General features: G+C 35.4%; 7 protein-coding genes and 1 pseudogene across 14 annotated transcripts in view; 7 read left to right on the top strand and 1 right to left on the bottom strand.

Annotated features, from left to right (window-relative positions):
- Positions 1-1,876: 1,876 nt before the first annotated feature.
- On the bottom strand, positions 1,877-19,215 carry LOC125679741 (uncharacterized). The gene is made up of 13 exons (XM_048919205.2): positions 19,091-19,215; positions 14,409-14,503; positions 12,669-12,781; positions 12,361-12,544; positions 10,542-10,646; positions 9,515-9,591; positions 9,318-9,431; positions 8,925-9,021; positions 6,512-6,680; positions 4,732-4,823; positions 2,623-2,790; positions 2,392-2,514; positions 1,877-2,186 (listed from the first exon to the last, which is right to left on the bottom strand). The coding sequence occupies exons 1-13, from the start codon at positions 19,167-19,169 to the stop codon at positions 2,163-2,165; spliced, it is 1,440 nt and encodes a 479-aa protein (XP_048775162.2). The 5' UTR covers positions 19,170-19,215; the 3' UTR covers positions 1,877-2,162.
- A 116-nt stretch (positions 19,216-19,331) lies between these two features.
- Positions 19,332-24,940, top strand: LOC125679788 (meiotic nuclear division protein 1 homolog). Its single transcript, XM_048919254.2, has 6 exons — positions 19,332-19,467; positions 19,539-19,604; positions 21,649-21,822; positions 22,004-22,111; positions 23,334-23,493; positions 24,761-24,940. Exons 1-6 carry the CDS (start codon positions 19,465-19,467, stop codon positions 24,865-24,867), a joined length of 618 nt encoding a protein of 205 aa, XP_048775211.2. The 5' UTR covers positions 19,332-19,464; the 3' UTR covers positions 24,868-24,940.
- Positions 24,941-27,110: 2,170 nt separating this feature from the next.
- LOC125679828 (N-acetylglucosamine-1-phosphodiester alpha-N-acetylglucosaminidase-like) lies at positions 27,111-31,455 on the top strand. Of its 2 annotated transcripts, none has more exons than XM_056161921.1 (5): positions 27,111-27,359; positions 28,885-28,934; positions 29,090-29,215; positions 29,303-29,501; positions 29,599-31,455. In XM_056161921.1, the coding sequence occupies exons 1-5, from the start codon at positions 27,265-27,267 to the stop codon at positions 29,750-29,752; spliced, it is 624 nt and encodes a 207-aa protein (XP_056017896.1). In that variant the 5' UTR covers positions 27,111-27,264; the 3' UTR covers positions 29,753-31,455. The 2 variants fall into 2 exon arrangements, with proteins under 2 accessions (XP_056017896.1, XP_048775248.2); XM_048919291.2 differs by having other exon boundaries at positions 28,882-28,934.
- A 4,893-nt stretch (positions 31,456-36,348) lies between these two features.
- On the top strand, positions 36,349-41,658 carry LOC125679812 (uncharacterized). Of its 4 annotated transcripts, none has more exons than XM_056161896.1 (6): positions 36,349-36,547; positions 36,802-36,847; positions 38,081-38,133; positions 38,299-38,424; positions 38,510-38,704; positions 38,802-41,658. In XM_056161896.1, the coding sequence occupies exon 6, from the start codon at positions 40,210-40,212 to the stop codon at positions 41,209-41,211; it is 1,002 nt and encodes a 333-aa protein (XP_056017871.1). In that variant the 5' UTR covers positions 36,349-36,547; positions 36,802-36,847; positions 38,081-38,133; positions 38,299-38,424; positions 38,510-38,704; positions 38,802-40,209; the 3' UTR covers positions 41,212-41,658. The 4 variants fall into 4 exon arrangements, with proteins under 4 accessions (XP_056017871.1, XP_048775239.1, XP_056017861.1 ...); XM_048919282.2 differs by having other exon boundaries at positions 36,385-36,547; positions 38,802-39,119; XM_056161886.1 differs by lacking the exon at positions 36,349-36,547 and having other exon boundaries at positions 36,617-36,847.
- Positions 41,659-49,285: 7,627 nt separating this feature from the next.
- LOC125679798 (N-acetylglucosamine-1-phosphodiester alpha-N-acetylglucosaminidase-like) lies at positions 49,286-61,456 on the top strand. Of its 2 annotated transcripts, none has more exons than XM_048919266.2 (5): positions 49,286-49,469; positions 55,071-55,123; positions 55,342-55,467; positions 55,613-55,712; positions 56,843-61,456. In XM_048919266.2, exons 1-5 carry the CDS (start codon positions 49,372-49,374, stop codon positions 57,036-57,038), a joined length of 573 nt encoding a protein of 190 aa, XP_048775223.1. In that variant the 5' UTR covers positions 49,286-49,371; the 3' UTR covers positions 57,039-61,456. The 2 variants fall into 2 exon arrangements, with proteins under 2 accessions (XP_048775223.1, XP_048775218.1); XM_048919261.2 differs by having other exon boundaries at positions 49,291-49,469; positions 55,571-55,712.
- A 59-nt stretch (positions 61,457-61,515) lies between these two features.
- On the top strand, positions 61,516-63,727 carry LOC125672048 (uncharacterized; annotated as a pseudogene).
- Positions 63,728-90,145: 26,418 nt separating this feature from the next.
- LOC125672257 (uncharacterized) lies at positions 90,146-93,747 on the top strand. The gene is made up of 3 exons (XM_056144544.1): positions 90,146-90,317; positions 92,091-92,529; positions 93,132-93,747. Exons 1-3 carry the CDS (start codon positions 90,146-90,148, stop codon positions 93,745-93,747), a joined length of 1,227 nt encoding a protein of 408 aa, XP_056000519.1.
- Positions 93,748-94,552: 805 nt separating this feature from the next.
- The window catches only part of LOC125679901 (uncharacterized), a 29,746-nt gene continuing 6,223 nt past the window's right edge, over positions 94,553-118,075 (top strand). For 2 of the 3 annotated variants that reach the window (XM_048919373.2, XM_048919354.2), the window contains exon 1: positions 115,147-118,075. This exon is cut by the window's right edge and continues 622 nt beyond it. Coding sequence is in view for 1 of the 3 variants with exons in the window: in XM_048919366.2 (XP_048775323.1) it covers positions 95,420-95,547; positions 95,649-95,701; positions 96,161-96,286 (307 nt within the window). In the remaining 2 variants the exon portion in view is untranslated. Of the gene's footprint in view, positions 95,548-95,648; positions 95,702-96,160; positions 96,287-115,146 lie in introns of those variants that run through there. The other variant, XM_048919366.2, reaches the window with a different exon arrangement.

Raw genomic sequence — 118,075 nt, 5'->3', positions numbered from 1 at the left:
TTCATCCTTTGCAGCCAAAATATTACCCATTGTCCTTTTCCCATAAAACAGTAAAATAATTGGCAATTTCTTGTTGTGTACATTTCAAGTGGTTTTAGTGGTATGTAATAATTTTCTTAAAAACGAAACCATAGCTACACTGAAATATTTTTCTATGGTATAAAACAACTACATGTAGTCTACAGTTCATTTTCTGGTTTATATACCGCGATTACTGGGATTCTCCCGCCCAGGGGTACGCCAGAGATCGATAATGACCAAGCTTCCGCTTCACCGACCACTAGAACCCGTGGCGGTTTATCGAGATCAAAGGTGAAGATAACAATGATCAATCTCATAAATCCCATAAGCAATACAAAATATATATATATATATCACTTTGAAATAGAAAAACACCATGGCAAATAACGATAGCGAATTAGGCATTTTAACAATGAACTCTATTGATTTTGGGTTCACATTGTCAAACTGGACATAGAAATATATTTTCTCCAACAAGTCTTGTCCACTCAATATCCTTTGCTTCACACACATCAAACTTTGTACATCTTAAGGAGTAGATGACCCCTATTGATTTTGAGGTCACATGGTCAATCCACTGTGGACATTGGAAAATATTGTCTGCTCAACATTCTAGAATCCTTTCTTTGACAGACATCAAATTTTATACACTGGTACATTGCAAGAAGATGAACCTTTATGATTTTGGGTTCACATGGTCAAAGGTCAAACTGGACATAGTAATATATCATCTCCTTTATATTTTGAGAATCATTTGCTTGGTTGGGACCAAACTTGGTACACTGGTACAGCCTAAGGCATAAATAACCCCTATTGATTTTGAGATCACATGGTCAATCCGCTCTGGACATAGGAATATAATACTGTCTGCTCAATATCTTGAATTGTTTTGGCGCTACTTTCAATGACATGATACATGTGTATAACCCTTTTCAATTCCACACTGGGGGGGGGGGGGGGGGGGGGGGGCATACATGTTTCTGAAACATTTCTAGCTAGAAGGAGCAAAAAACCTTTTATTAAAATTGTAAATTTCATGATCCGAGGGGTAGGGGTATTGGTTCCAAGTTGGGACCAAAATTTTAGTAATTATTGTCTTTATCATTTGAAAGACCTCTATCTTAAGGAGCCATGATTTGGACAAACAAGGGTCCCCATTTTGTTAGGAAGCTTCCACACAGGTTTCATCTTTTCTGGCCCGGTGGTTCTTGAGAAGATTTCTAAAAGACTTCACTCCAATTTTTGCCCTTTGATTATCTCCCTTTAGAAGGACAGATGACTCTTCATTTGACCTTCACCAAACCAAAGGATACTACTCTGTGTCAAGTTTGGCCTGATGGTTCTGAGGAAAAAATGAAATTGTGAAAACTTTACACTGCTATCTAAGCTAGTAATCACCTTCAACTCTACCAGTATGTGGCTAATAACCCAGTGTAGTGTGAAAACTTATTCTGTACAAAAAAATCTCAAATTATTGTTTAGTGTGGCATTGTGACAGGCATATAATACACACAAGATTTTTCATATCAAAATTTTGTTAGAATGTGAAATATATAAAGTGTACATGTCATTTTGGTTTAACTTCACTTCATTCCAAAGATATATCTTATAAATTGGCCAAAAGTTAACTTCAATCCTTAAATATTGAATTTATCTATCACTTTTCAACAAGTGTAGCCTTACTCAAAAGTACTACACCTACAATGACACCCACTTAAGATTAGATTCCTCAATTGGTCACAGATAAGTGAGGAAGGAACAAATAAACAATTCACTTTAAAGTAACTATTTCCTCAAATGCTTTTAAATCTTTTAAATATTGGTCACATCAATGTTCATACACCAGCACAAAACATTTCAGCTTTAGTCTTTTATTATGCTAGCAACCTCTACATTTACATCTTGTAAAAATTGTGTAAATTATAAAATTTGACCTTCCACTATCTATATGGCAGTAGGCCTGTACCTCCCGACTGGTACAGTTATACTTAACAGACTTCCTTGGGCACGTTTGTCCGACACATCTTCCTCTTTCTGCTCTCCAATAGCTAAGTGTTTGAGTGTTTGACGCTGTACAGATCACGTAAAATTTCTATTTACAGCTCTTATTTCAGTATTTATAAAAACCCTTATTGAATCTCTTAAGTCATGTCCACTTCCTCCACCTACAAAGAACAGTCACAACTTATCACTATCAACTCAATATTTTACAATATGAGTAATCAATGCCACAGAACAATTAAAACCAGTTAAAATACATAATTGTATCATCAAAAAGATTGCATTTAATTATTGGTCTCTTTAACAGTTTTATAATCAACAGTTGCCAGCAGTCCACACATCTTCGAAATTTCTAAACACTTCTCCTACCTGTTCCCCATAATACATCTCTAGGATGTGGTTAGCACCGGTCCTAATAGATTCATTGTTGTGGTACTCTAAAGCCTCCAGTTTAACCATCCCTTCACATTCCTTCTCAAAAATTTCTCTTCCCTGTAAATTTCACAATTTTTTTGGACAAATATAGGGAGTCATGACTCTAACTAATCTGAGATATAGAAGTAATTTCAAAATTCAATTCTCTCTCCATCTCCCTCTCACCTTTGGGATCATTTTCAGTGTCATTTCACACAGCACCAGTGCCAGATTTAAGATTTCCACATCATGAGACTTCAGTGCTGGGGCCACACACTGTAATAGTCCAGAGTCCACTAAATGGTTGCAGATGTCCTCACCATGACAACCTAAGTTACACAACAGATACAGAGCCTGCAAAAATAATGAAATAATTTTAAACCCCCCAAAAATTGATAATATATTTCTAAGAATGCAAAATTAATGAGGTGTGAGAATTTTGAAGTTTGTGATTGCAAGATCTATAAGTGATGTGCATGTATACACAATCAAATATTGCTCTTCATATCTAAGTTTTAACAAGAGCAGCGCTATCACCTCTTGAAGGGTACATTCAAACTTGTCCATATTTTAAATACTCTAATAATATATCTGATTGATTGATTGAATATCCTTTAATGTCCCTCTCGAGAATCTTTCACTTATATGAAGACTTCAACATTGCCGGTGAAGGGCTGCAAAATTTAGGCCTATGCTCGGCGCTTATGGCCTTTGAGCAGGGAGGGATCTTTATTGTGCCCACCTGCTGTGACACGGGACCTCCGTTTTTGCAGTATCCCCCGAAGGACAGCCCCATTTAGTTGCCTCTTACTGCAAGCAAGGGGTACTGAGGATCTATTCAAGGATCCCCATGGAACTAATATATCTGAACTTCTCATTCTTTAACCCTTGACTTTCTAAACATGCTATGGGACTTTTGCCTTCTGTCTGCAAATTTACTAAATATAATCAAACTAAACACCATTCCACATGAACTTGATCTTAGTATTCTTGATGACACAGCTGGTCATTGCAATCTTTCTGTTAGACAACATGTACAAACTTCTGCTATTCCTGTACTACAAAGTTGAGACTAGGACAAAATCTGTGACATTGACTTTCTCCAGAATTCCAAATGACGTTCACTGTCAGAGGAAGTAGCACACAATTCAGATAGAAGCAAGCTTTGTGTCAAATATGAGCAACTAATATTTCTACTTGTATCTTACAAAAATGATTTAACATAATTTCCCCAGTGACCTTAACAATGAAATTATGACAACTTTACCTGAGGTACATATAAGAGTATTTCATGTTTCTCTGTTGACAAAGCTATGGGTAATACTAGTAAATTTTGTTTATTTCATGTTTCTCTGTTGACAAAGGTATGGGTAATACTAGGGAATTTTGTGTATTTCATGTTTCTCTGTTGACAGAGCTATGGGTAATACTAATAAATTTTGTGTATTTCATGTTTCTCTCTTTGACAGAGCTATGGGTAATACTAGTAAATTTTGTGTATTTCATGTTTCCCTGTTGACAAAGCTATGGGTAATACTAGGGAATTTTGTTTATTTCATGTTTCTCTGTAAACTGGTACCCTGTTGACCTCACTTCTCTCATGTACAACAGGTAAGCGCCAATTGTTGACAACCAGGCTTTGGGCTGTATCATTATCTCACGCGTATAATGAGAGTTCCTTTCAAAACAACAACGACGCTAACTTTGACGTCACAGTCTACTACACTACGTTACGAATGTACAGTGAAGTATGAAGCAGGAAACTTCATAACGTAGTGCGGTAGACTTTGACGTCATAACTAGGCTACAACGACTCTACCATTCGGGATTTCTCCAGTGCGACATGAAAATCAATTGGCCAATGAAATCGGCTCATTTGGGCTAATCAAAGTACCACTTACCCGTTGTTTGTGTGTTGCACCGATTAGCGGGGAACCAATTTAGTTTCTCTGTTGACAAAGCTATGGGTAATACTAGGGAATTTTGTGTATTTCATGTTTCTCTGTTGACAAAGCTATCGGTAATACTAGTATATTTTGTGTATTTCATGTTTCTCTGTTGACAAAGCTAGCTGTGGGTAATACTAGTAAATTTTGTGTATTTCATGTTTCTCTGTTGACAAAGCTATGGGTAATACTAGAGAATTTTGTGTATCCCAAATGAAATGGATGTAACAGCATCACATATGGAAATGTTCCAAAAACAGTCACTTATCAAAATTTTGTTGAATTTTTGGGACCATTCTGCATTACTTCCATTTAATAGTAAAAGACAATGGCATCTATTTATGCATACCTCTGTTTTAATGTCAAATGCTGCAGGCACCTGTTCCAGAATGTGTGGAAGTATTGGCCCAAAAGTAACTTCCTTACAGACAGCAAGATCACCTAGTTAGCATAATAATACAATATAATAATATAATTATATAATCAGATAAGGTAATCAATGAGTATACCATGTAATCATTCATCAGAAGAAAAAAAATATATGGTTTTGCTCTAGACTCCTTATTACATTCAAAGAATTCAATTTTTGTGAGAACTTGTACAACTTGCAGTTATATCAGGCCCACAGGAATCCTTTTCAAGATTGGGGAAGGGAGGGTACAAAAACATATTTCCACTGATTTTCTACATGAATTTCAAAACTCTCTAAAAGTGTTTACCTGTCACCTACATACACAGTAGTGTTTACCTGTCACCTACATACACAGTAGTGTTTACCTGTCACCTACATACACAGTAGTGTTTACCTGTCACATACTCAGTAGTGTTTACCTGTCACATACACAGTAGTGTTTACCTGTCACATACATACACAGTAGTGTTTACCTGACACATACATACATACACAGTAGTGTTTACCTGTCACATACATACACAGTAGTGTTTACCTGTCACATACATACACAGTAGTGTTTACCTGTCACATACATACACAGTAGTGTTTACCTGTCACACACACAGTAGTGTTTACCTGTCACATACATACACAGTAGTGTTTACCTGTCACATACATACACAGTAGTGTTTACCTGTCACATACATACACAGTAGTGTTTACCTGTCACATACATACACAGTAGTGTTTACCTGTCACATACATACACAGTAGTGTTTACCTGTCACATACATACACAGTAGTGTTTACCTGTCACATACATACACAGTAGTGTTTACCTGTCACATACAAACACAGTAGTGTTTACCTGTCACATACATACACAGTAGTGTTTACCTGTCACATACACAGTAGTGTTTACCTGTCACATACACAGTAGTGTTTACCTGTCACATACACAGTAGTGTTTACCTGTCACATACACAGTAGTGTTTACCTGTCACATACATACACAGTAGTGTTTACCTGACACATACATACACAGTAGTGTTTACCTGTCACATACATACACAGTAGTGTTTACCTGTCACATACATACACAGTAGTGTTTACCTGTCACATACTCAGTAGTGTTTACCTGTCACATACACAGTAGTGTTTACCTGTCACATACATACACAGTAGTGTTTACCTGACACATACATACATACACAGTAGTGTTTACCTGTCACATACATACACAGTAGTGTTTACCTGTCACATACATACACAGTAGTGTTTACCTGTCACATACATACACAGTAGTGTTTACCTGTCACATACATACACAGTAGTGTTTACCTGTCACATACATACACAGTAGTGTTTACCTGTCACATACATACACAGTAGTGTTTACCTGTCACATACATACACAGTAGTGTTTACCTGTCACATACATACACAGTAGTGTTTACCTGTCACATACATACACAGTAGTGTTTACCTGTCACATACATACACAGTAGTGTTTACCTGTCACATACATACACAGTAGTGTTTACCTGACACATACATACATACACAGTAGTGTTTACCTGTCACATACACAGTAGTGTTTACCTGTCACACACACAGTAGTGTTTACTTGTCACATACATACACAGTAGTGTTTACCTGTCACATACACAGTAGTGTTTACCTGTCACATACATACACAGTAGTGTTTACCTGTCACATACACAGTAGTGTTTACCTGTCATGTTGGAAAGAACCCAGAGAGTTTCTTTGCGAACATGCCGAAGGTCAGAGGTCAAGTATTTACAGAGACATGGTAGCAACTCTGCATTCTGCATTGCCATTCCTGTGTACTGGTCTGGTCCACTGCATATGTTTCCAAGACAACGCAGTAAAGGTGTCACTGCCTGATGACAAAATCATAACATGTTTTTGACAAAAATTTACATGATCTTAAGAATATCAAAAGTAAAGAAATCAAACAATATGTGATATGAAAGATGCAAGTTCCCACTCATTGTCAGAAACCCACAGTCGGTCGCTCTCCATTAACCTACCGTGGGATACAACGTCGATATTTTCGCATAACTCATTAAAATGCATGACCTTAAGTGACCTATCAATGACCAATGGGAATCGCTATAAGTATTCACGGAACTCAAAGTGTCAGCTGTAATAGTGGCGCCCATGAAAGTGTGTGTGTTTTGTTGTGCCACTATCAAAGATATATAGATGAAAACTCCAGATTTGGCACCCAAAATGGCTGGTTATTTTGGCTAATACTTCACTTTCACATGTGCCCCCTCCCTTTCGGAAATCCTGGATCCACCTCTGGTATGTTTATTATCATCACTGCTTCATGGCACGTGAATAAAGTCAGTCATGCATGATACAATTTAAAAATTAAATGCAAAGAATTTAGATATGGTCTTACAATCCCGTTCACGTCATTTTGTAATTAGCTTAGGGCTATTCCAGAAATAAATACATGGGGGGGTCGGGAGGCACCTTTTGTATATACCAAGCAACCATAAAAAAAAATAAAAAATTACCCCATGACCCATCAAATTAATAAACTCATTTTACAATGACCCATCTAATAAAAAAAAAAACTAACCAGACCCACCACAAAAATATTTTTAAAAATGAAAACGGTACAAATCTCGCGAGGTTTTCGGGACAAATATTCTAGTCAATGACGCAGTAATGCCTGTGCGACATTGTATCACAGTAGTTCTGAAGAAACGATGTCACATCAACAATCAAAGGCATCTATGGCGGGAATGTTGGAAAGATTGGGAGTCCAAACGATGCTATTATCATGAAATGGGTATGGATATGTTTTCCACGAATCATTCGTCTTCTAATGGAGCCCGCGCCCGGAGGCCTCTATATCACCATCACACCGACTGATAAATATAACGTATCGGTACCCTCGTATAAATCAACTAAGGTTTGCCTATTTTTATTAGAAAACGGAATACCTATTGCTTTCAAAATATTCCCAAAATCGATGCACTGTAAACTGTAATAATCTACAGAACAGAGTTCGCCGCCATCACGTCCAAAGGGACCCTACTAAACGCGCCTCTAATTTGAAGAGTGCCGTAATGGAAAGTTATGCGTTGCAAAGAGCGACAACTCTAATAGTTCTATGTTACTTCCGATTTCCGATTTCGAAAGCACGTTTTCAATTTTCCCTCCGACGTTTTGTAACCAACACGACAAGAGCGACAATAAAAATATTCTGAAAACTCAACACCCACGTGGCACAAAATAAAACAATAGAAACTACCCACTACCCATAATAAATATTTTTTTAACAGTCCAACCACGGACCAATTAAAATATGAGAAAATACGACCACCCACACAAAAAAATATCGTTTGCCGCCCGACCCCCCCATTTGATCATTTCTGGAACAGCCCTTAGGTGAAACATCAATTGTGTTTACACGAGAGAGGTATGTAAAGAAGGTCACAATTACTGGCTCAAATTGTGCCGACAACACAACTGGAACAAATTACGGCAGTACTTAATATACCTACATGTATATAAACTGAAATACCAAGTCCATTAAAAATACACATTGCTCCCGTATGATTATAAAAGTGGCGAGACTACAAGTGCTGAACATGTAGACCTGTTCATAGACTCGTACGCAGTAGTAAACGTTTGGTAACACAAGCTTTTCCCTCCCCAGTCTTTATAGACACAAATACCCCCTCCGCTTCAATAATGCAGATAAAACATCTCGCTGAAAGTTTTGTAACTTGTCCAACTTAAATGTAGTCAAAATCTTCGCTTCAAAAGCATGTTTTTCAATGCACCCCAACACTTAAAAAAGGGGCTTTTTCATTGGTTCAATATCGCAATAAGGAATGGTAAAGCGACCAATCGCATATAGAAGCCAAGACACACCTTCCAGCAAAAAATATCGTTTTGTCCAACAGGAGGTAAACGGAGAGCGACCGACCGTGGGTTTCTGACGATGGTTCCCACTTATAACATTCCTATTCTACCAGGCTTTTTAATACATAAAAGTGTTACAGTGTATAGGTAATATTGTAACAACAATTCAAGATGTGTACCCCCCCCCCCCCCCCCCCATCACCATTGATAATTTGAAAAAGCAGGTCTGTGAATCATACCTGAGCTTTGTGGGGCAGTATGTCTGACAATGTCACAAGCAAACTAACAACCTTGGTAATCACTCCATTACTTGATAGCTGCTCCAGAAAGAGCCCACTGAAGATAAACAAACCTACATTACACAGGCATCAAGTAACAAGTAATGTCTGTCCAAGTACTGAGAGAAATCTACGTAACACAGGCATCAAGTAACAAGTAATATCTAACACAGGCATCAAGTAACAAGTAATATCTGTACAAATACTGAGAGAATCTCCCCATTATTGTAAAGGTTTCTGATATGTTGTCCATGACATTGTAGGTTGTCAACATCAAAGGTCTTAAATACCAAAATAATTTAACAAAAGCATTGGTTGACAAAACAGGTTCCCAGTATTACAATAACAGCTTACCTAGTTGCAAGGTAAGTGAACACCCACGATACTTCGGCTAAAACATCCAGATTTTCTTGTGAATATGACAAATGAGAAAGAAGGTTAGGAATCACAGAGGCCTGGATCATCTCTCTGAAAGCAAAGTGTTGCAGAAAATTATCAGTTTTGTTTTAGTTTGATATTCATGTTTTAATCACAATGCTTTGAAAACCTACTTGCAGGTGTCTGTGGATTCTTTTGCCAGATTTGATAGAGCAAACGCTGCTGACTGAACCACTGAGGGATGTGGACTCTGTTTCAACCAAAATATGTCATTTATGTAACGGTTTTAACAACTGATGAAGGAAATTTGAACACTTTTTTATTCTAAACATTGCAAAATTAATGAATATCAAACTCCATTTTCTCTTTGAAATTGCCATATAAGTTCAAGTGCCAGTAACCATTTTACTATTTTGTTTCTGATTTTATTGTGGCAGGGTGATCTTTATATCTAATTGAATTTTCTACATTTTTCAATACTAAGCTGTGCTATATTAATTGAATGAAATCTATTCACAACATTCTATTGGCCAGGTTGGTTGTAGGAATTCACTCACTAGCTAAAACCAGTTTAATAACTTTTTCTTCTATAAATAAGTTTCGTGGGCTATTTTCATCAGTGCGGGAAATTTGTTTTAGAGGGAGTAGACCTATACATGTAGCTGCCCGTTGTGCCACACCTTAAGGTATATATTTGAAATGTTTATTATTAACTGATTGATAATTATGTACGTTGAACTATTTTTTTATCAGTATATTTCTCTACTATGAAATGACCGTTTTTTGATCAAGGACTATAAATTTTGTTACTTTTTGAAGTAAAGTAATAAAGTCGATCATATACATTTCATTGGAATATTTTGACTTCTTTAAAGGGAAATACGAATATGAATTTATGTAATTGTATATTTTGTTGCATATGTAATGTGGTGTGTGATTTGTTAATTTCAGATCTGCCATTGCCTTTAGTTGTTAATAAATTTAATAAAACCTACGTCGCTTGGTTATATTATGAACTGTTAATTTTTGCACAAAGAAATTTGTTTGTTCACAAAATTCCTTTGGTTATTTTTGACCCAAGGATGTTTGTGAATTATAATTTTAACAATTTTTTTTCCTTCAAAATATTCATGACATCATCGTATTAATCATCTATTAAAAGCTTTGATAGTCTGACAGTTTTTTTCTCTCTTGACTTGCCTGCAGAAGTTGTACAAGAGGGGGGATAACTCCTTGTGCTTGTAAAATCTGTCTGCACTCAGTACTGTCCCCTGCTAAATTTCCCAGTGTCCAGGCACTTTGGTCCTACACCAATACAATTAATTAAATACTTATCTCTAATTGCTAGATGTTGAACTTTGAACACTTGAATCAATACATGTAGGTACATTCCAGCAATGCAATAAATTGCACTATTCATCAACATTTCTTTAGTCCGTGAATTGTTGTACTTTTCATATTCTATAAATATCACATATATCAAACTGCTCTCTTCATCAACTATTCTTGTTGTGGAAATACAAATAAGAGGCCCATGGTCTGTGATGCTCACCTAAATCAACTTGGTCATTCTGTTCCTTAAAAGATATTAACTGTCTTTAACTCCAATGACAAATTCTGACCCCATATTATGACCCTAACCTAGCCACGAAGTTAAGACTTCACCAAACTTTAATTCACACAACATGGAACTTCTTCAATATCAATACGACTAAGATGGCCTTGCTGATAGGGATAGGAATTTTTGGAAGATTTTTCCAAGATTCATGACCAGGGCTATTGCTAGTTTTGGGACAGGGTCCCAATCCCTTTAGATTGGGAATTTTACATTGTAATGGAATTTTTTGTTTACATTTCTTCAGTTGCCATTTCTGGTCTTATAGTGGTTCTTGAGAAGATTTTTTTTATAAGATGCCACCATATTTTCACTATTTCTTACTTACCTTGTCTTTGAAAGGGGTGTAAACCTTCAATTAAAACAATTTCATATCTCCTTTACCCAAGGATGCTTTATCACAAGTTTGGTTAAAATTGGCCATGTGGTTCTGGAGATGAAGTAAAAAATGTTACACGTCTAGAGATGGACAGATGGATGCTGGACAAAAAGTGATCTTTCAGAAAAGCTCACTTGAATTTTCAGCTCAGGAGAGATAAAACAGGGTGGGTGTTACACAGTCTAATGCCTGAGGTGATTAGGACAGCCTCAGATAAATTAAAAAAATACACAGAACAGGTGCAAATTTTGTAAGTTTTCTTCACACACTGAATAACTAAACCAAAATTTTAAAATGGACACATAAAACACTTTGATCAATATAATATTTCATGTGACCTGGAGGTCATAGACACGAGCTCTGCTCATAGTTTGGCCGTGTCAAGCTCAAGATGTAAAGAATAGGTTGTGATTTGCTCCTTAACCAAATGCTTGGTAAAGACATAAGTCTTTTGGACGAGACCTTACAAACGGTGTTACTGTATCAGGGTAACAGGCCCTAACTGATACAACCTAAAGTGCCATGCACATGTCTAAATTTGTGGCACTTCTCCCACAGCTGGTGACATCTCAGTGGCAATGAAAAATTCTCATACGCCATCAAAAACAAACAATAAATTATCAAACATATGAATACATGTACATTGTAGAAACACATGTACAGTGTATGTGTACCTGAACGTCTTCTCAAAGTCGTAATTTTGAATAACCCAACACATCAACTAACAAAAGATCTGCAAGGCGGGGTGTATCCCCTTGGAATGAGTGTCTACAAACTTTTTCTATAAAGTCCAATAGTGACCTTGACCTTTTGATCCTAAAATCAATAGGGTTCTTGCTACTTTGATAACAAAGCTACATAATATGAAGTATTGAATCAATCAAGCAAAATATGTGGCCTTCTTCTATGAAGTCCCATAGAAGTCAATCAAGCTAAAAACAATAGTGCCCAATATGAATGTTGTTATCAGTCGAGCACACCTTTAGGTCACTCGCTGCACTGCCTGTAAGGACTACAAAATTTACCTGTAACTGATGAACTCCACTGCTCAGGTAGGTAACCAGGTAAGGGGCCACTTGTTTACAAATGATCATTGACTGATCGCTCGTTCCCGCGGAAATGTTAGTAATGCACCATGCTGCCTCCAGTTGTAGGCCAGCATCACTTCCAGTGTAAATGCCAATAAGTGTGTTCAAGGCATTTTCAACCCTTTCCAAAAAGTAAATGTAATAACATATTTCCTTTTGATATGCATGATATAAAATACATATCTGTCTTTTGCTTTTAAAAATGGAAAAATTATACATGCATTATGGTATATTGATTTGTATACTTGAAAAATGTGTCAATGAAGGCTGTTCCTTGGGAAAACGCTTGTTGAAGTGCCTTTAGATTCTCATGTCTGTGGGCTCCTGGTTTTTCTAAACCCTTTGCCGCATTAACAACCTAAACAAAGAAATTAATGCATCATAAGAATACAAATTTTTCTCATATTTGGTCCATTTTTATACTTTTCTTACGATTTTAACTCACTTGACCCCAAGGTCAAGGTAATGAGATCAAAAGCTTTGATACCACACGAAAAGTCATAAGGAGGAATACACATGTGAAATATGAAAGCCCCATCACCAACCACTCAAAAGTTATGGCCTAGTTTAAAGCTTTTTTAAAAGTATGTAAAACCCCATGATCAAGGTCATGAGGTCAAAACTTTATTACCAAAAGGAAGGACTTGTCACTAGGAATACACATGTCCGTGTTTGCCAAGCTCTCTATTTTGTATTGCTTATAAGAGTTATGAGATTGATCACTGTTCGTTATCTTCACCTTTATAGGAGTTATGAGATTGATCACTGTTCGTTATCTTCACCTTTATAGGAGTTATGAGATTGATCATTGTTCGTTATCTTCACCTTTATAGGAGTTATGAGATTGATCACTGTTCGTTATCTTCACCTTTATAGGAGTTATGAGATTGATCACTGTTCGTTATCTTCACCTTTCATGTAAAACATAAAAGTCCTATCACCATATTCCACATTCCTCCGTCCTAATTTGACAAAGACACAAACGACTGATAGGATCTTTAAATATCCCCTGGTAAGTCTCCAACAAAGGGATTTGCTTCCATTAAAAAATGTTGTAAACACAAATTAATATTTTAGCAAGAAGTTCAATGTTTTTTTAAAGGGAGCAAACCCTTGTGCCTCCAGACTGACCAATGTACAAAAATAGGGCACCGCTAAACCGGTATATGATATACCCGCATACATTATTAACCAAGGAATTTGCACAAGTAAGAAAGGATTATCCACAAAAGGATTTCATCGAAGTTGTAATAACAATGCATTTTGCATTAAACAAATCTAAGTCCAAGGACTGTAACTCCTTCAAAAATAGTGGGACAGCATTCCCCTTGTAATATGCACATCTACACATTGTGATCCTCCTTTGTACTACGTTTCATTGAAATCCACTAAAGGGTTTAAGAGGATTTGTGAAGACAAGATACTTGCATAAAATAAATCTAAGCCCAAGGGCCCTAACTCTTTCAAACATAGCGGTGCTGCATTCCCCTTGTAATATGCACATCTCCACATTGTGATCTTTCTTTGTACCAAGTTTCATCAAAATCCCCTGAAGGGTTTAGGAGGAGTTGCGAAGACAAAGTATATTGAATAGAAAAAAATTAAGTCCAAGGGCCACAACTCCTTTAAAAAACACTGAACAGCATTCCCCTTGCAATATGCACAGCTCCAAATTGTGATCTTTCTTTGTAACAAGTTTCATCAAAATTCCCTGAAGGGTTTAGGAGGAGTTGCAAAGACATGATAGTATTTTGAATAGAAAAAATTAAGTCCCAAGGGCCACAATTTCTTTAAAAAAACATTGGACAACATTCCCCTTGCAATATGCACAGCTCCACATTGTGATCTTCCTTTGTATCAGTTTCATCAAAATCCACGAAAGGGTTTAGGAGGAGTTGTGAAGACAAAGTTAAAGGGACAGACGGACGACAGCGGTATAGCATAATACGCCCGCATTTTTATGCAGGCATATAAAAACAACTTACTTCATCATGCAATATTTCATCTGCGAGATCTTCGCCACCAACAAAGCGAAATCGCTTAGAACTCAAGAGCTTTTCTTTCCTGTCTTTACGAAGGGCTGTAATTGAAACAATCAGGATGAGATACGTGTACAATCATTTCAGGACTCGAAATTAGCATATGCCTGTCACTCTGTGACAGCATTGTTTTAGTCAGTCCGAATGGACTGGTCAATTTTCTAAAACGTCATTTTTGAAAACATACATATGTACTTATGAAATTTTGATTACACATTTGGCATTCCTCTGTAGATATCGACAAACCAGATTAGTAAAATATATAAATCTCACATAAGTGTTACAATATTGTCTAAAGCATATCAAGTAAAATTCCATTATTTTATTTTAATAACATTAACGAAATATGTATAATTATTTCTGAAAAACTCTGGTAGACTGGACAGTAAATATTTTTGTGGACTGGTTGAAATTATATCCTATCAGTCTGGCTGGATTGGTGACATAAAATGTTAGTTTCAAGTCCTGCATTTAGGGTAATCCTAATCACTATTAAATTTTGAATGCAAACACTACAACCAACAAGTTTTTTATGGAAAGTCGGTTTTATGAGTTGACAGATCTATGATACAAATCGAGTCTATCTTTTATTAAACGACCTTGACGAATACCATATCAAGAAGACTGCCTTTTTAGTGTATTGAATTAAGTAGCATGATTTACCCACAATCTCTAAAAGTAGATTTATTTTTACTTGGTACGTATTCTTGTTGATTTTGAAGTTAATAACATCCCCTCTGCACACACACGCTGCAGAAACACAGAGGAGGAACAATCAGGATAAGATCATTCATAGCATTTACCACAATAATGGTAACAAGAGGCCCACAGGCCTTATTGGTCACCTGAATACTAGTGAAAAAGTATCGCTACTTCCATGAAATCTAGAAAAAATTTCCTGTTCTGAATATCTAAGCTAAATTCTAATGTTTAGCAACAGTATAAAACAAGATGTGTTCTTAAAACTTCACTGCCCTCAAAAGTGCATACACTGATAAAAGGCTTTAAATAATAGGTGTATTAACATTAAAACATCAAAATATATGACTAAGGGCGAATTTGTTGCTCATAAACTGGCTAAGGTTTTGGTTTATGAGTTTGAAACTAGTTTTCAAACCAGTTTTGGTTTCAATTTGGTTTACAGCAAAGAAACAAATGAACAGTTTAAATCTAAATTATTACACATATGACAAATAGTAAAATATCTTGCAGCAATGATTCTGAAAGTCCCCGATAATCTCTGACTCGAAACTGCATACCGCACATTTCAAAACCACAGGTGATGCCGTCGCCACACAGGCACTTGTTTCTGTAAATAACTTACGACCTCTGTATACTAATACAGTGTTTTCCCTAAGAACCGGCCGCCGGCCAAATTGACCATTTCAAACGATTTTCTGGCCGGTTCAAATATAAAAAAATCAAAAAATAATATGTTGTCAATTTCAGTGTGTTGATTTACACGATCGATCTTTGCAAAGAAAGTATGCGGTAGCAATTGGTTGGTTATAAATATCTTTCATATTTCTTCCTTGTTTATGTTTTTATCGAGAGCTTTTTGAAACGGCGATTTTGATTGGACGATATTTTAAACTCTCACCTTGCGCGTGAGAAGCACATGGCAGTGAAAAATAATGAAGCGTCGAACGAATACATTACATGATTTCTTCCAGTCAAAACATCGGAAAGGTGTGTATTTAACACCACTGTGACTAACTTGTCCGAGGTAAAAATGTTCAACCCTTTGGTACATGTATATATTTAAAAATGTAGGTTAAAAAGTGGCATATGAACAAGGGTCATTTTGCCCCCTGAAATGCCTCAGAATGCAGGATTTTGCGTCTAATTTTCCAAGTTTTCATGGGGGGAATCCCCATATCCCCCCCCCCCCACCGGCCTGTTACAATTCTAAATGGGCCTGTTCAAATGAAATGAATGGAAAACACTGTAATAATAAGTGTTATTATTAGTATACAGAGGTCGTAAGTTATTTACAGAAACAAGTGCCTGTGCGTCGCCATGCTGGATTGATTTCCCGCCTCTCTCGTAAACCGAATAAACTGTTCCCAGAGGCGGTTTAGTTGGTTTAACGAACTGGTTTAGGTTTTGGTAAAAACAAATAAAAAACCAGTTCTGGTTTTAAACTAGTTCAAAAAACAAATGAATAGTTTACTAAACTGATTCGAAACTAAAACTAGTTTAAGCGCAACAAATTCGCCCTAATTTAGACTCATCCTAAAGTCATAACCCTGGGTTATGAAATTCACCATTTTTTGTACATCCTTTTCTGCTATTCCTAAGTATGCATTTAGATTGTATATAGTATCAGCAAACTTACACATAAATACTAAATATACTAAGTTCGGCCTCACCCTGGGGTCAAAACCCTTACTCTGGGGAAAATCAAATTTACAATTTTGGTAAAGACTACCTGCTCTATCTATTTAGATTCAATCTAGTTTCAAAAGCACTAAAGAAAATGTTATTTAAGTGTTTTACACAAAAACACTATATAACAAGTTTAGCCCCGCCCTGGGGTCAGAACCCCTACCCCGGGGATCATGAAATTTACAATTTTGGTAGAGGCCTTCCTGCTCTACATCACTATGCATTTAGTTTTTCTTACATGTGTGTGGTTCTTGAGAAGAAGATTTTTGAAAATCGGTCATTTTTGGACAGTTTTTGCCCTGCCCCATAGGCCCCTGACGTGAAGGAATCCTGAAATCTACAATTTATGTTCTCCTTGTTCCAAATATATTTCATACCAAATTTGAAAAGAATTGGAATGATAGTTATCAAGAAGTTAAAAATGTCTATTGTTCACACATTTAATAACTGACCATTTGCCCTACCCTGATACCAAAACCCCTATTCCTGGAATAATCAAATTTACAATTTTGGTAAAGGAATACCAGTTCTTTCTAAATATCTATTTACTTTCAATTTAGTATTAACAGCACTAAAGAAGATGTAATTTAAGTGTGTTGCACATAAACACTACATATAACAAGTTTGGCCCCACCCTGGGGTCAGAACCCCTACCCCAGGGATCATGAAATTCATAATTTTGGTAGAGGCCTTCCTGCTCTACATCACTAAGCATTTAGTTTTTCTTACATGTGTGTGGTTCTTGAGAAGAAGATTTTTGAAAATTTGTCATTTTGGGGCAGTTTTTGCCCTGCCCCTAGGGCACCAGGGATGCTGGAGTCTTGAAATTTACAATTTATGTCCCCCTTGTCCCAATGATGCTTCATACCAAATTTGAAAAGCATTGGACAGATAGTTATTAAGAAGAAGTTAAAAATGTTTAATTGTTAACGCACGACTGACGACAACCAATTGCAATAGGTCACCAGAGTTTAAAAATATGTGATTCGTAATACCTCAAACTGTAGGGTGTTGCAAATGTAGTGTAACATGAAGGGAGAATCTGCAACGGACCAGATCAGGATATAAACCTGGACCCCCTGAATCTCTAGTCAGGTGTTCTACCAACTGAGCTATCTGGCCACTGGCGATTGAACCCAGCTGACCACTACATTCCTCCCTCCTTAAATGTCTTCACACTTGAAGATATCAACCAAGGATCTTAATCCCATGGCAGGCATTTTCACCTGCCAGTTCCAGGGGCTGGTCTACGGCACCAAATGTAACAGGCAGGGAGAAATTCAACAGACCAGACTGGGATTCGAACCCAGGCCCCCTTGAATCTCTAGTCATGTGCTCTACTAACTGAGCTATCTGACCATTGGCAATCGAACCCAGCTGACCGCTACTGTGACAGTAGTCATACCTTTTTATACTTCAATTGATTGTATCTTGTTTAACGTCTCTCTCGAGAATTTTTCACTCATATGGAGATGTCACCAAGACCGGTGAAGGGTTTCAAATTTAGACCTTTACTCAGCGCTTACGGCCATTGATCAGTGAGGGTTATTTAGCATGCCACACCTACTGTGACACAGGACATCCGTTTTTAAGGTCATCTCTGAGGACCTGTGACATTCACACCTGATGCCGAGCGATTGGCGATGGAACTGTCACTACCTGTTTTAACGACTATTGGACTTAGGTCTGTCACGGCCAAGATTCAAACCCCGACCTTTTGCATGCGGGGCAAACGCTCTAACCTCTAGGTCATCACGATGGTTTTTTTTTTTTTTTTTTATATATAAATAAGTCTTGACAAAAACTTAATGCTCTTGGAAGCTTTAGGCCTATATGACACTAACGTCCTATCTAATACGTCATGCTTCATCCATCAACAACATTATGACATCGCTGAGAAATGTCACGCAGCATTTCCTGCATGCACATTTCTATGCTATTAGGATATCAAGTTCATGACTTAAATTGTTGATTAGTATACGTTTGGATATATTATAATTTATTACGTACTTTGCTGTGCTGATTGTTTGGTTGTCACACACGTGTGAATGTGTCGTACATAGTACAGTGTGAGAGTGAAACCCTGAGAATCGCGGGGTGGCTGTATGAGGTTTTTAAAAGTTGCTGCGCATTAAATCATACAACATGCACACAAAATAGAACCGCGTGGTTATCACGGAAATAGGTGTCATCGCTGGATCTTACACTTTGTAGGCCGTTCTTCACGATTACAATCTTACCCAATTCTTCTGCTTTATGTCTCTGTCTTAGTTTGGACACATTCTGTGCTCTATGTTTATACTGCGTCTTTCTATCCATACTAGCTCGTTATGATACGATAAGTAAGATCCCGATCCCGAGACATATACACTAATATGAATCCATTTTCTACTAGGCCTAGAATTTTTTTTTATTCAATTATATTTTATTTGTAAATATTGAATTTTGTAGATTTATTTGCCCATATAATTTTCTTTCGACTACGAATGAATGATGCCTCGTGCATATTGATATTTTTATTTGAAACGGGATCGATGTTTTCAGAAACGAAAGTAGATAAAATTATAGCGCCAAATATAAACTAAAAGTAGAAGTTCAGCTGACACCGACGAAGATGGTATGTAGATAACAATAAGTCATCTTCTCTCAGTGAAAAAAAGACGTTAAACGTTGCTTTATCTATTTCAGTCAAAAAAGCGTGGTTTAAGCGTGGAAGAGAAGAGAAGCAGAATGATGGAGTTCTTCTATGAAAAGGTATGTGACAATATCAAACAGGTTGGGAACACATCCCCTACAGCGAGACATTCTGTTTCAAAACCGGGGGTTTGATGGGCCACAATAAGGGATCAAAGTTTTACATACAAATATATAGGGGGAAAATCTTTAAAATTCTTCTTCTCAAGAACCTCTGAGCCAGAGAAGCTGATATTTACATGAAAGCTTTTTGACATAGTGCAGATTTAAGTTTGTTCAAATCATGGCCCCCGGGGGTCGGATGAGGGCACAATAGGGGATCAAAGTTTTACATACAAATTTATAGGGAAAATCTTTAAAAATCTTCTTCTCAAGAACCACTGAGCCAGAAAAGCTGATATTTACATGAAAGCTTTCTGACATAGTGCAGATTCAAGTTTGTTCAAAATCATGGCCCCCGGGGGCAGGATGGGTCCACAATAGGGGATCAAAGTTTTACATACAAATATAGGGAAAATCTTTTAAAATCTTCTCAAGAACCATTGGGCCAAAGAAGTTGACATTTACATGAAAGCTTTCTGACATAGTGTAGGTTCAAGTTTGCAAAAATCATGACCTCCAGGGGTAGGTTGGGGTCAGAATAGGGACTAAGGTTTTACATGCAAATGTATATGGAAAGTCTTTAGTTATGGGCCAAGGTGACTCAGGTGAACAATGTGGCCCATGGGTATCTTGTTTTAGCTTACCTGAGCCAAAGGCTCAAGTGAGCTTTTGTAATAAAAATTTGTCTAGCATCTGTTGTCGTCATTGTTGCCACAGTTAGCAGTGTTAATGTTTCACATTTCATCTTTCTCCAGAACCACAGGGGCTAATTTTGATCAAACTTGGCACAGGTGAAGGGGATTCAAGTTTGTTCAAATGAAAGGTCATATCCTCATCGAAGGGGAGATACATGTAATCAAAAATAAGGTGGGGTCATTTTAAAATCTTCTCAATAACCACCTGGACAGAAAAGTTAAAATATACCTAAAAGCTTCCTAACAGAGAGTAGATTCAAGTTTGTCCTCCCAATGGGATCCATTGCCAAAATGTTAATAAAGGCACCACTTCTTGGGTGTCAGGGCACAGAATATTGTAGATTCCTAAACATGCGCAGGAGAAACTTTTCTCACATTATCACCAGTATGAGATCGACTTTACCCATGTGAGACAGCCATGCAAGATTTTTCTGTCTCGCACTTCTGCGACGTCATTTGATTGTGACGGCATATATTTTCTATTATTTACGTTACACAGTGAAGCAAAATATTTTGCATTGTTTTCTTTAAAATTTAATGTATACTTTCTGATGCACAACCTTGGGTTTTTTAATTGACATTTGCAATGTAAACCATTTTTGGGTATGCTCTTTCTGTCTATCTAATTAGTTTTTGCATTGAAGTTCAAATGAGGATTTTGATAATTTAGAATTTTCTCAAGGCTCCTAAATTTATGCACTAAACTGTTGGTAAAATGGGAGAAAAATAATCCTTCATTATTTACTCGTGTGGGATAGGAAAATTCCACCTCTGGAACAAGATTCGCTGTCTATGACTCGGCAAAGCCTCGTCCTAGACTGCGAATCTTGTCCCATCGGTGGAATTTCCCCATCCCACACTCGTACTAATGAAGGATTCTTTTTATCACATTTTCTAGGGAGAAGCAAAAATTACTAGCATTTATTTTTACAGTGCTGAAATATGCAAGTCTTGATCAACAGTCCATTTGTGAATCCATGTTCTTGCCATTTGAGTCATTTTGTGTTATCAATTACTTGCGTGAAATAAGGACTTTGCTGTAGACTCAATTATGCCATGTATATCTTGATTTGAGGGAGAAAATAGTGAAATACAATAAAATGGCATTGATGATGTTGCATAACTATGGGACAAAAAGAAAATAAAAAAGTTACAAAGGAGCGAGATTAAATGTAAAGAGAGATCTTTGCCATCATTTGAAATGTTGACAGTTGCAGATAAGGTGTCAATGAGAGTCATACTCTTTGTTTATCAACCTTTGAGAATATCACTGAAAAGTAAATATTTGATGTTATTTTCTGATGCAGAAGGACTTTTTTCAACTGAAAGAATTAGAGAGACTTTGTCAAAAAGAAAAAGGAATCACTTCAATGTCTGTTAAAGAAATCCTTACGAGCCTGGTTGATGACGGGATGGTTGATACAGATAAAATTGGCACATCAGTTTATTTTTGGGCATTCCCCAGTAAAGCAAGTCAGAATGTAAGCATATTTGATATGGAGTTGTATGTGTTTTCATTGTTTTGAAATTAGTTAAGGTAAGAGTCCTTATTATTCTCTAATCTTGTTCTTTGAGTTTCGTTAAGTGTACTGCAGCAGTTCGAGCGATAGCCAAAATGTTTGTCATTTCTCAAATTAATGTGTCTTTCTTTTCTCTCTCCAGAGAAAACGAAAACTTGATGATTTGATAAACAGAAACAATGAGTTGGATGAAAAGAAAAGAACTCTGGAAAACAATATCAAAAAAGCCAAAATTGGAAAAGAAGACTCTGTGAGTTCATTCACAACGTCATAAAATTATAAAGGTTACTTTTAACAACTTGGAAATTTTTCAATATAAAATTTTATTATTGGTTTATATAATTGGAAACAAATGAATAATTTCATTGATATTTGGATTGTAATATGGTAATGATATTGACTTGAAATTAATATGAGTTTATATGTTGTACAAATGAAAGGAGTTTAAATCTGAAAGATAAACTCTGTGTTATGACTATAAATCTATTATATTTTTTGCCTGTCAATTATCTATATTGATAATTGTTATGTTTTTTTTGGTCTTTTGGTTTTTTTTTGCACAATATAGTGTGATGATTTGATTGTCCCCAATTATAATTGATTTTTAAAAATGGCACCACTAAACGGATGCATGATATACCTACATTTTACCATTCAAACCAAATCCTGATACCCAATCCCAACAGTACGAACACAATCCAAACCCTATAAAAGCATTTAATCTATTATAGTAATAAAGTAACAATTTTTTCGACCCAATCAATTTCCCTCCACCAAGGAGTCCAAACCTGAAGATCAAAACCCATATGCTCAGTCAATTTACACATCCTTTCACACATCACATCACTTGTGTCCCACCTCTTTTCCCCGTGCCAGGGGACAAAACGGGAAGAGCATGGACAAGATTTTTGGACCCACATTTACTCCCATATCCTGTCACATGCCACCAACCAATCCTTATGTCACAATGAAATGATTTGAATCTGGTTTGATTACAGGGGTGAGGGGCAGACAAGATTATGTGGCCAGATTGACAGACAACAGCACCATACCATAATAATATGCCTACAGTTTATGTTTCTGTACCTCAACCAATTAAATTACAATTATGATCGTCAATATTTCATCACAAACTATCATGTGAGCCTGCTTCATGAATACATGTATGACACAACTACATAATAAGATATACACTTTGTATATATATTTACAAAGAACTGAAATGACCAAAGACATGAACAACCAGATTGTCAAATTTTCGGGACAACCTGTCCCCTCTTCAGGACAAATGAAAATAATTACATAATGTGGCCATTATTTACTCCCATCCCATACACCACATACACCCTATCCTTGTTGTGGGCCCGACACTTGTAGGTATCCGGGTGTTGTTGGAACTTGGTGATTTTATATATATATGAACATGCAACTGTACATAAAAATATGTGTGATATATAATTTCTATTCACTAGGAGAAGCGATCTCAAATAATCCAAGACTTAGATGGTAAAAAGCAAGAGAAAGCCTCCTTATTAAAAGAAATAGATAAGTACCGAGAATGTGATCCCGAAGTTATAGAGGCAGTGCAGAAACAAACAGGAGAGGCAAAAGAGGCCGCTAATCGTTGGACAGGTAAGACACAAGTGGTCAGTTGATGACCAATCTGTATATGTTGAACAGGTAAGTCACAGATGGTCATGACCAAATTGTGAAGTTGACAGATAGTCATAAACAGTCAGTTCATGACCTAATTGTAATGTTGAACAGCTATGACATGAATGGTTATTTAATAAACTCCCGTAATGTCAAACAGGTTAAGTCATGAATGGTCAATTAATGACCTAATTGTAATGTTGAACAGGTAAGTCATCAATGGTCAGTTAATGATCTAGCTGTGATATTTAATTCAGACAGGTAAGTCACAAATGGTCAGTTAATGACTCACCTATAATGTTGAACAGGTAAGTTACAAATGATCAATTAATGACTGGACATGTAAATAACAAATGATCAGTTACTTAACTGTAAACGTTTTAGTTTTGATGGGGCGCCAGGATTGGGAATTGAACCTGGACATCACGGTTGTGAAGCGAGCGCCCCAATATAACTGTAACTTACAACAGGGAAATTACAATTAATTGGTCTTTTAATGATCTAAGTATAACATATTTATACCAGGAAATTTGCAATCGGTCACACAATGATGGAATTGTAACTTTGGAAAGACGAGTCATGATTTGTCATTTAATGTCCTTACAGATAAGACGTAAATGGTTATTTAAGGTGGCTCATCACACCAAAATTTTATTTAGTGGCTCGTTAAAACATCTCTTATGATTTCACCATCAGAAGAGTGAAACAAACTCTCCATTATTTTATATGAATTTTAAAAAATAAAAAATAAAATCTGGAGTAATAAAAGAGGTGTTCTGTTTGCAAAGAGATTGTAGAGTCCAAATGTCAGTTAGTGATCTAACTTGCCTTTAGCAGTTCATTCTGAAATGCTCAGTGAATGCGTTAACCATAATTTTGGTCATATAAACCACAATTGGTAAGTTAATAATTTATCTGAAAATTTTAGTAATTCAAAGTCACACATATAGTTACAAAACTATTTGTAAAGGTAGCTCATGTTGCTACTTATTATTTGTATTACAGTCAGATCACGTGGTATTACAGTCAGATCACGTGATACACGATATCACTAGGAAGTTAAATCGTATTATTGACCACCGACATGTGACAATATATTTTTGTGCCAAAAAGTTTTCATCTCTGTATTGCACTCAGTTTTACTTTATCACTGAGCTCAGCTTATAAGAGAGATTAAAGAAGAATCCTAAGCTTGTCTCACTGTTTTAATGGCTACAAATGATGTGCTACTCACTTTCTCTTTCAGATAATGTTTTCTCCATTAAATCATGGATTAAAAACAAATTTCAGTTTGAAGAAAGTGTGATTGATAAACAATTTGGAATTCCTGACGATTTCGACTACGTTGAATAAAAGTTTCTTGAAAATCATATGAATTTGTTTGTATTGTTAAATCTGTTATGCAATAAATATTTTCCTGGTGCAATTCATTCTTACGTGTTTTTTTTTTTCTTCTTTCAAATACCACAAAACTCAGAGAAGCCAAATGAAATGAAAGTGTTTTTAAACGAGCGATTAACAGCTGCAATGAGTTTGAGGATGGGCGATTTTTAGTACCAAACACGCATTATATCATTCCTTGAAGGGAATTTATATGTGCCGTATTAATTGGATATTATGACAGGAATACATGTAAATGTATGTGTTTTTTCATGCTCTATAAGTTGTACACTTTATCTTTATTGCATTCATTTCCGAGTGTTGAAAGCTAAAATTTTGACCTTTTGAATGCAAGGTTAAGAGCAATATTTTAGCCTTAACTTTGTGTTATGTAAAGAAGGACTCTAGTCTTTTATGTTTACAAACAAACCAGTGAAATGTTACTTTTGGAATTTAAAATATCTTATTTTTGTAGTCACAATTTAACTTTTAAATGACATGTTTTACCTAAAGAATACTTGAAATGCTATTGCTATTGCGGTATATTATTGTCCACGAATTTTTAAAAAGAAATGTTTGTCGCATTTCGCAAATTCTATGGTCGTTATAATGATCTAGTTTGCCAATAAAACCTATCATTGGGTTTTGCTGTCTGACTTGTTTCATACCGATTGTTAGGCCGTTCTTGGCACACTAATTTTGACTACGGAAAACTCGGTTTACCTGATCAAGATATAGGGCTCACGGCGGGTGTGACTGGACGACAGGGGATACTTGCTCGTGAATGTGGGAAGCTGACTTTGTCATAAAGTTGAGTTGGTTAGTTTGCCATTAACAGTTTTGCTGAATAAAATACCCAGAAATGAAGCAGACATGGAAGACTGTTGTCACGTGGGATATATTGATTCAACGTAGGAATGAAATGAGTATCGATAAAACGTCGTCGATGTATCTAAATGTCCAATTGAAAATAACAGCAAGACATATTTTCTTCTCATGTAGAAGGTTTTCAATAATTCTGCGTCATAAAGAAACAAGCAGATAACAAAGGAGCACAATTCGTGCCCATGGGAATTCCAACAGTCTGTTGGAAGACCTGATCACCAAAGACAACGTGCATATTGTGAATAGAATCAAAGTTTTGTAATTTTGGATGACTGGTCACAAAATATGAATATTTCCGCGTTCCACTTTTGAGAGGTGAACTGACGTACAACGCCCATTGTTATTTTGCATAGGACTTCGTTGTGGGCCTCTTTACATCCTCGTTTTGTTTGAAATATTACATATGTTCCAGATGACGTTCGTCAAACAATATAATCCTACATGTATATTCATAGGCTAAAAATTGAAAACGAAGAGGGCTTATTCCAAATTATGAATATTGTATAAACAGATATATTCGTTTTACAAAATGATAGGAAAAGATATATTCACACGAGTTTTCCTATGTATTTGTTAACTAGCAAATATATTTAGTACATAAATAAATATATGAATTCATGAAAAATTCAGTGAAAATAAATGTTGAATTTGAAAAAAATAATAACGGTATTACTTTGATTTTGACTACGGATTACTCCGTTTAACTGATCAAGATATAGGGCTCACGGCGGGTGTGACCGGTCAACAGGGGTTGCTTACTCCTCTTTGGCACCTGATCCTACCTCCTGGTATATCCAGGGTCCGTGTTTGCCCAACTCTCTATTTTGTATTGCTTCAATGTGGGAGTTATGAGATTGATCACTGTTCTTTATTTTCACCTATAATATATACAGTAATTATATTTTTTTTCCTTGAATGTTCGAAGAAGTTCCACTCCCAGTAGAACATTCTGTACTTTTATTTTATATTGAAGAAGCAGCTGTCTGTGATATAAAAATGTCTAGTCTTTTAACTTATTATCACAAGGAATCTTCGTTATTTGAAATAAATCGCAATTTTGATTTTGTCAATTTTGAAGCGCTTTATCAACAGTTTTTGGTGTTCTAAAGAAGACAATCGTGTAGTATGCTAGTTTTCCCCAACGCATGCGAATGTCATTGTCGAATAAAGAAAATTGAGAATAAAAATCTTAATTTTCTTCCTTATTATTTCCAAAATTAGCTCGCTTTGTTTGAACTTTATATATGTATTTATAGTATATTATATCCGCTATACTATAAATTAATCGTTATAATCATGAATTTACTTTCCCATTGTTTACAACACGGAAATGTATCTAAGATTGAGTTTAGATGAGAGGAATCCACGTGCTAATAGTGAAATACCAATGTGTATGTCTGTATCTATTTATATTCCATCAATACAAGATACAATGTTTCAAAACCAAGTCTTAACTGCCAATTGGAAGGACATGCGATATCAAATATGGTAACAACCTCGGTATGGATTATTCTTGTTCAACTTTGTTCTTTAGAAGCACCAACTGTTTCCCTCGGGAATAATGTATGTATGTTGGCAAAGTAAGTACTGTTTTGAAGACCGTGTTATTAGAAATGTTCTTTAAAATATACTTGGGACAAATAATTTTCCCTTCATAAAACTTTTCTAAAAGTTTTTAAATGATGTATATTCAGTAAAAATATAAATTGGATTGACAAGGTTTAATTTCTTTTTCTCAATTACTAATTTTTCCCAAATGCTTAATTCTCCAGCAATGTGAAGGTAACAGGCTGTTAGATTCAGTACCTCCGAATATTGTCAAAATGAAAAATAAGATGGAAAAATTTGAAAGCTAACAATAAGAAAAGGTCAATAAGCGTAACAAATGCTTTAATAGCAACGCAAAGTAGCAAGTCTACCTCCGGATTTAATGAAAACATTTACTGCATGTTGAATATGTTTTGCTGTTGACTTAGGTGTTTTATTCTTGAAAAAAAGGAAGACATGACCAATGCAGTGTCATTTGACCTACCCATCACGAGTATGACATGTAAAACTTATACGGTACCAATTTTGATGCACCAGATGCGCATTTCGACAAATAATGTCTCTTTAGTGATGCTCAACCGAAATGTTTGAAATCCGAAATAACTATGAAGTTTTAGATCTAAATATAGCCAAAAACAGCATGCCAAACAAGTGGAGCCAAATTCGTCCAAGGATAAGAGCTATGCATGAGGGAGATAATCCTTAATTTTGAAATGAATTTCTAAATTTTATAACAGCAATTAAATATACATCCGTATTTTCAAGCTAGTAACGAAGTACTTAGCTACTGGGCTGTAGAGACCCTCGGGGAATAACAGTCCACCAGCAGAGGCCTCGACCCAGGGGTCATAATGTAAAACTTATACGGTACCAATTTTGATGCACCAGATGCACATTTCGACAAATAATGTCTCTTCAGTGATGCTCAACAGAAATGTTTGAAATCCGAAATAACTATGAAGTTTTAGATCTAAATATAGCCAAAAACAGTGTACCAAACAAGTGGAGCCAAATTCGTCCAAGGATAAGAGCTATACATGAGGGAGATAATCCTTAATTTTGAAATATATAGTCATCTCCGATATTCTATTTACCATTCTTGTAACAGAAAGTTTACTATCAATAGATAGACATTGACATCCTACCATAGAAAATTTATATACCTTAGTTGTATTTTTTTTTTATTTTGAATGTTTCCACTGGCCTTTAACCCAGACCTAAGAATCAGTAAATTTTACATCTCGAGAATACTAGTAATTCATGTCAATTTTGATGACCTCAATGCTATACACGTGAAATTTGCCTCCATGACCTATGGTCCCGACCTTTAAAATCAATAAGATTATGCGTCTACGAGAGGAAACAAAGGAGGGATGGGAGAGAGAACAAAGGGAAATGGATCCCCTGTCCACTCTACCTCGCCCATACATGGAAAACATAATTTTCACTCCTTTTACTTTTTTTTAAATTGCATATGAAAATCACGAAGTAAACCAAATACCGGTACTTAAAAGCATGTAAGAAGTGATTGAATTATAATCTTTTATTTACCAGTAGAACCAGAGTCTGTTGTAGTGGGTATTATGAAGAAAATGATGATTGTCATGGTAAGAACTGCATTGCCACTCGTAGTAATCTCAAAACTTGATAACAAAGTTTAATGAACTAAAACATTATCAGTACACGGAGTACCTAGCCGACCAGAACATGCACACCTTCTGACACCCTAAGTATAACCTGAATTTTGTACAATGCTTTTCAGAATGTATCGGATCATCGGGAGTTAATTGTACCACTCCGTGCCCCCCCGACTGGTTTGGACCACAATGTCACATCCGATGTCAATGTTCGTCTATCAAGTGTGATGTCATTTATGGTTGTGCTGAAGGTAAATTTGAAGTAAAGGTTAAGTTTTCAAAATCGACTGTACCTTGTAGTTTCTTTTCAAATGCATGTAACTTATTCATTTATATAGGAACTACAGAATCTGAAAATGGAACTGTCTCACTTGATATCAACATCCCGAAATATCCGGTCTCAGATGTTCCAAGCAGTGGAGGTAACAAATTACTAAACTTCACTCAAAAGCACTGGGTCGTCATCGTTGTGGTTGTTATTCTGGTGTTACTGGTCATCGTATGTAGTGTTGCTGCTGTCAGAAGTAGAAATAAGGGGTAAGGATTATGAGATTTATTGTTTCCCGGTGCCGAATATTTTGAGTAGAATTCGTGTGATATAAGTTTATGACATGCATGTACATTTGATTTAAAGGAAAAAACAACAAACGCATACAAGCTACATAAACCATTCCTTGCCGGAGACAAACGACTACAACTACCAAAACTTAACTCCGTATGCGTCAACAGAGTTTCTTAGCGTGTCCTTCCAGTCAAAGCCCATGGATTACATCAATCTGCACATTTGAAGCAATCTCCTGATCCATGAAGACAAGTTCTTTTTTCCAAAAGATATTGACGACATGTGAATTGCAAACAAATCGACCACATAAAGACAATTATATCATTATCAATCAATTATTATTCGCAAGAAATTATTTCTGTGTGATGATTTTATCGTAACTATTTTTTTTCACGAATCTTTGAAATGTTACTACTGTACGGAGAACTATAAGAATTGCCTGTCATCTTTTGTATTACCAGTCACTCTGCAAACTAATCAATAAAAAGGTGAAGAAAACGAACAGAGATCAATTTCATAACCCCAGTAAAGAATTCAATATTAAGATTAGGGAAAACACGGACCCTTGGACATATAGGAGTGAGATCAGGAGAGTAAGTATCCCTTGTTGACCGGTCACACCCGCCGCGACTCATATATCATGATAAGGTAAACGGAGCAATCCGTAGTCAAAATCAGTGTGTAAAGAACAGCTTAACAATTGGTATGAAATACATCAGACAGCATTTGACCCATTGAAGATCGTTATAAGGATTAGAATTTGCGTCAGGCATCATTTGCCCTAATGACAGGTTGTATTGGTTGATTAAAGTAGATCGTTATAACAACCATAGGATTTGCGAAATGCTGACTTTAAACGAGAGAGTTGAAATCTCTGTAATCAACTTATTTGTCAGCAGCCTGCCTCGATTATAAAACTGATCACACTCAGAACAAGCTATTTCGCATCGAATCAGTTGAGAAACAGTCTCGTTTAAATCAGCATTTCGCAAATTCCATGGTCGTTATGCGATATAGTTTGTCAATACAACCTATCTTTCGGCCAAATACCGTCTGACGTGTTTCATGCCGATTGTTAGGCCGTTCCTGGCACACTGATTTTGACTACGGAGAACTCCGTTTACCTGATAAAGACATGGGGCTCACAACGGGTGTGACTGGTCGGCAGGAGATGCTTACTCCTCCTAGGCACCTGATCCCACCTCTGGTATATCCAAGGGTCCGTGTTTGTCCAACTCTCTATTTTGTATCGCTTATAGGAGTAATGAGATTGATCACTGTTCGTTATCTTCACCTTTCATTAACATCATAAACAGGTGATAATGGGATATTTCTATATAGATATGGGAAATTGACGATGGAGAAGCCAAGTCATCCCCTTTGTCATAAGTTTAAGTTAGTTTCCATTTAATATGTGTGTCATCTATGTTTAATGAAATACCTTAGTATGAAGCAGATGTGAAAGACTGATGTTTTTCTATTTCAAGTTCACTGGAATATATCGACACATGAATGAAAATGATTATTTTTAATAGATGTCGAGTTGAAGGCCACAGCAAGAGATTTTCTCTTCTCATGTAGAGATTTTTCAATACATTTTGCCTCGTTAGAACATATAGAAATCAGCTAATTAAGGAACACAATTCGTGCTCATGGGAGTTCCAACAGACTATTGTAAGGCCTGATTACCGAAAACTACGTTGATATTGTCAATGCGGAACTCTAGCATCTTTTTAATAGGAATTTCAGTGCTTGTGTGTAGAATAGGAGATGTGTTTAACACATTTATTTAGCACATGTCTATGGTGTCAAAAAGTTTAGTCTTTTGTTTATCGTGAGGGAAGCCATGCATTTTGATGTTGATTTGAGAAAGATTTTGATTTCAAATTTCTTAAAAGTTCTTTAGAATTTATAAAAAGTTGTTTAGAATTTTTAGAATCCACATTTATTATCGCCTGAACGGTTCTTTGAATAGACTGATTGATTGTATATTTTTTAACGTCCCTTTCGAGAATCTTTCACTCCTCCATTGCCGGTGAAGGGCTATAAATTTAGGGCTATGCTCGGCGCTTATGGGCATTGAGCAGGGAGGGATCTTTATCGTGTCACACCTGTTATGACACGGAGCCTTGGTTTCTGCAGTCGCATCCCAAGGACCGCCCCATTTAGTCGCCTCTTACGGCAAGTAAGTGGTACTGAGGATCTATTCTAACCCGGAACCCCAAGGGAACATTTTAAATAGAAAAGCCTTGAAGTAAATCATGGTTCACCAATCCATCTAACATGTGAACTGATATCTATCTATGATGAGAAAAGGTTCAGGAAACTATTTGACCTACTTTTAGCTCTAAAGTAGGTCACGGTGCACCAATTACATTTAAGTTGAAATGTGATCTTATGTATTTCTCTGAGAGGGAAGCTCTGACCATATTTCAGGGCAAGACCTGTAACCATAACGAACAAAACGGAAAACTTTATTACCTACTTCTACCCCTGAAGTGGATCATGGTGCACCGATTAAGCTGAACTTGTATTCCTCTAAGAGGAAGCTTGTGACTAAATTTCAAGGTAATTTCTGTATCCGTAATGAAAAAGTCGGAAAACTGTTGACCTACTTTTAACCTGAAAGGAGGCCAAGGACAGACCAATCCAGCTGAAATGGAATCTGAACTTGTATTCCTCGAGAGGAAGTTTGTGACTAAATTTCAGAGCAATATCTGTATCCGTAATGAAAAAAAGTCAAGAAAACTGTTTAACCATTTTTAGGTCGAAAGTAGGTCAAGGATGGAACAATCCAGCTGAAACGCAAAATGAACTTGTATCCCTCCTAAATGAAGCTTGGGACTAAATCTGAGGGCAATATCTGTATTCGTAACAGAAAAAAGTAAGTCCGGAAAAACTGTTTGACCTACTTATAGCCCTAAAGAAGGTGACGGTGGACCAACCCAAACTGAAATGTAAACTCATTCTAACACTTTATGAGGGATAAATTATCACTAAATTTCAAAGCCGTACATGCATCCGATACGGAAAACATGACCTCGAACGGACAGCCAGACAGACACACGGACAGCGCCATAACATAATACGTCCCAACTAACGACGCGCGTATAAAAATCGAACGATAAACTTACGGTTATGCAGTAGACACCCCCACCCTAGATTCACTAGCGTAGGGAGGAAATTGACTGGTGCAAATTAGATTAGGCCTTGGATCGAAAAAAAAAAGAATATGATGCTCTGGGCAATTTAATATCCTATGATTTCATAGTTAGTCATACGCTTCGATGGCTCGTTTGACACTTGAATTGGTTTTGTCGTGAGAGTCGGTAGTTTTACCATTGAAGTTGGACTTTTTAACAAAACGTCTAAATCTTATTCTACATAAATTTTTAAATGAAATGTACTTTACATCTTCCTTTGCTTGTTTTATGCATTGTTTATTTCATTGTTTTGATATGGTCGATCTATTCCACAATCTAAAATTTTCTGTGCAAACATGCACTCTTCTGCACAATCATTTTATTCATATCAAATTTCTTGAAAAATAAGTGACATTTCCTGTCACTCTTTATGAGACATGATAACAAAGGGTGGTATTAAGTACATTTTCTCTGTAATTTTATAAAGAAAGGTGAAGATAATGAACAGTGATCAATCTCATAACTCATAATAGGATTGAGACTGGGATTTTTGTTCAAACGTTCAATTTCATTCATTGGTAAACCCTTATTCGTTCTACAAACTCGCACGTCAAAACAAATTCAAGCTTCAAACGAGCCATCATGGATATCAAATTGCCCAAAGCATCACATTCTTATTTTTGCGATCTATGACCCCAATTTAATTTAATTTCGAAGCAATTGAATGCAAAAGGGTTCTATTGCACAACTGGATATCTACCATGCAATTTTTTCGGTTGTGAAGTAGCTCGGTTGGTGCCCGTGAGGTCACATTCATTCTGGTGAAGTCATTGAGTTTGCTCATGATATTAGACCGGAATGATTTCAGTATATGCATCCAGAATTTCTCCTTGTTTTTCCTGTCCACATCGGGCCAGTGTTATGGTCAATAACCACTACTGTTATGTCTTCCCACTTGTGTCCTGCGAGATTGAAATCCTCGGCAACGGGTTCTTTCTTATTAGCCATAACATTCATTAGACCGATGGGTGCAGGAATCCTAAAATTTACAATATATGCCCCCTTGTCCCAATGATCCACCATACGAAATTTGAAAAGGATTGAAAGGGTAGTTTTCAAGACGATGTTAAAAACGGTTAAATGTTAAAGCAAGAACAATAGGTCACCTACGTAACTCGGGGGACCTGTAAAATAGTGTCGGCTTAGTTTTTCATGGCGATAGGTTATATCAAATTCTGTGTAACCGATAACACTAAATATTAAATCTAAAAACGTATGTTTATCCACAGTCAAATATCATAAACTACAAATACTAATTGATTTTTACCACAAATATCTCTCCTAATCGCAAAAGAAGAGAAAAATACACAATATTATATACATTCAGTTGTACTAAGGTACAAAGCAGAAAAATGTACCCATCCATTAAAAAGTGAAGATCAATGGCAGAAATCCTGGAAAGGATACAAAATTAAGAGTAGGGTAAATACGGATTCCTGAACAAAACAGAGGTGGGATCAGGTGTTTAGGAGAAGTAAGCATCCCCTGTTGACCGGTCACATCCACCCTGAGCCTTATATCTTTATCAGGTAACAGTAGTAATCCGTAGGGAAAATCAGTATATAAAGAATAGCCTAACATTTGATATGAAACACATCAGACAGCGAAGGTGAAGTTGCTCTGTTTGTTCGTGTCATCGGTCATATTGCATGCACTACGTGGATCCGACACTTTTAAGTATCGAGTGTTGTTGGTTTTTAGTGCTGTTTTGTATCATTCTTTATCCAGATCCACCTATATATCTATTTTCCTATTTCTTTCATAGTTTTTCTCAACTACCTTCCCCTTTTTAATTCATTTGTTTGCCATTAACATTTTCGTGCGTGTTGTTTGACTCGTATTTCTTTGTTGACTCGCTTTAATTTAATAATGAAAGATGAAGATAACGGACAGTTGTCAATCTCATAACTTCTACAAGGAATACAAAATAAAGAGTTGGACACACACGGACCCCTGGACGTACTATAAGTGAGATTATTTGCCTAGGAGTAAGCATCCCTTGTAGACTGGTTACACCAACCGTGAGCCCTATATCTTGATCAGGTAAACGGAGTTATCCGTAGTGAAAATTTGTGTGCCAAGGACGGCCTAACAATCGGTATGAAAAACGTCAGACAGCATTTGACCCAATGATAGGTTGCATTGGCAAACTCCATCATTATAACTACCATGCAATTTGCGAAATACTGACTTTAAACGAGATTGTTGAAACCCCTGTAACATAAACTTGTTTATCAGCAGCCTGTATCGATTTCCAATAAAATATCTAAGTACGAAGCAGATGTTGAGGACTATGTGGTGTCTTTTATCTCGAGTTCGCAGGGATATATCGAATCAACATATCAATGGAAATGACTTTTATAAATAAATAAAACGTCCATGAATTATTGAAATGTCGAATTGAAGGCCATAGCAAGGGCTTTTATCTTCTCAAGTAAAACCTTTTGAATAAACTCTGCTTCATCAGAATATAAAATCGGGTCAGCTAACAAACGAGCACAAATATTTTAATGCCTGATATTGAATGATGGAACGTACAACTTATCTTCTTTCGTTTCGGCCTTTGGTGTCGACCTTGAGTTTCAAAATGGTTCCATAATTGTATACTTTCTAGATTCTTCCAGGTAAATTTGTTTTCCAAAAACAGTGTTTTAACGTATAACCGACTTTACTTTTTTTTCTGCCTTCAGTATCGACCTTGTGTTTCTACATCGTGCCATTATTGATGTTGAATGTCTTGTTCCGGATCTTCTCACGTATTTCCGTCTTTTAAAACAGTAATTCAAGCACAATTCATCTAACGTCGTTTGGGCTTGAGTTTTCAAATCATATAATTTTTGTATTGTTCCGGATTCTTGCACGTAATGTTTGTCTTCCAAAACATTCAAATCTAATTTGTTAAGTGGTAAATGTTATTCAACGTACAACTTACTCACGGTGGGTGTGACAAGTCAGCAGGGGATACTTACTCCTCCTAGGCACCTGATCCCACCTCTAATGCATCCAGGGGTCCGTGTTCGTCCTTCATTTATACTTTTATTTGTAAAATATTTTCGTTTGTACTGTAGAATCCCTAGGATTTATCAAATTGTTCGTGTTGTTGGTCATATCGGTGTTCTCTCTCTCTCTCTCTCTCTCTCTCTCTCTCTCTCTCTCTCTCTCTCTCTATATATATATATATATATATATATATATTACATTATTTACATATATAAGTTTTACATTATGACCCCTGGGTCGAGGCCTCTGCTGGTGGAGTGTTAGTCCCCGAGGGTCTCTACAGCCCAGTAGCTAAGTACCTCGTTACTAGCTTGAAAATACGGATGTATATTTAATTGCTATGATAACATTTAGAAATTCACATGATGAAAAATGCAGTTTCCGCAAGGCTGAAACACTGCGGAAACTTAGGCATACATAAGGTTTCTGCCAAGTTTCCGCTTGGAAACTTCAAGTTTCAGTAAGATTCCGCACTCCTGAAACTTAGGGTGTTCACGAATCCATATGGTTTCCGCAACGGAAACTTGCTGAAACCTCAAGTTTCCGCGAGTTTACGCAGCCATAAACCATTGACATACATATGGTTTATCATAAGTTTCCGCAGGCGTAAACCATCAACATTCATTTCAAAATTAAGGATTATCTCCCTCATGCATAGCTCTTATCCTTAGATGAATTTGACTCCACGTTTTGGGGACTCTGTTTTTCCCTATAATAGCTCTAGCAAGTTTATTGTTATTTCGGATTTCGAACATCTCGGTTGAGTATCACTGAAGAGACATTATTTGTTGAAATGCGCATCTGGTGCATCAAAATTGGTAACGTATAAGTTTATATATCCGCTACACTTAAGTTAATCGTTAAATTCATGAATTTATTTTCACATTGTTTTATACAAGGAAATAAATTTTCAACATCTGAAATTTAAGAGTGCAGTTTAGAGAAGAGGAGGCGTGCTTATACATGTAGTTAGATATTAAATCAAGTCATAAGTGCTAATTCGTAGGACATTTAATATCAAACATGGTAACAACCTCGGTATTGATTATTCTTGTTCAACTTTGTTCTTTAGAAGCACCAACTGTTTCCCCCAGGAATAACGTGTGTATGTTGGCAGAGTAAGTACTGTTTTGTAGACCGTGTTATGAGAAATGATCTTTAAATATGCTTCGGACAAATAATTTCCCTTTCAGGAAATTTTCTTAAAGTTTTCAAAATAATGTTTATTCAGTAAAATATTTTACGAATAAAGAAATTCTTTCTTGTCAATCCCGTTTATGTTGGATTTTACTGGATTGAGAAGAACGATTTTTTTTTTATCTCGATTGCTATTTTTTCACCGCTTTAACAGTACAAGGCTTAGTTCTCCAACAATATGAAGGTGACAGTGAATTACATCGATTGTTCCATGTGTCATCCAGTACCTCCGAATGTGCAATTCTGCAAAATCTTTAAAATGAAAATTAAGCTGGGAAAACTTAACTTAAGTAAAAATTTTTTTATTGAAAGTAAACCATTGGAGAAGATCAATAAGCATAATAAATACAATAAAAGCAAAGTAGCAAGTCTGCCTTTCTGATTAATTTAATGAAAATATACATTTTACAACATATTGAATATTGTTTAATGTTTTTGATCATTCATGGCTTGCATGAAATATCTTATTATTGCAATAAAAAGACACGCCCAATAGAGTATCGTTTGACCCAGCCATCTTGAAGTAGACATCTGTAGCCATCTTTAATTCTATTTACCATTCTTCTAACATAAGTTTTACTATCAATAGATAGACATTCACATCTAACGTAGAAAATTGATATACCTTTGTGGTACAGTTTGCTTGGAATCTCGAACACATTTCCATCCGATGAACTTCGAACTTGAAATTTAATACCAACCTTTCACCATGGAGAGTTTTTATGTCACGTTTAATGACTTTTCGCTATGCTGGATGTATTATGCCCCTAAGAATATTAGACATCTTTTTCATTTTGAATGCTTCCACTGACCTTTAAACCAGACCTAAAAATCAGGAAACTAGAGAATACTAGCAATCCATTTAAATTTTGATAACCTCAATGCTAAACACGTGAAATTTGCCCAGTATTTACCTTTATGACCTTTGTTTGCGACCTTAAAAATAGATAAGATTATGCCTCGACGAGAGGAAACGAATGAGGGATGGGAGAGAGAACAAAGGGAAATGTACCCCCTTTCCACTCTATCTCGCCCATACATGGAAACATTAATTTTCAATCCATTTACTTTTATATTGCATAGGAAAATCACGATGTAAAACAAAACATAAAAGCATATAACACATGGTTAAGTTCATTTTTTTTATTTACCAGTGGAACCAGCGCTTGTTGCACTGGGTATTATGAAGAAAATGATGTTTGTCATGGTAAGAACTGCATTGCCATAATAATCTGAAAACTTGATAACATAAAATTTAATTAACTACAACGTCATCAGTACATGGAGTAGACGACTGAAAACATATAAACCTATATATGTCCATTAGTAAAACCTGGATTTTGTTTAATATCAAGAACTGCATACCTTTCAGAATGTATCGGATCATTTGGTTATAATTGTTCAAACCCATGCCCCCAAGACTGGTATGGACCAAAATGCAGCATCCAATGTCAATGTTCGTCTATCAAGTGTGATGCCATTTATGGGTGTGCAGAAGGTAAATTTTAGGTACATGTTAAGTTTTCAGATCAACTGTACCTCGTAGTGTCTTTTAAAATTCATGTAACTTATTCATTGAATAGCAACTACAGAATCTGAAAAAAGAACTGTCCCACTAGATAACATCCCGAAATATCCGGTCTCAGATGTTCCAAGCAGTGGAGGTAACAAATTACTAAACTTTACTCAAATCACTGGGTCGTCATCGTTGTGGTTGTTATTCTGGTGTTTCTGGTCATCGTATGTAGTGTTGCTGCTGTCAGAAGTAGAAATAAGGGGTAAGGATTGTGAGATTTATTGTTTCCCGGTGCTGAATATTTTTCGTAGTATTCGTGCAATATAAGTTATTGACATGCATGTACATTTAATTTAAAGGAAAAACAACAAACGCATAGAAGCTACAAAAGCCATTCTTTGCCGAAGACAAACGACTACAACTACGAAGACTAAACTCCGCATGCGTCAACAGAGTTTATAGCATTTCCTTCCAGTCAAAGCCAACGAATTACATCAATCTGCATATCTGAAACAATCTCCTGATCCCTGGGGACAAGTTCTTCTTTTCTGTAAACGATATTAACAATATGTGAATTGCAAACAAATCGAACACATAAAAGACACAATAACTGTCAATTAATGATTATTCGCGAGAAATTATTTCTTCGTCATAGTATTATATTTTTTGCAAATCTTTGAAGTGTTACTATAATAATTGCCTATCATCTTTTGTATTACTAGTAACTCTGCAAACTAATCAATAAAATGTTGAAGATACCAAACAATGATCAATTTCATATCTACAATAAATAATACGAAATTCAGACTAGGGAAACACAGACCTCTCAACATACCAGGGGTAGGATTAGGTATTTAGGAGGAGTAGGTATCCCATGTCGACCGGTCACACCAACCATGAGCCCTATATCTTAATCAGGTAAATGGAGTAATCCATAGTCACAATCAGTGTGTAATGAACGGCCTAAGAATTGGTATGAAACACGTCAGGCAGCATTTGCCCCAATGACAGGTTGTATTGGTTAATCAAATTAGATCGTTATAACGACCATAGGATATGCCAAATCTCTCAACTGATTCGATACACAAGAGGTTGTTCTGCGTATGGTTAGTTTTTAAATCGAGGCAGGCAACTGAGAAACAAGTTGATGGCGCAAGGGTTTCAACAGTCTCTTTTAAAGTCAGTATTTCGCAAATTGTATGGTCGTTACAATGATCGAGATTGCCACTACAAACTATCATTGGATCAAATGCTGTCTGTCGTGTTTCATACCGATTGTTAGACCGTTCTTGGCATATTGATTTTGATTACGGATAACTCCCTTTACCTGATCAAGATATAGGGTCCACGGAGGGTACTACTGGTCAACAGGGGATGCTTACTCCTCCCAGACACCTGATCTTACCTCTGGTGTGTCCAGGGGTCCGTGTTTGCGCAGTCCTCTGTTTTGTATTGCTTGTAGGAGTTTTGAGATTGGTCGTTGTTCGTTATCTTCAACTTTCATCGTGCGGGAGGGGGTGAAGGTTCGTCCTTCACTACATTGCTACAAATTCATAAGTTCAAGCTGACATTCATACCATTAAATACTACTATGGAAATAGAAGGGTGTCAGCCACCGAATTTCTCTTACTATGCAAGTTAAAATAACTAACTTTGTAAAAACAATAACGGAAAAGAAACATTGCCAAAAAATAGCCTCTCATTATTCTACGTGACTGTACCACGGTAACTATTGAAGGTCTCATTATTCTCGTGCCTGTTTTGTTTATGTCGTCTGACAGTTCGGGGGTTTGTTGTCTATATCCTTTGTGTGTTATTGGAGACCTCCAGGTTTGTTGTCTACACCCTTTGTGTGTTATTGAAGATCTCCAGGTTTGTTGTCTTCACCCTTTGTGTGTTATTGGAGATCTCCAGGTTTGTTGTCTTCACCCTTTGTGTGTTATTGAAGACCTCCAGGTTTGTTGTCTACATTGTGTGTTATTGAAGACCTCCAGGTTTGTTGTTTACGCCCTTTGTTTGTTATTGAAGACCTCCAGGTTTGATGTTTACACCCTTTGTGTGTTATTGAAGACCTCCAGGTTTGTTGTCTACATTGTTTGTGTGTTATTGAAGACCTCCAGGTTTGTTGTTTACGCCCTTTGTTTGTTATTGAAGACCTCCAGGTTTGTTATTTACACCCTTTGTGTGTTATTGAAGACCTCCAGGCTTGTTGTCTACATTGTTTGTGTGTTATTGAAGACCTCCAGGTTTGTTGTCTACATTGTTTGTGTGTTATTGGAGACCTCCAGGCTTGTTGTCTACATTGTGTGTTATTGGAGACCTCCAGGTTTGTTGTCTACGTTGTGTGTTATTAGAGACGTCAAAGCCGAAGCTTTTATATTTCCACATAACATACCGAGACCGAGGATGTTACCCTGCATCATCCACGAAAGCAAGAACTTTATTTCTATTCTACTTCGGCTCAGAAATATACAGCCGATCGTTTACTTATACTATGAATTAGGTCACTGTGACGTCAGTTACATGTTGACGGATTATACCTGTATCAACTGCTTCAATACACGGTTCAAGAAAATTACACATTCGCAGAAGAGGGTTAATTGTCTGTTCATTGCAACATGTTTGTTATACGCCCGTCGTAAATTTGGTCACAACTTCTCCCTCAAAATCATGGATACAAATATTGCCTTGAAATCTAGTCACAATCTTTCCCTCGAAGGAAGGCAAGTTCAGATTCCATTTCAGCTTCATTGGTCCGTCCGTGGGTGACCTACTTTAGGGCTAAAAGTAGGTCAAACAATATCCCGGACTTTTTGTCATCACGGATACAGATATGCCCTGTAATTTAGTTACAAGCTTCCTATGGAAGGAATACAAGTTCAGTTTGCACTTCAGCTGGATTGGTCTGTCCATGTGTCTAGCACAATGTCATGTTTTCCGGACTTTTCCCGTAACGGATACATGTACAGCGTTGCAATTTTGTCACAATTTCTTCCTCCAAAAGCATAAGTTTTTATTTCAGTTAGATTGGCCTGTCCGTCCATGAGGAACTTTTGGTTGGTTGATTAAATTAATATTTTTAGAGGTAAATATAATTTAACATCACTTGTCGGGCTCGCGGCGGGTGCGCTCCCTCCTCCTGGACACCTGATCCACCTCTGGTACATCCAGGAATCCGTGTTCGTCCGGTCCTTCGTTTATATTATAACGTCACGTTCCTAGTATTTACCTAGTTGGTCATATTATATATATATATATATATATATATATATATATATATATAATATATATATAATATATATATATATATATATATATATATATATATATATTGAGTTTCTCTCTCTCTGAAAATATTGATGGAAAATGATGGCGTCATAGCGTCAATAATATAATAATATAGCTACGTTACTGGATACTTTTGAAAAATACACTTCGTACTGAAATGATTCTCAGGTATCTGGTAAGACTTAGTCTTACAGGTGCTACTGTAGTAGAGGAAAATCAAGAAATTTTATAATCCGAAGCTTTGAAATCAACCAATCAAGAAATTGTACATTCCGAAGCCTAGAAGTCGGGTGTTTGACATTGTACACGTCAATCAAAAGAGGAGGCAATATTTTCAATTTCATAGCCATTGAATGTTCATTCTGGTACCCATAGTTGAGTCATTAATAGCGTGCATTATGACTCGAGAATGATTTACCAAGACATTGATGAGACCGAAGACTAATGGTTCAATTGCAATCAAGAAAACCTTCCTGATTGTCATGCATCACGATAATATTTCCCTGATATGGTTGTAAATTTTCTTCTGATATTAATTCTGATGAACGATAATTGAAATTTGTACTTATGATAATGCAGAAATGTGTTGCAATAATCTAAGATACTTACACATTGACAAATGCAATCATTGAATATCCTCTCATGTCTGTAGTTATAAATACCAGCTACAATGTAGAATAGGGATCGTAGTTCATTTAACTGTCTCTCCGACACGTGCACAAGAGAAATATGGCACCGTCCCTGATACTGATCATGTCATGTCTATTGTGTTTCTGTTTGCAATTCACGATCGTCCCTACTTACGATGGTAACTGGTGTCCTCAAAAAGAGTAAGTTTCTCGATTGACGTTTATCTTTAAAATTTCTATTTTTCAGATTTAAAAATAAGCATATAAATATACATTGTAAGTTACCCATACATATGATTGATTTGATATGAATATACGATCGCCTCTACTAACTGTTGTAGGCAAAAAAGAGTAAGTTTCTTGATTTACGTTTATGTTTAAAATATTCTTTTTTAAAAATAATATTTGAAAATAAACATATAAATATAAGTTACCCCTACATATGATTGATTCAATATCAATCTACATGGAACAAGAAAATCTTAGATAGAATAATGTATACATTAATGTTTGCCCAGGAACCAAATCTTGTATAAAAGTTAAATTCCTTGTCTTTACATTACTGTACAAAATATTTACAAATAAGTGGAGGTGGTTTTATTTGAAAATATGTTTACATACATGTAGGTATATTAGCAATTACTATTTTTACCAATAAATTTATACCAGTATATAGTTTCTATTATGTCGTGCTATATTTGTGGAGAAAAGTTTTACTTGATTTTTATGAAGTTGATTTGTCTTCTCTTTGATGAATACCATGTACAAAATTAAAGGTATCGTCATTCATTTATAGATTTTAAAAAACCAACCACCTATTTAATTTTCATGATTTTCGGCGAAGAACATTTGAGCGAGTTGATATATAGCTCAAAAGCGCAAACCTTTGAGCAAATATGCATTAACCGGTTTGAACGAAATTTAACAAAACTTGTGGTCATTTCAGAGAAAAAGAATATAAATTAAAATGAAAAAAAAATGTAGATTCAACATGTATGTCAAAATAATAATTCCATTTTCGGCATCGTAAATTTTAAGAAATTTTTCAACAAGGTTTTCATGAGTTTCTTTTTGAGATTTCTGTAAAGATACATTGTAGGTAGGGTTTTCGTTCTATTCAGTAAACTCCTTTTGTGACACTTTTCAAATCTTTTGCTTCCAAGAATTCCTCATAAACAGACTGAAGCTCGCCCTTGTTTAATAGTAATGGTCTTGACGTCAGATCGTCGATAACTTTCCTCTTGGTATGGTGTTCTGATCAGACGACTGCATTTTCGTTCCTTTACACTTAGATCGAAGACGTAACGGAGCTTAAATGCGAGGGCGATGGAACAAAAGTGCGAGGGCAATGGAACAAATGTTCGAGGGTGATGGAATGAAAGTGTGAATGCAACGACACAAATTTGCGAGAGCTAAGATGCAAAGACGACAGTGCGAAACTAATATTTCTTACTCATCACAACTTCGCTCCTTCATTCTTCGCCTTTACAACTTTGCTCTCTCGTCCCGTCGTCCTCGCATGACGAAGCTTCGATACAAGCATCTAAGATTATTGATCAAATCTTTTTCATCTACATCGTACACTAGCACTGAAATAAGATTATCATTATCCATTAAGTATAAATTTGTTTCCAGGATGAAAAATGTTTTATATTCACATACAGGTAACTCTCGAATTATCGCCACTCAATTCACCGCCATTTTCGTTATAACGCCGTATTTTTCTAGGAACATTTTTCCTGTTACTTAAAACTCTCGTTAAACCTCCAAATTCGCTATCGCCATTTGCCACAGTGTTTTCATTACAAAAGTCTATTTCAATGTGTTAATTATCTCGATAAACCGCCATGGGTGCACGTGGTCAGTGAAGCAGTAAATTGGTCATTATCGATCTCTGGATCACCTGGACAGAAGGATCCCAATAATTGCTGTATTGAATAAACAAGAAAATTACTCGAGATGAACTGTAGTCAAGTTGTTTATACATCATAGAAACACATTTCAATTTAGCTATGGCTTCGCCACGAAAGAGGGTCCTGTTAAATTTTGATGAGAAAAAGCAAATCATTATGTACCAATGACATCATCCAAAATGTACCCATCAGGATATTGCAAATCATTTTTCTGTGGGCGACATCTTAGCAGCAAAGGATGGAATTCTTGCCCGCCTGCCAGGAAACGGCACCGCAGTGGACTTAATACTGACTTAGAAAAGGCGTTGTTTATGTGGTTTACGCAAGTCAGGACAAAAAACATTCCTGTTACCGGGGATATGATAATTGAAAAGGGAAAACAGTATTGTGCAGAGCTAGGAATGTCCAATTTCAATTATTCTGAAGGGTGGCTAACTCGTTTCAAACAACGTCATGTAATTTCTTCCAGAATTATAAGCGGTGAAAATGCCGGAATTTATGTGAGTTTGATCATTGATGGCTGGAAAGAGGCAATAGAAGTAATGAAAAATTATGATTTGAAAGATTTATAACATAGACGAGACAGTATTGTTTTACCGAATGTTACCCGATCGCTCACTTACGTAAGTATTGTAAAAAGAGGAAAGATAACTCTTACATATAAAAGAACAGTAACTCTATTTCTTCAAGATGGCAGTAATTCAATTCATCGCCAAATTCGTTATAATGCCATAATTTCATAAGAACAAAAGGTGGCGGTTTATCGAGAGTTGACTGTACTTTAAAGGGAAAGGCAACCCTAACCACGTTGTTGCTTTTATGAATAAAGTATTACTAACTGATATCGTAGATGACAGTCTTTAACAACAAAAATTCTTCCTTAACGATTAATTCAACATTAATATATCACATTCTAAATTACCTGCCATTAAGAGAGCGGTCAAAGTTTAATTTAGGACGTCGCACCATCGGTTCCGGTTTATTTCATCAGCAACACTGTAAACATGACAAGTTCCGAACAGTTAAGTTTGGAGCCTGGATTTGAGCCCGTTCTTTCGCAAGAGAGAATTGAGAAAAGAAGGCGTTCATTCGAATCGCAGACCAGGCAGACGGTACACGTTTCTTCATATAAAATGTCCCAAACCTCAACTTGTCATTACGCAAATGATGGATCCACACTTTACATAGTATTTTCTTTACAGATGACTTGGTTGGGTAAGAAATTTGGGGAAAAAATCACATCTACCCTTCCCATTAGTGCAATTAACAGCTTGGCAGCTGGAAGGCATCAACCTATTTATTCGTAAAATTTACCATATCCCATGCACATCTTAGAATCTCGTCAAAACCGGAAAAGACGGTATGACGTGAAAATTATTGGGCAAAACCTTGAATAAATGTTTTTAATTTACAGATTATTATCGTAGAATAAGGATGTGAGTAAGAAAATGAAGTGTTGGCGTATTATTTTAGAAGCTATAAGCTCTACAACAAAAAGTACACCCCTCCACCATAACATCTGAGAAAAATACTCTGGTATCACATTTCCCTAAAAGATATGAAGTTTGGGTATATTTAAGACCTTGGATATAATTCAAAATATAATAAACAATTAATATCAAAATATACAATTAGATTTTAAATTTATCCAAACTTTTTTTTCGTCTAGAGAAGGCTATTCACAATGTAAATGTAAAACGAAAGTAACACTGAATTTTGATGATCTTGCTTATGTGATTTATAACGATCTAGTTTGCCAATACAACCTATCATTGTGTCAAATGCTGTCTGACGTGTTTCATACCGATTGTTAGACCGTTCTTTGCACACTGATTTTGACTACTGATAACTCCGTTTACCTGATCAGCATATGGGGCGAACGGTCGGTGCAACTGGTCGACACGGGATCTTATCCTCCGAGGTACGTGATCCCACCTCTGGTGTGTCTAGGGTCCGTGTTTGCCCAGCTCTCTATTTTGTATTGCTTATAGGAGTTATGAGATTGATGACTGTTCGTTATCTTCATCTTTCATATATGTGTGTAATGTGCTATATATATGCATTCAAAATGTTATATCCTTAGACAAAGTTTTATATGAATATCTACTGGTCATGAAATCATATACATGTACACACTAATGAATTGGATACATATATACCACTTACGCCGAGATAAGTCGGTGTAATCTCAATAAGGAACTATTCTCTTACAATGTATGAAGGGCGTCAAATGCCGCCCCAATCATTTTGAAAAAAAGGAGAGAAGGTGTGGGGAAAATGGCAAGTTTACAGCGATCTGTGTTTATGGGAGCAGCGAATACGACTACGATATCCATGGTCGCTCGAGCAGCGAAGTGTGAACTCTTTTTATGTGTTAGAGTTCAAAGATTTGGATGACTTCCAAAACTTTTTGGTATAGATCTTACAATAAATGATTAGGAAATATACGAATCAATGTATTCAGATATATTAGAGATTACCCTATCCTTATAAAAAAAAAAATACACAAGTCAATATATACAGATATCTTCACGATTTTCTATCTTTATCATAAATAGTGACTATAGATCTTGATGTGACAGATCCTACTAGTATACTATAGACACAGTATATTGGATATGAAAATAACTTTCTAAGTATAACACAGGAACATGGAAGCATTTCATGCTTACGCATTGCTGATAAACTGAAACGTTTAAAAATAAAACGGAGGCGAACTGCATACAACATTGCATCATCATTATTATTAGCGCTGTATTCAATTAAGGCAATTGCCCTAAAGCGTTTTACATATAAAACAATAAAAACAAACTGAAACAAAGAACAACGAATACATAGAAAAACGTATACAATATAAAACGGAGGGATTTTTTTTTGTTCGATTGCAAATAGAATTTTAAAATATGTAAATAAAATAATTGAAGCAGACCAAACTGGTTTCTACAGGTAGAAATATAGTCGAAAAATTTTGACTTCTTTGTGACATTGTGCAATATACTGAAGAAGAAAAATTTTCTGATTTTCTATACTCCTTGTGGATTTTGAAAAAAAATGATTATATGTCTTGGTCATTTAGATAGAAATCACTTAGATTTCCTGTTTTTAATTTTGATTAATACTCCATAAGGAAATGGATTAGTTTAAATTGTTTTAGAAACATGGTGTCAGGAACTTCGAAACAAGACAAGAGGCCCATGGGCCTAAAATCACTCTTCTGATACATTGTAGAACAGGCAAAAATTCTCACTAACCAAGATTCATCAATTAACAAAGTTTGATGATGTTAAGTCAAATAGTACCTGAAAATTTAAATGTAACTGTCCAAAAGTAGGTCACGGTGACATAATTTTGGTCGACACACTGAAGACTCAAGAGGCATCAACTGACAAGTCAAATACTATTCAAATATAGCCGTCAAATTCCAAAAGAAGGCCACAGTGACCTAATTTTTGGTCGACACACTCCAAAGACTTAAGATGCATCAACCGACAAAGTTTGATAATTGAAGTCAAATAGTATCTGAAATATTCAGATATAAACGTCAAATTCCAAAAGTAAGTCACAGTGACCTAATTTTTGGTCTACACATTCTGAAGACTCAAGACCCATCAACTGACAAAGTTTGATGATTGTAAGTCAAATAGTATCTGAAATATTCAAATATAGCCGTCAAAATCCAAAATAGGTCACGGTGACCTACTTTTTAGTCATCACACTCTGAAGACTCAAGATGCATCAACCGACAAAGTTTGATAATTGAAGTCAAATAATATCTGAAATATTCAGATATAGCCGTCAAATTCCAAAAGTAGGTCACGGTGACCTACTTTTTGGTCAACAAACTATGAAGACTCAAGATGCATCAACTGACAAAGTTTGATGATCCTAGCTTTCATCGTGTCCAAAATATGAATCTAAAATTGAAAATGTGAAATTTGAATGTCTGCAAAATTCAAAAAGTAGATCACTGTGACCTACTTTTTTTTATAAATATGTTTTGAGGCCTCTAGACGTATCAATTCACAAGGTTTGATGATTCTAAACCTCTTGGTATCTGAAATAACAACCTAAAATGTATTCATAAATGATTAGCCATAAAATTCAGAAAGTAGGTCATGGTGACATACTTTTTACATGGCGCAGTTCAAAGTCCCATGATCCATCAACTGACAACTTTTGATGATCATAGGCTCAAAAGTGTCCAAGATATGCATCAAAATCCATTATATAATAATTACCTGCGAAATTCAAAAAGTACGTCACCATGACGTACTTTTGAAACAACATAATATTAGGTCCTAAGATAAATCAACTGACAAAATTTGATGATCCTAGTCCTTATACTAAGCAAAATATCAAAGTTTTAACAAAACAAAACTTAAGGTCAACTTTGAAGTTACCTTGAGACCACACTCTTTGCCCCAGGATGATGCCTTGAACAATTCTTTATCTACACTATCCTCATCCTTATACATAAGTTTGGTGATAATTTGCCCAGTGGTTCTTAAGAAGAAGATTTTTTAGCAACCACTACTTTGTTTGCATTTTTCCTAATTATATCCCCTTGTTAAAGGGTCACAACCCTAGTTTTAGTACAAATGAAAGTCCTTGGACTAAGGATACCCTGTGACAAATTTGACAAAAATTGGTCAACCAACCAAGAAATTTTATATCCCGAAATTTTATATTCCGAAGCCTAGAAGTCCGGTGTTTGAAATTGTACACTTCAATCAAAAGAGGGGGAAATATTTTCAATTTGATAGCCATTGAATTTTCATTCTGGTACTCATAGTTGAGTCATAAATGGCGTGCATTACGACTCAAGAATGATTACCAAGACATTGATGAGATCGAAGACTAATGGTTTAATTGCAACCAAGAAAACCTTTCTCAATGTCGTAATATTAATATTGAAATTATACTCACGATAATGCGGAAATGTGTTGAAATAATCTAAGATACTTACACATTGACAAATGCAATCATTGAATATCCTCTCATGTCTGTATTATAAATACCAGCTACAATGTAGAATAGGGATCATAGTTCATTTAACTGTCTCTCCGACACGTGCACAACTTGACACACTAAAGAGAAATATGGCGACGTCCCTGATGCTGATTATGCCATGTTTATTGTGTTTCTGTTTGCAATTCACGATCGCCTCTACTGACGATGGTAACTGGTGTGGGCAAGAGTAAGTTTCTTGATTGACGTTTATCTTTGAAATTTCTATTTTTAAGATAATATTTAAAAATAAGCATATAAATATACATTGTAAGTTACCCTGGAACGAGAAAAAGTCCTAGATAGAATAATGCATGCATTAATGTTTGTCCAGAAACCAAATCTTGTATAAAAATGCATAAAAATTAAATTCCTTGTAGTCAAATGTCTATTTTAATAATATATTTTATAATAGTTCTAAAACTTCATTGTTATTTCGGATTTCAAACATTTCGGTTGAGCATCACCGAAGAGACATTATTTGTCGAAATGCGCATCTGGTGCATCAAAATTGGTACCGTATAAGTTTTACAATATGACCCCTGGGTCGAGGCTTCTGCTGGTGGACTGTTAGTCCCCGAGGGTCTCTACAGACCAGTAGCTAAGTACTTCGTTACTGGCTTAAAAATACGGATGTATATTTAATTGGTGTTATAAAATTTAGAAATTCATTTCAAAATCAAGGATTATCTCCCTCACGTATAGCTCTTATCCTTAGACGAATTGGACTCCACTTTTTTGGCACACTGTTTTCCCCTATAATAGTTCTAAAACTTCATTGTTATTTCGGATTTCAAACATTTTGGTTGAGCATCTCTGAAGAGACATTATTTGTCGAAATGCGCATCTGATACATCAAAATTGGTACCGTATAAGTTTTACATTATTGTAAAAAAATATCTGCAATACAGTATTACTTACTGATATTTTTAATGAAACTCACTTTGTCGTAAAGGTGTGCATTCGAGCGAAGATCACTTTTTGACCAATCAACGTAATTTTTCGACATATCGTTTTTATTTATTAAACTGCGTCAAAATACATACACTTGTATTTTGACTTCATGAACACTTTAACAACAAAACTTCTTGCTTAACGATTAAATCAATATTAATATATCATATATTTTAAATTACCTGCCACTAAGAGAGCGACCATTGAAGTTTAATTGAGGACGTCACACCGTCGGTTCCGGTTTATTTCATCAACAACACTGTAAACATGACAAGTCACGAACAGTTAAGTTTGGAGCCGTATAGATTTGAACTTGTTGTGTTGCAAGAGAGAATTGAGAAAAGAAGACGATCAGTCGAGTCGCAGACCGGGCAGACGGTACACATTTCTTCATACAAATGTCCCAAACCTCAAATTATCATTACGCAAGTGATGGATCCACACTTTACATAGTCTTTTCTTTTCAAATGATTTGGTTAGGTAAGGAATTTCGAAAAAACTTCTTTTTTTTTTTTTTTTTTTTTTTTTTTTTTACATCTACCCTTTGCAATTTTGCAATCAACAGTTTGGCAGGAAGGCATCAACTTATTTATTCGTAGAATTTACCATAGCACATGCACATCTACATCGTCGGAAACCCACGGCTGATTACGTTTCGTTCCTCTCTCCATCACCCGTGGGTCCATTCATTTCTGCTCGCTCGTTCTCATGAATAATTATTGAGGCAATTTAAATGGGCGCTCATCGTACATGTATACCCTGAGCGAATTTGTTCAATTAAGAAGACGCTTTCAGCCCAATTTCGGTATACAATTCTTGTGATAGCAAAGTTAAATTGATGCTACCTTTAAAAACAAAAGAATTCCGTTACTATAATGATTACTTTGATTGGATGATATTTTTAAATATTTATTCATGAGAACGAGCGAGGCACTGTATTTCGGATATGAAAATAACTTTCTAAGTATAACACAGGATCATGGAAGCATTCCATGCTTACCCATTGGTGATAAGCTAAACGTAGGCCAATTCCTCTTTAAATACTGTATACAACATTGTATTTATTATTATTATTATACATTTTATTCAATCAAGGATATTACCATAAAGCGCTTTACATATAATACAATAAAAACAAACTAAATCAAAGAACAATAAATACATAGGGAAACGCGTAAAATATAAGATAGGTTGGGTTTTTATGTGTTTAAGGTTTGTTTTTTTTTTGTTGGTTAGATTGCAAATAGAATTATAAAATATGTAAAGAAAATAAATGAAGCTGAAGCAGACCACACTGGACTGGTTTCTACAGGTAGAAACATAGTCAAAAATATTTTAACTTCTTTGTGACATTGTGCAATATATTGAAAAAGAAAAACTTTCTGGTCTTCTACTCCTTTTACATGAACAGTTAAGTTTGGAGCCGCATAGATTTGAGTCCGTTCTTTCGCAAGAGAATTGAGAAAAGAAGATGTTCATTCGAGTTGCAGACCAGGCAGACGGTACATATTTCTTCATACAAATGTCACGAACCTCAACTTGTCATTACGCAAATGATGGATACACACTTTACATAGTCTTTTTTTTTCAAATGACTTGGTTAGGTAAGGAATTTCGAATTTTTCTTTTTACATCTACCCTTTACAATATTGCAATTAACAACTTGGCAGGAAGGCATCAACTTATTTATTCGTAAAATTTACCATATCCCATGCACATCTTAGAATCTCGTCAAAACCGGAACAGACGATGTGACGTTAAAATTATTGGACTAAACCTTGAATAAGTGGTTTTTAATTTACAGATTATTATCGTAGAATAAAAATTTCCGTAAGAAAATCAAGTGTTGATGTATAATTTTAGAAGCTATAAGCTCTACAACAAAAAGTACACCCCTCCACCATAACATTTGGGGAAAAATACCCTGATATCACATTTCCCTAACATATGTGAAATTTGAGTATATTTACAACCTTTGATATAATTCAAACTATAATAAACAATAAATATCAAAATATACAATTAGATTTTAAATTTTATCCAAACTTTTTTTCTTCAAGAGAAGGCTATTCCCAATACAGATAAGATAAGATAAGTTTATTCCAATTTTGGGCCCATAGGGCATAACAGTAAGACAGTTTATAAAGAAGGAAATTCAAAAAAGAAAGAAAGTTTACAACATTAACTACAGGTTACATAGACTGCAAACTGCATGTGGATGCAGCATGTTGGGGAAACAAGTACATACATATATACCACTCACGCCGAGTTAAGTAGGTGCAATCTCAATAAGAAACTATTTTCGTAATGTTTGAAGGCCGTCAAATGCCGCCCCAATCATTTTGAAAAAAAGGAGAGTGAGTGTGGGGAAAATGGCAAGTTTACAGCGATCTGTGTTTATGGGAGCAGCGAACACGACTACGATATCCATGGTCGCTCGAGTAGCGAAGTGTGAACTATTTTAATGTGTTAAAGTTCAAAGATTTGGACGACTTCCTATACTTATTGGTATAGATCTTACACAAATGTACGAATCAATATATACAGATATATTAAAGATTACATATCCTTATTTTAAAAAAAAATGCACGAGTCAATATATACATATATGTGCCAGATTTTCTATCTTTATCATAAATCGTTACTATAAATCTTGATATAACAGATCCTACTAGTTTACTAGACACCGTATTTCGGATAGGAAAATAACTTTCTAAGTATAACACAGGAGCATGGAAGCATTTCATGCGTACCCATTGGTGATAAGCTAGACGTGGGCCAATTTCTCTTTAAATAATGTATACAACATTGTATTTATCATTATTATTATCATATATTTATATAGCGCTTTATTCAATCAAGGATATTACCCTAAAGCGCTTTACATATAAAAAAAATAAATAAATAAAAACAAACTGAAACAAAGAACAATAAATACATAGGAAAACGTATTAAATACAAAACTGAGAGGTTTTTTATTATTTTTATTTTTTATTTATTTTTGTTTTTGTTCGATTGCAAATAGAATTTTAAAATATGTAAATAAAATAACTGAAGCAGACCAAACTGGACTGGTTTCTACAGGTAGAAACAGTCGAGAATATTTTGACTTCTTTTTGACATCATGCAATATACTGAAGAAGAAAAATGTCCTGGTCTTCTATACTCCATGTTGATTTTGAAAAAAGAATTTGATTATGTGTCTTGGTCATTTAGACAGAAATCACTTAGATTTCTTTTTTTAAAATTTTGATTACTACTCCATAGGGAAATGGATTAGTTTAAATTGTTTTAGAAACATGGTGTCAGGAACTTCGAAACAAGAAAATGTGATCCTATCTGACAATAAGGCGTTATTCATAAGCAATCAGAGGGAAACAGAGTATGATGAAATTGTTACGATACGATATCCATTTCAGAGCTTACCATGTTTCAGGAAAATCTAATGTACTTTCTGATAGGCTCTCTTGTTTAAATTTATAGGAAGCTTTCATGATCGGAGCCCCATACTTAGTCAAACAGCCAACATGCATTCCACGTCAACTTCACATTTGACACCAATGTCATACGACTTTTAAATTGTTACAAACTCTCCTACAAGAAGCATACCTATGTTCAAGGGATCAGTTGTTAAATATTGGTCAGTCAAATTAGGATTACAAATTTCTACAGTTTGGAGTTTTGGGGGGCTTAAGCATTCGTAATGCACGTTAGTATGACTTGTTTCGGCTATTTCATTTCCTCATGAATTATTGAACTTGCCAGACCCATCCCAAATTTAGAAGTAAAAATTATCATAATGCTGTCAAACATCATGTTATGTAGCAGACTCAAGACCCCCAATAACTGCGGAAATTCTTGGGAAACATATCAATGCCATGAATTCTACATGCTCCGATTTTCTTTACCTTTTACTTACAGAAAGCATTGTTTCTAATTGCATAGTTTAGATTTTGCAGATTAGGGGAATTAGCTATCAAGTCTAAACAGACTGAGTCAAGTAATAAAAAGGTGGGACATCCATATTTAATTGAAAAGTGGGAAATCTCAAAGTGTAGACTTAAATTTTCGTCATTCAAAAACTGTGCAATCTGGTCAGACTATTTGCTTTGAGGCTCAGTCTGATTTTTGTCCAATTTGTTTTTCACTATTTGCGTCAATTCAAACATTCAAGTGGTCCCCCTTTTTAATAGTGTATATCTATGGCACCCCAGTTTCAAAACAATTGGGTTGCATTCAATGGTTTGAATTCAAAATTCTACAAAGAACACCGTTTTTGAATCGGAGCAGCAGCACATGCAGCTAGGTTAGTTTTTTCTGAAACTGCAAAAAATACCGCACATGGGTCGATAGAAGTCTGGTGGTGTTCCAGAGATACTGGACGGGTTCCTTCACTCTTGAATTACTCGTACATAGAATGTCCCTATATAGCATCTGGTAGTCACATTATGTCTGCCATCTTCCCCGGTAGGTTGTCAAAGATCATTCAATATTAGATGGGTCAGATTATATATGTCATCGTTCTATGCCTTTTAATATCCTCCATCAAAATTATGTATGACACAAATGTATTGCTAACCAAGTAAAATTTGACGAAGCCTCCGGACACTGGAACACAGTTAATGTAGAGTCTCTCTCTCTCTCTCTCTCTCTCTCTCTCTCTCTCTCTCTCTCTCTCTCTCAGAAAATGAAAAATAGTTTTCGTTCAAATGTCTTTGATCGATGTAGATCAATGTCTTATGTTCGTGATTTTAACTAGAAACATAAAAAGAGCTTTCCATCATAAACAAGAAATTGAGCAAGTTGATGATTTTGAAATGTATACATCTGTTTCCAGTGGAACAAAAGTCTGTTGTGCTGGTTTTTATGAAGAGAATAATACGTGTCTAGGTAAGAATACGTGCATTAAATGAACAGCTGATTGAACGCCTCAGCATATCTGCCAACCATCAAAGTAGAAAACAACTTGGACCAAAAATATTTAAAAATTTTGATATAAGATTTTGAAAATAATATGAATAATAAAAGAAAAATTCAAGTATTCAATCAGTGTTACCTGGTGAGCCATCTCTATAAAGTGATATTATATATACATGTATATGTTACAGAATGTGTTGGAGCACACAGTATCAATTGCTCCGAACCGTGTCCAGCATCCTACTATGGAGGGTCTTGTAAGTTGAAGTGTCATTGTGTAATCACCGAGTGCGACAGAATACGTGGTTGTCCCGAAGGTAGATTGTATAGTTTCATATCACAGCATGTACTCTCATGTTAACAAACTTTAAAAAAAGCACATACAAAAGGTACATTTTCATTTACGTTGTCCGATTTCAGAAACTCCAATCAATGGAAAACAAGACTTTGTAAACTTTTTAGAAACTCTCAAGGCAAATCGTTGGGTTGTTGTCACTGTGGTGGTTCTGGTATTGTTCCTTGTCGTATCCTGTATTATGATTGTTAAAAACAAACAAAACAGGTAAGAAACTCTCAGTATTCCTCATATAAATTCGTCATATAAGACTTATAGAGTAGGATTCCCTTTCATAGAGATCCCGCGGGAAAACCATTCTTTAGTATGAATTCTCCAAAACTGACACTAGCGTAGAATTTCCCCACAAAAAATCACAACAGGGTAGTATTCCCCCATGAAAAATTCATTTCAGAGAAAAATTCCTCCCTTAAAAAACTTACTCTTGATTGGGATTTCCCTTGATGAAATTTGATTTTAGAGTAGAATTCCCCTACGGAAAACTCATCCAAGAGTAAGATTTTCCCCATGGAAAACTCACTTTAGAGTAGGCTTTTCCGTACAGAAAACTGAATCTAGATTCCCCTAAAAGAAGACCCAGTTAAAATTTCTCCCATGGAAAACTGGCTCTAAAGTAGTCTCCCCCTCTCTAGAGCAGGGTTTTACTCCCGCAGAATTCACATCTTTGTACCCACAGAAAACCAACTCTACAGAAGGATTTTCCTTCCCAGAAAACTCACTCTAGAGTAAGACTACTTCCCCAGAAACCTCATTCTAGAGTGAGATTCCCTATACAGAAAACTCAGTCTAGAGTGAGACAGGAGGAGAGAATTTGTATTTACACCTGATAGGTTAGATTAAAGTGGTTCATGAATCACAGAGAGAGAGGAAATTAATTTGATAAGATTAATACCCAAGAACGCCTTACTCCAACAATTTGCTAAGAATGTACTTTTGGAAAAAAATAGAATAACGCTTATTTTTATTTTATTTAAAAAGATTCTCATATGAAATAAGTTGTTTATTACTTGAAAAATCCTTTTCTGGCACACAAATACATGTACTTCAAATTCCCCAGAGGGAACCCCATTGAACTACATGTATACAGTAGGATTTCTAGGGTGTGTGGCAATGGGGGGGGGGGGGGGGGGGGGGGCGGAGTCCAGCTCTATAACACCGGTATATTGTTACTACGGGGAGGGGGGGGGGCAATGGGGGAAGCCTGCTCTATAACACCGGTATACTGTAAACATCAAATTTTTTTTGTCTTGCATAGTATAAGGTTCTTGCGCTGTAAATTCCATTTTAAAATTGTACATTGCTCGCCTTATCTGATAGAATTATGTAATCTTTTAAAGGAATAACGGAAGGACACAAGGAAATTACATCAACCATTCCCTTCCAGAAGAAGACGGCGATTATCTCAATGTATTTGTTATTCCACAGGCGTCAACCGAATACTTGAACTCATTCGAGTTAAAGCGTCCTACCGACAATTACGACTATCTACACAGATACTGTAAAAGTGGTAGTTTTAGCGAGACACAAATTTAGCGATTTGTCCATGAATTATGGGTATATATATATATATATTCAGCGGGAGCTAATTTTAGTGACCTCAACTCTGTCGCTAATAATGCCAAAATTGAATCCTCGCTAAAACTTCTACTAGGTTATAGGTTATTTTTTGTTCCTATTGAAATTAACATGATGGAAGCTTTGGAGTAACTATTATATTCAAGCCCCAATGCAAATAATCTACACATCTTTAATTTATTTTCATGGATATATGTTTTTATGTCAAGTTGGTTTTTTTGTCAAGTTGAAAGGTCAATGTTTTTATAAGAAATAAAATCTCATACGTATATACATGTGCATATGGTACATGGTATATATATATATGATATATTGAATTATATTTGCGTAAGTCACGTGAAACAAAAAGAATAGTGCGTTCAGTAACACTGCAAGGGCAGTGTACGTACGTAAACAATACAACAGAGTAAATGGTGCCGAGATTTTTCTACTTTCGGACAAGTGCAGCAGACAAATATCTATACATGTATTATTTACATCTAAAAGTATTTAAAGGGGTTTTAAAAGATAGGTAATAGATAAGGGGTCTGCTATTTATTTATTTGTTGTTGTTTTTCTAATGGAATGTGCACCCACAATTTTCAAATCCGATAAATGACTTTACCCGTTATACTGTATCATTGTAGCATCGTAGTGGATTCGTAGTGCCTGGAACATTCTCACGATTCTTGAAAGCGTTACAAGTGTTTTATTAATTTTCATTCTGTGCGGTCGTTAGTGTATTGCCTAGATGTAATTTATCGAGTGGAGTACAACTCTAGTGCTAACAATTAATACTGTCTACTTTTCTAAACATTGAACAGATGTGTTTCTAGTAATGGTACTATTTCAAACGTTATCACTTTATCTGCTTGATTTACATATAACGAATACTGTTGAAATTAATCTATTATTCGATAGCTCTCCAAAATTTATGGTGTCCCGATAGGATCATAAAATTTTGTAAAAGTATGTTGTCACACAACACGCCGTCGCGTTAGCACAACTTTACATCATGCGCTGTTGCGTTAACACAACTTTACATAATGCGCTGTAGAGTTAACACAACTTAGAGGGACTGATTCACGATCTTCCCCAAAATTATCTTTTCCCTTTTTAATCATCAAAATCTACTGTCTGTGTTTAAAAGATTTCACATAAAAATTATGGTTATACATTATCACAGAAGCTCATTTATAGAGAGTTTATTATTTGTTTTGTAAACAAAGATTGCGTTATGTTATTGTTTACAAAATTTTCAAAAGAAATGGATATCGATCTAAGTTTATCATATCTTCCACATTTCAAGCATTTTTGGGGTAAAATATGTCATCTAAAAGTTAAAATTTGTGACTATGCAAAATTAAGATGCTTTATATTACAAAATCAATATTTCACTTGTTTGTTTGTATACATAAAAATACTCGAGTCTTTGTTTACATAACGCAGATTTAAGGCTACAATATTTGCTCTTATTCTTGCATTCAGAAGGTCAAAATGTTGGCTGTCAACATTAAATAATTTATATTTTTAATGTTTAACATCGAAAACAATTTTTTTTAAAATCAAAATTCGTTAACCAGTCCTTTTAACACAATGCGCCGTCGCGTTAACACAACTTTACATAATGCGCTGTCGCGTTATCACATAACATGACATAGGCGATACGCCGGGTCATAAAAACCTTCACCGATATCGCAAGGAAATATGCACGCGTATATTGCCCATGTGTTTGGCCGTTTTATACTGTGACAGTTACATCATAATTCATGTCGAGTTTTCGATTCAAAATAGTCTATACCGACTTCCAAAAAGTCGAATTTTTGTTATATTTGTCGCGTTTGTTGAACCTACTGACTTCACCAGGATGAATACGGGCTAAACCCTTACTAGATTTTAAGCTTCATCTAGACCTACTCGTCTGATGATGTCCCTAACAGTGGTGCTATGACCATTTTTGAACACACTTTTTTCTTTTTAATTGTTTTCAATCAGCCCACCCCTTTTAATTACTTTGAACTTCATAACCGATTGCTTACATGTAAAACCCATTTATCAGTTTCCATGATTCTGTTTTTTGCACGTCTACCCTAGACATGATCAGTACGGGAATGTCTGATGTTGATTCAATTTCCTAGGCTGCTTATTCTTTGTTTTTGTTTGGAGTTGGTCCATTTTGTTAACTTATTCAAACTTGTTGTTTACATTATCTTTCTCTCAAATTTTGTTCATTTCTTACTTCGTTTACATGGCTTATTTTCATTTATTTATTATTATTTTATTTTTTTGTATTTGTTACTTATTATTATCTTTTTTATAAATTATTTATTCTTAATACATGGTTAAAATAGAATCTCTCTGGATACGACTTAGCTTTACTATTTGTCAACGTAATTGGGTTAACTCGTTCCACTTGAGATTAATTAAGTTTATTGTTTTCCATTTCGGACATTTTGGATCAGCTCTTTGTCCTAATTCGCTCCACTTTTAACATTGATTGGCAAGCCTAAAGACCAAAACACATGTAGTCTGCGTTGTAAATACGTTTGTAGATTAGTGTAGTTGTAGTACTAGATGTATTATATGTAGTTTTTGTTATTATGCTCTGTTGATATTGGCCACATTATGTAATTCTTTTCGTTTGTCCCGAAAATTTGACAATCTGGTTGTTCGTGTCGTTGGTCATTTTAGTGCTTTGTAAATTTTTTTGTATCTGACCTTGTATCCATGTTGTGGATCCGACACTTTGAGGTATCGGGTGTTGTTGGAACTTTAGTGCTTTTATATATATATATATATATATATATATATATATATATATATATATTAACATTACAAGTATTCATAACCAATTACACTCATTCATAATATGTACTGTATCTGGTATATGCGGGGGAAAAATATGCTCTATGTACTAATTAATAACCGCGTCATTACGTAGTTTCGCGGCACATTTAAGTTATTTACCTAAATTACTCAGTTCTTTGATGTTATTTACACTCAGAAGCCTGGTCAATTTAAATACACTTGGTTTTGCATAATAGAATTGTTTAATATATATTTTTTTAAATTCATTATAAAGTGCATTAGAATGAAGTGGAATTCGTCTGCAATATCATTTAAATTACAATATTTACAAATCCTCATATTTCTGGGAATATTATTATGTCTACCGGTTTCTATGCATAATGAATGTGACGAGGTTCTATAACCAGTAATAAGCTGCTTACTATACGAGTCTATTGGTTTTGTTAGATAATACTGTACACAAAAATTGTCAACAAGGTGCCGGTATAGCATACACTTTGATGAACTTTCAAAACTACACATTATATTTTGTCTGTATATATCTAACATTTTGTGTTCGATAATTTTATAAATATTTTGGTTCCTATTGTGGTCCCACAAGTAAGTTAAACCCAGATTAGACAATTCTTCTTTCATTATAGCTAACCAGTTATTATTATAAGTGAACATGTCTTCGTAACAAGCCTTTAAAATACAATTGTCTGTGTTCTTGTACTTGACCTTTGGTTAGTAACCCAAGGGCTAAATTCACTTTCAGTTCAGCTTATTCTCTCAAAACCATGGAATAGTACATACGCACTAAAATCATTTACATCAATGCATTATCGCAAATCTTGCTTGAAGGTAATTCCACACTTTCAGAATTGTAGGTTCAATGTCATATTTGATTGTTGATTCTTCAAATAATATATCTTAGTAACAAATAAAAATGATATGTGGTTAAATCTTTATGGTTTCATTACCATCAGTATTAACATGACATTTCCAAGTGTATATTTATTTCAACTATTGTATTTTATATCATTTGATTGTACCGGTTGAACTTTATTAATGCACATCATGTTTTAGATTTTAGTAATTTTACTTTACATTATTAATGTTTTGCTAGCATTCTTTTGATATCATCTGTCTTAATGCTATAGCATGCTGTATCATTTTTATTGTGTGCAGCGCTTTAGAATGGTTATTTATGATCATATAAGGCGCTATGTAAATAAATATTATTATTGTTATTATAAAATTAGTATGTTGCGGTATTAATAATTTTTTTTTTTATCGATTAGCATACATATACATTTGTACCTGTATCAACGTCAAAAAATTGCAATTTCCTTAAACAGCATTATCAAAATTTCACAAAAACTGGTTGAAACGATATGATAGTATTCATAACAATTTCATGAAACTGTTTCTTTAAGAAATATACAAAATGTTTGTGAAAACTAAAGGAAATCTATCGCACAATGGACTTGATAAATAATTTAATGAAAACAGAGTTATTGCCCTTGGATTCAATTGCTTATTCATATATTTCGACATATTTTATGGTTAACAAGATTTTTTACAATAACTATAGAAAAAGACTCCAACAAAATTTATGTTCCTGTCATGCATAAATCTTATTTTAAAAATCATTGACTAAAGTCTTATGACGTCACAGGAGGGTGGAACTACGTTGAAAGTACACTACGACCGAAACAGTTATGCGTTTAGTGGTGACACTAATGGTTTGACAGTTGACCAGTTAAATCGCGGGTCACAGTCTATAAAACAAGCATTTTAATTGGCCGATTGGTGCCCACCAAATTTTCGCGGTATTAGATCAATTCAGGATTAGAAAATTGTTTTTGAAGGATTAGAGAATTATCTGCGCGAGATTGACGACGGCCTTGTATGTTATGAAGAAGAATTTGTAAAAGCGATGCCACCTTAAAGTATCGGAGACCCTACGAAGCGAAGGGGATGAACATCCCTCCGGTGTACAGACGTATGTTGGTGAAACGTATTGTAAATTTGCATACGTCAAGCACAAAAGCTAAATTGAAGCAGAGGTTTCTAGGGCATTTTTGCGCACATCCCAAAACACCCAAACGTTTAAGGTTCGGAAGTCCAGAACCATCTCCGGCCAGCATTTCTACTGTCCCGGAAAGACGCGCCCAGTCGCCAGCTGCACCCGCGCCGCGTGCTCTAGAAAATTGTCTTGAACAAGAAGTGGCTCGACTGAATGAAGAAGGATTTACCCTTTCCATCTTACTAGTTCATAAAAAAGATGAACTGAATGATTTATAATGTAAACCAAATGTGCTGTCGGCCATCAATATCCCGGGAAATCCAATCACGACATCGTCATGCGACAACTGTCATCGGAAGGGGCATCGATCGATAATGAATCGGGGAAACAAGTCCCGTCCCTTCATGACCCGTGAGGGGTGCCATGTATGCGGTCAGGAAGGAAAACACCCAGATCACATGCTATCAGTGACAGCGGCACGTTAACGCATCAACACACTTGGTTACATGAACATATTGCATGTAGATTTAAACAACCTCTAAGTATAATTGACTTAGAGTACATTAAAGTATCGAAGTACAAAAAATGGGTGAAAATTCATATAAAACTACCAAAGGCACTCCCCGTCTTAATATTAGTTTTTAAAAGTCATTCTATATCATATGTATAGTACAAGTAGGTACATTTTTTTTTTTTTACTAATTAAGACCGGAAGTACTTATCCAAGCAACTAGATCGTTATATGTTTTTTAAATGTTGCACACTAGAGAATATAAAATTCTCAATCTGTTAGACCACCATCAATTTTTTTCTTGGCCCTCTCCCAACCTACTAATGAAAGAGTATTTGTATAAACAACTCAGCATATATGCATTTGTTTTTGAAATGCAGTTTTTTTGCTGATCTATTTTCTATTAGATTTCATGCAACGTTGAAAAAAAAAATTAATTCCCCTACCTACCGACCCAAAGTTCAAACACTGACTCGGAAAAGGTCAAACTCAATTCTTATAGGTGGCCTATGAAAGACCGATATATCAACTATATTGTAACGGATAGCAGGCATCTTCAACACAAAAACTGTTAATAAAATGACACGAGGCTGAGAGGCAATAAAACTTGACAAGCTCACTTTTGATCTCGGTCTCGCTTTAACAAAAGGAACATAGCGGTATTGAGAAACTGAGATCAAAATTGAGCTGGCCCGAGTTTCATAATCCCAGGGATAGAACCTTTTTTTCAGATTCCGTCTCAATCTGGAGTGCATTGCTTGATCATCCTCCATATCATTTGATATACACGTCTATACAACATCTGGAGAACCTGTGCACCTTGACATACAACAAATTTTATTTACTGTTTTTTAATCTATTTTTCACAGAATTATGATTGCAAAATATTCGTTAAAAATTGGTGACGTTCAGTGTCTAATAAAATACTAAATTCACATCAAGACCCCCCCCCCACCCCCCCCCCCCCCCCCATGAATGTGATGAATGTTGTTAAAAACTTAGTATTTTTTAAATTGTTAAATACTGGATGACATAAACTACCCCCTCCTCCTATATGAATTTTGTTTTTCATCTGACATCAAGCGTTTGATCTTACCCCTAATACTATACCTACTATATTTATTGATTTATTCATGTACTGTAGGTTATAACATAGCAATAGGCCTGAACTTTATTTCTATTCATTATCAATAAACTATGGCAATTCCATTTCAGGTAACGAACGAAATAAATGATGTAGAGAGGAGACCCAAGAACATTATTTGTCAAATTACTTTATATTACTTAGTGTTGAGCAAAAAATGGTTAATCTTCATTTTTTGGAAATTTATTTCATGACCTTAAAAAAATGCGCTTTTGGAAGTTCTCGGCCACCGTAAGTCACACTCTAGCAGAACCACGTGACTCTCTGAGATAAAAGATGTGAGAACTATCATAAAGAAAAATTTTCATAATGGCTGACAAATTGTACTTTGTAATTCCAATACCATGAAGACATAAAGGGCGTACTTGAAAAGGGTGCAGATATGTAAATAGGGAGGGGGGTTGGTTGGTTGAAAAATGAACTTGATGTTAGGGGTATAAGATGCGCCAAAACTAGTGTTTGATACATTAAATCCATCCCTAGTACAAGAAGACAAATCGAATCTAACTTTAACCTTATTTGCAAATGATCAGAGAGCGAACACTTTCGCCGTATTTTGGTCTGTAACATATGTTCTACCCCGTGAAACAACAAAAGTTTTGGTATAGATTTGCTAAATGACAACTTATAATACCTGTAAAAAGGAATTTGTGTATTACGGGGAAGGGATGTTTTTCAAAAATATCTACGTTTTTCATTGAATACGTGATTTCAACTCAAATTATAGTTATCTCTCTTTGGTTTGTCAAATAAATCAACTTTTATAAAACTTGATATACATATCTATACTGACATTTTAAACAAGAGGCTCATGAGCCACATCGCTCACCTGAGTCACCTTGGTCTATATCAGAAGACTTTCCATATATATCTGCATGTAAAACGGTAGTCCCTATTATGGCCCCAACCTACCAATGGAGGCCATGGTTTTTGCAAACTTGAATCTACACTATGTCAGAAAGCTTTCATGTAAATGTGAACTTCTTTGGCCCAATGGTTCTTGAGAAGAAGATTTTAAAAGATTTTTCCTATATAATTGTATGTAAAACTTTGATCCCCCTTGTGGCCCCATCCTACCAAGATTTTAACAAACTTGAATCTGCATTATATCAGGAAGCTTTCATATAAATCTCAGCTTTTCTGGCTCAGTGGTTCTTGAGAAGAAGATTTTTAAAGATTTATCCTATATATTTGTATGTAAAACTTTGATCCCCTATTGTGGCCTCATCCGAACCCCGGGGACCGGGATTTTAACAAACCTGAATTTGCACTATATCAGAAAGCTTTCATATAAATCTCAGCTTTTCTGGCTCAGTGGTTCTTGAGAAGAAGATTTTTAAAGATTTTTCCTATATATTTGTATGTAAAACTTTGATCCCCTATTGTGGCCCCATCCGACCCCCGGGGGGCCATGATTTTAACAAATCTGAATCTACACTATATCAGGAAAGTGAGAAGAAGATTTTTTAATGACCCAACTCTATTTTTACCTTTTCTTGATTATCTCCCTTTGGAAGGTGGCCTCGCCCTTTGTTTTAACAATTTAGAATTCCCTTTACCTAAGGATGCTTTGTGCCACCTTTGGTTAAAATTGGCCCAGTGGTTTTTGAGAAGAAGTAAAAAATGTTGAAAGTTTACAGATGGACGGACGGACGCAGGACTACGGGTGACCAGAAAAGCTCACTTGAGCTTTTAGCTCAGGTGAGCTAAACATTAAAAAGAAGGGGCCCATGAGCCACATCGCTCACCTGAGTCACCTTGGCCTATATTTTAAAATGTCCTATATATATATTCGCATGTAAAACTTTGATTCTTATTGTGGCCCCAACCTACCCCCGAGGGCCATGATTTTTACAAACTCGAATCTGCACTATGTCAGGAAGCTTTCATGTAAAATTCTACTTTCGTAGCCCAGTGGTTCTTGAGAAGATTTTTAAAGATTTTCCCTATATATTTGTATGCAAAACTTTGATCCCCTATTGTGACCCCTTCCTAACCCCGGAGACCATGATATTAAGAAAATTGAATCTGCAATATGTCAGGAAGCTTTCATGCAGATGTAAACTTCTTTGGCCCAGTGCTTCTTGAGAAGATTTTTTTAAAAATCTATATATCAAAATGTAAAACTTTGATCCCCTATTGTGGCCCCATCCTACGCCAGGGGGCCATGATTTTAACAAACTTGAATTTGCACAATGTCAGAAAGCTTTCATGTAAATCTCAGCTTTTCTTGTCCAGTGGTTCGCGAGAAGAAGATTTTTAAAGATTATATGTATATGTGCGTGCGTGTGCGTGTGTGTGTAACTTTGATACACTATTCTAGTCCCATCCTACCCCCAGGGGTCATGATTTTAACACATTTGAATCTACATTATGTCAGGAAGCATTCATTTAATTTTCAGCTCGTCTGGCTCAGTTGTTCTTGAGAGGAAGATTTTCAAATGACCCAACCCTGTTTTTGCATTTTTGTAATTATCTCCCCTTTAAAAGGGTTATGGCCTTACACTTGAACAAACTTGAAAGGCCTTCACCCAAGGATGCTTTGTGCTAAGTTTGGTTGAAATTGGCCCAGTGGTTCTGTAGAAGAAGGCAAAAATGTAAAAAAAAAAAAAAAAAAAATTACAGACAGATGGCGAACGACAGGCGCTCAGAAAAGCTCACTTAAGCTAATGATAAAAGAAGGTAGGCGGCGAAACAATACAATCGTTCGCATTTCTTTCACCAGTGGTTAATTTCAACCAAGCTTGGAGCAACCCTAAGCCTGTCCAGAAACACATACGTTCTTTCACTGTGTTCACCGCGTACTCTCTGTTCACAGGTTTGCGTTCATCGTTCACGAAGCGTTCATCGTGCGCTCACTGTTCATTCAGTGTTCAGCAATTTGTCTTTTCATAGTCATTCGGAATTCCAAAGAGAAAGGATCGATTTTTCAGTAAGCTGACCTGGAATGGATTTCTCGAAAAAAATCTCAAACTTAAGTCAAAGTTTCCACTTAAAGTTTCTTTCAAGAAATCCAGGCCAGGAGGTTATAAAACTTTTTTCAGCACGTTTTCGTACTCAGACTCTGTGCTCTAAATCGTACTCATTTACCTGTACGTGCCTTCGAGGTGAATATAAAATTTGATTTCTCTAAATTCAGGCCAAAATCGTGTGAACAAAAAGCAGATACCTACATGTAAATGTTTATTTTCGTCAACGTTACGTATTAAAATAAACCTCGTTTCTCTCAAATCCAGCAGTAAATGATTACGTACAACGCCGTTATCTTATGAATACAGTGGAGCCTCGGTAATCCGGACGCCATTAATCCGGACGCTTCACCTTCCGGACGATTTTTCTAAGGAACGGAATTTTTATACGTTATTTTGCATCATTAATCCGGAAATTCGCGTTCCGGATCCGGACGGTCACTTTTTACTACAAAACGTTATAATGCATTGAAAATTGTACCGTTAATCCGGACGGTAATTTTGTTTAGGGAAGGTGTGTGTCGGACAATTTTAGCAAGGCGTAAATTATAAAGAAATCAAGCCAAACTGTCTAATTGAAGCGATTACCTGTACCCTGTCAACACCTCCCTCCAATTAGGTGGTGTGTGATGATAAGTCCATTAGATAGCACGTGCCGATCGAGACATTGTATTGCCAATTTTCGCACATAAGATCTTTATTGCGTGTAGTGTTGAATTTTGTAAATAAAGCTGTAACATATTAATTTATAGTCTTGATCAATACCCTAATAGTATTAATAAGTTAAACATCATGCCGTAATGATAATTTTTTAACTGCTACACATATCAGTTGTACCGATTCGTAAATTGATATCGCCTTATTCAAATCTAAAGAGTGTAGATTATACTTCTAGATTCTGGATTTTATACTGTTAATTGGCGTGAAATATACATGTATGTTCATGCACATATAGTATAAGTTTTTAACGTTTAGAATGTCATGCATGTAGAATGTACCTGTGTACGATTGATTCTTGTTACGATGTTGTAGACCTTTATTGCTTTCGAATTTTTAAACTCTGGGTAGAAGTGAGAAAATTACCATTTTAAGGAAAATGACAATTAAATTCTGTATGTACCTGTAATGTTAGTTTCAACCGAGTTTTGTTCCGTTATTATCGCATCATGAAAACAACAGGTGCGCGTGATTAGATCAAAGCAGTAGTAGGTCTTGATATTACGAGCTTAAATGATTTTGTTCTCCCGATATTGTCTTGGATAATTATAGAATAAGAAATATAAACTCTGGCAGATTGAATTTTGGTTAAAGAATGTTGTCAACTGACATGATAATCATGAAATTCTTATATCAACTTTGGACGATGAAGATTGTTTTAACAGACCGCCGAACCCGTGAATCGTGACAGATGGAAATTACCGGCCTCTTTAAGAAGTAAAACTGTGATGAAATGTATGAAGTGTAAATGATTATGTTAGTTACTAATGATTTATTTACTTATAGTTACATAAAGTGCTTCATTGGTTGTTTTAGTGTATACGGTACACAGTTTTGTATATTTATTTGTAGGGATCATATGTATGTACAATGTAAGCACAGGCAAATACACTGAACATGTACATTAAATTTTAGTGCTTTGAAATACATGTAAGTGTTAACATTATCATAATTTATTTACTAATGCAAATGGTTAAATCCAATGATAGAATGAGTTTAATTCACTATGCATCAATAAAGTTGGCATATATTGGTTACTTATGCAAAGCTAGAAAATATGCGATTCAATTATCCGGACGCTTCATTTATCCGGACGATTTTGCTGGGAACCAAAGTGTCCGAATTAACGAGGCTCCACTGTATTCATGAATCGAGGAATGTATCGTACCGTCAGGAATTCGGGATTATCTTCCTGTATATAACACAAAATCTCATTTTAAAAGTTTTAAAAGCTGTTTACAATCATGCACATTTAATTCTGATAATTAAAACAACTCATGGTGCATTTATATTCCGCCTTCCCCGTGTACAGATACGCCGGCGGGTCCAAAGTTCTAAACGTTCTGATTAATTAGACATCTTCAAATCATTGAACATAAGGGTAAGTAATTAAAGATAAATTTTGTTCAATAAAAATAACTTTAATTATATAATCTCAAGTTGGTTCAATTAAATAGTATCAAGTGAATTTAAGATATGTCCAATTCAATTGCAGATAAGTTCAAATTGTAGGAAATTAAAGGTGGGGTTATTTAATCTATTTGTACAATGTGGATGTAATGAATTAAACCTTCAAATCATTTGTGGATATAAAACTATAAACACTTATCTGCAATTGAATTAGAGATAAGTTAAAGGATCAGACGTGAGGCACAGCCGGGGTCGTTACCTGCATCCCTAAAAACCGAGAAAAGGGAAAGAGAGTATAAATCAAATAAGGTAGATCTATACTCTATATTCCAGTAATAGATAGCTATTGAAAAATATATATGTTGACATGCTATTCTTATTGGTATTGCTTCTCTTGGTTTATTTTCAAGTTTAAATAAAACATAATGCCCTAATACTTAATTCCGAATTTAGACACGCAGTATTTTTTTTTTTATATTCAAAGTTAGAATAATCGGGGAGGGGGGGGGGTGCTTCCTATTTTTCTTTACGGCAATGGAGGATATATTGAGAACTTGAACCTGGTCTTGAACTGAAGGATTGATTCTAGAATGGTTTCATAATGGGTAAAAAAAATTCTCATGTCCATCAAACAAAATTGTGTATACTTTATGAAAGTAACTGTATCTACTAACTCAATATAATAATGGAATTTAACTGTATCTATAACTCAATATAATAATGGAATTTAACTGTATCTATAACTCAATATAATAATGGAATTTAACTGTATCTACTAACTCAATATAATAATGGAATTTAACTGTATCTACTAACTCAATATAGTAATGGAATTTTCAAGAACCCGTGGACTGTGTGTTTTCAAAACAGTTTTGATTCGTGTGGATTTTCTAATATTTGGAATGAACAGGGTATCCACAGTGTGAAATGGATACAAATGCAGTTAAACAAAGACTGAAAGATCAATCTATACAGAAGTGGTCGACTGATGTAAAAGCTCATCCAAGGTTTATTCGTATAAAAAAATCTAAATATGTTTTGAAAATAAGGGATAACCTACTTGAGTATTTTAAATTCAGAAATTTTCTGTTACAGACCAAATACTTTTAAAATCTGTAAATTGATGTCATCTTTGAAACTGAAAACATTGAAGTTTGTTTATACTGAGTATCTATGAATCAGCCTGTCCTCCTTAATTATATACATCTTATGTACTTGTACCTTTCTTCTAATATAATTCATATTGTACCTCTAACAAACTGCCTAACTGCATTTATAAATCGTATCTCATGTACAAATCTATAGTTGGTTTGAGTGAATAAAATGAATTCTACCAGGGTTATTGCAAACATCAAAGGAATACCGCGGTCATCATTCAACGATATACCTTCATACGCATTAACTGATCATGAGAAAATTGATATACATTTCACTTGCACTTCGAGATTTCCTAATGCAACAATAAAGTCGATGACTGATAATTCAATTTCATAATCATAAAAACCAATCATTCAATATATGTTGCATTTTCGCTAGCCAAGGGTTTTCGGTCCACTCCGCTCTCCATGAATTATGGGGAGTGGAGTGGACCGATTGATTGATTGTATCTTACTTAATGTCTCTCTCGAGAATTTTTCACTCATATGGAGAAGTCACCAAGACCGGTGAAGGGCTTCAAATTTGGGCCTTTCCTCGGCGCTTACGGCCTTTGAGCAGTGAGGGTTCGTTAGCGTGACACACCTACTACGACACGGGACATCCGTTTTAAGGTCATCCCAGAGGACCCGTGACATTCACACCTGATGCCGAGTGTTTGGCAATGGAACTGTCACTACCTGATTTAACGACTTAGGTCTGTCGCGGCCGGAATTCGAACCCCGTCCTTCCGTATGCGGGACGAACGCCCTAACCTCTAGGCCACCGCGGCAATCGGAGTGGACCGAAAACCCTTGGCTAGTGAAGATGTATATGTTGTAAAACAAATTCATAAATGACTGGAGAACATTTGTCATTCAGTATAAACCAATCGTCTGCATTCCGAGAGCGATATATATGTAACATGCTACCCAAAAAAGGATTAAAGGACCCATACCGATTTAGAAACTCAAATACTAATTTTTATCAATATTAATTCATTATAGTACATTAATCATGCTACTAACAAGTCTTTATGAAGATACTAATGTCTTATCATGCCTATCTAATACACATTAACACAGGTGTCTGACGATTTATAATAATGATGTTAATTTGGGTAGTTAGTGGCACGATCAAAATGGCTGTGATAATTATAAGTACAGACGGTTTTATAAATTTCAGTCAATTGGAGAATAATCTTTCTACTCTGCTCACTAAAACATACGTAAATGTAATGAGTCAATGGGAAAAATAGAAACATTTCTACTATGGTCACATGGGTTTGATAGGATTAAAAGGTAAGAGATAAAAAGATCAATGCTGGATAAATATCTAAATTCAAATAGTAAGGTAGGGGGTTGTAAAGCTTCGGTAAATTTATGTCACACGACATCGATTTTCATACGCAAATTTTTTTTTAACTCACCCCATTTCAATATTTTAATTAACACGACATTTCTATGTGACGTGTATGGAGGGCCAAATTATCCTAAACTCAAATAATTGAAGATATCATGAATTCAGTTATTGGTCTCTTTAATTGAATTAATGCGCGCATTAAATCAATTATCAAAGACGATGAAGACCAGTGTAAATTATCATAATAGTTGATTTTTGAGTTGGCGATTGTGGCCACGACCTACATAATACAAACAATATACTTTTAAAATTGTAAATTAATTGTTATAACATTAATCCTTATCAACCTTATCCTTATAATCCTTATCCTTATTAACCTTATCCTTATAATCCTTATCCTTATAAACCATATACATGTAGTCCTTGTCCTTATAAAACCGTATCATTATAAACCTTATAGTCCTTATCCTTATGAATTCCTTCCAAAAAAAACTTTAATAGTGACACCATTCATACTGGTACTGGGTGAGCAGATACTCAGCAGAAGTTGTAAAAAGCACTTGTATTATCTTTAATTGAATAAATGCGCGCATTAAATCAATTATTGCTCTCATCAAATGAATTAATGCGCGCTTCAATTCAAGTATTGCTCTCATCAATTGATTTAATGCGCGCATCAATTGAATTAATGAGAGCAATACTATATTTGATGCGGGCATTAATTCATTTATTGATCTCTTCAATTCAATTGATGAGAGTATCAATTGAATTAATGAGAGCAATACTATATTTGATGCGGGCATTAATTCATTTATTGATCTCTTCAATTCAATTGATGAGAGTATCAATTGAATTAATGAGAGCAATACTATATTTGATGCGGGCATTAATTCATTTATTGATCTCTTCAATTCAATTGATGAGAGTATCAATTGAATTAATGAGAGCAATACTATATTTGATGCGGGCATTAATTCATTTATTGATCTCTTCAATTCAATTGATGAGAGTATCAATTGAATTAATGAGAGCAATACTATATTTGATGCGGGCATTAATTCATTTATTGCTCTCTTTAATTCATTTGATGAGAGTATCAATTGAATTAATGAGAGCAATACTATATTTGATGCGGGCATTAATTCATTTATTGATCTCTTTAATTCATTTGATGAGAGTATCAATTGAATTAATGAGAGCAATACTATATTTGATGCGGGCATTAATTCATTTATTGATCTCTTTAATTCATTTGATGAGAGCATCAATTTAGTAGAAATATTGCTCGCACTAATTAATTTAGAGCTCGGTATACTCTGAATATTTTGATGATCTCTTTAAGAAATTTATGCGCGCATCAATTCTTTTAAAGAGAGCAACAATTCAGTTAAAGAGATCATTAATTCAATTGTGGGCATGTTGAATTGAAGATATTTTCAATTATTTAAATTTATGTTAATTTAGCACTCCATAAGCATGTTAAGATTATGTACATTTTAAATAACAATAGGAAAGATAACATACATCATATCATTTATTAATAGTACACTGCATTCATATAATCTTATACAATAGGGTTAAATCTTTTGGTCACTCGATATGCTTGGTCACCGGCGTTTCATGTTCATGTGTTGTGGTAATGATCACAGACTTTTCTACGCACGAGCACCGTATAGCATTTAAATCCACACTAACTGAAGTATATAGCATGTACGCATTTACAACAATGTCACGTAAGGTGAGAATACTAAGTTGTGGTCACATTGATTTGTTTTGCTTATTAATTGGCGGAAATGCACAGGAAATGCACTAAGTGAATGCACATGTTTACAAACATTATCAATATTGCTCACATACATTCCTTTATATATATATATATATATATATATATATATATATATATATATATACAAACATTGTTGTGAGTAAATGTAGGAAGGATTGGGATCCCCCAAATTCGCGGTTGTAACAGGACACCCCCCCCCCCTCTCTCTCTCTCTCTGCGAATATCCTCGCTAGGGCATAGATTAATCGGTAGAGGTCGCTACAAGCTAACTTCGTAACAATAGACACTGAGTTCGATCAATCTCAGCAGCTGCATCAAACCTAAGACGTTTTAAAGTGGGTAGTAATTGTCCTTTCACCAAGTATCCGGGATTAGTTCTGAGTGACAAGAAAAGATATGGGTAACACCATATATATCCACAATATTCGATTCATTGGGGCTTCATAAAAAGTATGCCGGCGTGAAGTGTTGCAGTTCATGCCCTTGTGTATTTTCAAAATTTATTTTTTTATATTTACATTCTTCTTTCATTTCTGAAAGCCGTTAAAATATGATCATCTATTTTATGCATATAAAGTAGATGACTTTATTTTACGAGAAAACGTTCTCTAATTTTTTTTGGTCGGGTTCGGCCTGCGGCGCAAGCACTATAAAAACCGGGAACTTTACGATCTGCCTCCTTTTCAACCACCCATCGGATACAGAGTAGGTGCATTACTTTGGGATGATCAATATGATTTTTTTTTTTTTTAAAAATAACAGTGCGACATTTAACTCTGGACACGACAAAAGTCCGGAGTTTCGCCAACCCTTTTATTAAGAATACAAATAAACCCTTTACAAAAAAAGATGGGATTTTATGTCCACAAGACATGCACCAACATTTACACTTGTAACTATTGTAGTTTTTAAGATATTTCACCTGAAATCAAAAAATCCCATGGGATTTTGGAGGGATTTTTAATCCCACTTGGGGGGATTTTCACTCCCACCAAAAATCCTATGGGAGAAAAAATATAATTTCTCCCATAGGATTTTAACTCCCATATTTAAATTTAAAATGGGATACAATGTCCCATAGGAGGAAATGTCCCATAATGAACATGAAATGGCAGTGAATATCCTATTTGAGCATGAATGGGAATAAATATCCCAAATAAAACACAGGATGGGGACTTTTATCCCATGAATATAGTAATAAAGCAGAAAATTGTATCTTAAAGAGTGTTGTTTGTCATGATTCTTAAGAATGTACTTGCAAGCTAAGGAATGACATTAACTTTATATCTAGTAATTACACTCCTAAATTATGTAGACCTATACATGTGTTAATGGATAAATGTCTAAACAACATGAGAAATTAAATTATATTAGAGCTCTGCATTACTAAACTCTTTCCCATGCAATTTTAATTGTATACATATAACCCTATCACAAAAATATTAGAATAAAATTGAACGGTATTAAATTATGCAGTTACGTAGAACACTAACTTATTTACATGCAGCTGTTCACATTCACTATTTACAACCCTTTACAGGTCGTCAGGTGTGAATATTCACAGGAACCGGTATTTCTGTCTGTAATAATAATAGTAGGCCCTATGGTACCATCCCCAATGAAAAAAATAACCCAAAAGGAATGGCACAATTTCTTACTCAAAACTTCGCTTCAAAATAATTCGAAAATTCTGCTTTTATCGTCCCACCCCAATTGTCATTCTGATTCGGTAATCCCAGTGCTTTTATTAGGGGGGTGTGGTATATACCCCTACTCTTATCATTATGGGGTTCCTCTGATATGTTGTGGAATTTTGGAATAGCCTAGCTTACAGTTACAATTTGTTTACAATATATTAAAATTAGTGCTTACGGTGAAATCTGCTACTGCTAGATGATGCTAAGTTGTTTCGTGAACCGAATCAGACATCTCCAACAAGATTCTCGAAGATTTAACAACACAAGAATCATTTTACAAAATGCATGCTTCGGTCCATCATTCTCCCTCTGACAATCACATTCATTCTGAAGCCAAAGTACTTTCTCCTATACCTTAAGCGTCAAAAAGATACGAATAAACGGTTAACAGACATCTCGACCCTAAGAAAGTTCAGTCCTGGATGTTCTAGTCCAAAAAGAAGTATGACCCAATCTTATGCATTAATTTATTAAATTTCCGGTTGAGCAACACCCAAATCCTCTAGAGACATTGTTTACAGTTATATGACATTACCTAAATGTGTGACACAATATTAATCCACCCCTGCTCAAAGGAGCATAAGCACCGAGCATAGACCTAAATGTTGCAGCCCTTCACTGGCAATGGTGACGTCTCCATACAAGTGAAAAATTCTCAAGCAGGACGTTTACGTTTTTGTTTTGTTTTTTTAAATTTTGTTTTCATTTTTTTTAATGTTAAACATGAAAACTATAACTGAATCTGTGTTTACAGCCAAAATTGTAACCTTCTGGATGCAGGAATAAAAGTAATATTTTAGCCTTCATTCTGTGTCATGTAAACAAAGACTGGAGTCTTTTTATGTTTACATTTAAGGTGGCTCACTACACCGGGAAATAGTTTCTCAAATCAGTACAAATTGATTTAATATTTTAAAAAAGATCTGATGATATACAATAAGTGTGTATGCCAAAAACAGCAAAAAATGCAAATTTGGATAAAAACATGATTTTCAAAAATATTATTTCAACACATGAACAAAAGACTAGTGGATTTGAGCTCAAGATCTGTAGTTCACCAGCCCAATGCTCTCTCTCTCTCTCTCTCTCTCTCTCTCTCTCTCTCTCCCAATGCTTTATTAATTAACCATTTAGCTATGGTGTTATAGACGAATAAATCGATCGATACAAATACTTTCCCAAAACATTTAAATCGCCATCTTGTAACATAGTGTCATAAAGCTTTAGTGTAGTGAGTATACCTTAACAAACCAGTGAAATTTTTAATTTTGTAATTGAATTTTCAAAGCATCTTTACTTTTGCACATGCAATTTTACAAAGATTATTCAATAAAGGGTTAAAAAAAAAACAACACTTAAAATACTTGTTTTTGATCCACTGTAGATTTTAGGAAAATATTAGATTCCTGGGTCAGAGAAATCTAGACATCATTAAATGATAATGAAGTATTGTATAAAAAAAAAAAACAATATGTTTGCAACTAGGAGAAATGGTCACAAGCTATTTTACACCCGCATCCCTCTTGGATCGAACCACTATAACTTTTAGGATAACAATAAATCCTCTCCCAACAATGTGCACATCTGCAAATGGCAATGAAGCATTGTACAAAGTTTGAAGTTTATCAGATAATCCATACAGGAGGAGAAGCATTTTAATGCTCAATTTAAGACTTTGTGACAGACAGACTTACAGATATGGACAGAAAGTACAAAAACCATATAATTATATGAAATGATTTTGCATGTAAAAAGTACATGAAGTGCACAATTATGATTTAAATGTAATTATCATTTTTATTAGGAATTTAGATGTCTCCTCTTTTTGCAAACAATTACACATCTATATATGAAGATGACATATATAGTGAGCATATAAAACTCTCCTACCAAAAATGCAAACAAATATGTGCAATGCGAGTTTGAAAAATATGTATGTCTTAAAAAGTGATTGACTAGATATCAGGAAGCAAGCAAGCTCACTCCATGTTACTGTGCTACAACTAACTGAAATTCACTACATTATCCAAAATCCACCCAAAAAGAACCAAAACCTACCAACACTAAATACCAATATATATCCATGTGAGGTCAAGGTTTCAGGAGTGAAACAATGTGTTTTTTAAACTTTAAATCATTATGTTTTACTTTTGTAGGATATTCATAATGTTGAAATTGATTTAAAGCAATCAATTTTCAACTGGAGATACAAGGTACATGTATGCACATAAATGTACCACCCTGAATCTCATATCATACCTTATTATAGCTGGCAAAATTATGAAATGAAATTTAATGTCACCACAGAATTTATAATTTCCATTTCTTTCTCTCAATTCACATGGAGACCTCCTTTTTTTAGAGTCTTATTTTCTTTTACTTGAATGTTCTAAATTGAAATCTAAGAAATAATAATCTTGGAAGAAAAATCTACATGAAAATATTTTCTACTTTGAGAAACAAAATGACAAACATAACTGTTTTAAATGTAAGTCAGAAATAGAAAAATAATTCAATTTAATGCACTTACATGTGTAATTGAAAGAAAATTCCTTTGAGTACATGATTTTAGAATGAAAATAAGATTGATTAATATTCAAAAAAGTATTTCAATTTCTTCAAAACTTCGATCTTCAGATGATTTTCCATCCATTGACACCCCAAACATATGATCACACACATTTAGCAGGAACATATGTTCCTCAAATCTCCTTCACATAACACTTGACTACTTTTGAAATGCAATTTAAGTCTTTTTAGAAATTAACAAAGATGAGTGTACAGATTCATACCCTAGCTGTTGATGATTGCTAAAACTGATCACTACTCAAAACTCTGAAACAAATCTTTATGGATTTTTTTTGTATTTCACACACACACACACGCACACATACACGTACATGCATTCACACATCAAAAATATCAACAAGACACTGACCTTACCAGTCACCTGAGTTATTTAGTTAAAAGTATTACTAACCTCAATATGAATGAAATCTATATAATACAGTAACTTTTCTTGCTCTATAAGGCATGCATTTATATGCTAAATTCTAATATTCAGTAGAAGTATAATATAAGGTGTAATTCATTCCCCCAAAAGCATCTATACTGATGAAACATTTTACAATTATGAACTTGATATACACTTTTAACACTATTTGGATCTGACCTTGAATCAGAACCCTGGAGTTGCAAGCGTCACAATTTTTGTACATCTCTTTCTGTTTTTCTTGACAATGCATCCATCATTTATAATATTCTAGTGTCAACAAAATTAAAGAAGGATTCTTTTAAATCATAAAGACATGTGATTACTATGACCATTTTGGTTCCATCTATTTTAAAGGTAGTATCAAAACCTTTAGATTCTAACATGTATATATAAACTATGTTTTTAATTATCAAATACCAAAAAAAAAAAACCCCAAAAAACCAACCAACTTTTAGCTATTGATCTTAATCATAGTGTTTTATTTTGATAATTTAATTTACAGATACATGTATAAGTTGTCATAATGTCATTTAATTCTATTTTATTGTTGCATTCCTCTTCTTGCCCTTGTAAAGCACAATCTGATTAAAATAAGATCTTTGATCCGCTCCGTTATTGTTATAAATAAGATCTTTGATCCGCTCCATAACAATAACGGAGCGGATCAAAGATCTTATTGTAACGACATAACAATAACGGAGCGGATCAAAGATCTTATTTTAATCAGATTGTGTAAAGCACCTTAGAGTAATAAACTGTTTTATATAAGGCTGCATGTATATAAATTTTATTATTATTATCACTGATCGAGGTCATGAAATTTACAATTACCTGTTCCTTCTTTACCTAAAAGCATCAATAGCATTAAGGAAGATGTTATCTAAATTTAAATGTTTTACACATAAACACTATATATCAAGTTTGGCAAGTTTGGTTCCCATTGGAGTCAGAATTTCTACCCTAGGAATCATGATATTTACAAGCTTGATGTTTTGTTTACTGTCACATTTAACAGAAGCTGACCACTAGCAATAGGTCACATAAGAGAATCAATTGACCTAAAAATCTATTAATTAACATGATTGAAATGTTTTAATCTTTATATCCATGATAAGATATTCTTTATATATTTTATATTGAATTCAATTTGGTACTTTGACCTCTTTATTTTCAAAATAATTGGAATTATGTCTATATACACACATGTGAGAGTTGGCCTCCAGCTAGGTGTCCAATGAAGAAATTATGAATAATGGAATGACAAATTAATGATTGTCTAATGCTTACAGGGATGGATCCAGGAATTTTTGATAGAGGGGAATTTTAGCATTAATTTGGGTTATCAAGGGAGGGGGGTCCACCCTCAAAATGTGTTATTTTTACTTTATTTTAGCAACATTTCCTGAACCAGCACCCCCTCTGGATCCACCACTGGGTTATCATTTACTCCTTCATTCTTGATTACAAACCTAAGGACACTAAATTGTAATTTCACATTTTTTTTTTTTTTTAATTTGACAATATTTCATTATCACACAACAGCAAAATTATGAAAGCATATACATGTACGTACAATAATAGCAAATTGATTGTTCTGACATATCATTTGATATACATATATATTCATAAGAAAATTTGAACTATCATGCATATAATTATAGATTATCAGTCATCAAGTTTTTTGTTGTGTTTTTTTTTTTTTTTTTTTTTGTTCAAAGTAATTTCACATTTTGAATCTTGCTTATTAATTGATATGTTGATATGGAATCAAATGACATGCATGCACGCAGAAGTTATGTGAAAAATGTCAGATCTTGTGTAGCAATTTGTAAACCCAATGATTACAAAGTCTATTAGTATTCTATATCAGTAAAAGAAAATCCTATTTTAATTCATAGTTTGCAATAGATATGATAAAAGGAATAAGCATTTGATAATAATTATCAAAATCTATAGTTTAAAATTGAAAAACAATCTCATAAAAAATATAACATATATTTTACACATGCATTTTTGTAAACTTTACAAAAGGAACAGATTTCCCCCCTGAATTTATATAAAAATCAGTATTATGTCCTGTGACATTTTGTTATCATGCTTTAATAAACTTCTAATATTGACTTTGTCCTTGCATGGTCATTTTGTCCATTTTTTTTATATCTGTACCCAGGTTTTGTCTTGTGACTTTTACCCCAACTAATCCCTTTGTGTATAATACACATGGGATGTTCTTTACAGCTCAGCAAGCCCCTGGCTTTGTTTCTCATTGTTCCTTATCTACAATTACTGGGTGAATGACTTTGTGAAGATGTAATTTGCCATCTAATACTTTTATAAGCATTTCATATCATGATCAACATATCATGCTATTTCAGTCAATATTATAAATAATTCATTTGATACATAATATGTAATATTGTAGGCTTATATGGTGATATTTGGAAAATAATGGCAAAGCAATTCTCAGCATGAACATTGAAAATTATGTTGCAATATACATCACCCAATACAAAGGCAAAGGATACATTTTAATTTTTACGTTTAAATTCATATGAAATATTGTGAAATTCATAATCATGTGAATGCACAGCTGCAGAACTGTAGCTCTCTGAGAAAATATTAATTGGTACAGATCTGTCCCAATATTTTCTCAGAGAGCTACAATTTTGCAGCTAGTGAATGTGGTTAACTTATACTATATGTAATCTCTTTCTAATATTTGTTTAATTTGTACCTTTTTCATATTGTACAACAAAGTATAATTTAATGCACATTAATCCTCGGATTATAATAATGTTTTTAAATTATTTTTTTTTTTTAGGCTTAATTTTTTTTTTTATTTATTTGTACAAGTAGAAATTAAGTGCATCATAATATATACTTTTAAAGGTAAGATGTACAATTGATATATAATCACTCATACCAACCATTCATACTCCACTCAAACATTTCAAAACTATGGATTATAAATTTTGATTAGTGCAAAATTTGCTAATTTCTATAAGGTCATCTCAAATCTTTTAAAAATCATATTAGTGACTTTTTGGGGGAAAACACCTGAAACACTTTTAAAGCCAATTTAAATGGTCCAGGTCAAGCATATTTTGCTTTTAGGCCTAATCTTTGTAAGATCATTTGTGCACTTTGACAATTATTTCTAAATATTCGGACTAGTATAATGAAGAAGTATGGATGTTTCAATTTTCATTAACATTTAATACCAAAACCATTTCTCCTTTGCTTGACCAAAAAAGCCCCCCCCCCCTCCACACACACACACAGTGAGGTCTAGATCTGCCACTGTTTAATCTGTGATTTTGGGGCGAAGTTGGATCAATTTCATTTTATGAACAGGTCCAGTGGTACGATGGATTTTTCATTTTCAAGACAAATTAATAGAAATATAAATTGTTAGCCAGTAAAAAGAAGTAATGATTTAAATCAGATACTTGGAACAGTGTTGATGTTAACAGGGACCTATATACTAGTTAGTATATAGGTCCCTGATGTTAACTTATGAAATTCTTATATTGTATACAAGATATTATCCAACTAACAGATAGACTTTTGCAATTATATCTTATGCATTATGAACTGTAGCTAAACAATATCACTATTAAAATCTTATGTCCATTTCCATGTAGTTGGGAATCAATTAAGCTTTCCTGGTTCCGATTTTGATTTAATTTTTATTTTGTGAACATAAATCAATATTTGTCTAATCCCAGGAACCGGTAATTTTGTCTGTAATGATAATAATGAGAGTCTATACGATACCCCCCCCCCCCCCCCCCGTGTTTTTATTAGGAGGTGGTATTGAATACACCCGTAAATATCATTACAGACAAAATGGTAATCTATTTACAAGTGCACGTTATGTACTGTTCTCCACGGGCAAGGGCACAGGCACCGGAAGTATGGATACATGTATTTAGAGATTGGCCTTCTACTGGTATATTATAAAATGAATTTTATTATACCGGTAGAAGGCCAATCTCTAAAGCTTACAAAAAAGCGTGAAACGATTACATGAATCGAAAGAGGGATGAAAAATAGACTACGAATTCATACATTTCAGAGAAATTATTCCCACCAAAAAAATATGAAAAAAGGTGTGTGGGGGGGGGGGGGGGGTGTAGTAATATCCATATTTAAGGTGCCTGTGGGCAAGGGCGCATCCAGGAATTGTTTAAAGGGTGAGCGGATTGCGACCCAAGTTTGTGCCTATTCCGCCCCGGCCCCAAAGATGGGTGAATATCGCAAACTGGTAAAATGACCAGTTTTGTTTAAAACTATGGAAGTAAAGTGGAGTGACTACAACCCTCTCGATCCGCCACTGATGAACAAGAACTACATTACGGGGATTAGGAAGCACAGGGTTCATTTAGAATAATTGTAATCTTTAAGGAAATCTTCGTGGAGCACATTATCGCAAATGGTTGCTGAAATTGAACCTTACCATAATTCCGCCGGCGAGGATTGCAGCTATTTTCACTTTCACATCGCAGGAGGTGCGTTTGATGAGCTATCAACTTATACAGACTATCTACATGTACAGGGGCGGATCCAGGAATTGTGGTTACGGGGCGCCACTTTATGAGGCAGTGGGTCCATGGCGAAGCCCTGGTTGGGGCCCAGGGGGCGAAGCCCCCGGAAACTCCTGGGTTTTACAAATTTTATGGGGCTTGAAATATTTCTCCTATTTAGTCATTTGTACTACATATCATGTATGTATTTTCTATCATTTTAATAAGGTGAAATTAATAAAATGACCCAAATTTTAAGGGTTTTTTGGGGAAAATATTAAGTTTTCCCAATAAAGTAATTAAAAAAAAAAAAAGATTTTGTCATTTATTTCTCCACCTGCGCCCCCTCTAAATCCGCCACTGATGTATATTGCAATAATCTACCAGAATATACTGACACCTTATAGGTGATACTTCATTAGTACAAATGGACACCACCACCACCATCCCTCCAAAGGGAGGGGGTGAGACTAACAACGAAAGGGGAAAAACACATTCATAGGCGTAGCTTGGGTTCGAATATTACCGAAGTACTGTCCCATTGGGTCGTCTCTTACGACAGGCAAGGAGTACTGAGGACCTATTCTACCCGGTGTTGTAAAGCATAAGATTTTCCCCCGCATAGACTTTCCCTCCGGAAAAACGGGCACGGGATAGACATTCCCCCCGAAAAGATGGGCCTGGAATAGAATTTCCCCTTACGAAGAATTAACCCGGGTCCAACCCAACCCCCTAGGAAAAACCGTCCCAGTATAGAAATTCCCCCTAAATGACAGTACACCCCCATTCTTACATTTTAGCTATGTATCTGTTTCCATTTCTATTACTAGAATTCTCTTGCTTATTTAGACCCAGTAATTCTTCTGATTATTTTTGTGTGTGTGTGTATTGTGAACAATCATCATCTTATGATTTTTTTATAAAAAGGAAATTGCTCAAATCGTGTAATGGTATATCAAAATTCATTCAGACATCTTAAGTCTTTATCGTTATTTACAAGTATCTAACATTTGAATTAGTAAAGTTGGGAAGAACTTAAATGATTTTTTAAATTTAAATAAACGAGAAAATTTAATTACTTCTATTTATACAGTTCATCTATTTTACTTTTCAGATATTTTAATTATACATCGTATAGTCGATTTCTTACGAAAAATCCTACTTATATTGACCATCGTTAAAGTCTTTTGGTAAGCATATTGTATTTACAATATGCATTTCAAAGTTTTCAGCGTGTAAATCCAACTTCATCATGTCAACAACAAAAAATATTCGTTTGTTTTATGAATATCGTAATATTAATGAGCGCATATCTATTTCCTTAAACTATTATAACAAATTAAATCCGGAAACAGGGGGGCGGGGGGGGGGTCTATATATACCAGGGCGATTTTTCCGCCAAAGGGGAGACTCTATACTGACTTTGTACATAGGGGGAAATTATATGCTGGGGCGCAATTCCGTGCCCGTTTTTCCGGGGGGGGGGGGGGTCTATGATACAACACCGGATCCCCACGGGATAAAACATACCTGATATACATATTACATGTAAAAGCCCTACATTAACTGGATACTGGATATTGGACTACAGGGGCTTTGCAATTGAGGACTAACCAAATCACGGTTAGGGTGGTTCGGGAGGGGTTGTCCCCCTCCCTTACGGGAAAAAATATTGAAGCAGAGCAATTTCAAGCACATTAAATTCTAATCTTTGAAATGATAGGGGGGGGGGGGGGGCGATCTCCATACCCCTTAATTCCGCAAGTGAGACTGTTAGTTAACTCTATGATAAAATTTAGAAGATATAAAACAGAAAGAATTTTGATACAAGTAAAAAGTTTCATATATTTTCGGAAAATTATCTAGATGTGCAATATTTAGGATTAAGCTCAATAAAAATCCGAAGTATGTAACATTTGATAAGGGTAATTTTCTCATGGGGCGCCTCTATGCCGGCTTGATTAGATCGCGTCGTATACGTACATTTAATGACAGTGAAATTCCAGTGTTTTTATTGAAGAAAATATGTGGTTGTCATAGACAAAAAACTCCGCACTTTTATCGTCTCCAGAGTTAAATGTCGCAATTTTAAAGGTATTTTGTTGATTAGGAATATGCATTGATTGATCACTATTTTACGATCAAGTGTTGCATCTATATATTTTGGAAAATGAACTATACGTGATGGCTGGTCGAGGGGTTGGGGAAAGGGTGGGTGCTTTGATCAGTCCGCTACTAAAGTTTTCCTAGTAATGAAGACAGTATTAAGTCTTCATTGTAAAATCAATTTCCAATATCAACCGTAACTATTTCAACACCAGTAAAGCTTCCACCAAAAATTACAACAAACAACAAATCATCGATACATAAATGTTCGAGATTATGTCTCTAGGTAGTGTCAAAAATAACAACGAAATCTTTCTTTGGAAGCGGAAGACCATAATGATAACAGAGATAACAATGAGGTCTTCAGTTGGAAGCGGAGGACCTGAATTACAGTAAACAAAAAACCCATATATACTAGACTAGATAGGTTAGGGTCAATGGCTTATGATCTCGTGTCTGACGAAGCGTAACGTGTAGAATTTAATAGGGTAGTTTGTTAATCGGGAATACAAAATGACTGACTTGTGGGACCACTATTTTTATTTTTTTTTATTTAAGTAGTGTCAAGAACAACGAAATCTTCCGTTGGAAACGGAAGACCTTAATGATATCTTAATATTCAGGTTTCCATTTGGGAGCAGAAGACCTTAATTAAAAGAGACTTGTTCGGTTAGGGTCAATGTGTTATGTTGTCGTGTCCGACGAAGCGTAACGACTAGGATTTAAAAGGATAGTTTGTTAATTGGGAATACACAATGACTGACCAGTTGGGCCACTATATATTTTTTTATATCCGAACTAAACATCGTGTGATTATTTCCTGTACATATATGAAGTATTCAAATTGTACATTGCATAGAATATCAGGGACTAAGTAGAGTGATTGATCAGTATTTTCCGTTCAAGTGCCATTTCTATCTGGTCAAAACGAGCCTTTTGTCAATTTTGGACCATAAATCCTGCAGGAGGAGGGGTGGCTTCTGCTCCTCCGCCGCTTTTTTTTTTAAATTTCAAAATATTCAAAAATAAACACCGCACGATTATCTATTCTAAATATTTAAATTATTCAAAATGTTAACGTTGTCTATTTCAACTTTCAATATAGTTAGGAAGCTAAGTGAATAACGCTGAATATTACCGCAGATATCCATTGCCTTCATTTACCTAATTAGTATAGATCAACACAATTATATTTATACGTTTACTTAAAAAAAGTGGCTGATCCAGGGGGTTAAATTGCAATATGAATACTTTACTTTTGAAGAAGAAAAAAATAGAAAACCCAAACAGATAGAAACTCCAAATAAACAATGAAACATACTAGTAAAGATCACAGGAATTTATCACGTACAAAATCAGTATATAGGTAGTATTAGTGGGTTAGTGTCTGACGAAGCGTAACGGTCAGGACTCAATGGTGAAGTTCGTTAATTGGAATTACACAATGACTGACCAGTGCTTTTCGTTCAAGGGTAAAAATGGACCACTTGTCAATTCTAGAAATTGAATTGTGCGAGGGAGAGGGGGATGTTCGCTCTCGGTCATCCACCACTAAAGTAATAAACATCATATGGTGAATTCCTTAACATGTATATATGTAAAGTATTCAAAATTTTAACATTATATCTACTTGTATTTTTACTTCCAATAATGTTACAATGATAGATGAGTACCGCTGTTATAGACATCACCAAAATTATCTAGCTAGTGGCGGATCCAGAGGGGTAAGAAGTAGGCATAAAATCGTGATAACAGTACTTTGCTTTTGGAATAATGATAAATAAACCCTGACAAGACAACCCTGATATATATATAAATGTCCGTGATCATAGAAATGTATCACATAAAAAATCGATGACTAAGTGGAATAACAATTAATTGTCAATGATAACAGGTTTTCATTGCGAAGCAGACCTTAATTACAATAAACAAGTACATCCATACATACAAGACTAGTTCGGATATGTTGTCATGTCTGACGAACCGTAACGAGTAGGATTTAAAAGGGTAGTTTGTTAATTGGGAATACACAATGACTGACCAGTGTCCACACTACATTTTTTTTTAAATTTCCGAACTAAACATCGTGTGACTGTTTATACCATACAGATATGAAATATTCAAATTGTACATTGTAGAGTACCAGGGACTAAGTAGAGTTACAATGGGAGTAGTTTTTTTAATTGGAAGTACACAATGACTGACCAATATTTTCCGTTTGAAAGTGCTTCCGCTCCTCCGCCTCTAAAGTTGTTTTTCTATTTTCAAAATATTAAAAAATAATCCTCGTATGATTATGTATCCTAGATATTTAAAGCATTCGAAATGTTAACGTTGTTTATTTCAACTTTCAATATAGTTAGGAAGCTAATATTAAGTGAATAACGCTAAATATTACCGCAGATATCCATTGACTTCATTTACCTAATTAGTAGATCAACACAATACGTCTACCTAATAACTGGCGGTTCCAGGGGGTTAAACTGCAATATCAATACTTTGCTCTTGAAGAAGAAGAAGAAGGGGGAAAAACCAAACAAATAAAAACTCCAAATAAGCAATGAAACATACGAGTAAAGATCATAGGAATTGATCACGTACAAAATCAACTCACGACTAAGTAGTGTCAGTGGCAACATAACGGTCTGTATTCAATGATGAAGTTTGTTTATTAGAAATACACAATGACTGACCAGTGTTTTACGTTCAAGGGTAATGTCTATCTGGTCAAAATGGGCCGCTTGTCAATATTAGAAATTGAATTGTGCGAAGTAGGGGTGGGATGTCGTTCTCGGTTATCCACCACTACAGTTAATAAACATCATAACATCATATGATGAAGGCATGCCTTTATATATATATATTATTCAAAATGTTTACATTATATCTAAATTTATTTTAACTTTCAATAAGAATGATAGGTGAGTACATGTACCGCTGTTATAGGCATCACCAGAATTAATTTAGCTAGTGGCGGATCCAGGGGGGTATTATAAGAAGTAGGTATAAAATCGTTGTAACGGTAAATGTACTTTGCTTTTTGAACATTGATAAATAAATCAGATAATCCTGATATATAAATGTCCGAAATCATAGAAATGTATCACAATACAAAATCGTTGACTAAGTAGTGTCAATGGATTGATTTAAGGTTTCATGTCCAACGAAGCGTAACGATTATGATTTACGAGGGTTAATTAATTGTGAGTACACAATGACTGAACAGTGCTTTACATTCAATAGTCGTGTATATCTGGTCATTAAGTGGCTGGGGAAATAATTAGTACTATGCGTGAGGGATGGGAATGGGACGGGAGATCCGCCCATTCGCCACTGAAGTTATAATTTGAAAAATAAACATCGTATAGTTAAATTCTTTTGCGTATACAAGGTATTCAAAATATTAACGTCATCTATTTTATCATCCAATGAAATTAAAATGATAAGTGAAGACTGTTGTAACCACACAACTTGTGTAACTAATTAGTGGCGGATCTCGGGGTTAATACATTTGTAAGTAGACCTAAAAATTTGCGATAACATTGCTTTGCTTTATGAGTAAAAAAGTCTACAATATTCATAAAACATTGATACACAAATGTCGAAAATCATAGAAGTTTATCACTATAAAATCGCTCGAGATGTTTAGAACACTTAGAGCCGAACTTCCCTAGAGTCGAGACATCTGTTAACCGTTTATTCGGACAAAGTCTTTTCGACGCTTAAGGTAATGGTAGCAATCGGAGAAAGTACGTTGACTTGAGAATGAATACGATTGTAGAAGGGAGGGAAAGATGGACCGAAGCATGCAATTTGTAAAACGATTCTTGTGTTGTTAAATAATCGAGAATCTTATTTGAGATGTCTGATTCGGTTCACTAAACAACTTAGCATCATTTAGCAGAGTTCATCTTTCACCGTAAGCACTTAACACTAATTTTAGTATATGTAAACAAGTTGTAAGCTAGGCCTATTCCGTAATTCAACAACATATCACAGGTATGTAGCAATAATACTGCTACCCTTTATAAAACCACAAGGATGGTGGGTGACGATAATTTTAAGAACTATTTTGAAACGAAGTTTTGAGTGAAGTATCAGCCCTTGTAGCCCCCCCCCCCCCCCCCCCCCCCCCCCCCAATAGCAGCTGATTAGGGAATGGTACGGTATATGGTATATACCCACACTATTTATTATTAATACACTGACAAAATTACCGGTTCCTGTGAACATATTTTAACACCTGATGACATATGAAGGGTTGTGAATGTGAGCAACTGCATGTGAATGCACGGGCAATGGAAGTTGATGTAAATAGATACATGTAGTATGTGCATGTATATATATTTATACATGCACATACTATATATTTACATTAACTTACAGTGCCCGTGTGTGAATGAGTATTTCATAGTGTTCTTGTCTGCTTGTTGCAATAATATAGTCCCGTCCAATTTTATATGGATATTTTTGTGCAAGGGTTATATGTATACAATTAAAATTGCATGGGGAAAAGTTTAGTAATGCAGAGTTCTAATATCCTATATTATCTCTCATGTTTTTTAGACATTTATTCACAAACACATAGGCCTACACATAAGAGTTTATAATTACTATATATATTTAAAAATTAATGTCATGCCTTGGCTTTTAAGTACATTTTAAGAATCATGACAAACAACACTTTTTAAGATACAATTTTCTGTTTTATTGTTATATTCATGGAATAAAAATCCCATCCTGTGTTTTATTTGGGATATCTATTCCCATTCATGCTCAAATAGGATATTTACTGCCATTTCATGTTCATTATGGGACATTTCCTCCTATGGGACAATGTATCCCATATTAAGTTTAAATATGGGAGTTAAAATCCTATGGGAGAAATTATATTTTTTCTCCCATAGGATTTTTGGTGGGAGTGAAAATCCCCCAAGTGGGATTAAAAATCCCTCCAAAATCCCATGGGATTTTTTGATTTCAGGTGAAATATCTTAAAAACTACAATAGTTACAAGTGTAAATGTTGGTGCATGTCTTGTGAACATAAAATCCCATCTTTTTTTGTAAAGGGTTTATTTGTATCCTTAATAAAAGGGTTGGCGAAACTCCGGACTTTTGTTATGTCCAGAGTTAAATGTCACACTGTTAAATGCTTTTCTGTTATATATGATTTGTTTAATACAAAGGCAAAAGCATTAATAGTTATTAATGTTCCCTTACGTTGCGTACGTTCTCGGCTATCAGGGGAATTTTTCCTTCGATGGCATGGATTGGGAACTTGTACAAAAAAACAAAAACCGCATGGCGTTCCCCATATTGGGACAGGAAGCAACAAGTTGAGAGATGTGCGATCATGATAATATGTCTTTAATGCATAACTGTTTCGGTTATCATTAGCAATTTTGATTGATATATATATATATATATATATGTGTGTGTGTAAAAAAAAAAAAAAAAAAAAAAAAAAAAAAAAAAAAAAAAAAAACAAAAAAAAAAAACAACAACGCATGGTTAATATCGTGTTTTCGATATAGATTATTTAAGCTTATTCCTTTAATTCATGCTTATTTTTCCTTTTTCACGAGAAAAATACCTCCAAAAACTGAGAGGTCAAAAGTTTATTGACAGCATTTATTCAGTGTTAGCCAGCAATGTTTCTAGTTCCTTAAAGGCTAAAATTATAAGTTCCTCTTACATAGACATTGGGCTTTTGCTAGACAGCACATCTCATGCTGAATGTACAGAAAGGAGAATATTTTGTAATGATAGGGGGGAGTTAGTCACAAGGGAGCTTGCCAAGCCCAGTTTTAAGATTCAATCCATCAGTAGATGGACAGATGCATTTTTAGTGTATGCCAGCATATATGCTGCAGCACACCCACAGTCATTTCAAGAGCTTCTTAAATATATGCATGATATTAGACTGGGGGCATCGAGAGGTGGAGAATCAAATTTGGGGTGGAAGACCTATGATGAACAATCTAGACTTCGCTGCAGTGTCGACCCCTCCATATCATGGTCTAAAGTAGACTATGAGTTGTGGCTGATGTTTATGGCCTCGCCATCACTTCAACCACCAGGTAACCACATTAATCCTCCTCACTATAAATGCTACAATTTTAACTTTAAGGGGAATTGTGACCGACCAGGTTGTCACTACTTACACAAGTGCATAGGGTGTAGTGGGGCCCATCCCCAGTACTTGTGCCCTCTCGCTATCAATGCTTCGAAGTCATCAAGTCGCCATCGGGGTCCATCACCAGGGCAGACCCAACCTCGGTTTGGGCCCCCTCCTTTTGCAAATTCAGCCCCAAGACCTCAAAAATATTTGGGCCCTAGGAAATTCTCCCATTAACATAACCAAGTCGTCGTATTATCTGGAATACTATCCGGATCGGGAAGATGCAAATTACATAAAGAATGGCTTTTCTAATGGTTTTCGGTTACATTATACAGGCCCTAGAATACATGTATTTTCAAAAAATCTAAAATCTGCAATGGAAAACCAGGATGATTTGTTAGTTAAAATTTATAAAGAAATAAAACTGGGTCGAATATTGGGCCCTTTTACTAGTATGCCTATTGCTAACCCCCACATCTCGCCAGTTGGCATTGTTCCAAAGTCTGATGAGGGGTGGCGTATGATCACTCACTTATCTTATCCCAATTAAGGTGGTATCAATGATTTTATAGATCCTGAATTGTGTACAGTTCAATATGCCTCTTTTGATAGCGTAGTTGATATGATTGTCACTTTGGGAAAGGGGGCTCTTGTAGGGAAAATGGACATCAAAAGTGCTTTTCGTTTGATACCGGTATTCCCATGAGATTTCGATTTGCTAGGTTTTTCAGTTACAGGTTTATTCTATATAGACAAATGTCTTCCGATGGGTTGCTCTATAAGCTGCAGAATCTGGGAAACATTCGCATCTTTCCTACACTGGCTTACCCAGCACCAGTCTGGTTTAACTACATTAAATCATTATCTAGATGATTTTATTTTTGCCGGTAGGCCTGACAGTCAAGAATGTTTGATTCTCATGTCCACATTCAGTAGTTTAGCTGATGAGATAGGTGTACCAATAGCCAATGAAAAAACTGCGGGCCCCACAACAAGGCTTACATTTTTAGGTTTTGAAATAGACACTGTTGAAATGATTATTAGGATTCCACAGGCAAAATTAGACATCTTGAGGGATTTAGTGAATAGTTTTTTGGATAGGAAAAAAGTCACGTTGCAGGAAATGCAATCATTAGTTGGTATGTTAAATGTTTTCTCCAAGGCAATACGGTCCAGTAGAGCTTTCATTCGGAGAATGTATAATGCCTTTAGTGGAGTAGTTAAACCACATCATAATATCAGATTGTCAGTAGGAATCAAAAGTGACCTTAGGATGTGGCTCGTATTCTTGGATCACTTCAATGGGGTAGCATATTTTCCAGATACAGTGTGGGAAGATTCTAATGTGCTGCAATTACATGTATTTACAGATAGTGCAGGGTCATGTCAGCTAGGTTGTGGGGGCTATTTTAGGGGGGACTGGTTTTTTCTACAATGGACACAACATTGGATGGGACTAGACATCATGAGAGACATGACATTCCTTGAGCTTGTACCTGTAGTGTTAGCAATAGAGTTATGGGGAAATCAGTTGCAACACAAGAAGGTTCAGTTTCATGTTGATAATCTCTCTCTGGTCAGTGTGATTAATTGTCAATCATCTAGATCCAAAAGAGTAATGGAGTTAGTCAGACATTTTGTGTTTAGGCTCATGTTGTTTGGTGTTATATTTAAGGCTCAGCACATATCTAGTGTGGATAATAAGATTGCAGATTCTATATCTCGTAAACAGTGGTACCGTTTCAAGAAGCTGGCACCAGAGGCAAGCAGCATGCCAGAGCCTATCTCAGTAGAGTTAGTCAACATGATTTACAGATTCAGGTGAAAAAGTTGCTAGATGCATCTATCTCTAAGAATACCAAGGCATCATATGAAACAGGGCTAAAATCATTCTATAGTTTTCGTAAGGAATTTGGTTATGGTCAATTGTGGCCTCCTTCACTCTATGATATTGTACAGTTTATTGCTTATTTGTCTTGTAAAACTTGTTCATATGCCACTGCCAGAACCTACCTGTCAGCCATTAGTTTTCAATGCAAAATTCAAAATTTGGCAGATGTAACACAAAATTTCTTAGTGGGTAAACTGCTGGAAGGTATGAAGAGGATGAGCAGGTCAACTGATGCTCGGTTGCCCATCACATTACAGCTCCTTACGAAAAATTTTCAAGTGTTGCCATCCATTTGCTTTGACAGTTACGAAGCTAAGTTGTTTAAAGCAGCATATTCGCTAGCCTTTTTTGCTTTCCTTAGAGTTGGCGAGCTGTCATTGTCGGTTGGGAATGATGTCCAATCTATCTTACAAGTGACAGATGTCACTTTTGAAACTAATTATTCCAAAATGTTTGTGCACATTAGAAAATCTAAATCTGACCAACATGGGAGGGGTGTTTCTCTGGCTATAAATAGAGATGGGGGTATATTGTGCCCAGTTGCAAGCGTGATTGATTACTTGAGGATTAGACCTCGTATAGTAGGACCACTTCTCATTCATTTGGGTAAAAATCCACTTACTAGACATCAGTTCTCCTCAGTACTAAACCGAGCTTTGGGGGTTCTGGGAGAAAAAGGGCATTTTAGGGCCCATTCATTTAGGATAGGAGCAGCCACAGCTGCATTCGAGGCTGGCTGTTCACAAGAAGACATAATGCAAGCAGGGCGGTGGAGGTCTAGGGTATACAAAAAATACATTAGATGTCCAATTAGACACATGCTGGGATTTAGCAAATAAATTCCACTCATATATGATGTAGTCTTTACTAATTCTCTCTTAGAATTGTAGAATCTCCTGAAGTTAAAGTGTGGTGTGTAGGTTCATCCATAATCAAAAGTGCTATGAGGGAGTCACTAGACAGACCAGGGGGGACAAGTCTAGGACTGGACAGATTAAACATGAATATCTGGTGGCAGGGATATTCAGGTTTGAAGTTACTTAAGTTAAATAAAAAACTAAATTGGCTTAAACATTTTGAAGAAGCACCAGACATCATGGTAATTCATTGTGGGGGGAATGATATTGGGTCTTTAGATCTTTACACGCTCCTCTCCAAAATCAGGTCACAATTACAGTTGACTAAGACTCATTTTCCACAGTCAACCCTTGTTTGGTCACAAATCCTCCCACGTTTAGAATGGAGACATTCTGTGGATAGTAAAGCCATGGAGAGATGCCGGATTAAGGTGAATAGTATTGCAGCTTCCACTGTGTTAAAGTTAGGTGGTTGTTACATCAAGTACCCAGACTTAATCCATAACATTTCTCAGTTTTTGATGCCTGATGGGGTCCATCTTAATGAGATGGGTAATTCCATCTTCCTAAATACTCTACAAGGGGGGATTGAATTCTTCATTTTAAAACTAGGGCGGGTATATCCCGATGGTTTCAGTTAGAAAGGCGAATTGGTTCGTGGGGGTCGTCCAGTTGCTTGGGTGCTCCCCCATGTGTGGGATGACTCTGAACCATTGTAATTGGTTCACTGTCATGTGGCGTTTGCGCACACCAAAGCAACTGAGGCCTACAACCTGGTATGATCTTGTGAAATTGTGACACTTGAACTGTGAACTCTGAATGTGAAACAAGTACGTATGCTTAATGTGGATTGACTGAGGCATACAACCTGGGTCTGATCTTTTGAATTTGTGACATTTGAACTGTGAACTCTGAATGTGAAACATTACATATGCTTGAGCTGGATTGACATTTATGTGCATATTCATGCAGTTGAGCTTTGTAGATAACATCCAATTTTACTTGGTATGCTTAAATAAATTTCCATAAATAAGTAACCATCCACGGTTTACCCGGGGTGGTCATTTTTTATGCAGTCTATATATATGTGTGAACCTTTGATGATTTGAATGATGTTGTATTTGAATTTGATAATGTTGTGTGGGTTTGCACATGTGTTTTGTGTTGAATGGCATCCCACAAATTTAAAAGCCACGGCCAATGTTCGCCAAAATAAATCTAAACAAGCGTTCTGCTTTATGTTGGTGTTTTTCTCTGTATAAATATATGCACTATATTTATCAAGATCCATACGTGAATCGTTCACAACTGCATGGTATTAATTATTATGGAGATTGGCAGGAGACATTGGAAATGTAAAAATAAATGTATTTATCAAAGACAAAATATGGTATACACATGGGCAAGCAAACTGGTACACACAAAACAAAATAGACATACTTGTAGCTTATTAGATTTATTGGCGGTAATGATCACGGCTGCTCATAACTAGTGCAAGGAGAAAAACCATAATCCGAAGTGAACCCTGGGACCAGATGTACACCCGGGAAAAAATAAGATAATATTTATTTATATTTGAAATATCAATTAAATGAATGAAAAATCCAGGTGAGCTCTACTGGCAAGCTGAATCTCCGCCCACTCGGAAATGGCAGCCGTGACGGAGGAATGGCTCTCCATAATAGGTTCTTGCCTGAAAATACAAAAAACAAAGCCAAAACACAGACAACAAATTAAGACATGTACAATTTCAGTTTACGGGGAGGGCTGGGTGGGTGAATTTCCATGTGCGAAATGCTGGGGAATCTTGCACGGTGGTCATGACGTAATTTATGACCTCACTAATACCCGAAAAGAGAATAGCCAGCAGCGGGGAATTACCCCGGCGATGCAGATTAATGATTAATATTGATATTTAGCTTAGATAAACCGATTTAACTTCGATGAGTTAAATCCCAATAATTTATTGCATCACAAAAAACAGATGGTATTATCAAACAGTGTGACTTAACTTTCCAACACTCGTTTTTTAAATTTGGCTTTTTATTTATTTATTTTGTATTTTGTATTTTTGTTTAGGCTTTTTATTTGTTTGTTTGGGGTTTTTTTTTGGGGGGGGGGGTCGTATATTTTTAGGTTTTTTTTCTTTTTGGAGTTTATCAGTAAACGGAAGTATGAAATCAAATTATATAGATATCACATGTTCACTATGTTTGATTATATAAATAGTGACGTGTACATATAACATTAATAAAAGGAAATTCCTCATTGCATGAACATTTATTAACAAATTTATACTTGGTTACTCATTGTATGAACAATTACTTTTGTTTAATAATGGCATGTACTGCCTCGGTATTTTTGTTACTTCACAGTTCGTTATCATATTCGTCTGATGTTTTGGCAATCTTACCCGGAACAGAGAATGGATGTAAAGAGAAGTAAGAACATTGTATTCTAATATCTGAAAATGAAGGAACTTCTTCGATCTAAAACAGATTTTAATCACAAATCTCTGATTCATTTTGTTGCCATTTTGTAGTGGAATAAGACATTGCTGTACTGGTTTTTATGAATTTAATGATACCTGTCACGGTGAGTGTAGTATATTCTCAGTTTGAAATTGCGGCATGGATTACCGACTCTATCTTTTATCTTTTATCCTCACATTTTCGTTGAGTGTCTACAAAAGCAGTGGCGGATCCAGGATTCGTAAAAAGGGGGAAAGGGACAATAGGCTGGGGGTCCATGATTGTGAGGCTTATTAGGTTACTTTTAGGGGTCCCAATTATAAGTTTCTATCTGTATATTAGACATAATGAAATCAATGAATAACAAGATTTGATTTGCTTATCTTTCTGTACTTATACTTTTGCTGTTGTTCTGTTATATTTTTCTTTTTCTTTTCTTTTTTGGTCACCAAAAAAAAAAAACAACGGGGGGGGGGGGGGAATGTTAATGTCTGAATCCGTCACTGCACAGTATACCGCTGAAGTATATTTTCAAACATTTTTTAAAGAATAGAACTCAAAACAGACAAAGGTTTTCGTTTAGAATGTGTCGGCTCATTTGGAATTAACTGTACAAGTCCCTGCCCTGAGGGATGGTATGGTCCTAGATGTAAGGAGCAATGTTCATGTCCCGATAGCAAGTGTGATGACGTACACGGTTGTCCTGGAGGCAAGTACTTTTAGGAATTTACATTTCCCATGTTTTCTGCTTTTGGTATCTCTACGAATAGGAATGACAATCATTTCCTCGTGAATCACAGGCAATGGTATCGTTGGGATTTAAATTCACCATTAAAGGGACATGGACACGATTTGAGCTGAAAATTTCCAAATTTTATTTTTCCATTTTTAATGTTTAGAATTAAGGTATTTTTAATGGTCAGCAAAAATTTGAATGTCAGTTGTCGATGTATATGGGAAATACAGAGCTCACAATTCCTTGCTATGTAAACAAGGATCGTGCCATGTTTTTTGTTTACATAGGTTAAATATACTAGTAAAAGTTTGCTAAAAGCAGATTTTTCAATTTTGAAGTTAATTCTGAACATGATTAAATAGTTTCTAGTGTTTAGCACATATCATGTTGTTTTAAACATGCTATTTTCTATTAAGCAATCTATATGTAAACAAAAACATGGCACGAGCCTTGTTAAAATGACAAAGAATTGTGAGTGCTGTGTTACACCCTAAATCGTCGCCCCATCCCAAATCGTCGCCCCGGCGACGATTTAGGACAATATTGCACTATCATTAGGGGCGACGATTTGGGATTTACTATAGTACACCCCAAATCGTCGCCCGTCCTAAATCGTCGCCCTCCCTAAATCGTCGCCCGCCAATTTTTAGGATAGATTACACAGAATATATTTTATATGCGGGAAGGGTGGTTTCACTTGGTCTGTTTGTCTGTTTGTCCACACTCATATCTCTGGTGTTTGTCGACCTATTAAAGCTATTGGGCTGAAATTTTGTATGTAGATTACAAGTGACCCTCTGACATGCCTCCCCTAAAATGAGAATTAAAGCGCCGCAAGCTGTGTACAATTTTCAGCAACTCTGCAATATCTCTGGTGTTTGTGAACCGATATGTTGGTTACATGTGTTCCTGGCATGTGCTTCCCGTAACATGAAATATCTTGATCGCGAACTCAAAGCACCAAGAGCTGTCATAGCGAACTATTTTTGACTGTCACTCTGGTGTTTGTGAACCGATTGAGCTGACATTTTGCATGTAGGTTACATGGGACTAAACATATAGATTTCATTTCAGAGAGAGAGAGAGAGAGAGAGAGAGAGAGAGAGAGAAACGAGTCAAACAAACAAAATTTTGAAAACTAAAGAGGAAGGATGGATGTTTCTCGAGATTTTCACGAGTGTCCAAACGGCGGGAGAGTGTCCAAATGGTGGCTAACAGGCGCAATCTAATATAATCTGAGGTCACTAACATATCTGCTGTGCACAAGACCTAACAATCCCATGGTCGGCAGAATGGCCCTACAACAAAAAGCAAAATGATTCATTGTCGGACATCTCTCTCTCTCTCTCTCTCTCTCTCTCTCTCTCGAGGAGTGGACGAAAAAATTATAAAGACAACAATGACACCACCACCAACATCAATAACAAATACAACTCTTTCAATAGTAACAACACCACTACCAACCAAAACAACAATAACAAATACAACTCTTTCAATAGTAACAACACCACTACCAACCAAAACAACAATAACAAATTAAAAATTATACAACAGAACACGTAAAAGACGAAGTAGATGATTGAAATATATTGCTTATAGGGTCCAGAGAACCTTTTGCGATCATAGATGGGCCACAGAAGAAGAAAGAGGTGGAGAGGAGAAGGAGTTAACATAAAGGGCCAGTTTGTATGTAAATTATGTTTCCAAATAGTTGCAGCAAGGGGGACGACAATTTGGGATGTGAGGTTACGCCCAAATCGTCGCCGGCGACGATTTCGGACAGGCGACAATTTGGGGTGTTACATAAGAAACCCCAAATCGTCGCCCGTCCCAAATCGTCGCCGGCGACGATTTGGGGTGTAACATGTGCTGTATTTAACTTGTAACTCAACAACTGATATTCAAATTTTGGTTGATCATTAGATATACATGAATGCGCTGAAACTGTAAACAATGAGTAAATATAGCATCTATTTAAACGGTAGGGAATTCCAACAGAAGTGAAAGTAGAACGTAAATAAGATTAAAAATACACGAGGGTATGAACCGTAACGCTTTATGAAGGTTGCTGGCGTGAAGCGTCGCTCTTCGTGCTATCATGTATTTTCAAAAATGAAATTTATTTCTAAAATGTATATTTATTTTTTTGCATTTCTATGGAAAGATTTCCGTGTGTATGAACAAAAAGAACTAGAGGATTCGGTGTTCAAATCCAGTCCCCTAGAGGCCCCGATTAGCAGCTCATCTCCTGACAGAAGTACCACATCAATATATACAGGCACTTCAGATGATGCACCGGTGTTGTCAGATAGGAGCACTGCTACAGGAGTTTGGGAGATGTTCGTGAAGGCGATAGAGTCTTTGAATGGACGACAATGGCTCGTCATCTCCATCATATTTGTCGCCGTTGTCCTCTTGACTGTGTTGTGTATCGTGATCGTCAAGTGCATAAAGAAAAGGTAATACTAGGCTAGACCAATTAGAAGGATTTTAAGTACATGGAGTTACATTTCCGCTAAATGTGTTGAATATAGCTAAGATATTTGCTCTATATTTATACTTATTGTAATTGACATTCAACTTTATTTTTTAAGGAAAAGAGACTCGACCCCACGTGAGCATTGTTCATACATGGATCATTTGTATCATGAGCAAGCAAACAGTGACGGATATTCTGGTCTGAGCGTATACCATACGCTTAACGAAAATAGAATCGCTGACATTGATTCCAAGCCCACGGAGAATGTGTATATGGAAATATGAAGGGAAGCTGTTTACATTTTTATCCTGCCTTGTACAGCGTTCTTTCCCACGACATTCTAAAATTTTAATTTACTCTAAAATGCACAAATCAAACTATTGATTTTAAGAGCCTTTACAATTCATCCAAGTCTATACGACACCAGCGCGTTATAGTAATAGTATAGTACAACAAGATGTGTTTGTAAAACACAAATGTCCCCAATAATGGCCAATTCCAAAGATGGCCAAGGTCACATGGACAAATATCTTGGTACCAGTAGAAAAATCTTGTCACAAGAAATGCTCATGTGCAATATGAAAGCTCTAATATTTACCATTTAGAAGTTATGACCAAAGACACATTTTTTAAAAGTAGGCCAAACTCCAAGGTCAAGGTCACAGGGTAAAAAAATGTTGGTACCCACAGAAAGATTTTGTCACAAGGAATACTCGTGTAAAATATCAAAGCTCTAGTACTTACTGTTTAAAAGTTATCAGCAAGGTTAACGTTTTCAAAATGTAGGTCAAACTCCAAGGTCAAGGGTAAAAAATGTTGGTATCCCCAGAAAAGGTCTTTTCACAAGGAATACTCAAGTGAAATATCAAAGCTCTAGCTCTCACCGTTCAAAAGTAATTAGAAAGGTTAAAGTTTCAGACAGAATGACAGACAGGACAAAAACAATATGTCCCCCGATCTTCGATCAATGGGGGCATAAAAATGTAGCGGAATCAGGAGATGTAGTGTAATGATTTGAAAATATCATTGTGAATTTCCGGGTTTTCTACTTTGTTTTCACGATATTTACGTTTCCAATATTTTTGCCTTTGATATCTATACAATTTTTTATCATTGCCATTTCCTCATGAATGCGATGCAGTTGAGGACAACGCGCGTATGAATCTTGATAAATATAGTTCGCCTATTTTAAGATATTAATGACTGCGATTTCCATCGGACATGAAAGTAGAATGTGTATACAGATAAATTTCATTTCTGAAAATACAGAAGGGTATGATCTGCAATGTGCTTATATATATATATATATATATATATATATATATATATATATGATTTCACAGAGAGGACAAACATAAAACATATTGACGTATATAAATGGTTTATGGGGGTTGCCTCTACGTATTTTTAGATTTAACTAGTTCTTTTCTTTAATTAATTAGCTTGCAGATATTACTCATGCGCAGGACCCAGACGTTGTTTGGGGCAATTTCCATGCACATGTGTATTTCATCATTCTTTTGATTTGTAACCTTGACTACAGTAATTCTCTTACCATCGTCGGATCAAATGTAATTGTCTCCGGGTGGACGCCATGAGGCAGATGACGCCCCATCTTGTCTTTTTGCGGTACATGTGTAATAGTGTGGGTTGTATAGGTATATAAAGTAAACAACACAACACCAATGGTAGGGTTCACTAAGAGTTTGTATTCTTTTCTAATTAACTCTATGTGTGACACAGAGCCAAATTTCTAGTCAGGTCCAGAATATTCTATATGCTGGTAATAAATAGTCAAATTGTACTAGGAAAATCTTCTGGAAAACACTTCTATATTCTTAGAAGATAATTCAAAAATGTGTACAATGGGTCTGGCTCAATACCCCTCTCTGAGACAATGTTTCCTACATATTTGACCTGTCGTCTAAAGAATTCACATTTCTTCGGAGATAATTTCAAATTGACATCTCTTAGTCGCTGGAAATTTTTTCTACTCTTTCAAGATGTTCCTCAAAGGTTTTGGAGAATATTATTATATCGTCCAAATAGATGTAACAAATGTCAAGATGGAGTCCTTCAAAGCATTGTTCCATGAGTCGCTGGTACGTTGCTGGAGCATTTACTAAACCAAACGGCATTCGATTGTACTCGAAGAATCCAAGTGGGCCTACGGTAAATGCTGTCCGATCCTTATGATCCTCGTGTACCTCTATCTGATGGTAGCCACTTTTCATATCTAATATGGTGAAATACTTGTTCCCACTAAGTGCATCTAAGATATCCTCTACTCTAGGTAATGCATAGGAATCTTTCTTTGTGCGTTGGTTGAGTCGGCGATAGTCGACACACATTATCAACTCGTTATTCTTCTTCCTGCATAAGACAACATTACTTGACCATGACGACTTTGATTTTCGGATAATTCCTCCATCTAATGACTGCTTCAAGTGTTGCTTAATTTCAGAAAACATAGATGGTGGAATGCGACGTGGACGTTGTTTAAATGGCGTATCACCCTGTAGTTCAATTTGGTGTCTGACCATTTGTGTACAGCCAATATCTGTGTCGGATTTTGAGAAGACATCTGTGTATGTCAATAGTAGTTTCTCACTCAATTGAATCTGGTTGGTCGTCAAAGTCTCTCTTTCCAGCTTGATTAGCTCCAGTAAATGGTATGTGGCTTGTGCTGCATTGCAAATGTTGAGATCTTCTATGACTACAGGCTGTATCTCACAAAGAGTAGATCTTGGTTGGATTTGAACTGTCCTAGTTGTTACATTGTCAATGCACACTTTGACTAAGTTTCGTGCTGGATAACTATAGTTGATGATTGTGGGCTGTATATCGAGATCAGATGGAATGTTGGAATCAGTAGTTGCTTGAAGAAGGGCTGGTGTTGTTTGGTGTGGAATAGCTCTATGAATGTAGCCTGATATAGTTACGCTAGAGTTAGGTGGTATGACAACTGGTCGAACTTCTGCGGATTTAACTATCCCTAGTCTGTTCTGTTGTTTCCTAAGTTCTTTAGCCTGTAACGTCATACTTCGGAACGCTAAATACCATGGAGTGTGTAATTTGGCTGTCTGTAGATATCTGTCTCCATAGTTGGTATGTATATCAGTGAGGAGATGATGAAGTATGTTGGTTCCAAGAAGAACAGGTACTTTCTGATTGTAGTTACTGTCCGGGACAACGAGGATAGGATACTCTGCTAAGTTAGAATGAGGTAGTCCTGTAGATGTTATACTGGCCTCTATATATCCACAATATGGTAATGTTCCTCCATCTGCACACTCTATGTGTAGGATTTCAGTCATGGGATGTAGTGGTAAATCTGAGAGACATTTTTCATTGTATGATTTACTCACGGTGGACACAGTAGAACCTGTATCAATTAGGGCTGTTACTTCCATGTTATTGATAAAAATTTGTACTTCTGACGCGCTCCCAACTAAAACAGTTTCTGTTTTCTTTGTGTTCTCAAATGTAGGGCGTCTGTTCCTGAAATGACCTAACGTCTGCCCCTCGGCGCAGGTCTGCTGAAGTTTAAATTACGCTGGCTGTGATCCATCATGACGCGACAATTTCTTGCAATGTGTCCAGGTTGGTGGCACTTAAAGCATATAGGTTTGCCTTCCTCAGTCTCATATGGTTCAGGATGAGGATTCTGAGAATATTTGCTGGATGATGTTTGTTTTGGTTCCCAATTCCTTCTATCTGAATCATTTTCATGTCTCTGTTTGTCCCTTGTCTCCATGTATTGAGAATAATTGGAATTTGTTTTCCTCTTTCTTTTGGGATTTTCAAGTTCCTGTACTTTGGTTGTTAATTGTTGAACCATGGCCTTGAGCTCTTTGATATCATCCTGGTTGATGTTACTGCCATCTTTAAATGTGTTTTCCTGATGGTATCGTGTTCTTTCTCCACCAGTCTAATTTCTTTCCGAAGTTCATCGAAATCCAAAATCTGGTCGAACTTGTATATAGTAATATCTTTGATCCATTGATGAAGTCCATTCCAGTACTTTGATCTCAACTTTTCATTTGATTCTTCTTTCCGAGCTACTCCTTTGATGACTGCCTTCCTATATATTTCCTCTAATCTGCAACTCCAACTCATAGTTGTCTCATTTGGTTCTTGCTTTGCACTATAAAATCGTTCCATGATAGTTTCTCCTCTCTCGACTGTTCCGAAAATACTTTCCATCTTATCCAAAATCTGACAAATAGTGGCATCAGGTCCAATTCTCATCAAAACACTCCCAGCCTCTCCTTTGAGAGATCGCCTTACTGCTTGTGCAATGACTCCTTCTGCATACTTCTCCTTAATCAGACAATCCACTTCATACCTCCATAAGTCATATGTAGTCTCATGTTTCCCATCTCCCGAAAAGCATGAAATCTTTGGAATGTAGTTTCCTTGTCTGGTAGTAAGCGTATGTTCAGTTTCTGGTTCCTTTTTAATTTCAGTTTCATTCATATTTGAGACAAAATCAGACATCCATTTCTTGAAGTCAGCAGTTGAATCGGCTTTTGGTTTAATATTCATTTCCTTGAATGCATTCGCAATCTGCGTAAGCTCCTCCTGAGATAGCTCTGCCATGTTGGTTTTGAAGTTTCGCTAAAGCTCACTCGGATAGTATGAATTTTTTTAATATATTAAATTTATGATTAATCCCTAAGACGTAATAATGATAATTATTTCTTGAATAACTTATTTTTCAAAAAAATTAAATGAATTATCTAAGAGCTTAATTAAATTGCGACTAATTAGTGGATAATATTTCTTATGACTAAGATTCAAATAACTTTAATTGTGTTTGATAAACTCTAAACCAAAAAAATATATTAACTCTAAATATGGATCTTTAAAAAAATAAATTGAAGTCAACTAGCAACACAAGTGATGATGAAATCTAAAGTTAACCTAGAATGATTTAACTTTACAATGCAAAATATATATAAGTTGATATTAAGATTTCAAAAGCTGAATAAATTCAGTGAACCTGATGGAATTGAATATTTATGAAAGAAGAATAACTCTGAAAAGTATCAATGAATGATGATGTGCAGTCAGGCGTGACAAAAAAATTTGAGCAGGAGTTGTACACTAGATGAATAATACTCAAAAAAAGGAGAAAAAATTGGTAGCACCCTGTAGAATGATATATATACCTCAACTAATGAGGATATAGCAAACAAATAAACTTAACTAATAGTAATTAATGATAAACCAATTATGCAATACTAATTACATTCTAAAGCAATAAGTTTGTAATGCACTGCAGAATTACCCAAGTATGAACTAATCAAGTTAACCTTAAATAAATGACTTAATTACTGACCTTGATCAGAATTCTTGATGAATTCAGGTATACACTGTACTACATGTACTTCACTAAGTAAATCTAAGGTATACAAAAATGAGCTAAACAAATTGCTAAATACACACAAAAAATAATTCAACCTTACCGTGCTGGCAACTTTAGAAACACAGAATATGAAACACACACAGTTCAGCTTCACTAAAAGTCAATGATTTCACTTTTCACTGTCACTAATCAATGTTCTCCTGGTCCTCAGACTCTGTTTCTGGGGGTGGTCTTCCAGCACTGATCCTGGTCCCTTGCGGTCCTGGTCCACTAGGTCTCCTAGTCCATCCGATGGTCCCTTACCAATCAGTCAGTCAGTCCCAACGTGGGCGCCAAATGTAATAGTGTGGGTTGTATAGGTATATAAAGTAAACAACACAACACCAATGGTAGGGTTCACTAAGAGTTTGTATTCTTTTCTAATTAACTCTATGTGTGACACAGAGCCAAATTTCTAGTCAGGTCCAGAATATTCTCTATGCTGGTAATAAATAGTCAAATTGTACTAGGAAAATCTTCTGGAAAACACTTCTATATTCTTAGAAGACAATTCAAAAATGTGTACAATAGCAAAGAGAGAGTTCTTAGACAACCAATGAAATTGGAGAGTTCTATATTCTATAAATATTTACATGGTGCTATTACTGACCATTATGATCTCATAATCTATAAATAACTTTAGAGATATTTGCATATACTATTAAGTTGTACATAAATAAATTAAAAGTAAATACAACTTTTGTCATGTACTAATCTTCATAATCTAAATAATGAAATAATATATTTACTTTAGAAAAATATCACCCTGTCACACATGTACATATGTTTTAAATTATGGTTAGTTTTCTTATGATGTAATATTACATATAGATTTGTTAGTACATGTACATATTTTTACATTTATTAGTACGTGTTTGTATTATGTTTTTCCTATCATGACTCAGGGACACTTTCTTGTCATCCGTATTGTATTTGTAACCCGGATGCATAATGTAAAATCGTATGTTGTTTTTTTTCTAGTAAAACATATTTTACTGATCCGATGCTTTTGTTGGCATAATATTGTCCCTAGTCTATTTATTCCAACTGTATCTTTGTTTGATGTCATTTATTGAATTTGTATTTGAATAAATAACCATTGTTATTCCTTGTATATTGTCATTTATTGAATTTCTATTTGAATAACTTACCATTTTTATTTCTTTAAGCTGGTTGTTACTGTTATGATTTCATAGGGCTGACAAACAAACATAAATACGTTTATAGATTTAGTGGAGTTTTAGTGCTAGGTGTATTTATTTATTTTTTATTCTCTGTTAAAATATCAACCATATCATACAAAAGTTTTCGTTTGTCCTGAAGAAGGGACAGGTCGTCCCGAAAATTTGACAATCTGGTTGTTCGTGTCATTGGTATTTTAGTGCTTTATTTTGGTTCTGTATTTAACCAGGTATCCACGTTGTGAATCCGACACTTTTAGGTATCAGGTGTCTTTTGGAAGTTATATATAATATATATGAGAGAGGATTGAGAAAGATATTCTCCAATGGGACGTTAACACGATAAACCAGATTAAGGAAAATCGGGAGTAAGATACAGGTAATGAATTAAATACATAACCAAATGATTTTAAAGACCTTCTGTTGAAGATTATTTTCTAAGACAATGAAACTACGTGTACTGTATTTGGAGAAATAATTACAGAGTGCTACAATTTTTGAAGAGCTGAAGAGGAAATTTTAGCTCACCTGAGCCAATGGCTCAAGTGAGCTTTTCTGATCAAAATTTGTCTGCTGTCTGTCGTCGTTGTGGGCGACGTCGTCGTAAACTTTTCACATTTTCGACTTCTTCTCAAGAACCGCTGGTCCAATTTCAACCAAACTTGCCACAAAGCATCCTTGGGTAAAGGCTTTCAAGTTTGTTCAAATGAAGGGCCATGTCCTTTCAAAGGGGAGGTAATCACAAAAATGCAAAAATAGGGTGAGGTCATTTAAAAATATTCTTCTTAAGAACCACTGGGCCAGAAAAGCTGAAATTTATATGAAAGCTTCCTGACATAGTGCAGATTCAAGTTTTTTAAAATCATGACACCCGAGGGTTGGATGGGGCCACAATAGGGGATCAAAGTTTTACATACTAATATATAGGATAAATCTTTAAAAATCTTCTTCTCAAGAATCACTGTCAGAAAAGCTGAGATTTACATGAAAGCTTCCTGACATAATGCAGATTCAAGTTTGTTAAAATCAAGGTCCCAAAGGGTAGGATGGGGTCACAAGGGGGATCAAAGTTTTGCATACAAATATATAGGAAAAATCTTTAAATATGAGCAAAGGTGACTCAGGTGAGCGATGTGGCCCTTGGCCTCTTGTTATCTTTCTTTATACATGTATCAAAGCAGATCTTATATTATTACCCCGTGCCTATTGGAGTATTCCTATTTAATCCCGACAACTGTGATTTGAGCTCACATAACTGAGATTTGGTAAATTTATTAGATATGTAATTGTCCATTAATTTCGTACTTAATCATTCAAATGTTTTGAAAGTGAATGATGAGTATTCGACCAAACTTGTAAGACTATTTTGACGACTGGAGCTGTTGATGAGCATCAATAAATAATGATAATATTTTTTTTTTTTAAATCCGGTATTCATATAAACTAATCATACAGATTTAAGAGCACTTTTGGAAGAATATCATTGGAGTACCAATGAACAGATAGAAGTATACACTAGATTGATTAACATAAAACGCCTGGGCGTGTAATTTATGCTGACCTCGACATAGCTGCAGAACTGTAGCTCTCTGAAGACATATCGTGACGGACCAGAGAGCTACAGATCCAGCCCTTATAAAAACCTTCGATTTACGGCGCACAAAAAGCTGTGCACGGTTGAGACCTGATATCGTTGTATGCTTGTGTTGCTGTCTCATAAATTTAATATCACTCAAACCAACTAGAGATTGTTACATGAGGTACAATTTATAAATGTAGTGAGGCAGTTTATATTATATCAAAACAAAGATACAAGTACATAAGATGTATATAATTAAGGATGACAGGCTGATTAAGAAAATAAGATTCACGTGCTTTTACGGATTTTATGTGTAACATCTCAGAACGACGTGAACTAGGGTAGATGAGATTCAATTTTAAATGGAGAAATACATGTCCACGCGCTAATATTCGAATCGACGCCATTGGTACCAAACTTTTCAAGTTCCATAGGTATGGTTTAATTTTTCATTATTTTCCTTTTAAACATGTATATACGTGTTACCTATAGGGGGAGCTCCGTTGGTTTGAGTGAATAAAATGAATTCTACCAGCGTTAATGCAAAGATCAAAGGAATACGGTGGTCATTATTCTACGATATACCTTCATACTCATTAGTTGATCATGAGAAAATTGATATACACTTCGCTTGCACTTCGAGATTTCCTAATGCAACAATGAAGTCGATGACTGATAATTCAATTTCATAATCATAAAAACCAATCATTCAATGTTGCATCTTCGCTAGCCAAGGGTTTTAGGTCCACTCCGCTCCCCATAAACTATGGGGAGCGGAGTGGACCGATTGATTGATTGTATCTTGCTTAACGTCTCTTCCGAGAATTTTTCACTCATATGGAGACGTCACCAAGACCGGTGAAGGGCTTCAAATTTAGGCCTTTCCTCGGCGCTTACGGCCTTTGAGCAGTGAGGGTTCTTTAGCGTGCAACACCTACTGCGACACGGGACATCCGTTTTTAAGGTCATACCAGAGGACCCGTGACATTCACACCTGATGCCGAGCGTTTGGCAATGGAACTGTCACTACCTGATTTAACGACTTAGGTCTGTCGCGGCCGGAATTCGAACCCCGTCCTTCCGTATGCGGGACGAACGCCCTAACCTCTAGGCCACTGCGGCGGTCGGAGTGGACCGAAAACCCTTGGCTAGTGAAGATGTATATGTTGTAAAACAAATTCATAAATGACTGGAGAACATTTGTCATTCAGTATAAACCAATCGTCTGCATTCCGAGAGCGATATATATGTAACATGCTACCCAAAAAAGGATTAAAGGACCCATACCGATTTAGAAACTCAAATACTAATTTTTATCAATATTAATTCATTATAGTACATTAATCATGCTACTAACAAGTCTTTATGAAGATACTAATGTCTTATCATGTCTATCTAATACACATTAACACAGGTGTTTGACGATTTATAATAATGATGTTAATTTGGGTAGTTAGTGGCACCGATCAAAATGGCTGTGATAATAAGTACAGACGGTTTAATCTTTCTACTCTGCTTACTAAAACATACGTCAATGTAATGAACCAATGGGGAAAATAGAAATCTTTCTACTATGGTCACATGAGTTTGATGGGAATTAAAGGTAAGAGATCAAAAGATCAATGCTGGATAAAAATCTAAATTCAAATAGTTAGAGGAGGGGGTTGTAAAGCTTCGGTAAATTTATGTCACACGACATCGATTTTCATACGCAAAATTATTTTTTTAAACTCGCCCCATTTAATTTGATTAACATGACATTTCTATGTGACATGTATGGAGCGATATTTTTAATTATATAGTTGCTCTCTCTAAAAGAATTCATTGCTCTCTTCAAATAAATTAAAGATATTATTAATTCAATTGTAGACAGCAATAATTGAATTAATGCGCGCATTAAATCAGTTATTGCTCTCGTCAACTGATTTAATGCGCGTGTTATATCAATTATTACTCTCTGTAATTGAATTATAGCGCGCATCAATTCAATTGTTGATATCGTTAATTCATTTGAAAAGATCATTAATTCAATTAAAGCGCGCATCAGTTCAGCTGAAGAATAAATGCTATCATCATTTCAATTAATGCGCGCAATGACTCAGAATGTCATCAATTATTTGAAGAGATCTTTAATTAAATTGTTGCGTGCATCAAATGAATTGATGATATCTTCAATTATTTGAGTTTATCTTAATTTGGCGCTCCATAGGCATGTTAACACTGTGTACATTTCAAATAACAATAGGAAAGATAATATATATCATATCATTTATTTCGAAATTCCTTAAACTTAAATTAATCAATACACGTGAATAAAGCTGATGTCTACAGATTTCAGCTTAATGGGTAGTTTACTTATTTTAACCACCTCTGACCTGAAAAAAAATACTCAAAAGCATATTGGCGGAACTGTCATGGCTTTTTATTTGAAACAACATTCACCATTAACATGCCACTCGCATGTTCATACTCTATGTGCCGATCTTACCACCTGTAAGCTTTTGGCAGCATAGCATTCACAAATATTCAACAAACCATATCAGAGCTGGGGGACCTGGAGACAACAGTATCCCTCAGCAAATGGTTTTCTGTCAAAATTGCGCCAATTGGATTTCACGCATGAAATCCAACCGCCAATACAGCGGCTGAATTTTGACCATTAGCGTAAAAATTAGCACATATCATTCACAATTAGTAATCAACAAATAAATGCATAATCATCAGTCATAAAGCCACAACAGTTCCCATTCATATCCATATATCACCTCTTTGGATAAAGTAAACTATTACCTCGACTAAACTGTCTTAGAGCAGCCTGAATAGTTGACACAAAAACATGATTGCCCAAGGGAGATAAGTGAACTCCATCACTAAGAAATAGTTTACTTTGTTCCACACTTATATCATGATGTTTAATGGAAGCGCCACTTTTCTTTAAAACAAAACTAGCAATAGAACTATTAATCCTACACCTAGATTTCTCTGCGGCAATATTTGATATAGCATGACGCCAATAAACTCTAGGTAATATATGTGACCATACAATGCAAGTCAACGGCATAGCCAAACTCCACCTGTTGATTACATTTCTGCACTTGCCCGAGGATGAAAATGAAAAGGCCGAGAGCGCATGCTCGCGTTGGGACTATTTATGGACTAAGTCTGGTGTCAAGAAAAGGACAGCAAAATTCCGGAAAAATCGAATTGCACTTAAAAATATCCAAGCATGTCAAATTCGTCATTCTCAATAACTGAATTTATCTTAAAGGGATAAATTCGATTATTAATAGTACACTGCATTCATATAATCTTAAATAATATGGTTATTTAAAGACCTTCATAAATTCAAACAAACCTTATGACCTTTACCCTTACCAAATACTTTACTTCCCTTTTTCTTAAATAAAGACACCGTAACAAGTTTCACATCTTATTTGCCTTATTGTATACAGATAAATGTATGTGCTTACCCCAACCCCCTTGTGTCGATTCTTGGTCTTGACAATTAAGCAATGTGTATAATTGTTGTAGATTCAATATTACAACTAATTTACAATGGAAATGCCATATGTCCATTGACACCAAAATAGGTATAGGCCAAAAACACATCATTGCCTTACTGAATTGAAAAATCCATAAAATAAGAAATTCAAGCAAATTAAATCATTCCGATTGACGGCAATGATTCAATTTGCATATAAGTCCAATTCCCCTTAAAATGAAGTAGCTGTATTAACTCATTGCAAGATCAAAATTCAACCACAACACTTGTAAATAAATCAATCATATGGATATGCATTCAAAAATATATCAATTACAAAAATGTTTGTTACTTGGATCCCAGTTAGCGGTAACCCAAGACCAGACTTGAAATTAAAATTCACTGTCAATGTCAACTGGACATTACAAAATACCAGTTAACAGGAACTGGACGCACATTCCTCCACATGGATGAAGTGGTCAAATGAATACTTCAAGAGAACACTGAAGCCACCGCCACCACGTGGGAGTAGCGCCAGTTCCCGGTGCCAAGACCTCACCACTTTTAATACAATTTAGGGTAAACTTGAGTTCCTGAGGAAACAAACTGTTCCATTGCTGCACAAATCTTATTCAGAAATATATTATTTCCTATATCTGTCAAATGCACTCAATCTGATAGGAAAAGCAACTCATTTTCAGCCTTTATGTCAGTATATTTAATGTAACAACCACCATTTTTAATTACTTCTGATGCTATAGAGTTGTTTAACCTCTTTAAAGCCTTGTTCATTGATTCCATATGATCAGAATACTTCCATTTATTTCTAGGTAGTAACTGTGACCAGATCAACGTTGTCTTAGGTAGCAACGACTGAATACGACCAAGAGTCCTTTTCATTTGCTGAATCAAGTCCTTTAATGGCACATTCCAAATATCATTAGCCCCACAGTGTAAAATCAAATTACGAGGTACATCATTAACCTTCATAAGCGACTTGATTTTGCTGTATATTTCCCACCAAATCATGCCACCTTTACCCTGCATGCCACCATATGCGACATCCAATTCTTTCCAGACCTAACTTGACACCATCTGATCTACCTCTAGCAGCAATGAAAGCCCTCTTTACAATTGATGATCCTACACACCATATCAGACAATCTGAAATGACTTGGTTTATGTTAGATTATACCTGGCAAAATTGAATTAAGTTGCATGAAAGCATATCTTAACAGGATGTAATAGAATTATTTCCTAATGTATGTTTGGTATGATTTAGACTCGACATATTTCATCTTCTGACAAACCCAACATAGCAGCGGTGGTTGCTGCCCCAATTCGAAAAGAATGAGATTTGAACTTACTGGAATTAAGACCTAAAGCTCAAGTAGCTTAATGCAATACTGCTGTAAACTGCACCCTGGTAAGGGGCCGACCGCCAAAATGACAAAATAAAATGTCAGGAACTTGAGGTCTTGCATTCAAATAATCTGATATAACGCTGACTGGCTTGATATTAGAGTGGAACTTGTTGTTTTCAATAATGATGATTTCCCCGTTGCCATCTTGATCTGTTTTAGAATGCTTTAGCAATATTCTTAATTTGTTTTGTTTTGGTAAGAATTATAAGTCCTGAAAGCTGACTGCATGGTTGGTATTATGAGAACTACCTCCTGTTAACTCCCCACTCTGAAAAACCTATATTAAAAAAGGCCATGGAATATGCAGCCGCAAAAAGCTTAACATCATAGTGATTGAAACAAACAACTGGTAAAATGTGTAATATTTTCTCCAATAAATCTAAAGTAATTGGAAATCTTGAATCATAGGTGCTAGCCTTTGTCCTATAACCTTCCAACATTTTTCTAACCTAGAAATTTTGTGTTAGATCAAAATGATTGCATAGCTTTAAATGGTATGATATTCCAGCAACATATACTTTTGCTGTCTTTTGTGCAAGATTTCTAACTGACATAAAGTCTATAAACTGGACAACGTAATCTAACTCAAAATAAGACAAAATCTTCATAACACTTCATTCCCTGACTATATGAGGTTTGTGTACTTTGAGCAGTGGCACATTTTAGCAAAAGATCTACTTAACTCCTGACATTGCTATGTGAAATTCTACGGGTATTAGCTCTGGGTCCTGGTCTGCTTGTGGTGCCAAGGTGCGGAATTTCTTAAATTGTTTCCGAGATAAAGCATCAGCTATTCTGTTTACCTTACCAAAAATGTGTTGTGCTTTGAACATGATATTATTCTCAAACAACAGAAGAACCGTTTTTCTGACCAATACCATTATCCTCTTGGATTTTGAAGTTTGTTTATTAATGATAGACACTAAAGCACGATTGTCAGTATGCATAATTATTTTTTGGTTTAGAAACACCTTGTGACCCCACAAAGAAATAGACAGCAAAATAGACACCAATTCCAAGAATGACATTTCTTTAAATATTTCTTTTCCCCAATCTGTGGGACATGGCCAAAAACACCAATGACCATTACAATAAGTCCCACAACCTGGAGAACTATTCCCTGAACTATCTGTATACAAATTTATGTTCTGATTGCTTATCCATTCTTTGTCATGTATCAGGCTGACCCCATTGAAATTTTCTAAGAAATAAAGCCACATTCTGATGTCTTCCTTTAACTCCTCAGTAATCTTAATATGATGGTGGAATTTTTTAATGCCGCTTGTTGCATCATAAAACCTCCTATTAAATGCCCTAGCATTAGGTACACCCTTACTGAAAAAAAATTAAGACTACCTACCGAGCTCGGAATTTCCTTAAGCTGAAGAGACCTTTTCAACAAGGGAGCATTTAATAAACTTTTTAATTGTACAACCTTGTCTGAATGAATCCTAACTACCATATCAACAGTATCTATTTCCAAAACTAAAAATACAATTTGTGTTGCTGGGCCTACAGTTTTGTCATGTGCAAGTGGTAGACCAATGTGATCACTCAAGTTTGAAAAGCCCTCCATTAACCTTAAACATTCATCTGAACCTACATGACCCAAAAATAGAAAATCATCTAAATAATGAAATACTGTGTCAAGCCCAGTCCGCCTTTTCAACTCCCAATGGAGGAAAGTAGAAAACTTTTCAAATAAACAACATGAAATAGCACAGCCCATTGGCAAACACTTGTCGATGTAATACTTTTCCTCAAACTTAAACCCTAACAAATCAAAGTCTCCAGGATGAATGATTAATAATCTAAATGCTGACTTTATATCCATTTTTGCCAACTGTGTTCCTTTCCCCATTTTAACTACTACAGTGTACCTCTAGAGCCTGATTTAATGATGCATATGCTACACAACACCTATCCGGATCAATAAAATGATTAACACCCTGATTTTCTGGAAAAGACAAATGAGTGATTAGTCTCCATTTTTCATCTGCTTTGGTACTAAACCCAATAGGTGAGACTCTTAAATTAGTAATAGGTTTACTGTCAAATGGCCCAGATATTCGACCTAGTCCTACTTCACTTTGTATTTTATTTTTTGTTTCCTCAAAATGATCACTGACAGACATGAAATTTCTTGATTCTTGCCCTATTCGGGGACCCTCATAATCTAATCGAAAACCAAACTGAAAACCATCAGCCAACTCCTTTGCAATATTTTGGTCAGCATAGTTTTTCAACAAACTAATTAATTTGCCAACTTTGATACGTGTTTTACCTAAATTCCAAACATTAGAAGGATCCCTTATTTCCCCTACTTTGATACATCCTCCTTCCTGTGGAGCTGTAATGACGGGTTGTGTTTGATCTCCCTTGGGCACGAAAATTCTGAGGGCCCCGAAATCCCCTTTGAGAAGGACCCCGTTCCTTATTAGAACAGAGTGCATAAGGATGACTACCATTACATTTGATGCAAGAATGAAGATAACCACAGGGAGTTTTGAAACAGAACCCCTGATAATTGTATGTGTAACACTTTCTAAACTGACCCTGGTTAGCTGGAACAGCAGTCATGTCCTTTGTGTTAATATTCACAACATACAAAAGACAGAGTTTAGAGTCCACTTCACTCCAAGAACCTGTAGGATGCCTAGCAATTTTCAGCCTAAACTGTTGGTCATAATCCTTAAAACCCTGATTTGAACACATACTTGCTGCCAATCTAACATCTCTCATATATTTCAACAGTTCCAAATTTTTTGCTGGGTGTGCTTCCAAATAAACACTAGAGAAAATGAGAAAGGCATCAGTCCATTGCTCAATATTATTGATCTTCCTATTAGATTTTTCAACCGCCTGTAATTCGCCATTAACAAGTACTAGGGTTTGTTTCTGAGGCTCATTGTAATTTATGAGCATCTTGTCTAACTCAACATATCCCCCTTATAATTTTATTTTTCAATTCTTGGGACACATTGAGACCTAAACTATTTTTATAGCTGACAATTGAGCTTGTAAAGTTAGCCCCACCAGAGCCTAAAGTGTGTAGACTATCCGCCACAGAACACATACCTATCTCCTCTCTATCACATCCTCCCTGACCAACTTGTGTTCCTTCTTTTATAGATGTGGGGCCCTTTTGTTGAACTGATGGCTCAGCGGAAACAACTTCAGACATTTCTGTTACTTCCGAATGGGATTCTGTGTCGTTTTTCTTTGCCTGCACTGGTTCCCTTTTTCTCTTCTCTCCTCTCCTGCGAGTCGCCACTCTTCCCGTTCACTGGAAAAAAAAATAACTAGTAAAATACACAAAGCAAACTAGTAAAATTACTGTCCATACAATCACTAATTTAAAAGTAGTTTTTACTAGGTGTTAAGTAAGTTTACTATTTGTTAACTAGTAATTTAACTAATCAGACAGTAAAACATTACTTCAGTCAATAGTAAATATTAGTATGCATTCAGTAGATTTACTAATTTTCCAAGATAACATCAAGAACTTTAATCTGAAGTTAAAAGTCGACATGATCTTCTGGTCAATCTTGATTGCGATGGGGGATGTATCTTCTGTGGAATTTCTTGAACCTGTAATCAGGATTTCTCAAACTTTTCTTTACACAGGATTGATAAACAGTCATCAGCATCTAAATAAACAAAAACAGAACAATTTGTTAAAATGTATTAAGTTGCATATTAAAAAATATCAAACTGTGTGTAGGATTTCTAATAAATAAACATCAAAACTAAAAAAAAAACAGTCATAAGTTCAATGACAAACCTTTTAAGTCAATGTTTCCTCTCCAGCATCCCAATAAAAATGGCGTCTCGCAGAATAGAGGTTGCTGCAGTTTTCGTGGGCAACACGGGCCACGATGCTTATGACGTCATATTTCTAGTTACATCACTATCTTGCTTAGTAAATACATTACTTACTAGTCATGAGCAAGTCTTTACGAGGCATCCTAGTTAAATTAACTAGGTATTTTTTTTTTCAGTGTTGAGACTTGTTTTGACTTCGGCATTTTCCCCGTTTTGCTTTATAGCCTACGACTTAGGATTTAAAACTGACTTTCTGATTATATTCGACCCATCAATGGTGCATCATGTACCCTGTATGCATGCAGGATAAAATTGAAATCCATCAACATCGAATAATATTAACGATTAATCGACAAAATATCAAGTCAAATATATATGCAATAAAACCTAAAGGCTTAAATTTTACTACATCAATATATCCAGATTAATCCGATGAACTACATTAACTCAAATATTATTTGTCACAGAATTTCAAACCTTCGCTTCCACCCGAAAATATTGAAAAGGAATCTCAATATACCTGGCGAATTACCAATACGAAATGTAAATATGTTAAAAGAGTATTTTATAGAATTTAAATAGTTTCATTGTTATTGATATCTGTATTAATATAGGGAGGTGACCATTCTACATTGATCCAGTGCCTTTTTATGGGATTCGAAACTATGACTGTGAGATGTATGAGAGTTTGACTTCTAGGCGGGCAATTCTACTTTCACTTTTTAAACGGTAAGTTGAAAAGAGCATTTTGCATCTTTGATGTAAAATATCTCGAAAAGGAATCAAAGACCCTTTTGCAAATTTGGCCTTGTTGGAAAGGTTAGGATTTTTGCTGAAAGTCGATTTCTGTCATTATACTGGGAATTTTTTTTATTTTTTTTGGAATTAGGAGGGGTTGAAAATGGGTATATTTTCCTCATTTTTGTTGATTTTTTTACTTCCAGGATGGCAGGTGCCTGAGTGTATCTCGACCCATTTCCATGCTAGCAGCAGATGTCATGATGAACCTTTAAAATCTTTCACATATGTACTTTCAAGAACCATATACATTATTTTTGAAAATTGGTTGCCATGGTAATAAAATCTGAAAATTGAGACATGCTCCCGAAGGCGAAATATTTTCCTCCATTTCCTGGTAGTTTGAGACAGTAAAAACAAATTTTATTAAACATCGCTGCAACTACAAATTCTCCGGAATAAAATTCCGGAATAAACATCTCTCAATATTTATTCTGGCTTAAATAACCTAATTTATTGTACAGCAATAAATTATATTAAATCTTTTGGTCAATCGATATGCTTGGTCACCTGCGTTTCATGATCATGTGCTGTGCTAATAATCACAGACTTTTCTACGCACGAGCACCGTAACATTTACAATGCGGGACTTTCGAGATACGGATCCACTCTGACTTTTATCGTGCGTTGAACGTAATTTGTAGAGCATGTCACTTCCGGATTACAATAACAACTAAGTAAACAAGCATGGAATACTTCATTTACTATCAAATTCCTGCATTTAAATGCTATCTTTGAAAGTAAGGAATCACTACAACCATTTTATAGGAAAATGCATTTTATTAAATTATGTGAGTTGTCCTTTCACCAAGTGTCCGGGATTAGTTCTAAGTGACAAGAAAAGATATGGGTAACACCATATATATATCCATAATATTCGATTTATTGGGGCTTCATGAAAAGTATGCCGGTGTAGAGGCAAATTTTGACTCCCATAGAATAATGACCGGGGATCATTATTCTATCGTAGTCAAAATTTGCCTCTACACCGGCGTGAAGCGTTGCAGTTCATGCCCTCGTGTATTTTCAATTTTTTTTTTTTTTATATTTACATTATTCTTTCATTTCTGAAAGCCATTAAAATATATGCACTATATTTATCAAGATCCATACGTGAATTGTTCACAACTGCATCGTATTAATTATTATGGAGATTGGCAAGAGACATTGGAAATGTAAAAATACATGTATTTAATTTATTGCATCACAAAAAACCACGTGGCATTATCAATTTATTTTATTGGGTCGAGGCCTCTGCTGGTGGACTGGGGTCTCTACAGCCCAGTAGCTAAGTACTTCGTTACTAGCTTGAAAATACCGATGTACATGTATATTTAATTGCTGGGATAAGATTCAAAATTAAGGATGTTATCTCCCTCATGCATAGCTCTGATCCTTGGACGAATTTGGCTCCATTTTTTTTTCTTTTGGCACTCTGGTTTTCCTTTTAGCTGTTATAAGTTTTTTGTCATTTCGAATTTCCAAAATTTCGGCTTGAGCATCACTGAAGAGACATTATTTGTCGAAATGCGCATCTGGTGAATCAAAATTGGTACCGTATAAGTTTTACATCACATAAAACAGA

The sequence above is a fragment of the Ostrea edulis genome, chromosome 1 (genome assembly GCF_947568905.1).
Source record: "Ostrea edulis chromosome 1, xbOstEdul1.1, whole genome shotgun sequence".
Lineage (NCBI taxonomy): Eukaryota > Metazoa > Mollusca > Bivalvia > Ostreida > Ostreidae > Ostrea > Ostrea edulis.
Note: the sequence above shows the minus strand (reverse complement) of the source record. Positions and strands in the feature narration are given on the sequence as shown.

Coding starts and splice junctions, on each gene's coding strand:
- LOC125679741 (XM_048919205.2), bottom strand. CDS start 19,169: ATGGATAGAAAGACGCAGTATAAACATAGAGCACAGAATGTGTCCAAA. Junction 12,545..12,668: donor TTCATTGACACATTTTTCAA/GTATACAAATCA, acceptor CTTTTTGGAAAG/GGTTGAAAATGCCTTGAACA. Junction 6,681..8,924: donor TACTGCCCCACAAAGCTCAG/GTATGATTCACA, acceptor TTTTGTCATCAG/GCAGTGACACCTTTACTGCG.
- LOC125679788 (XM_048919254.2), top strand. Junction 19,605..21,648: donor TGGAGTTCTTCTATGAAAAG/GTATGTGACAAT, acceptor TTTCTGATGCAG/AAGGACTTTTTTCAACTGAA. Junction 23,494..24,760: donor GGCCGCTAATCGTTGGACAG/GTAAGACACAAG, acceptor TTTCTCTTTCAG/ATAATGTTTTCTCCATTAAA.
- LOC125679828 (XM_048919291.2), top strand. CDS start 27,265: ATGGTAACAACCTCGGTATGGATTATTCTTGTTCAACTTTGTTCTTTA. Junction 28,935..29,089: donor AGAAAATGATGATTGTCATG/GTAAGAACTGCA, acceptor AATGCTTTTCAG/AATGTATCGGATCATCGGGA. Junction 29,216..29,302: donor CATTTATGGTTGTGCTGAAG/GTAAATTTGAAG, acceptor TCATTTATATAG/GAACTACAGAATCTGAAAAT.
- LOC125679812 (XM_056161896.1), top strand. CDS start 40,210: ATGTCGTCTGACAGTTCGGGGGTTTGTTGTCTATATCCTTTGTGTGTT.
- LOC125679798 (XM_048919261.2), top strand. CDS start 49,372: ATGGCGACGTCCCTGATGCTGATTATGCCATGTTTATTGTGTTTCTGT. Junction 49,470..55,070: donor GGTAACTGGTGTGGGCAAGA/GTAAGTTTCTTG, acceptor ATCTGTTTCCAG/TGGAACAAAAGTCTGTTGTG. Junction 55,124..55,341: donor AGAGAATAATACGTGTCTAG/GTAAGAATACGT, acceptor TATATGTTACAG/AATGTGTTGGAGCACACAGT.
- LOC125672257 (XM_056144544.1), top strand. CDS start 90,146: ATGCATGATATTAGACTGGGGGCATCGAGAGGTGGAGAATCAAATTTG. Junction 90,318..92,090: donor GCCATCACTTCAACCACCAG/GTAACCACATTA, acceptor TCTCGTAAACAG/TGGTACCGTTTCAAGAAGCT. Junction 92,530..93,131: donor CTTACGAAAAATTTTCAAGT/GTTGCCATCCAT, acceptor ATTCTCTCTTAG/AATTGTAGAATCTCCTGAAG.